We start from the raw sequence: 137,447 nt of genomic DNA, 5'->3' as shown, positions 1-137,447 counted from the left end.
AGGTGGCTTGTAGGACCCATGGGGGATGCTCTCCTGCTCCCAGGGAGCACTGTCCTCCATTGCCTGCCATCCAGTGTCTTGCAAACCCTGGTTTCATACATTTTGTTCTACTTTTTGGTTTAGGTAAGAGGAGAAACGCAGCTCTTTCTCCATTTTTGCTGACGTGATGAGACCTTGGGAAGCATCAGTGTCCTCCATGTACCATCTTGGCTGTGGGCAGGATCATGGACCACACCTGCTCTTTCCTGCTAGGATAGATCTTACTGCGCAGGTCAGGGAACCCACGTGAAAGCCTGGCGCTGCTGAGTGAGGCCTGCATGAACTGGGGGAATGATCTAGCCTGGGCCCAGGGACTCTGGCACACATGCCAGATGGAGCTGGGCCAGGATGTCATTTGTTACCTAATCCTCATATGCTGCTTCTTTGATGCGGGCCCAGGATGGCACCTTGGGACCCCCGGTATCCATGCCCATGCAGGCCTTGCACGTAACAACCCCACAGAGCTGTGGTGCCCCTGTCTCCAGCTGTGGCTCTCAGATTCAGGGAGTGTACAGCCTTGGATCCAGGACCAAGGGATGCAGCACTGTATGCATGGGGGGGGCCCTTCCTCACGAGGAGCAGGGTCCTCTTTTCATCCATGGGTCCACATCTGAGAACTGACTCAGGAGCCGTGACTTTTCATTGGAAAGTATGACCTCCACCTTGGGCTGTGTAGCCTTCATCTCTCATTTATATGTCCTAAGTGATCACCTGGCAGCTGGCCACCCATCTCTGCCCTGGGAGCACCATGTTTCACTGGCCTCGCAGATCCTGTACGCCAGGCCCTGGTACCGTTTCGACTTTGCTGCCTCTACAAGTCGGTAAGGGCCATTTTAACAAAGCCCTACAGATGAGGCTTAAACACAGATGCTCACTGTTCCCCATCCTGGAGGCCAAAGCCCAAGGTCCAGGCACAGGCAGGCAGGTCCTCCTGAGGCCTCTCTCTGCATGTGTGTGGATGGCCGTGCTCTCCCTGGGTCGTCCATGTGTCTGTGTCCTGATCCCTTCTCCTGTAAGGACCCTGGTCACACTGGATCAGGCCCTCCCCGGTGACCCCGTGTTATCTTGATCACCTCTGTAAGGACCCAGCTCCAGATACCGTCATTCAGAGGTGCTGGGGGTCAGGACTTCAACACACAAATTTGGGGGACACAATTTAGCCACAACAGTGTGCATTATGTAATTATATCTGCACCTCTGGGAGGTGCATTGCTCCTGTCCTGGACCATTCTGGGATCCTCTCTTCCCTCTGCTGCCCTCCCAGCACGACCAGCCCCAGCATCTGGAGGATTGCTGCTGCGGAGCCCCCCAGTGATACCAGTGCCTCTTGCCAGCCCCTTGTGTGGCCTCAGTAAACGGGGCACCCTGGGGGCCCCTTAACAGCATGGCTGGTGGGTGTTCTGGGCTTAGGCATAGACCCGTGCGGGACGCCCACTTCTCTGAGCTGGTCACACTGCCCTGGCCTCTGTCCTTCCTTTCCTGTGGCCATCCCTTATGTCATACAAGGCCCCTGCCAAGGGGTCAGACCTGCATCCCAGGAAATGGGCCTCGTGTAAACAAACTTGTCCAGTCTGACACTGCTGCTCTGACCCGGGCCCCCAACTATCCCCAGGCCTGGCGTTCTCGGCCAGCCACCCTGCAGTAACGCAGGCTGATAAGCAGCCCTTCCTTCTACAGCTGCTCTGCTGAGGTGGGGCCCTCGCTGTTGGTCTGGGGGCCAGGAAGGGCGGAGGGCATACAGGCCCGAGGCCCGACACTGTCTTGTGAGGCCCCTGCCTCATAGAGGTTCCTGCGTGGTCTCTGGGCAAGGTGTGGCCTCTCTTTCTCAGTGGGATTTTTCCGCAGGCCTTGGGGGACTGGGGTGAGTTCAAAGGTCTCAGGGGAAGGGTCTCATCACTCTTCTCTGCAACACAGGGTCCTGGTCCTGGCAGGGCCTCTGCCTCCCTGGTGCTGCCAGGGGGCCCTAGGGCTTGCCGTCCTGACTTGACTTTGTGGATCCATAGACTTGGGTGAGGATCCCTCCTTTGCCCTTTGGTTCAGGGCTCCCTGTGGCTCTCAGGTGCCGTGGACCCGGCTCCAGCTCGGCTCTGGCCCATCTCTGCACCGGGCGAGTGTGCAAAGGCCCTGCTCTGGGCCACGGGGGTGTCTGCCCTCTTCCTCGTGTGGGGCCCTGTGGGTGCTCACGGCAGAGCCCCTGTTTGCAGTGTCCCCCAGAAGGAAAGCCTGCAATTCTCCCTAGGGATCTGTGTGTGTGTGGGGTGTCTCCAGGAGAAGGGGAGGGACCTGGGAGACCCACAGGCAGGGGATGGGCCCCGCGGGGGCACTGTGCCATAGATTGTACCACAAAGTGGTCACCCAGAGTCGGAAGTCAGGCTTTTCTATCCCTGGGGGTCTCTTCCTGGCTGGGTCCTCCCTGGCAAGTTAGCAGCCAGGGCTGGGAGCCTAAGGTCGGGGTACAGATGCTGTGTGACCGCACACAAGGGGTTTCCAGGTCCCAGAGGTGCAGTCTGTAACATGAGCCTACAGAAGGGCTGGCTTGTGAGGGATGCTGCTCAGGACCCCCCAAGGCCCATCCCAGAGCCCGGCTGCAGCTCCCTGGGATGTGCGAGGTGGTAGTGGGGGAGGCGGCAGGGGTGCGTGCGTCCTGCCTCGACCTGCCAGGCACGGTGGACGTGGCTGAGGACGTGTGCCCTGGCGTCTGTGGCTGTCGCTGCTGGCGTCAGGGCTGGGTCCTCGCGGGTGTGGGTGTGGGTGCCGTGCCCCTGCCGTGGCTGGGCACGTGTCTCTGCGTGTGCCGGGCGCCCCCCCAGGAGGATGGGTGCGGGGAGCCTGGCTCAAGGAGCAGCCGTGCCCGGTCTCCACCTCCTGGAGGGTCACTGTGGCTGTGATGTGAGGATGGGTGTGACTACGCACACGTTTGTGCCTGTGTCTGTGCTTGTTAGGGGTGGGGGCCGTTGGCGAGGAGCAAGGAGAGGGAAGGGGAGGGGAGGAGGGACCGGTCACCCTTCCCCTGATGCCAGCAGGCCTTGCCGGGCACTGAGGTCTGAGCACCCCTTCTTCAGAGCTTTCCAGGGACTGTCCCCCACGGAGGCCCAGGTGGCAGGGTGGGGTGGGAGCAGGGCAGGTGCTGCGCCCCAGGACGGTCTCGCCTCCTCCTGCCCCCCAAGCCAGTCCCTCCCAGGGCCAATGTCCTCCTCTGCACGGGGAGCAGCCTGGGGACCACCCCAGAGCGTTTCACGTGGGGTGGCTCCTTCCCCGGCCCTCATCCAGGAGCATACACACAGCCACGAGTCCAACTGCAGCCAGCCAGCCAATGGACGTTTATGGGGCACCTGCTGTTTGCACTGCATACAGCAGTAGATGGCAGACCAGAGCTTGTGGCTCAAGGAAGGAGGTGGGCTTCCAGAAGCAACCTGGAAAACAAGTAGAGGGATGGTCCTCAGCACCCACCTCTGGGCTGAAAGGGCCCCTGGGCTTGGGCCATTCAGCTCCTGCACCTGTGCCCACCTCAGGTGAGCACATCCTGTCTCGTGGCTTCTCTATTTTTCCATGGAATACAGCTCCATGAGCAGGCCCCATATTTACTGACTCATCCAGTCTCTGCTTTCTCCCTACGGGGATGGAGGCCCCACTGTGGACAGGACTCAATACGTTTTGTCCCTTGCCGACCCCCAGGGCCAGGAGTGGTGCCTGGGATGTCCGGGGGCACAGGGCCTGGTGGGGTGGCTGGGGAAGGCTTCCCGAGGGAGCAGCACTCCAGCAGGGTTAACCCAGGCAGGGGCATCACACGTGCAAAGCCCCTGTGGCTGTTTTGTGCATGACGCTCCCAAGAACAGATAAGGCTAGGGTTGGCATGTGTGGCCCAGGGAGAAGACGCATTGGCCACTGGCACTGGAGCCAGGTAAGGACTGTATTCATAGACAATCCAAAGGAAGGGGAGTGTGTGTGGACACTCACATCTGCAAGGGTCACCCTGACCTTCCCCCGGAGGAGGAGGGCAGATGGGAGGGTGAAGGAGACCTCAGCAGTTGGGCAAAATGCATGGGAGCAGCTGAAGGACAGATGTGAGACTGGAAAGGGGTGGCTGCCAGCATGGAGACTTGGAATCTCAGAGGACAGCCAGGTCATGGAGCCTGGGCCCCAGAAGGACCATCATCATCTGAGAGCAGCAGTTCGAGGGCAGTTGACTCCTGGGACCAGAGCCCAGAAGGAGGGATGGCCTGGAGGACGGATGGACAGATGGGACCTAGGACAGGGAGGTGAGGGGATGAGGCACTGGAAACGAACCTGGGGTGGCTCTGGGGGGCCTTGGAGCAGACCTGGGGGACAGCCAGGAGGGGAACTGGGAGGCAGCGAGGCAGAGCAGGAGCAGTCTCTGGGCTGGAGGCCAGGGCACACTGCTGGGCCCTTGGCGAGGGCCATTCTGGGGGCGCAGGGATGCAGCTTCCTGACCTGTGGTCTGAGTGAGGTGACAGGAGGAAGTGGGGAGGAGGAGTCTCCAGGTGGAGAGGTTGGGGGGACTGTAGGGGATGGGAGGGGCTGGAGCATGTCCAAAGCCCACAAAATGAACAAGCTCTGAAGCCATGAGAGGTCACAGAGGAACCATAAATAATGTACATCAGTGGATGGGAGAAGCCAGTCTGAGAAGGCCACACATCATGATCCCAGCTCTAGAACACTCTGAAAAAGGCAGAACTAGGGACACAGGACAGAGATCAGGGGTCATCAGGGTTTGGGGGGAGGGATGAATAGAGGGAGCTCCGAGCACCCCCTATTCGGAGGGCTTTAGGGCAGGGATCCCACTCCGTGTGACACTGTGGTGTTGGACATGCGTTATCACGTGTGTGTCCGAACCCACAGGACGTTCACCACCAAGAGTGACCCCACGTCAACTGCAGACTTTGGTTATTCGGTATCGGTATGGGGTAAACAAAATGGGGTGCACATACCATGGCTTTTACACAGCTTTAAAAAGCAAGGACTCACTGACACCTGCCACAGTGTGGGTGGACCTGGGGGACATGATGCTGAGTGACACAGGCCAGACATCTGGGGATACATCCTGCAGGATTCCACCCACAAGAGGTTCCTAGAGTCTCCGGATTCATAGGGACAGAGATTGGACGATGGTCACAGGCCAGGGAGGGATGGGGTCAGTGTCTCTTGGGGACAGAGAGTGGACAGTGGTCACAGGGCTGGGGGAGGAGCGGAGTCAGTGTCTCCTGGGGACAGTGTGTCTGTTTGGGATGATGGACTGTCGTGGGATGGGCGGCGGGGCGGCCGCACAACAGTGTGAATGTGCGCAGTGCCCCTGAGCTGTGGTTTAGAGACGGTGAAGACGGTACATCTTATGTTATGTGTATTTTTCTATGATAAAAAAAATTATAGGGGTCCCTAGGTGGCTCAGTTGGTTAAGTGTCTGACTCTTCATCTCAGCTCAGGTCGTGATCTCAGGGTTGTGAGTTCAAGCCCCACATTGGGCTCCACGCTGGGTGTGCAGCCTGCTTAAAAAATAATAAAAATAAAAATGTAAGGTATGACTATTGGTTTGTCAGTTGTCACAGATAAGCCGCCCTGATACAAGAGGTTAGGAATCTAAACAAAATAAAGGCTGTTGGTTAAACAAAAGGAAAACTCACATGGACTTGGGTCTGTTGAGGGGGCTTTGAAGAGGGGTGTGGTCCTGTTTAGGGGGAGTCGGGGCACCGGAGGCTGCAGCTGGGAGGTCGAGGGCGTGGGGAGCCAGAAGAGGAGGCCGCTGGCACGGAGTGGGAGCCGCCAGGGAGCCCGGGCGCAGAGGTCAGATGGAGAGAACAGTGAGGAAGAGGCGGGAGGCTGAGGAGGAGATTTGGGGTGACAGGGAGGGCGTTGGTGCCAGGGAAGGTCCCAGGAGGCCCAAGAGGTATCCCAGAGGGAGTACTCTGAGTGCAGCCCCGGGGAAGGTACAGCCGTGAGGGGATAGGGAGGGGTCACCTGGGGGCAGGGCTGGGGGGAACGAGTCCTGGACCTGGAGCCAGGTGTCCCCCAGAGGATGCAGCCCCGAGTGATGGGGACATCTCAGGTGGCTTGTCAGCAGAGCAGGATTCGCAAGCGTGCTCTGGGGACGCTGTGTGGTGTCCCGGGCAGCTGGGCGTCCTCGCACAGAGAAGCATCTTTGTTTCCTGTGACGATGAGGTCAGCAGGAGGCAGGTTTTCGGGTGCTGAGACAATTCCAGTGGCTCCCCACCCTCCCCATTTTAGAGGAAAACTCTGAGGGTCAGAGCGGGTCACTGCGGCACTCAGCCAAGGGCTGCAGGTTGGCTGGTTAGCGGGTCAGGAGGGAGGGGTGAGGAGGCAGTGTCCCCATTGCCTGCTGTCACTGCCCAGCCTGGGCTGCGGGTGTCCTCTGGAGCTGTGTGCAGGTGCCTACCCGAGGCCCCGAGGCAGCTGGCGGGTCGCAGGTCCTCGCAACACCCAGAGGGCTCTCCATGGCCTCCTGCCGGCTGGCTTGCTCTCACAGCGGCCCCGGAAGCCCTGCTCCCAGGTCGGAAGACCCACTGGGGCCAGGTCACCCGTCCGGGTCACGGCCAACCTGCGAGCCAGGTGCCTCTCTGGGTCCCCATCTATCTCTGTGGGTTGTTTGCATTACTTCGAGGTGGAATTTGCATCACGTTAAATGAACTCTTTTAAAGTGAACGGTTCCAAGGCATTCTGCACATTCAGGGGTGTGCAGCCGCCCCTCTGCCTGTTCCAGGACATTCCCACCCCAGAGGGGAACTCTGTGCCCACACCCCTCGGAAAGCAGCAGCCCGCCCCCCGCCTCCCTCCCCGAGTCTGCGGACAGCTCATGTAGATGGAGTCACACGGGATGAGGTCTGTGGGTCAGGCTTCTTTCGCTCAGTGTAACTTTTTGGAGAACCACCCTCAACATGTCAGTGCTTTGTTATCTTTGTGGTGAAGCATTCCCCTGTGTGTCTGGACCATCTTCTGCTTGTCCGTCTGTCCACTGGTGGACATGGAGGCTGCTCCCACATCTCGGCGGCTGTGAGCAGCGCTGCTATGAGCGTGGGTAGGCGGAGGTTTCCGTGACATTCCCTTGCTTTTGTGGCTCGTGGGTCCGTACCTAGGAGCGGAATTGCTGGGTCATGGGGCAACTCTAGGAACTGCCAGACCGTTTTCCGCACCATTTTCCACACCCACCACAGTGGATGAAGCTTGCTGTCATGCCCCCTCTGTCCACTGGGTCTGGGAGTACACAACCTGCCCCCCTCTACTGGCTGTCTCGCTGGTGGCTCTATCAGGGCCCCCTGGATGGCTCCAGGGTTCTGGAGGGCGGGTTCCTGGATGGGGAAAGCTGGGCTTGCTCTCTCTGTGCCTTGGGGGCCCGGGTGCAGAACGGCAGCTACCCAGTGAGATGGGGCTGGTGTGCTTCAGCCAAGCCCAGCAGCTCCCCACCTGGCCTAAGGCAGGGGCCCTCCTTCTCCCCTGGGTTTACCCATTAACAGGCCAGCCGGTGGTGGGGCTGCAGACAATGGTGTGCTTGTTTGCCGTGGCCAGGGAGGCCTGCACGGGGCCCTGGCACAGCCATCAAAGCTCCATGATTAAGTCTATTAGGGAAGGGATTTGTGCAAACAAAGAGGCAGGTGCAGGGGCCTGGCCAGCTGCCGGGGCTGGGGGCTCTGGAAGGTGGCCATAAGCTCCCCCTGGGCCAGCTGGGCCTTTCCTGCCATCGGCCTGGCCCCAGTGCGGGTCTTGCCTACCCCACCCATTCACCCCCTAGGCTGCCTGGAGCCAGGCTGCTGGGTGGCGCACGGGCCCTCGGGGCGGGGCTGGCTTTCCAACCATGTTCTGGCAAGAGCTGAGAGCATTTCATCTCTTCCCACAGCCCCTCTGCCAGGGGCCTCCGTAAAATGGTGAAGCAGTTCATCATCCGGTCAGGTGTGTGCGTGCTGGGGGCTCAGTCCCCGAGCAGGCTTCCTCCCGCAGGGCTGCCGGGTACTCATCCTGGCGCCCCATCCCTCAGGACACGCGCATCCTCCCCTATGCCCTGGGTCACCTTGGAGTCCCAGCCCTGTGCTGTGGGCCCCTGCACACGGTGGCCTAGGGCATGTCTCTGCTGAAACCCAGCCATGACCAGAGTGCTAGGACCAGAGGAGGGGCCCTGTGGTCTGGGTTGCCCCGGGTCTGGGGGCACCCAGCTCCCTGACTGCTTCCAGAATGGCTACACCGATCCAATAAGCCTACAGCTCTGTTCTGACCCACGTGGGGCCACAGACCCATAGACGGAACGCTGGCTCCTTCCTCCAGGGGCCACCGCAGGGATGAGCAGCACGTCTCGGGCTGCGGCTGGGGGCCAGGCTGTGAAGGGCTTGGGGTCCCTGTCCCCAGCACAGGATGGTGGGTGTGTCAGGGGAATTCCCTGCCATCCCGACCCATGTGTCCTCGGCCTCTGAACCCCGGGCATTCCAACTATTCTCCAGCCCAGGACACCCTCAGCCACTAGAGGCTGTGTGCCCATGTCCCCACACCCCTGGCACCACGGGCTGCGCTCAGTCCCTTCTGTCCCCGGCCATGTGCTGTATCTCCACATTTGCATGAGGCCCCACTGTCTGGCCTGATGACTGACCCCCCTCAGCCCCCTCCCTGGAAGGTGGGCAGAGACTTCCCATCAAGGTGGGTCCTGGTTGGGCCAGTTGGGGAGCCCTCAGCATCTGAATCCCACCTGGAGCACCCCTTTATCTGCCCTCTCACCCAAGCCCTCCGAGTCGCTTCCAGGAAGCCTTCCCTGACCTCCCGGGGCCCAAAGGGGGCTCTGACCCAAACTCCTCTGTGTGGATGGTGACTGGCCTGGGTCAGCCTCTCAGGGCATGGATGCAAGTTTGCATGTTAGCGATGGGGTCAGAGACAGCCTTGCGGGAATTGAGCAGCCACCTCCTCTCTGAGTGGCCCCCTCAGGGCCAAACTGGCTGAATCAGGACTTCTGTGTTGCCAGGGTTTCTGGGGACACTGTGGCTGTGGAAGGTCCCAACTGGCTGGGACACCCAAGTATGAATGGTCCCTGTTCCCTGATGGCCTAGGCCTTCCTGACATGACCCCTTCCACACACACAGTAGGCTGTGGTTGTGCCCATCAGGGGCTGGCTTGAGTCCCTCTGCAAGAAAGCCCCAGCGCAGACAGCTGCAGCCCTGTATGACCTCACCTTGGAAGCAATGTCATCCCTGCTCCAGTCAACCCTCCCTCAATGTCAACCCTCCCTCCAGGTGCAGGAAGTTCCTGCGAACTCGGAACCTCCCCGCCCCAGGGCTTGGAGACCAGGTGGAACAGGGGAGGCCATCAGGCTGGACAGAGCAGCAGGGATGGAGAGAGGCGAACCAGTCCTCGGATCTCTGCAGGGCTGTCCCTGCCACTCTGGGGATGCTGGGCAGACGTCACAGGCTGGGCCTCCACCCTGAGGACGTTCCAGGTCAGGGTGGTCTCCAGAGGTGGTGAGCGCCTGGTCTCTGGGGGCATGCAAGCACAAAGACTGGAGCCCCGCCGTGGGGAGGGCAGGGCCTGCTCTCCATGGCCTCCTCCTGCTGGGATGAGCCATGGACAGGGAGGGCGGAGAGGCAGCTCCAGGCTTGCCGGAAGGGGGCCGGGGGAGCACAGAGAGGGCCTCATCCTCAGCCACGGAGCCACCTCGGGCTAGGCCCTGCCAGGTGCCGGGGGGACAGCAGGGGTGCCCTCCAGCCCTCCGGCGTCCCCTCCCCTCCTAATCTGCTGAGTGCGCCCGGCCTCGGGGTGCTCCCTGATGGGCAGTGGGCCCAGGGAGCCACTCTGACAGCCTGAGTCACGGCGTCCCTCCCCGGCCCAGGCCACCCTCTGCCCTCCCGTCCCATCCGCCTCTCCAGCTGCCTGGCTGCTCCATCGGACTGCCTGGGTCTGAGCCACTGCCCCCGGGGGGCTGGCACACCCCGTCCATCTGTCTGTCCCCTTCTGTCCACGGGGGCTTTGCCTGTTTCCCCCTTGCCCCTCATCTTCCCCACCCTCCCAGACCCACCTCTGTGTCTTGGTCCCCCTTCTGGTGCTTGCCAGCTCCACTGCCCTCCCTGCTCCCTGCCAGCCACTGGCACTCCCCTCCTGCATCCCTGTCCCGCCATGGGCTGCCCGTGGGGCACTGCCGACCTTCGTCCTGGGCAGAGGAAGGGCCAGGCTGTGCCAGGGCAGGAGTGGGAGCTGCCTGACCCTGCTCCGTACTGACGTGCTGAGACACGCATGGCCTGGCCTCTGTGGCGCCAAGCAGGGCAGCCCCAGGACGGGTTATTTCTGGAATGTGGGGCCAGCCAGGCTCGGCACATGGCGTGGGCAGCCGCCAGCTTCTGGAAGGACTGCTCGTGGCCGTAGGGGGGGGTGACCCCATTTTCTGCTCTGCAGTCAGCTTGCCCTCCCCGCAGAGGCTGCCTCCACCTGGACTGGTGGCACTGGGGCAGCCTGCTGTCCGCTGCAGGACAGAGCTGGGCTAAAGGGTCCCCTGTACACCCCCTCAACCCTCTGGCCCTGGAGGAATTGCCCTGCCCTCCGGCTGCCCAGGCCTAGAGCTCAGGAGCCCTGACAGCTCAGGGTGCTCCAGGGACGCCCTGGGAGCATCGGCCATGCCTGCGTAGGCCTGGCCATAGCCCCTCGGATCGGGAGTGGGGCAGGAAACTGCATTTTACCAGACTCTGTGGGTGGTTCTCAAAAGCCCTGACCAGCGGCTCCAGAGCCCAGTTGGGGTGTCGCATTCCTGTTGCACCCGTGGAGGCAGGGACATGGAGGTCCCATCGCCGTCCCTCTGTGTTCTGGCCATGTTCCCCGCTGACCTGCTCTTACACCCACTCCCCTACCAATCGCTGTTCCCTAAACGCTGTAGACACACTGCTGCCTCAGGACCTTTGCACAGCTACTCCTTTTGCTCTCTTCATGATGATCCTGAGGAGAGCATCTTCTCTACAGGGCAGTGCCTCCCTGCTGGCAGCTCTCCCTCCCACTGCCCAGCTTTGGGCAGCCCGGGCCATGGCGAGGTCTGCATGAGGGTGCATCTCTGTCCCCACACGTGGAGCAGGGCCTGGCACTCACGGATGCTCAGCACACACACGGAACCCTCGCTCTCTGGCTGCCGCCCTGGGGAGCAAGCCCCAGTGATGTGAGAGCCACCTAGAGGTGTGCGAGCCCCAGCAGGGCTGAAGTCCCAGCAAACCAGTGCCAAGTGCCAGACCAGAAAGCCACCTGCTTTGGGGGAGGGACCCACCTATCGGGACCCCATCCCTGCTCTCCCGCTCACCAGCTGGGGGACCCGGGGAAGCCCCAAGCAGCCCGGCCCAGAGAAGGGACTGGGGCAGGAGGTGGGGCGCGCAGGGAGGGCGGGTGGCGGTCGGCCCCACGTTCCACCGAACCCTGAACTCCGTGTCAGGTTGTGCCGTGACTTTGTCTTCACTGAGGGACGGAAGGACTAGAAGCGGCTTCAGTGCCACTTTCTTCCTGCTCAGAGTTCTGTCTCGCGCCTGTCGAAGGCTCTGCCCGACGGTGCAGTCACGATGTGCGTCACTCTGTGCACACATGTAGAGGGGAGACACCAGCAAAACAAGTTGGTCACGTCCCCACAGAAGGCCCCGGTTCCAAGTCCCTCTGGTCCACAGGTGCGGTTGGGGGGCTCCTCCATGCGGAGGCCTCCCCCAGGGCCTCCTCGCCCGCCCCCGGCCCCCGAGGGAAGGGCCTCCACTGGGGACCCACCCCGGTTCTGCTCTGCTCTGCTGGCTTCTGCAGCACGTCGCGATGGCCTCCTGGCCGTGGCTGTGTGAGGACACGGCCTGGTTTCACAGACACATATGCAGGGGGTCAGAATCGGTGAATGTGTCCGAGTACACCCCTTCTCCGAGCGCCGCCGCCCCTGGTTTGTCCACAGGCGCTGCCTGGCCTGGCCCTGAAGTTAGCATCCGATGGCCCTACCCTCCTGCTGCCCCATCGCCTCTGCTGTGAGTGGGGCTCGTGCCCACCGTCCCCGAGACCCTCCTGCCCGCTCCCTCTCGGATGTTGGCTCGGGGTCTGTCCTGCCAGGGCACCCTTCCCCATGGACACCAACGGCCCAGCCTGGCCTCCCTGGGGCAGGGAATGGGGTCACCGAGCGTGTCGGTGCGAAGAGACCACGAGTCAGCCGCAGGGAGTGGCAGGAGGCTGGCAGGGTGTGGGCTTTGCCATGAATCACTAGCCCCTGAGAGCGGCCCAGGTCAGGTGCAGCGCCCGCCAGGACGTCAGTTAGCAATTTGTCACCCCCTTCCCTGGAGAGCCAGGCCGCCTGTGCTGACCCTGCCTCTGGCCGTGGCGTCTTGTCGGGGTGCGGGGAGACCTTTGCAGACACACCCACCCAGGGATTCCCTGCTCTACGATTCTCTAGAACCCCGGGAGCTGCAGAGCTGCACCCCCACCTCGAATCCCATCAGATACCCTAGGAATGGAGGTGGAAAGCTTGCAGGGGGGCAGGGTACTGGGGCTGCCTGGTACCCCCATCCTGTGACCCTGAGAGGATGTCACCTTCAGACCCTCTGGCCCCGGTGGGTCCAGGGTCCGAGGAGAGCACCCCACACGCAGGGCCATGGGGAGGAGCAAACAGGATAAGAATGGCAGACCCCATCCCAGCCAGGGAGGAGGGACGGGAGGCCTTGGGGCCGCAGGGAGTGGGCTCTCAGGGGCTGCACCCCACACAGGCCCACTGGCTGAGCCCCAAACCCAGTCAAGGCCAGGCTGGGCTCAGCTGACCATTGAGGATTTCTCGACTTGCTGGTGTCACCTGCCTCCCAGGGTGCAGCCTCCCCTGTGCAGGGAGTGAAGGCAGCCGTCACCTCACCTCGGCTGCCCATCCTTGTCCAGGTCCACACACTAGACACCCCGGGCTCTGGGTGCTGGTCAGCGAGGCCCGGGAGAGGGGCCGGGCTGGACTGCCATGGGGATGCCAGAGGCCCCATGTCCCCCACCTGGTCCCCAGGGTCGTCATCCCAGACTTGAGCCCCACCCCGGCTCTCCCCCGCAACCCAGAGCATCTGGAAGCTCTTCCCTGTCGGTCAGAATTCGGTGGTCCAGAGGCGGTGTGGAGTGGTGCCCCGGGCCCCAGGAGCCCCCACCACACCCTCTGCCACTGCTTCAGATGTCACCAGTTGGGAGAAGCCCTGGCCCTGAGGGCAGTTCACCCACCTCAGTGGCGTTTCCAAGAGGCCCAAGAGGTGGCACCTCAGGTGGTGGCTTGGGGTTGCCATGAGGGGCCTCCTGCTGGACCCCGGGGTGGGGCTGGCCTGCCCTGGCCGCTCCCTCTGGAGACGGAACCATGGGCAGCTCCCTGCCTGTGCCGCCTGCCACCTTCGGGCAGGCTCTTTGATGTCCCCAGACCGGCAGGGGTGGGGCCGGAAGGCTTCCTCCTGCCTCTTTGAAGCAGGTACTGCCCTGTAGCCCACACACAGCAGACCCTGTGTAGCCCCCAGTGCCAAGCCGGGGGCCTGCTCACTTTGGGGGTCTTTGGAAGCTACAGGGAGGGTCAAAGGCCTGTCCTGGTGGAGGAGACCCAGAAGGTGGTGCCAGAGGAGCTAGTGTGCACCCGGGCCCACCCCCAGCAGGTGTGGGAGGGGGTCAGGACCAGACCTTATCGGAGCAGCTGATGGAGAGAGGGGAGCCCAGCTATAAACCCGTTTGTTCCCCCGAACAAGAGAGGAAATAAAAACATAAGCTCATAAAACTAAGCCAGAATCAAAGCCGACTTATCTCTTCATTTTGTTATAAAATCACAGATTCAGAAAGGCAGGTGGCCTCTTTATGGCCCAGGATTACACAGATTTCCGGGTGAGCGTGGCTCTTCGGGGATCCCGCTGCTCACGCAGCCGTCTGGTCAAAGACGAGAGGTCTTTCAGGGAGCGCCAGCAAAGCAGAGCCCGGAGAAGGCTTTTCCAAGGCTGCGCCCGGATGCTCAGATCCCTACTTGGGCCTCCTGTGGCCACTGGGAGGGAGAGAACATTCCCCACTGGCTTTCAGACACACCATGCGGCTGACCACAGGCCTTGGTGGTGCCCTAAGCTGACACCATGGAGTGGATCTGCCGTTCACTCCCACTCTGGGCTGGGGTCTGGTGGGGTTCCCTGGCCTGGGGGCTGTGCCTTCTGATCTCTGCAGAGGGGACCCCATCACTGCCTTGGATTTCTAGACTCTCTAAGAGGGAGACCTCCTAGGCGGTGGTGGGGCCTCTGCAAGGGGAGAGGCAGGGCTGGGGCCTCTGGGGATACCAGACACACCCTGCACTCAGGCAGACACCCCAGAGCCTAGTGGAGCCTCCCCACAAGCCCCTGGGCCTTCCCAGGTCTCCTGGGGAGCACCAATCAGTGGTGGACCAGCTGAGACCCTGGAGCCTCAGGTAGCTGGGTGTTTGTTCTGCAGGCCTGGAGTCTCCATCAGAGACACTTGTGTGCACCCTGGCACAGGGGAGGGAGGAGGCACATATGCGTACACGTACCCATCATCATGCACAGTGCACATTTGGGCACTAATGCACATTTATGTCTGCACGCACACAGCATACCTCCCACGTGGTCACGTGCTTGGTGGTGTGCAAGAGCTCCCGCACGCGCACAGGCCCTGTGCACATAAGCCCCTGGGCCTGCTGCCTCCACGCTTCCTGCACACTTACCTCTCCCCTAGCCAACGCCTGAGCCCTGGGCTCCCCAAGAATCTGGCGGCCCTTCCCTTCCAAACAGGACCAACAGGTTATGGTCAGGGATTGCAAACCTCCCGAGGGGGGGCAGGGGGGAAGGCTGGGGGAGAGGCTGTGAATTCTGGGGCAGGGGTTGGGACAGCCTCCCAGGTTTCAGCAGCTGGACAACCCCACCTGGCACCCCGTGGCCCCTCATCCCCTCACCCCTGCAAGGTGCTGGGCACCCTGGGTGGGTGTGGGCTTGTGAGCAGGGGCCCTGCTGGAGGAGCGTTTCCTAGGAGACGCTTGCAGGCATGGGGCAGGGCGGAGCAGGCTCAGTGCCCTGCCCTCTCCCTGCTCCCCAGGCTATGCTCTGCACCTCTCTGAGTGCCTCAAAGGGCTGGGTCTGGAGGGAGGGGTCTGGTGGGGACTGTGTTCAGGGTTGTCATGTGGATGCTGGTGCAGGGGAGGGAGGGGTTTGGCCTCTGCCTCCCACTTGCACAGGCGTGGCATTTTCAGGGCAGAGCAGGGTGGGTGCCCAGGATAGAACCAGGCACTAGAGAACGATGTGGTCCAGAGCTCAGGGAGCTCTCAATGACCCATGGCGGAAGGGGGACAGGGGAAGCCCCTTGAGTTCAGAGAAGGCTTCCTGGAGGGGACTACCTTCAGCTGGGCTTAGAAGACAAGAGGGACATGCACCTGCAGATACCTCTTTGCGTTCTCCTGGGGCATCTTGAGATTCCTTTTAGGGAGTTCATTGTGCAGGTGTGTGTGCCTCTCTGTGATCCATTTATCCGTACAACCTCGACTTGGTGTATGGAACCTCACCTGAGGACTTGCAACATCCTGGGGGCAGCAGCTGTGCAGTTCCTGCTGTCCCTGTGAAGACTCAGGTGGCCAGGGCTTTGGGGTTATGTTGACTACCCACTACGTTTGACATTGGGAAAGCCTTGGGTTTTAGGCCTTTCAGGCCTACTTGCAAGACAATTAATCCAACATCTCAGAGAACACAGAAAGCCGGAGTTAAGCTTTGAACCAGGAATGTAGATTTAAAGGGCCTTCTGAACACGGTGAAGGTCTATCGTCTCCGTTTCTCCATCCATCCATCCCTCCATCCATCCATCCATCCACCCGTCCTTCTATCCAACCATTCATCTATCCACCATCATCCACCTACTCATCTGCTCATCCACCCACCCGTCCATCCATACATTCATCCATACATCCATTCATCATCATCCACTCATCCATCCATCCATCTATCCTTCCATTCATCCAACCATCCATCTATCCATCCATCCACACTCATCTGCTCATCTGTCCATCAATCCTTCCAGCCATTCATCTATACCTCCACTATCATCCACTCATCAGTCTATCCCCATCCATCTTTCCATCCACCCATCCATCCACCATCATCCATCCACCCATCATCTACTTATCCATCCATCTACCCATCATTCATCCACCCACCATCATTCATCCACCCATCATCTGCTTATCCATCCATCCATTTACCCATCCATCCATCTACCTACCCATCATCCACTCATCCATCCTTCCCTCTATCCATCACTCTCCCTTTCCCTCTCTCTTTTCATTCATTGATCTATCTATTCATCCACCTATCTATTAAATCTCAACACTTTCACAGAGCAAATGGACATGAGTTAAAATACAATTTATTTCTTATTAGATTGTGAGCTTGTGGAAGCCATAGTCCCCGTGTCTCTATAATTATGCTCATACAAGGTGTGGTTCAGAGTGGGGTCCCAGAATCTTCACTGAATGAGTGAAAATAGTAAAAAACAGTTGGACTGTTGTATTAATCAATTTGTTTTAAAACTATCTATTTTCACTTTCCCAAATGATTAGATAATTTGGGGTTTTGGCCAACTCTGGTGCTACATTGGTTTTGCACATAGCTCATCCTTGTCTACTGTGTGGTTGCTCCTTGTGCCTGAGTGAGCATCTGAGGACTATTTGGTGCTGGGCCTATGCAGGGTAGGTGGTTGGATGAGTGCAGAGAGGATGGAAGGAGAAGGATGTATGAATGGGTCATCAGGAGGCAGTATGGGTGCAGGGCACAGATGTGGGCTTTGACCCCGGGTCAGGTGTTCCCCAGTCAGGCGCTAGGGTGGTGGGTGATAGGGGGTGGGGCAAGGGCCACCTCAGGGGTGAGAAATATGAGTCTCTCAGGGGAGCCTGCTCCCACTGGCTCTGAAGGATCAAGTGACTGGGGTAGAGTGGGGACTCTGAGCCTCCAGGTGAGAGGCCTGGGAGTGGTTGGAGGAGTAGATAGTTCACCCCAGCTGGATGCTACTGGGCACTGACCATGCACACCTGACCCATTGTGCGCCCTGCCGCACTGGGAACAGATCTTTCAGGAATGGCCTGGAGCTCCTGTCCAGCGGCCTACTTTGGCCGTGAGGCAGGAAACCTCAGTTGTGGGAGCTCCTTGGGGGTCTGCTGACATCCAAGTTCTGGGCAGGCCAGTCTCCTCACTGGAGGTCATGATGGGCATAGGGTCTACAGCTGGCCAGAGACTGTCTCTGGAGGGTTCCAGTCTCAGGAAGACCAGGCTGAGGAGGGGAGGGTGGGTCTAACATTGGAGATTCTGAGTATGCGGCAGGAAGCCCCCACAGACATCTACCCACACATTTACTGACCCCGTGGATGTGGGCAAGGGGCTATGTGGGGTGAGGAGTTCTCTGAGGCCCCAGGGGAGACAGGGGCTGGCCCGCCTGGAAGGACCAAGGTGTTTCAAGCAGGTGGGTATAAAGAGCCCTCTGGGGTCTGCCCAGGCTGCCTTCCTGCTCTGGGCTTTCCAACTATCTGGCCCTTCCCACCATCTGATCCAGGCTCCCTGCAGGTGTGCTCAGGGACCTGGAAGGTCTGTGCTCCTGTGAGCTCCGCCCCCTCATTTCCAGGCTGGGAGCCCCTGGGGTTGGGCTGTGTCTGATTCCTTCCTCCCTGAGCGGTATCTGCACAGGCGCCAGCTATGCTGGGCCAATGGGGACTGTGCCTGGGCCAGCTGCTGTGGTCACTCATGCCGACACCATCCTCTGGGCCAGCTGTCTGTGGCAGTCAGGCTGCCAAGGGCAGACAGGCCAGGCGGGGCTGGCCAGGTCCTGCCGGCAGTGTGGCCAGGGTCTCGGGCTGGATGTGTCTGTGAGGCCCATTCTGGGTGGACCTTGGCCACCTGGAGGGGGACACAGGCGTAGGCACTTTGGGACTGAGAGGGCTCAGCAGACAGCAGGGGCTGCCGGATGCCCAGCAGCTTGTGGTCCTCTGGCTCTAGCATTTCCAGCCCGTGGCCAGGCCCGGGGTGGGATGCAGAAGGGACGCTGGCCCTGGCAGGGGTGGGGTGGGGTGGGACAGGTGCACCAGGGTGACTCTGCCCTCTGTTTCCCACGGGGACAGGGCAACTTGTGGCAGGACTGAAGACAGCCACACCACAGGGCTTTCAACTCTGACCCCCAGTGGATATTGTAAAGAGCGGTGCACTTTCTGCTTGGAGAGCAGCCACTGAGGGGGGCTCTCCTAGTTCCCAGATGAGGCCTGGCTGCCCCTCTGCTGCAGGCTGTGCCCTGGGGTCTGTCTTTCTAGGCTGGGTCTTCCATCCTCCCCAGCATTTGAATGAAAGGCCAGCACACACTCTGTGTGTGTGTGTGTGTGTGTGTGTGTGTGTGTGTGTGTGTGTTGGGGCCCCGTGTCCTCAGGCCTGGCCCCCATCAGCCTGTGACACCCCTGGTCTAGACTGTGGCTACAGGGGAGAGTCAGAGCTGTAAGGTGGGACTGGGGAGGAGTTTTGGGGACCCCCCACCCCCATCCACTCGTGGGAATCCCAGTGGATCCCCTGCTCCAGGGGACTTGAGTGACCCTGTTCTGCCTGGAAGTGTCAGCCCGAGGCTGGTCCTGCAGGTCGAGGCGGGGCTCTGGGCACCAGCACCTTGACTGGGCCTGGTGGGCAGTGGCCACTGCCGGCCGCCCCTCCGTGCCTCCTCTGGCCCCCAGTCACAGGCCAGCACTCTGCCTTTCAGTAGTCCCGTCCCTTCCTCCTCGGTCCTGGGGCCAGCCTAGGCTCCCCAGTGGCAGCCTGATGGAGACATACGCACCCACCCCTCCCACTCCCCCTTCTCTGGCATCTGTTGACCTCTGACCCCTTCTTTCCTATGACCTGGGAAGCGAACACCCTCCTCCCCAGTGTTTGGCTTGGCACAGATTCCAAAAATGGAATGAGGGCCCCACCGTGTGGCTACCTGGTCACACTGCCAGGCAGCTCCAGGGTCCTGACTGTGACCTTTGTCTTGCTCCCTAATTGTATGTCTGTGTGTCTGTGTGTGTGAGAGAGACAGACACAGAGACAGAGAGACAGAGACAGAGACAGACACAGTGACAGGGAGGTTGACAAGGCCACACGACCCCACCCCTGCTGCCTGGGAGCCCGCCCCACTGCAGAGCCTCATGTGCAGGGTGTGGGTGGGGCCGATGCTGGAGGCTGGACCCCAAGGCCAGCTGGGCTGTAGAGCAGGGCACAGATGGCCCACGCTCCTCAGGCCCAGCTGCAGACCCCAGACCAGCGCCGGGCTCAGCCCGGCCCCCAACTCCCATGATGTCCTGACTCACAGCCCAGAATGGATGCCACTGCTCGCTCCATCGAGGCAGGACACCTCCTCCTGAGGGGCCCCCTCCCCGTGGCGGCAGAGGCACCCTGGCCCCACGGGGTTGGGGTCCAGAGGCCGGGCTCCCAACCCCACCCACTGCCTTCCCAGGCCTCCGTTCCTCATCTGTCAAGTGGGGGGTGACCAGAAAGAGCCCCTAGTGGGTTGTAATGCCCCCCAAATGCCTGGATGGCTGAGTGGGTGGGTGGGCCGGGCAAACCCCAGAGGGAGTGAGGGGCCCTGCAAGAGGGCGGGGGGCTCAGGCCTCAGACTCTGGGTGGTCCCTGGCTCCAGTGACCGACCTGTGCTGCTGACCTCAGCCCAGAAAGCACCACCACTGACCACCAGTGTTGGGGACTTCCAACCAATCCCACCTCCAGCCCTGGGATCTGGGAAATGGGGCCCCGTGCACTCCACCCGCGGTTTAGCCCAATTCTAGCGGCCTGGGGCCCCGCCAGAAGCCCAGACATCTCTGCACAGACTGCAGGCTTCCCTTGCCCCCCAGCAGCTGCTGGACCCCTCCCCAGGCCGCTGATCTCCTTCCTACCCAAACCACCCCCACAAAGGGGCGGACTGGGAAAGAGGCCATGCCCTGGGTGGCCGTGTGGGGTCGCCAGTCTGCAGGAAATGCCAGGAAAGAGCCTCTGGTCAGGGTGCTGCTGGTCCCCAAGGCCCAGGGACTCTTCATGGCCTGGCAGAGATCACCAGGCATGTCACTGTCCTAGGAGAGCCCCCCCCTCAAAAGCAAGAGAGGGCTGGATGGGCGGGGGGCACTGTTGGAGCTCAAGCCACAGTGTGGGCAGCCCACACCTTTTGGAGCCCACGGCTGTGAGAGTGGCTGGAGCCCCAGCGCACGGGGGGCAGTGGGGGCCTGCGTGTGAGTGAGGTGCGGGGGTCCACAGGACAAGCTCCGGGTGCATGGAAGAGGGTGCTGGGAGGGCCTGAGGACCCCACCCCATCCGTGTCCCGCCCTCGGTGTGGGCACCCTGAAAAAGCACCCACACCTGCTCATCCCACAGACTCAAATGTACTGACACTCATCCCCCCACGACACACCGCACTGCACACACCCGTCCACACCCCGCAGAAGCATCCCCATCCTCCCTCCACATAGACACCCCACCACCACACTGGAGGTAGAACCTAGTGCCCAGAGAGCGTCGTACACCTGCTCAAGGTCGTGGATGGGCCCCTCGTCCCCTCCCCCATCCACGGTGACTAGGGCTGTGGGTGGATCTCAGATCCAGCTGGGTCACGAGGACCAAGACCCTGATGCTCCCCCATGTGTTGTCCCTTCCCCTCCCAGGACAGGCTTCCACCCCCTTCAGCCATCATCACCTCTTTCGGCAGATGCATACCCACCCTCATGCATAACACACACATACATGTGTACACCAGCACGCACGCATATACACGTGTATACACGAGCATGCATATACACGTACGCGCATACACAAGCATGCGTGCACACACATGAGCACATGTATATGCACACTCATGGACACAAATACATGCTCACAATTCACACACATACATACATGCCCACACAAACACATGCACATACACTCACACCCATACATACATGCTCATGCACACAAGCAGGTGTGCAGACATGTGCACACACTTATACATATAAGCACGCATGAGTACATGTGCACACATTCACATACATGCTCACAAACACACACATGCACTCATACTCACAAGCACATACACACACATGCTCACGTGTGTGTACACGTGCAGACACACACATAGGCCACAGACAGCAGGGGTGCTGCAGGAGCACCAGCACTTGACAGGTCCCTGGGTGCAGGGTCCAGGCTCCTAGCATGCCCGGGTTGGGTCCGCTTTTTCCTGGGAGGAAGAGCACTGGGCCGTGTGAGACCTGAGGAGGGGTTTGTCTCTGGGTCCAGGCGCAGGTGGTGAGGGTGATGGCAGGGAAGGTCCTTGCTGGTGACCTTGGGTTGCATCTCTCCCCGGTCCATGGCACTCACGGTTCCTTCCGGGAAGCAGAGCCTCTCCATGACCTGGAGCTCCGCACCTGCGAGGAGGTGAGGTAGTGCCCTCCTTCCTGCTCTCCCGCTGCCCCCACCCTGGACTCTGTCCTCTGAGACCCCCCCAACTCCCCGCTGGCCTTCCTCCCATCTCCCCAGGTCCCCTCGCCCGCTTGACTCCTGGTGGAGGAGTGGGTGTCACCTGGCAGGGTCACACAAACCAGGGCCACCCTGGGGGACAAGCTGGAGGAGCAGAGTGGCTATGAGGTACCTGCCGGCAAGGTCAAGATGCGCACCCAGGAGTGAGTGGGGGCGTTGCCCCGGGAAGGGGATATGCCAGGCCCTGGGAGCTGCCAGCGATCACTGCCACCTCTCCCCACCTCCTCGCCAACCGCAGCCTGCGAGAGTGGGAGGCTGGGGTCAGAACCGCGGCCCGTCAGGGAATGGCCAAGCGAGGCCTCCTCTCCTGCGGGGCATCGGGGCCAACTCCGTCTGGGCCTGGGGTAGCCCGTAGGCCTGGAGCTGAGCCTCCTTCCCACAGTCCCAGACCCTAGACCCTGTGCCCGCAGCAGGAGAGCCCAGAGTGGCCTTTCTGAGCCCTGGGTGGGCAGGGGCTGTGGCTGGCCATCACCCCGGGAGCAGGAGGCCTGTCGTCCCTGCTGGCAGTGGGGAGAGCCTGTTGGCCACTGGCCCCCATGGATCCCATAGCTGAATTGTCTTGGCCCAGAGGCTGCTCCCCTGAGGAAGGCTGCCCAGGTCCCAGGGTTCTGGGCAGGATGCCCCCTGCCCTCCACTCCCCTCTGTCGAGCAGGGGTGAATTTGGGAGGGCCTGAGCCTCTTTGTTCCATCGGGAAGAGGCCCTGATGGACCGGCAGCTGGCAATGGGCCTATTGTTGACGGAGGTGACCCTGGACTCCAGACAGGAGGCTGCTCACCCCCCAAGGAGCCTCAGCCGGGAGCAGCCTGGGCGGCCAGGGCAGCTGTTCTGCTGACTGCCCATCCGGGAGTGCCCAGGACTTCAGCTGCCACCCCTTTCCTCCCTGAGATGGAAACTGCCTGTTCTGGGTGTGGAATATGGGGGGAGCCCTGGCCTGGGGCTGGGGGCCTCTCACTGTCCCAGCCTGGAGGGGGCGGCCTGGGGACTTGTGGGTCTTATTTGTCCTGAGAAATCGAGCCACATCCACCACAGGTACTCCTGGCAGCGGGGAGCTGGGGGTGGGGGTGGGGGGCATTCACCCTCTCAGGCCACAGAGACAGTCACAGCAACACCAGCATCTGCAGAGCGCAGTGCACGGCCGCAAAGGACACACCAGGGCCCCGCTTGCCTCCTGCCTTAAAGAGTAAAAGACTCAGGAAGAGCTGAGCCCCCAAATGTGTCCACTTGCCCCTCCCTGGACACAGCCGTCACCTTGAGCTAGGGTCCCTCGTGCCGGGAAGGGCTTCTTACCGCCGCCGCCCACAGGAGCTGCTCCCAGAGGGGCCATCAGGCTGTTTCCTGGGGACTTTACACCTGTTTTCTGGTTCAGGGACTTTATTACACCTGCTCATTCCTCCTCTTCTACTTTTCTACCTTTTCAGTGTTTCTAACGAGCATGGATTAATTACCTTTATAGTCAGCATATCAGTTAAAACTGATTCTTCAGTAACAAACATGAAGTCACAAACACCTCCTTGGCCAGACTCCCAGAGGATACCAAGTGCCCGGTGAGAATCTCAATGGGACCGAGGGACACCGGGGTGGGGGTGGGTCGAAGGTCAGCCTCTCTGTGCTGTGGCTCCCCATCCCCTGGGCACCTTTCCGGGGCCAGCCTGGCATCCAGGTGGTAGTGAGTCTGGAGGCCCCCGTGCAATGCGCCTGGGACGGGCACCTGCTTCTCTCCCTCGCCCCCCGAGCCAGGCCCCTGTGCGCGAGGCGCCCTCCCCGCAGGCCCTGCAGGTGAGCTCTGGGCTTCCTCAGCTCCCAGGGCAAGCCGGCCTCCAGGGGCCTCTAGGTTTCCATGTTCCCGCAATTATTCTCCTGTGTGCGTGCGTGCAAGGAGTCAGCACACTGTGCTCCCCACGGCCCCAGGCTCGATCGCGCACAGATAAGAGAAACAGTAACCGTCTCCTCTGGCTGTTAATATGGATCTGTTTCCGCAGATACTGGGTTGTGGGGCCTAATGAGACAAGCGAGCCACTCTCCAAACCACTTCCCCGGCAGCTCCGACGTCAGCAGTGCACCTCTGACCTCTGCTCTGCTGCGCCCTGGACCACGTTCTCCCCCATCCCACCCCGTGCCCTTTATGCGGGGCTGTGGTCAGCCTGTCCGGGTATAGGGCTGGAGGGAACCATCGCAGGGACGCTGAGGAGCAGCCACAGATGCTCAGAGACGCTCCAGTGCAGGGGCGCGCGGGAGGGCGGGCGGCCACTCGCTGCTTGTTTCCCCCCGTTCTGTTCACTCTGCTGCCTGACGGCAGATAACAGGGCCATGATTACAAAATCAATAAATGGTCTCGATGCTCTCAATGCAGAAGAAATGAATAGAGACGGAGCCTGGCCATCTGGAGGGACAGAGCTTTCTGCCTCGCCCCGTGGGGCCCCTGGGCTGTGCCCGCCCTGGCCCGGGTTTGAAGCCAGTAATCACATCAGATGGCACCGCCAGTTCTCAGAGGCCTGGCAGCCGACTCTGTGCTCTGTGCCAGGTGGGGAGCACCCCTGGGCCCAGAGGATCTGTCACTTTGCCCCTGGGCTGGCCTGGGCAGTGGGACTGCGGCCTTCTGCCCCGGGCACCCTCCACTGTCTGAGAGGGAGGGTCTAGGCTGGGAGACGAGGCTCCTCGGGGGCTGCCCCCCCACCGGCTCTGCACCCCCATGGTCCGCGGCCATCAGCCCACGGGGATGGAGGACGGGGCCCCGGGACACGTGTTCCCGTGAGCCCCCGGGGAGGCCAGTGTGTCCAGTGCCCACCCTGGCTCCCTCTGGCTCTACCAAGTGCAGCTGAGAGGGACGGCCTTGACCCCAGCTCAGCCCTCCGTCTGCCCTCAGGCGCCCTGACCAAACAGGATAGCTCCAAACTGGCAGAGGAAAGTAAAAGGGAAGCCAGCCCCTCCCTTGGCAGAAGGGCCGGCCCTGGAGCCTCTTTGTACTCCGGCTTTCCTCCGTGTTGTGGATGTGCACGCACACGCTCACCAAGCCCAGCACCAGGCTCCCAGCGGACAGGGCCCTCCCGCAGCCCGGCCGAAGGACGCTCAGGCGCGTGAGTGTGTGTGCATCATCGACACTAATCTTCTTAGGAGCTGATCACAAGCGCGGAGCCCACCGAGCCTGGCCTGGGGTCTCTGAACAGCACTGTCTTGCAGCCGGCTCCCCCATGGAACCCTCTGGCGTGACCCCCTGTGCTCGCAGCCCCCCACCCCACCCCTGGGCACTCAGGTGGGTGGCAACCTTCTGACTTTCCGGCTCCCTTTGCAGCGATTGCTCCTGGAGAACATGTTCAGGTGAGATTACTGGGTGGTGTGAGTCTGAGGAAGAGCTGCCGGAGGGCTCAGGCTCTTGGTGGCACCCGCAGACTTCCCCGTCCCCCCCACAGCGGTATCTGGTGCCCCTTATAAAACAAGCTCCCCTGCTGCATCAGAAGCAGGTCGGGGTCAATGTGCATTCTTACTGATGTCCAAAATACCTGGGGATTTTGTTCATGGGGTCCAGGGAGACCCCTCCTCTGGGATCTGAGGATGGAGGGATGCAGGCAGAGGGTAGCGGGAGTTCCATAAAGGCTCAGGCTCTTGGTGGCACCCGCAGACTTCCCCGTCCCCCCCACAGCGGTATCTGGTGCCCCTTATAAAACAAGCTCCCCTGCTGCATCAGAAGCAGGTCGGGGTCAATGTGCATTCTTACTGATGTCCAAAATACCTGGGGATTTTGTTCATGGGGTCCAGGGAGACCCCTCCTCTGGGATCTGAGGATGGAGGGATGCAGGCAGAGGGTAGCGGGAGTTCCATAAAGGAGGTTGAGCTATCGCTGACAGGCACCGGGTGCTTGAGTGAGAGTGTGACTGGGGTAGCGAACTTTGGTGAGATCACTGGGGCACCAGTGTCAGAGGACGTAGGCCAAGGACAGATGGTAGAGCAGCTGGCCCAGAGGCAAGAGGCCTCCAGACACATTTCGGGGGTCTGGGCTCCCCAAGTGTGTCGGCTGCACAGACCACAGCCCTGGTTTGTAACCACAAATCCGAGTGGAGATGTGGAAGGGAAAGAGCCCAAGGCTCATGTGGGGAACGGGGTGGGGGGAGGGAAGGGGGGAGGTAGAGCAGGTGGGGGGAGGCGCACAAGTCAAGGCCACAGGGACCCCCACCTGGGTGCAGGCTAGGCCAGGGAAAGGGGGCCAGGGAGCTGTCCTGGCAGGTCACTGTCTGGGCAGAGAGGAAGCACAGACCTAGGTTGTGGGGAGACACTGGCCCCCCAGGACCAGGTGACAGTGGGACAGGCGTGGGGAGGGTCCTCCTTCCAGAGGAGGTCATTTGGAGTTCCCGGGTACCCCCCCCCCACCCCGCAACCCTGAGATCCGATCCTACAGGGCCCCCAGCTCCGTCCCTAATCCCCCACTTCCGTAGGTGATTGTGAAGGTGGATTGGGTTTCTGCAGCTTGTCCTGGGGCTCTGATGTCCTCTGAAAGGTAATTGCTTGGCCTGGAGGCCGGCCCCCCCAGACGGGGCTCCGACATCTGAGCTCTGGGGGTTCCCAGCACAGCCTGAGGCGGTCTGGACAGAGTCAAGCCTCTCACGTTACCGAGGGGGCGGGAGTGGCTGCCCCCATCCCACAGAGAGAGGGGCACGAGCCCCCGGCTGTCTGCTCCGTCCCGAGGGGCACGCCTGGTGTATCTCAACACTTGTCACCCTGACGGAGTTTCTCTGCCTTTTGTAACCCCTGACACTTTTGATAAACATCAAAGCCCCAACATCCGCCCCAGGAGGTCATGCCCCCCGTGACACCCCCCGCCGCGGCCATGGGGACTCAGGACTGCTCACCCCAATCTGGAAGATCCTGCCAAGGCTCTTGCCTGTACTTTGTAACAGAAAAGCAGCGGGCTGGAGTCGCGCTTCTTATCCAGACGCAAAACCACACGGTAATGGTGGGTCCGGGAGCACCGGTTCCCTAGGGCGGCGGCGGGCAGGGAAGGGGCGTGTGGGGTGTCCCTCGGGTGGGGCTTGTCAACTCAGCCCAGACTGCCAAGACCATGACGGTCCCACTAAGAGACAGACGGGCCAGGCATTGGGAAGAGCACTTGTGAAAAAGGATCGGTGTGCAGAACACCCACAGAGGCCCCCGCGTCCCCATCTCCATAGGGCAGGCATGACCGCCCGCGAGGAGGAGGGAAACAGAGGGACCGCTCTTGCACGACGTGGACGCGTGACCAGGAAGCACAAGAAGGCCTGTCCAGGAGGCTCTACCCCATGTCCATCACTTGGGCAAAACACAAAAGTTCTGTGCGTGGGGTCCCGGGGAGGACTCGGAATGCAGGTGCTCCCAGCTATACGGTGGCGTGTTCGGGGTGTGCGCCAAGCGGCTGCGTGGAGGGCACATGGAGGGCACCAGGGCTCCTAATAAAGCCCAGGGCAGGCCCCTCGTGCCTGAGATTCACTCCGATCCTGTGGGCTCCCCAGCGTGCATGGGCACTAGGAGGGCCGGGCCCCGGGGGACCCTGGGTTTCCACAGATATGCATGTGTGTGTGTGTGTGCACACACGTGTGTGCATGTGCCCAAAGAGCAACCTGTAGCTTCTGTAATTAAAATGAAAAACAATGATACAGATACAGTAGAAATAAAACCCTCCTAAAAAAAAAAAAAAAAAAAAAAAAACCCTCCTGCTCCGTTGGTGGGAATGTGGCTGCAGTGGCTGCTCTGGACCTTGGCAGGGGGGAGGTCAGAAAATCAAACACAGAGCTACCCTGTGACCCAGTAATCCCACCAAGAGCAGGGCCTGGAGTGGAAGCTCCACACCCACGTTCACAGCAGCCGATACATGGGAGCCACTCAAGGGTCCATCAACAGACAAGGGGATAAACGTGGGCCATCCACACGCTGGACAGTCACTCAGCCTGAACAAGGAGGGACATGCTGACACCTGCCACAGCGTAGGTGGACCTGGGGGACGTGATGCTGAGTGACACGGGCCAGACACCAGGGGACACATCCTGCAGGATTCTACCCACACAAGGGCCCTAGAGTCTCCAGATTCACAGGGAGAGAGAGTGGACGGTGGTCACAGGGGGAGGGATGGGATCAGTGTCTCAGGGAGACAGAGCCTCTGTTGGGACGATGGACAGTCCTGGAGACAGACCGTGGGGACGGCTGCACAACAGTGTGAATGTGCTTAGTGCCCCTGAACCGTGGCTTAGAGGTGGTTAAATGGTAATTTTTATGTTACGTGTATTTTACCATGATTTAAACAAATAAATAATTATTTTTTCAAAAGCAATAATACAAAGAACGGTTGGACTGGAGAACAGCTGTGGGTAGACTGGGGTCACTGCACACATCCTGAGGGGCCTCTGGAGCACCCCTCCCTAGTGAATGGGGGTTTGGGGCGTTGAGGAGAGTGGTCAGAGCAGGTGTGAGGCCTGCAGGCAGCCACTGGGGTTTGCGCTGGAGGGGTCAGGATGGTGGGACCCAGGAGTCACCAGGCTGTTGTGGGGACCCCAGCACTCCACGTTGTCACTTGCTGCCCGTTGCCCCCCAATCTCTCTTTTCATCTATGTGACAGACACCTGGGCGTACTGTGCAGGGGCTGGGGGGACACAGAGACCAGCATGCAGACCCTCTCCAACTGAGACCCTGATGGCAGGGACCCTGTCGTTTTCAGAGAGCCCCCAGGAAGTGCTTGTTGGGTGACCAGTGACCACACAGGTGAATGCCTGTAGCCCCTCCCCCACCCTGTGCGCCCCTTCTGGGAGCCAGAGCCTCAGCTTTGGTGGCACCATAAGACCTCCCCTGGGGTGGAAGCCGAACCCCTGTGGCATCCACTGGAGAACCTGAGCATGCTCCCTGTCTGGCCCGCAGGGAGGAAGGGGGGAAGGGGAGGAAGGGCCACGGCCAGTGGCTGGAGGGAGCGGGCTTAGCCAGGATGCATTTATTAAAAACAAGCTGGAGATCACGGCGGGCCAGCTCATGTCAGCCCCACGCAACCCGGGCCCCAGAGTCATCAAAACTCAGAACGCGCGGATAAGCCCTGTCTAAATATCACAGCAAGCGGGGTCATCGTCGCGCAGCCGGCAAATGTCAGGTGGGGGCGGGGGCTGCTCCAGGCCCTGGGATTAGCCGGAGGCAGTGGGAGGAGAGTGCCTGCCCCCCCCCCCACTGCTGCTTGAGGCCCCAGGGGCACAGGATTACCGCTGCCAGCATCAGGGGCCTGGGGGGCTCTGCTGTGGGCCTTACTGGCCCCCGGGGAGGGGTGCCTGCTGCAGGGGCAGCCGAGTGAGAAGAAGCTGAGCTCGGCCCAGGGCTGGGGGACACGAATCCAGGTCCAGACCCGGAGCCCGAGTGGGCCTCCCCAAGGATGACCCCAGCAGGGGGAGGCGGCCAGGTTTAGGGGAGCGGCGGAGCTCCCCTCCCTGTGTGATGATGGCCTTTGGTTCCCGCTGAGCCTGTTCCCTCACGAGTGCCCGGAGGCCCACCCTGCATGGGGCTGTGTGCTTTGTCTCAGCAGGTGGAGCCCCCGAGTGGACGGCAAGGACAGGTCACCCCTCGCTGGGCCCTACTTGTAGTTGGCACTCTGGTCCACTGGCCTGGGCTTCCAGAGCCAGAGGAAGCAAAATGTGCCTCCTGAGCACCGATGAGGGAGAGTAGAGATGCGCACCTGCCAGCCACGCCTGGGGGCAGCATTGGGACCAGTGCTCTTCCCCGGGCTGGAAATGGCCAGCACAGCCTCATCCCGAAAATGCCAGTGTGGGGGCCAAGGTGTAGCCTCGGAGCAGCTCCCATGCCTGTCAGAGACAAGACAGAGTCAGGCGTGGGCGGCCCAGCCCTCCCTGCCACCCCAGGAAGGCAGGTGTGAGGCTGGGTGGGACAGCGGGCAGGTGCGGTCAGCCCAGAGCAGCCCCCGACCCCCGCCTGCTGCCAGTGGAGGGTGCAGGAAGCACAGCAGAGGTGCCTGTGGCCCAGGGGTGCAGGTGCGTGGGCCACGTGGGCGCCTCTGGCGGGTGGGCCCCAGGGGGCCAGAGGAGGCTCTGGACACCTGGAACCAGCCAGGCCAAGCAGAGCCCAGGGGTCCTCGAGGAACCCTCACTGGCCGCCCTGATGATGGGCTGAGACGTTCAGCAGGTGTGTCTGGGCACATCAACAGAGCCCTGTGTCCCCTCCTGAGCTTTGGGCCCTCTGCCTCTGCTAATGCAGCCCGGGGCCTCTCGGGCCCACAGGCGGGACAAGGCAGCCCCTCACCGCCAAGAGCCCCAGGAGCCCGGAGCAGCAGGACCAGGGCAGGTGACTGGGACCCCAGGGCTGGCGGGGGGAGGGCACCGGGCCTGCCACTGTACCCGAGCTGTCAAAACACAGCTGCCGGCGCCTGCCCCGGAGTGACTCATCAGACCTGCACTCGCTCCTCCTGTCTTCCAGCAGGCTAAGCTGTCAGCTGATTGAAAGCCAGTGGGAGGGGCAGCGGGCAAGAGCATCACCACAGGGGGGCCGGGCGGGGTGGGGGTGCCCAGGGACAGACCCCACAGAATCCAGGGCACCTGCCAGGAGGCTGGGGCCTTGGCGGTGATGTGGACGGAGGGTCTACAGGGACGTGGAGCCAGGAGCCGCCCCACGGGTCACCCACCCTGGCCACTCAGGCCTTCTGAGGCCCAGCTGGCTGGCACATGCACACACCTGCATGCGTGCAGCCCTATGACACACACACGTTCACGTGCATGATACTCACATGTGCAAATGCCCCCAGCTGCTCGCACAGCCAGGGGTGCTCGTGGCCAAGTCAACACGTCCAGGGCCCTGGGTCCTCATGTCTGGGTGCAGCCTCCAGGTGACAGGGGCTCCGTGACCTGATGTGATGTCAGCATCCTGCCCCTCGAAGGCACGTGAGCAGTAAAGGGGATGCCACAGGACTCGGGGTGCTCTGTGGGTTGGGAGATGTTGCCCTTCCTCCCAGGCAGACAGCCACTCATCAAGGGCTACAGGGACCTCCCGCTGGCCAGGGCCGCCTGGGTGACCTGCCTCTCCATCCCCTCCCTTCCTTCCCCAGCCCCTCCCTTCAGGCCACCTGGTTCCCCTCACCTGGAAGGAGCACCCTGGCCCAGTCCCCTCGGCCCCTGCAAATCCTGCAGTCCCTCCTTCCCTCCTTCATGAGGGTTCTGGGTCTGGACCACACTTGGGTCCTGTGCTTCCTTCCTTTTGGGCACAGTGGGGCCCAGCCCAGCTGCCCGGGCCCCAGGCCCCCCACTGAAAGGACCCTAGCATGGGAACCCTGAGGGAAGGAGTGGACATGAAAGCATGAATCCGTGGTGTCAGTGGGACCTGGTGCTTCTCCTCCCCACGTGGATGGGACAGGGGCAAAGTCAGGATCCCCTTTCTGTGCCCCCCAAAGGTGGATTGCCAACACTGACCCAGGAGCCCAGCCTTCTGTCAGGCATAGCCCCCCACCCACCGATCGCAATGAGGCATCAGCCTGGTGAGAAGGGAGCTCAGACAAGGGGCAGGACGGAGGTCTGCCTGGAGGAGGAGGGGGCAGCCACTGGGTATGAGGGTCTGGCAGGACTCTTCCCGGAAGGGACCCAGGTGGCCCCAGGTGGGGGTAGGCAGGGAGGACATGGCCTGCTCCTCCCCTGTTGCTTCCTGCAGGTCCGCCTTCCAAATGCCCAATTATCCTGAGAGCATCGGATCGACCGGTGATGCGCCGGCTCCCGGCCGACCTGCCACACACTCCCCCCGCCTGCCCGCCCAGCTGCTCGGTTCCATCCGATGGTCTCGTTAGAGCTAATTGCTCTGACATTTCAGCTCTGACAGGGCCAGTGTGACAGGGCGTCTTGGGGGAAGGTGGGCGACTCCTTCCCCGCCTGCTCCCAAAGCGGGAAGAGGCCCCGGAGCCCAGGGGGCTGGGGGAGGCTGGAGGTGGGTGGCTGGTCCATGACCCATTGGGCGTAGCCAGGGCCGGTACAGCTGCCCTGGGACAGGGCAGGAGGGGGAGGGGTGGGACGCAAGCCTCCCTGTCCTCAGCAGCCCCGAGGACCACGGGTGCCCAGGAGCAGCCCAGGGCAGCACGACATCCTGAGTGTCCCCCAAATCCTCAGAGGAAAGTTGTGTGCATGTCCATGCAGGCCTGTGCCCCTGTGAGCAGGGACACCAGTCCCAGGCTCCAGGCTCTGGATACCTCACGTCCCGGGCCCCAGGGCTATGTGTGCATATGTGTGTCACACAGATGTGTACCTTTCCCAGGACACAAATGGTGCCCACTGGCCACGTCCTGCTCACACTGTGGAAGCAACCTTCAATCCTGGTTTGCTGGGAGCATGGACCTCAGACTCTTGGCACGTGGTTTCTGATAGTGGGGGCCCCCAGAGCTACGGGATGAGGCCCCCCAGACAGGTGCATCCTCTGTTTCCATCTGCAGCCCAGGCTGGGCCCTCCTGTGGTTTGGGGAGAGGAGGGGCAGGAGTCCCATAGCAGGCAAGGCAGGTGCCCTGAGGAGCGGCCAGGAAGCCGGGGTCAGGTGCTGCCTGCCTTGCTCCAGGCCCCTGCGCCCCGTTGATGCCAGGGAGCCAGCCGCACGCTGTCATTATGGGCCATTACATCCTCTGGAGGCCCCGGGCGCAAAAAGGCCACAACAGGAAACTCAGCACCTCTTGAGTGGCTGTGATTGTTCCTGGGTGACAGGAGGGGTGGAGGCTGCACAAGGGGCTGGCCCCTCCTCCGGGTTCAGCCCCAGAGCGCACCCCCACCACGCTGGGCCCCGGCCCCTCTGCCCTCGCCCTGCCCCCCAGATCAGCTCACAGCCCCAGGGCTGTCTGGGCAGCAGGGACCCCATGTCCTCTGCCGGTGCCTGCCTCCTCTGAGTGGCTTGAAGCCCTACCCACTGTCCCTAGGGCGGGGGCCGCTGGTCTCTGCCGCTTAGATTCCTCCCCCTGGGCTCCCCCAGCACCTGGGGACCCACACCACTGGGTCTTTGAAAGGACAGTGTTGTGGGAGCTTGGAGTCCCGGCCTGGAGACACAGCAGGACCCACATGGGGCCTCAGTCTCCCCTCTGCACAATGGGTCCACAGACACCTCTGTTGTCTGCAGGCAGGCGCTACAGATCACCCCTGGGAGCAGGGGGACCCTCGGGCGCACGGGCCAGAGGACACGAGGGTGCAGAGCCAGGAAAGAAGATGCCAGCTGGGGTGAACCCAGGGGTGTGGAGGAGGGGCCCAGGTGAGGGGCAGGTGTGTTTGGGGAAGGCATCCCAGGATGGACCCACCTGTGCGTGGTCAGGGGAGGTCAGGGGGGCAGCGTGCACCCAGGGAGGGTGTCCTCTGGCGCCTTCCCTCCTGCACTGCCACCTGGCCCCCGGGGAAGGAAGCGTCGCCCCCGCAGAGCCTCCACGCAGGCCCACGACTGCTCAGGTAGGCAAGGGAATTAAAAAACAATATTCGTGTCAGCAGAAGACATTTGCCAAAAGGTTAAATCCACACGCAGTGAAGGGCTGCGCTCCTCCTGCACGGTGCCTGCCCCCCTGCCCCACTCCCCCCTGGGCAAACGGGCAGGCCTGGACCTGCATCCCAAAGGGTCCCTGGCAGCCCACCCTGGAGGGCAGGTGAGGGCCCTGGGGGCTTCCAGGGAGGCCTGCCCAGCATGTCAGGAGGCCTGCATGCTGCTTGGGGACCCCGGGGGCTCAGGCGTGCTGGTTGGCACTGGGGGGTGGCCTACGGCCTCCCTGTCCGCTCGGACCCCGGGGCTCTCGGAGCATATCCTTCCATTGCTGTGTGGGGCACACAGGCATCCCTACGAAAGACTTCCTCTGGGCCAGGCCGTGGAGGCCAAGGCTGCTGCATGAGCCCAAGTCCAGGTGATGAGACAGGCCAGGGCCTACACCAGGTACTGGGTGATGCACTGGGCCCAGTGGGTGGGGGTCCTGGCCTTGGGGCATCCACAGAGGAGGAGGAATGAGCCAGGAGGAGAGCAGATCAAATCAGGGGCAACAAACGTCTGTCACAGAATGAATGCTGGCTAAGCTGGGTTTTGTGGAATGCATAGGAGCTCACCTGCAGAAGAAGGGGGTGAATCTTGCACACTAGGTATCGTGGCCTCCCAAGCACCCCAGGAAGCGGGAAGTGAGAACAGCCGAGGGTGAGAAGACCGGCAGGGGGAGGCATGGGAGGCACCTCTCTTTGTACTGACTTCTTGGGCTGCTTCCAGAGGGCAATGGGGAGCCATCCAGGGTTGTGAAGGAAGAGTGACATGGTCAGACCAGTTAGGGGGAAGGTCGTGGAGGACAAGGGGTGGCCAGCCACTGTGATGAGGAGCAGGTGGGGCCGCACTCAGGTAGCACGGTGGCCAGGAGCGGACCTGCGGAGAGGGGGACGGGGATGGGATGCCGACAGCAGAAAGCTCGGCTCCAGCGGCCACCTTCCCTGGTGGGCTCAGGCTACACTGTCCCTGCTGGCCGCACCGTGCCCAGGGCACAAGGGAGGTAGGCACCCCTTCAGAGCATGTCCTTTCTCGAGGGGAAATCTTCCCCAAGGGCCCAGGAGCTGCCAGAGGTCTCGGCCAGTGCGTCCTCACACTGTGGCCCAAAGCCATCCCCAGCAGGCTGGTGCAGAGGTACTCATGCCGGCCTACAGCTGAGGACGTGTGTCCCCGAGTCCCCAGGAGACTGACACCAGTGAGGGGGGGATGTGGGGGCCAGGCCCTTGGGCGTGGGGGGATGGGTGTGTTTCTGGAATGAGCAATGGTCACAGGGCCTTGGGGGGCCACAGGGGCCGAGTGGGGGGCCACGGAGGGCGGGCCGCAGGCCAGGGGAGACGGGCCATCTCCCCCCTGTTACGGACTTCCCTCCCCCGGCTTCCCAGCCTCCTCATGCTGGCGGGATGGGCCTTTTTGGAACATTCCAAGTCTCACTGGCCGTGCCTGGGGTTCCAGGCCCTGGGGAAATGGGACAAGGGACGGAGAACAGTCCTGCCGGTGGCATCTAATGGAACGTGCTGTGGGGCCCCGTTGGGAAATTTGGTGAAATGAAGAATCTTCTGGAAAAGCAAATATTTTCCCGATATCCGAGGTTTGAGTCTGGGTTTCTCCTCTTGGGGGTTTCGGGAACACCTGCCACTGAGGTCTAGGGTTTTGCATCACGTGTGCTCTCAGGGTGCCCAGGACAGCACCTCCCTGTATACCTGCCGGTCACCCCCACGTGGGGTGTGTTGCTGAGGGGACCCCAGCCGTCCCCAGCCCGGCAGAGGCCGTCCTCTGGAGCCCGTGATTCAGAGCGAGGGCCGCTGCCCCTGCTGGGTGCCTGCGGCGGGGATGCAATTAGATTTAATGGGACAGAGCCCTTTCTCCTGCGCGTCTTCGCTCCCGCCCACCGCCTCCCTCCAGCGGCAGGAGAGGACGCGGGGAGGTGGGAGGTGGGGGACCCACAGGGGCCTTGACGTCAGCTCAGCCTATAAGAGGCCGCCTGGCAGAGGGCTGTGAGGCGAGCCCCGGACCCACGCCGGCGCCATGCCCACTCCCAACACCGCCTCGCCGCAGGCCAAGGGCTTCCGCAGGGCTGTCTCGGAGCTGGACGCCAAGCAGGCCGAAGCCATCATGGTAAGGGGGCTGCCGGTGGCCAGAGGGACCGGAAGTGCAGAGTGTCCCCCGAAGGCTGATGGGGGCCCCGGACTCAGCGTCCACATGACACCACGGACCTGGGCACAGTGTGGGGTCCTGGCTGTGGGCACCTGCTCTGCCCAGGCTGGCAGGCGACCCCCGTGCCTGGGTGTTTGCATCTTGTGGGTGGTTCCTCCCGGGCCCTGGTGGCGGCTCCTGGTGGGAGGCACTGGCCACCCAGGGGTGCAGGACCCGGTGCTGAGCCCAGGGGTGGCCGGGGCTCCGGGGTGATTTCCACCTGTCCACCGGCCACGCGTCCATGCCCATGAGTGACCTCCTGTCCTGAACCCCACCTTCCCCTCCCTAGCACCCCCGGGCCCCCCTGACAACCAGGACAGCCTCCAAAGCATCGCCCAGCACCCCGGGGACCCCGAGGTCAGCAGCTCTGTGCTGGCCAGCGCCCCCATGAAACTGGATAATTGGAGGCCTCTCCGGCTGTCAGAGGGTCTCCGTGCCCTCGGGGATTGCCCCGGGATCATCAGCTCCCAAACATTTCAAACGGGCTTTTGTTTTTAGACCTTGGATGAGAGCATGATTTGGGTTCTGGAAATGTGATTTGCAGGCACCTGCTCAGGGAACTGCCCCCCTGTCCCCTCAGTGGTTCTCCTCACCCCGGGAGGCCCAGGGCTCTCCGACCTAGGGCTGCAGACCTGCTCTGTCCACACCCGGAGGCCAAGTGGGGGCTCGAGGGGTTTCTCCTGCTCCCTCCCCACCATGTTATTGGAAGTTCAGCTCCGAGGGATGAGCCCCAGACGTGCAGCTCCTCCTCCATGCAGGCTCTGGGGCTCATGGCCTTGGGGACAGGCTGTGGATGGGCACCTGGGTCCAGATGAAGGGCCACATGTCCCTGTGCTGTGGGGAAGGGCCGGGGGAGGAGGGTCATAAGGAGAGGTCATTCAGAGGGGCTGGTGTGGGGGGCCCTCCTAGGAGCCAGACTACGCCCTCTGGCCGATGTCCACCTCAGGATTTTGCGTCACCTCCTGTCACCTCCTCCGGGTGGGGGCCCAGGGGCCGAAGAATGCAGGCTGAGGGTGCCAGGGGCACCTCCCCTCACCACACCCGCCCCTAGCCTGTGACTATACACCTTCCTGGCTGCCCCCGGGCTTAGTTCTGTCCCCGCAGGCTAAGGCCTGGCCGGCCAGTCCCTCTCCCACGGGCAGCAGGTGCTCACAGACACCGGTGGGTCAGAACCGGGATGGGAGCGGCCGAGGGCTGGGGGAGCTGGGCGTGCCCTGTCCCCGCAGTCCCCGCGCTTCATCGGGCGGCGCCAGAGCCTCATTGAGGACGCACGCAAGGAGCGAGAGAAAGCAGAGGCCGCGTCAGGCTGCCTCCTCGGAGCCCGGAGACCTCCTGGAGGCCGCGGTGTCCAAGGAGAAGGACGGGAAGGCCATGCTGAACTTGCTCTTCACCCTGCGGGGTGCCAAGACCTCTTCGCTGTCCCGAGCCGTGAAGGCATTTGAGGTGAGAGGGGTAGGTGTGCACCTGCGGCTGCTGTGGGCAGGGCTGTCCTCTCCATGGGACTCACACAGAAGTGTGGCTGTCCAGGTCACAGAGGGCGATGAGGGGAGAGGGTCCCAGGAGCCCTGGGCCTGGGGTTTTGCCCGTCTGAGAGCTCCGGGGGGCCCGACGGCCCTCAGAGTAGCCCTCATGTCCTTGGGAACTCCCTGAGCCCCAGCTCTGGGGCTGAGGCCACCAGCTCTGCCACCCCTACCACCTCACACATGGGGTGACACACGGGGTGAGTGGGTATAGCTCCCAGCAAGGCAGCCTGGAAAGTTGGGGTCCCCCACACCCACCTGCCCCTGACGGACTCTGGCTAATGTGACAGCTGACGGCATTAGCTGCTCTGGCCACACCGGGCCGGGCGGGACACTGGCTCCTGGCACACGCACCCTAATGACATTAGAGCTGGACTCTTCCAGCAACTGGACGGCTGTGTGGCCCGAGGGCCCGTTGAGACCCAGGCGCCCTCGTTGCTGGGCGACGGAAGGTGGTGCGGAGCGGAGCCTTCCTGCCAAGCCCCTGGGCGCTCCGCGGCGCTGAGCGGGGGCTTGAGGCTCCTGGGGGCTGCAGTGGGCTCCACTCCCAGCCCTGGATGGGGCCACCAGGGGTGGCAGACCTTCCAGCTGGCAGCTGGGGACTTGGACTGTCTGGGTGTGGCCGAGGGACACGTCTCGTTACCCCGAGCACTGGATGCGATGACTCCCATTACACAAGGTGGACAAAACCCCATCTCCCGGCCGCAAGCCCTGCCCAGGCCGCAGGCTCTGACCCGAGTGGGGAGAGCTTGGGTGTCCCCGGCCACAAACATCTGACCCCACAGTGGCTCCTCCTTCCCATCTCCCCTTCTCTCGTCCCCCTCTATCTCTCCCTTGTTCCCTAAGACGTTTGAAGCCCAAATCCACCATCTGGAGACCCGGCCCGCCCAGAGGCCACGGGCAGGGGGCCCCCACCTGGAGTACTTTGTGCGCTGTGAGGTGCCCAGTGCTGACCTGCCCGCCCTGCTCAGCTCCGTGCGCCGGGTGGCGGAGGATGTGCGTGGTGCCGGGGAGAACAAGGGTGAGGCTGCTTGAGGACAACCCCTGACCTTGAGATGGGAGTGCAGAGGCTCTCACAGGGGACCCCGGGGTGACCCACGTGCAGCTTGGGGGGCTCCCTCCCTGCTGGTTCAGGCCCTTGTCCGTCTGTGTGCTGTCTGCCTGGCAGTCAGAGCCCCCTGCCCTCCTGCCCTCTGTCCCCTGCCCTCCTGCCTCGAGGAAGCCCCAAGGGAGGCTGCTCCTGGGGTGGCCTGACACTCATGAAAGCTTGTTCCATCCAACACCATGAAGTCCTCTGGTTCCCAAGGAAAGTTTCTGAGCTGGACAAGTGCCACCATCTAGTCACCAAGTTTGACCCTGACCTGGACTTGGATCACCCGGTGAGCCGGTGCCCACGGGCCTCCTGGCTTCCTGCCCCCGTAGTCACGGCTAGGGTGGTGGGGTGGGCCCCAGGCTGACCCCAGATGGGGCATTTGTCTGTCTGCTGTCTGGCTCCCAGGAGAACCACTAAGGTCTGGCTAAATGCAACCACCAGGCACCCCGCAGGTGGGGTGGGCAGGGAGGCGATGGTGGGCAGGGAAAGGGTGGTGGACAGGGAGGGGGTGGTGGGCAGGGAAAGGGTGCTGGGCAGGGAAAAGGAAGTGGGCAGGGAGGGGGCGGCAGGCAAGGAGGGGGTGTCAGGAAGCCTCTCCAGCGCGACCACTGTGCCGCCAGGGCTTCTCGGACCAGGTGTACCGCCAGCGCAGGAAGCTGATTGCAGAGATCGCATTCCAATACAAGCAGTAAGGACCCTGGGGCTTCAGTCTCAGCCCGGACCCATCCTGGAGGGTAGAGCTGGTGGGGGAGGGGACGTCTCTGTCACCATCACTGTGGACACTCAGCTGAGGAAAGCAGGCCACTTGCCGAAGCTGCATGGCTGCCAAGTGCTCAGCCCCAAGGCCTTCCTGTCGGCCCTCCCCCACATCCTCCCCGACGGTGCCCCGCTGACTGCCACCTCCCTCCGCAGTGGTGACCCCATTCCCCGAGTGGAGTACACGGCCGAGGAGATTGCCACCTGGTAAGGTCCCTGCCGGGGTGGAAGGGACAAGGAGGGCCCTGTGCGAAGGCCATGGGTAGAGGAGGGACTTCCCAAGGCCCTGACTGTCCACCTGGAGCGAGAGGCTGCTGGTGGGTTGGCCTGGCCCTCTGACCCTCTGTCCCTCAGAACCCCACCCCTGAAGCCACAGGCAAAGGATTGGCCTCCCAGTGGCCAGGGTCTTCAGGGTCCGGCCAGAGGCCTGCCGTGAGGGGCCCCTCAGAGTGCCCACGAGGGGATGAGGGGATGAGGGGATGGGATGGGGGGGCCCGCAGCCAGGCCTGGGCTCCTCATCTGCAGGAAGGAGGTCTACACCACCCTGAAAAGCCTGTATGTGACCCATGCCTGCCGGGAGCACCTGGAGGCCTTCCAGCTGCTGGAGCGCTTCAGCGGGTACCGTGAGGACAGCATCCCCCAGCTGGAGGACGTGTCCCGCTTCCTGAAGGGTGCGTGTGCCGCAGGGGACAAGCCCAGGGACGGAGGTGTCCCCCCTGGGCACGGAGGCGCCCCTGCCCTGGCTCCGTGCCCTGACCACCCGTGGTCCTTGCAGAGCGGACAGGCTTCCAGCTGCGGCCCGTGGCCGGTCTGCTGTCCGCAAGGGACTTCCTGGCCAGCCTGGCCTTCCGAGTGTTCCAGTGCACGCAGTACATCCGGCACGCGTCCTCACCCATGCACTCCCCCGAGCCGTGAGTGTGCACCTGCTCCCCCCGGCCTTGCCCACACTGCCCAGCCTCACGCAACAGGGCCAGCAGGGCGCCCGTCTGCGGGTGGAGGGCCTGGGTGTGGAGCATGAGGGCGGGTGCAGGGGGGTGGGCTGCTGGTCCCCCAGCCCCCCCGCGCCACCCCTCTCCCCACCCTCACAGGGACTGCTGTCATGAGCTGCTGGGGCACGTGCCCATGCTGGCTGACCGGACCTTCGCTCAGTTTTCCCAGGTGTGTCTTCGAGGGCTGGAGAGGGGGGCGCTGTGGTCCTGGGCTGTGGTCCAGGGCTGGGGGCTGGGGGCTGTCCGGGGCTCCTGCCACCTGAGCCATTCCACCCGAACTGTGCCCAAATCCCTTAGTGGCTGGACGGTGGCCACTTGGGTCCAGGAGGCTTCAAGGACCTGCGTCATCCTGGGATAGAGGGGCAGGTGGGCCGTGTGGGGTGTGCCTGGACCCCTTCTGGGAAAATCACCTTATAAAACAGGAGTCAGCCCCCCTGGTGCAGAGCTGACCTGGGGAGGGCAGTCCCATGGCCTCTGCTGCCACCTGCTGGCGTCCTAAAGAACAGCAGGGAGCGGTCTTGGTCTTTTGATTCATCTTGAGGGCCCCTCATCCCTGGAGGGTCCTTCACCCCTGCAGGGTCCCCCCATCCCAAGAGTGTCCCTACATCCTTGGAGGGCTCCCCATCCCTGGAGGGTCCCCATACCAGGAGGGCCCCTACATCCCTAGAGGGTCCCCCCATCCCTGGAGGGTCCCTCACCCCTGCAGGGTCCCCCCATCCCAAGAGTGTCCCTACATCCCTGGAGGGCTCCCCATCCCTGGAGGGTCCCCCATCCCTGGAGGGTCCCTACATCCCCGGAGGGTCCCTCCATCCCTGGAGGGTCCCTCACCCCTGCAGGGTCCCCCCATCCCAGGAGTGTCCCTACATCCCTGGAGGGCTCCCCATCCCTGGTGGGCCCCCCATCCCTGGAGGGTCCCTCACCCCTGCAGGGTACCCCCCATCCCAGGAAGGTCCTTATATCCCTGGAGGGGCCCCCCATCTCAGGAGGATCCCTACATCTCTGGGAGGTCCGTCACCCTTGCAGGGTCCCCCCATCCCAGGAGGGTCTCTATATCCCTGGAGGGCCCCATCCCTGGAGGGTCCCTGCATCCCTGGAGGATTCCCCCATCCCTGAAGTGTCCTTGTATCCCTGGAGGGTCCCTATATCTCTGGAGGGTCCCTCACCCCTGCAAGGTCCCCCCATCCCAGGAGAGTCCCCATATCCCTGGAGGATCCCCCATCCCTGAAGGGTCCTTGTATCCCTGGAGGGTCCCTGAATCCCCAGAGGGTCCTTGCGTTCTGGGTAATGTCCAGGAGGCCCCTGGAGCAGGCGCCCATGCAGTGGTGAGCTGAGCCCTCCCTCCTCAGCTTCTCCTGCCTCCACAGGACATTGGGCTCGCGTCCTTGGGGGCTTCTGATGAGGAAATTGAGAAGCTGTCCACGGTGGGTGCCTTCCCCTGCGGGGCCTTGGGGGGTGGACTCAGGACACCTGGGCTCAGGCCAGGGACCCCTATCTGAGCTGAGGTGTCCACCTCTGTCTAGGGAGTGTCACCTTTACTCTGTGACCCCCAGAGCCTGGCCAGGCTCTGCTAGGGGAGTGGGGGGTGCCCGAGGGGTGGGGGGTTGGCAGTGCCCACGGCTGCCTCTGCAGCAACACTATGGCTGTCCTGCCAGCTGTACTGGTTCACAGTGGAGTTCGGGCTGTGCAAGCAGAATGGTGAGGTGAAGGCCTATGGCGCTGGGCTGCTGTCCTCCTACGGGGAGCTCCTGGTGAGGGCCCCCCTGCCACGGCTCCCAGCCCAGGGAGGGGGGTGGTCACACGGGGCCTCCCGGGGACCAACCCATCAGGGGGCCAAGAAACTCATCCCACCCACACTGGGCCCCAGGCCTGGGGAGGAGGCTGTGGAGTCAGGCCATGAACTCCCCCACCCACGGAGCCTGGGGTGTGGGGCTCCTGAGACCCCTGGTCTCCCCCAGCACTCCCTGTCTGAGGAGCCCGAGATCCGGGCCTTCGACCCAGACGCTGCGGCCGTGCAGCCTTACCAGGACCAGACCTACCAGTCGGTCTACTTTGTGTCTGAAAGCTTCAGCGATGCCAAGGACAAGCTCAGGTAGGCCAGGGCTCCAGGGCCTCGACACCCGCCCCCCTCCCCCGCCCCCAGATGGGCTAGCCCACAAGCAGGGCCTGTGAGCCCTCTGGACAGAGAAAACTGTGCACACCCTGCCCACAGCAGGACCCCCAAAAAGTCCTGGGGAGGGAGGGGCACACCTGCCAGACTGGTGGCCAGGGCAATGTCAGGTTCTAGGGGACAGAGTTTGACTTTTACCAGAAGGATGTGTGGGACCCTTCCCAGCCTCCTGCAGGCTGAACAGCTGGGGCCGTGGGATGGGAGCAAGGAGGGGCGGGGTGGCTGGGAGGGAGCAAGGAGGAGTTCGCAGGGGGGCCGGGGCGGGGGCTGAGGGCCGGTGACCAGCGGCCTCGGCAGAGGGGGCTAAGCCCCGTGCATCCCACCTGCTCGTCCTCAAGAAGGGCCTTGTTTCGCAGCCAGAGGCTGTGTGTTCAGAGGCGGGAGACGGGGAGGGCTGGATCCCACAGGCAGGGGGTAGTAGGGACAGGAACAGACCTGGAAAGGACTCCTGGAGGGGTGGGGTGGGACAGGGGTCCAGCAGAGGCCTGCATGGGAAAGGCCTGCCCCTCCCCTGCCGCCTCCCCTTGGAGCAGGCCTCGGCCCCCCCCCCCCCCCCCGCTGCCCCCATCCCCCCACCCCCATCTCATCCAGTCGGTTGGTCTGGTCACAGGGAGCTCTCGCCCTGCACTGATGAAAGAGGCTGCAGACTCTGCCCCAGGCTGGCCCACTCCTCCCTATCTCCCCAGTGCCCCCCGAGTCCCCACCAGGTGACCGAGGGCCCATATGCCCTGCCCTCCCTAGGAACTACGCTTCCCGCATCCAACGCCCCTTCTCCGTGAAGTTCGACCCATATACGCTGGCCATCGACGTGCTGGACAGTCCCCACGCCATCCGGCGCTCGCTGGAGGGGGTCCAGGACGAGCTGCACACCCTCGCCCATGCGCTCAGCGCCATCGGCTAGCTGCAGCCGGAGAGGCCCCTGCAGTCTCCTCACCCTTCCCCGGCCTCCCCCGGCCCCTGCCCAAGCAAGGGGCTGGGGCACTGGGCACCCCCAAGAGCCTGCCAGAGACCCTCCCCACGGGAAGGCACCCCACCAACCCCCACCCTGCTGCTTCCTGGCTCTGCCTGCAGTGTCCTCGTCCTGCCCGTGATGCTGTGCGCTGCCCACTCACAATCCCAATAAAAGAAAGAATCCCTCTGAGCCCTCCTGGTGTTGTCTGTGTGTGGGGCTCGTGGGCCATGAAGCCATCCTGGGCCCCTCTCGTCCCGCTCCTGGCCTGGCTCAAAGTTTTCTGTCTCCCTCCTCCTCTAAGACCCCACCAGGCAGCCCAGGCCCAGACAGGGGACCCCTCTGTGCCTGGATGCCCTGCTTGCCCCGGAGGACCAGCCTGTGCTGAGCTCCAGCAGCTCTGAGGGCATAGGTAGGGGGTCCTGGGTGAGCCCCCCATCCTCATGGTGTGGCAGTGCAGGGGTGGGGACTGGCCATCAGAGCCATCCCGGGGCTCACAGCTCTGCGTTGGGAGGTTTCCAAGGCAGGGCTGCAGGCTGGGTCCTCCCCACAAGCCAGCAGTCCCCACTGCAGGGGAGACAGGGCCCCAGGGGCCAGCCCGTAGCAGGTGCAGGAACAGGGCCCTGACGCATCCCACTCGCACAGAGCAGGGCCTAGAAATTGTCCCAAAAATGTGTTCTGAGCTGGTTCCCAGAGGGCCTCTCTGGGCCTGTGTCCCCAGCAAGGCAACTGGGGGCTGGATTCTGGGCTCTGTAAGCTGCGCCTCTGCTCACTCGACGGGGCTGCACATGGCCCTCCAGCCGGGGCCCCAGCCTCCTCCAGCGCTGGCCCGGTCTGTGGTGCCCCTTCTCCTTCCTACTCTGCCCTGGTCCTTGGAGAGAGCAGCCTGCGGGCTTCCCAGGAGGGGCCGGGCTCCGTGCTTGCCACGGGGTGGAAATGCCAGCCGGTGTCCTGGGCCCTGCTCACTCCCCGCAGCCACACACAGCCCGGGCCCTGGCTTTAAGCTTTTAGGATGTCAATCCCAGCAAACTCCTACTCGTCTGTCAGGTCCCTCCGGGGCAAAGGCTTCTTCCCCAGCCCTCCCTGGAGGTCTGTCCTCCTGTCCTCTGTGCCTCAGGTACCGTGTCTGTGCCCAGACCTCCCATACCTTCCTCTCTTGAGCCCATGAGACCCCAGTGGGGCATTTCTGATGGCTGTGAGCTCCACTGAGACCCCGAGGGAAGGGCTGACAGCTGGCCCTCACCCCTTGGGCCCTCCGCCCTCTCACCTGGGTCTGCCTCCACCCAGTTTCCCAGGCTGCAGACGCCACGGGCTCCGTGGTGGCCTTGGGGATTGCCGCACAGCCTGGGTGGACGCGACAGTGGGGATAGCACCCCATGACAGTCGGCATCCGCCCTTTACAGAGAGCGGCATGGGCACAGCCTGAGTTCAGAGTGTGTGGACCCTGTGCAGGGACACAGGCCAGGGCTACCTGGGCAGAGGGTCCAGACTGGACACTGGGGTCCATGCCTAGGCAGGGGTGCAGGAAGCCCCCAGCCCCTCCTGCCCCTGGGTGTGAAGTGAGAGAATGGGGCAGGGCTCAGCCTGTCCCAGACCTGGTGGCAGGGGGAGGGGGAGAGGGTCCTGACCTCTCTCCTGGCCCTGTCCATGGGATTGGGGAGCAGCACAGGGGCCCCAACCATGTGACAGTCCAGGGCATCGATAGTCTGGAAGGGGCCAGCATGGAGGGGGCGGGTGCGGAAAGAGCTCCAGAAACAGGGGCAGACACGGAGAGGGAGCGTGGGCAGGACATATGGGGCCCCACACAGGGGGTGTCTGCAGCCCCCACAGTAGAGTTGAGAAGTGCGGCCCCACCTGAATGTCTGCACAGCGGCCGGTCCCCGAGCTCGGTCCTCTGCACGGTACTCTGGGGTGCTAGGGGTCTCAGGGCTGCTGTGCTGGGGCTGGGGGGTGGGCTGTGAGCAGGGAGGAGATGCTCCCCCACAAGCGCCCCCCTCATGGTCTTGCACCATCCTAGGGACCTGGAGGGCAGACCAGGGACTGGCTGGGGTCCAGGGCCCGGGCAGAAGAAGCCCCCAGCTCTGGCCCCCAGCTCCCCTGCACTAATGTGGAAAATGTGGCTCAGGCAAGGCCCAGGTGGGGGGCTCTGCCCCCGTGGGGACATTTGGCCCCAGCTGTTAGTGGCCATCAGGCCCCTCGTTAAGACTCTAATGACCCCGAGGCCCGGGGTGCTGACGACCAAGGAGCTCTTCCCGCAGACCCAGCACTGGGGAAATGATCCAGAAATTGCAGCCTCAGCCTCCGGCCATCTGCCACCCCCTCATGGCCAGGCCGTGGGCTCGGGAGCTATAAAGCCAGGAGGGTCCAGCAGCCCCCAGCCCCCGGGACCATCTGCACCCCGACACGGCCGGCAAACAGGTCTGTCCCCACGGGCTCCCCGCCGCCGCCTCCCCGCCAGCCTGTGCTCTCAAGGCAGCAGGAGGAGAAGAGCTGCCTCGGGGCCTTTGCGGGGTGGGCTCAGGGTGGGGGGGGCCGTGCCCCTTGCCAGCCTCAACCCTGCCTGTCCCCAGGTCGCCATGGCCCTCTGGATGCGCCTCCTGCCCCTGCTGGCCCTGCTGGCCCTCTGGGCGCCCGCGCCCACCCGAGCCTTCGTTAACCAGCACCTGTGTGGCTCCCACCTGGTAGAGGCTCTGTACCTGGTGTGCGGGGAGCGCGGCTTCTTCTACACGCCTAAGGCCCGCCGGGAGGTGGAGGACCTGCAGGGTGAGCCCCCGCCGCCCCCGCCCCCGCCCTGGCTCCCTACCTGGCCCCAGGGGCAGGCCAGGTGGAAATATTAAAAAGAAAAATGACTTTCCCTTGGTCTACATCCTGCAAGGGACCAGCTCCTTGGTCAGGGTCGGGCACCAAAAGCCTGAGGGCAGCCTCCCACCTTGGCACCACCCTGGGGCCTGGGAGCCACTGGCATGGGGTGGAGTGGGCGGGGCGCGCTCTCTCCCTGACCCTGACCCGCTCTCCGCCTGGCTCCTCCGCAGTGAGGGACGTGGAGCTGGCCGGGGCGCCTGGCGAGGGCGGCCTGCAGCCCCTGGCCCTGGAGGGGGCCCTGCAGAAGCGAGGCATCGTGGAGCAGTGCTGCACCAGCATCTGCTCCCTCTACCAGCTGGAGAATTACTGCAACTAGGGGCGCGGGGGGCAGGACGTGGCAGCACCTGCTGCAGGTCACGGTGGCCGCAAGCCTTCGGCTCTCTGCACCCCAAGTGATTCAATAAACCCTCTGAATGAGCCCTAGTGGTGTTGTCTGTGCGGCGCAGGGGTTGAGGTGTGGGCCAGGGGCCCTTCCAGGGACCCCCTGTTTCCTGTTCTCTCTACACCAGCCCCCCCAAACTTGGCCCCTGCCCACTGGGTGCCCAAAGGCAAGCTCCTGCCCATTGTCGGCTGCCCCCTGCCCCAGGTGCTAGGAGGTCCCATGGCCCCTGGCTGCTTCAGCACAGGACAGAGAAGGACCTCGGGGGCTCTGGGGGGCCTGGGGGCTGGTTGGGAGCAGATTTCCTTAGCTCAAAAGCCTTGAGCTCTCGGGGGCCCCCAGAGAGCTTTCCAAGGAAAGGGAATAAGAATATTCCAGCAGTTTCTCCCCACCTAGGCCTGCAGTGCTCTACCTGTAGTGCTATTTCTGATGGAGGCCATGCAAAGGGAAGAGACTGAGTGGGGGCCGGGGACAAGAGAGTGCCCAGGGCTGGGCCTTTCTCCTGCCCCGCCAGCACCCCCGCTCTGGACAGGCCTAGCACTGCCCCAGCCGCAGCCCAGATCCTGCCAGAGGAACTCCTGAGTGCCCTGGAGGAATCAGAAGCCAGATGGCAACCCTTGAGCTGAGGGACGGGCTTGGATCCTGTGGTTACTGGGCTGGGGCCTCGGGCCTAGCACTTAGGGAGGTCCTGGCTGTGTTCCCCCAAGAACTGCAGCCCACAGGGCCAGGGCCAGGGCTGGGTCTCCCTGCTGCCCTGAGGCCCTCTCTTCCCACTCGGCAGCCCCAGACCCAGTGGTCAGGACTAAGGATGAGGCCACTTGAGGTTCAGGTGTTCAGGGCTCCTCCAGCGTGGGTCCACTGGGCACCCCGCCTGAGCCGTCATCCGGCGTGCCAGAGGACCTGGGGGCTGTCTGGGCTGGCTGTGGCCTGGGAGGTCAGCGGGTGACCCTGGCTGCACAAAAGTCTGGCCGGCCAGCAAGTCGCCCAAGCCAAACCAATCTGCACCTTTCCTGAAGGCTCCGCCCGGGCTGGGGCCTGGGATGGCTGGGCCTGGGGCTGGGTGCCCGGGTCCCCTGAGGCTGCAGACCACTCAGAGGTGGCCTCGGAGCCCGAAGTAGATCCTCCTGCTGGGGCCTGGCTGTCCTGGCAGCCTCTCTGAGCCCTGAGGTCCCTTCCCGGGCCACCCCCTCCCCGCGACCTCGACACCCCCAGAGGCAATGTGGCCATCCCCAGCTAGCTCCGCCCCTGGAGCGGCTGGTCGGACACTGGACCCGGAAGAGGAGGGGAGGAGGTGGCTGGCATCAGTGGCGAACTGTCCATGGGAACAGCCAGGTGGCCCCATCTGCAGGGGTAGAGGCCGGGGCGTCCTGCAGGAGTTGAGGTATGTCAGTGCCCGTGGGCCGGGCTGCGCGAAGCTGGGACGGGGAGCAGGCTGGTGGGGTCAGGGCGTCCCAGAGTCAGCAGTTAGCCCAGCCTGGGTCCTGGCTGCCTGGCTGCTGGCGGGCAAGACCCTGAAAGATGACACAGGGGCTCCTTTCTTTCAGGTGCCAGTGAATTCTGGGAGCCCCCTGGAGTCCAGGAGCATGTGGGGCCTTCCCAGCTGGGGGACTCAGCACAGTCGGTGTCGGGTGGTGCTGGGGGCTCGGGGGCGTCCCTGAGGTCTTCCCTCCTGGGGGGCACGGTTCAGGAGAGGGCTCATGCCCTTGCGGTGGGAAAGGCTGCCCACCCAGAGACCCGGTTACGATATGCGGTCCCCTGCCTGGGCTGGGGCCTGTCCCTCCTGAGACTGACCCCAGGCCTGAAGCCCAATCCAGCTGAGCCTTCTTGCCCGGCCCCCAGCCCCCAGCCCCCCGCGGCTGTATTCTTAAAAAGGCAGGAGGGAGACTCCCCGCACCCCCTGCACCAACGGATCCCGGCAGTGGGGAGAAGTGGGTGCCCATGGTCACCAGGGTCCAGGTGACAGAGGCGGGATCAGACCCAGTCTCCTGCTTGGCACCACCCTGAGTACCGAACCCGACGCCCCCCAGGTCACCCTATGGAAGCCAGGCCCACAGACCTTGGCTCTGCCACCCCATCAGGGCGCGCGCTCCGCCTCTTCTGGGAATCGGGAGGACAGTCGTCCGGTGCCCTCAGACCCTGCCTGCCCTTGGAACCTGGGCTCTCCTCGCCGGCGGGGCTGCCAGTGGCGCTCAGCGGCATCCAGTCCAAATGCCCTTCGGCAGGGGCAGCAGAATGTGGAGGAGCAGCCCCCTGACCCTGCTGGGCCCCCATCCCCCTCACTGGAGGGCCAGGGTCTCCCGGGGGACACTGCAGGCCCCCCTCACTCCCCACGCACTTGCTCTCCGGTCTGTTCTGTGTCCCACTGTCACTGTTGAACCCGTATTCTCAAGGGGGAGACTGAGGCTGGAGCCAGGATGTCTGTCCCTCGGTGCCCACACACAGAGGACGTGCTACCAGTGCAGCTGCCTCCAGGCTGGCTCCCCAGATTGCACCTGCCCCTGGCACCGATAAACTGGCACTTCCGCCTGGCCATTGGGGCAGTATTTGCCTTGTCGTGTCAGTAAATATTGACCGTCCTCGCTGCTCTCCAGGCCAGGAGCAGACCCTGAGGGGCAAAGGAGGCAGATGCAGGGATGCCAGGGTGGGTGCCCTGCCCTTGGGGGCCTGCTGCCTGGAGGGGGCCAGCCCCGGAGAGGGAGCGAGACCAGGAACCGGTGGCCTGAGCTCTTGGAAAGGCCCCCCCGGCGGAGCCCCGGCGGAGCCCTGGGCAGCGTCTGTGTCCCTCCGGGCCGCGAGGGGAGACACGCGCGTCCCCTCTTGGGGAGCCTGGCCTGGGACCCCGCCGGCTCGGGCCCCTGCGCGACGCCTTCAGGGAGGGGCACCTGCCTGTGCCAGGAAGGGGGACAGGGCGGCCGTTTGCAGACACGACCAGCAGAGGGCGCCAAAGCCCCACTTTTGAAGTGTCCCTCGGTCCTGCCGCCGCCTCCTCCCTGCAGCTCACAGGAGCTGCCCTGGCTCTGAGGCCTAGAGGGGGCGGGCGGGGGTCTCCGTCCCCCGACCCCCACCCTGCCCTGGCCAAGTACGGTCTGGGCTTCCCTGCGGGACCAGCTAGACAAAAGTCCATTCTGGGAGAGTCTCCAGGGAGAGCCTGAGCCCCGGCCCCCCGAACGGCGGGGCCCTGGGGCCTGGGGTGGACAGGCCTGGGGTGGCTTTCTCCAGCACCCCCACCCCAGCGGGGGCTGAGCTCCTGAGGCCAGTGGAGGGCCGGGCGCCCGTGCCCAGTCCGTGCTCTGCCGAGGGGTCTGAGGGTGCTGAGGGCTTCGCAGCGGGGGGCTGTGATCACTGTGGGGCCAGGAGGTCCCTCCAACCCCAAGGCTTTGGGGGGGCAGAGACCCTGGGGCCCAGGAGGCCTCAGGCAGGGGTCCAACTGGGTCAGGGTTATTTCTTTCCCACGTGTAGCCTCATCCCCACCCAAGTGCCGAGAGGAGAGAGGTCAGTTCCAGAAAGAACATTTTGGGGTAGGAGGCGGACAGGGATCTGGGAAGTGTGGAGGCCAACAGGGTGGCGGGGGGCTGGCTCTCCTCCCCCCCTCCCTCCGGCACTATTGTTTCTGGCCTCGGCACAGGGACAGCAAGGCGGATTCCTTCGAAAGTGGACACTGATGGAGGCGCCTCCCCATCATCCCCTACAGCGTGGTCAGGCCACGCCGGCGCCGAGCCCCACCGGCCCCCCACGCCCCTCGGGTCCACAGCTCCCAGGTCGCCCACCAACCCCTCCCTACCTCAGTGCCTCCTGCCCATCTGTGGATGTGGGGGGACCAGGGCCCACGGCCTCCAGGGCTCCACTGAGAGGTCCCTGATGCTGCCCCCGATGCAGAGCTCTGGGCTATACTGAGAGTTCACCCCAAGACTCCCACGCTCCCAGGCACTGGGCAGAGACACGGGGCTCTGGGGGCACTGCCGAGCCCACGGCCAGGGGGAGGCTGGAACCTGTAGGATGCGGGAAGTCACCTGGGGCTGCCTCCCCAGCTCCCTTCACGCAGGGAGTCTCAGAATGTCCCGACCCCAGAGACTGGGACTGCCGGACCATGTCGCAGGGTCACTGGGGGGCTGAGCCTGGGCCCCTACAGTCACACTTGGGGCTCCCCGTCTGTGAGCCCAGGAGGGCAGGTCTCCCCAGGGAGGACAGAAGGCCTTGAGGTCCCGGCCTGGGGGTCACAAGCCCCTGAGCCTCTGGGCAGGCCCCGCCCCCTCCAGCCCCGCGTGGACAGGGCTGCTGAGCCATCAGAACTTGGGGGGGCGGGGGCCCGCATTCGCCGGCCTCGCTCTGACCCTCTTCCCAGCCCATCTGTGTTTTTGGAAAACAGAGCCAGCGCCCCAGCAGCCCTGCCAGCTTGTGGCCATTCCCGCTGTGACTCCGAGCCCACTCCTTTGTTCTTCAAAGGCCGTCCTCCCTCCAGAACCTGGCCCAGGTCCAGGCCAGCCTCCCGCGGGGCCACCTTGCCTGCCCCCCGACGCCTAGGCCCAGTTGCTGAGGGACGTTGGAAATTCTCTTCCCTCTCTGGACCTCGGCTTCTGCACTGTGGCTCTGGTCCGCGCGGATGCTCACTGGGCCTCAAGACAGGGCTGGGAAGAGGTGAACTGGGGAGGCCTGGAGTAAAGCTGAGGCTCTGAACCTGCGGCTCTGGCTTTTCCTGACCCTCTTCGACCCTCCCTGGTACTCCCTGGCCCTACCCGACCCTCTCTGTCACCCCCTGGCCTTCCCTGACACTCCTTGACACCCCCTGACCCTCCCCGGCCCTCCCTGGCCCTCCCTGATCCTCTGTAATCCTCCCTGACCCTCCTGACACCCCTGACTTTCCCTGACCCTCCCTGAACCTCCATGTCCCTCCTGACACTCCCAAACCCTCCAAGGCCCTCCATGGCCTTTCCTGTCACCCCCTGGCCTTCCCTGACACTTCTTGACACCCCTTCACTCTCTCTGGCCCTCCCTGGACTTCCTGATCCTCTGTCACTCTCCCTGGCCCTCTCTGACACCTGCTGGCCCTCCTGACCCTCCCTGACACCCCCTGGCCTTTCCTGATACTCCCTGAAATTCCATGGCCTTCCCTAACACCCTGTGGCCCTTCCTGACACTCCCTGATCATCTGTAATTCTCCTTGACCCTCCCTAGCCCTTCTTGACCTTTCCTGACCCTTTCTGACATCCCCTGGCCCTCCCTGACCCTCCATGGCCCTCCATGGCCTTCTGCAATCCTCCCTGACCCTCCCTCACAACCCCTGGCTTTCCCTGACACTCCTCAAACCTCCATGGCCCTCCCTGATACCCCCTCCCCTTCCCTGGACCTCCACAGCCCTCCACACCCCTCTCCCATCCCCTGTAACCCTCCCTGACCCTCCCTGGCTCTCCCCGACCATCTCTGTCACCCTCTGATCTTCCCTAACACTCCTTGACACCCCTGACCCTCTCCGACTCTCCTTGACCCTCCCTGACCCTTTATGGCCCTCCCTGGCCCTTCTTGGTCCTCTTCGACCCTCCATGCCCCTCTCTCATCCCTTGTAACACTCCCTGACCCTCCCTGGTCCTCCCCAACCCTCTCTGTCACCCTCTGGCCTTCCCTAACACTCCTTGACACCCCATGACCCTCCCCGGCTCTCCCTGGCCCTCTCTGACCCTCCCAGACCCTCCCTGGCCCTCCCTGGCCCTTCTTGGTTCTCCTCAACCCTCCATGCCCCTCTCTCATACCCTGTAACCTTCCCTGGTCCTCCATGACCCTCTCTGTCACCTCCTGGCCTTCCTTAACACTCCTTGACACCCCATTGACCCTCCCCGGCCCTTACCTGATCCTCTATAATTCTCTCTGACCCTTCCTGGCACTTCCTGGCCCTCCCTGGCCCAACTTGGTCCTCCCCAACCCTCCACGGTACCCTGGTGAGGTCTGACATGCTCAACCTGTCAAAGAGATCTTTAAGGAGCAGGGGTAGAGGAAGGGTGGAAAGGCCCTCCCCAGGCCTAGAGGATGGGTTGGTCCCTGGGGGCCCACGGGGGTGCTTTCTGGACCCTGGCCCAGTTGTGGAGAAAGGAAGTGGCAGAGAGGCCCAGCTCTGGAGGAAGGAAGAGTTGGCTGAGAAACACTTTGGTGCTAGCCACACACAGAGCTCAGAACAGAGGTCAGGCTGAGAGGCTGCCTGGAGGAAGTGTCGTGGGCCCCTACACAGGCATCTCAACCTTGAGGACAGGTCCATGTCAGGCTATTGCTGTGGGTCAGGTACAGCCTAAGCCACCCTCCCTGGAGCCACAGTGGCAGCTGTATTCATCCAGATGCCCCCCAGGAACCTCCTCATGGCTGGGCATGAGCTGGTCCTGGCCAAAAAGAAGGGCAGGCTGAGTCTGGGGGACACGATGGGGCAAGTCCTGTGAGCACTTCCCGTGCCCTCAAGCCTCAGCGTGTTGGGGACAGCTGGAGTGTCCACCCAGGCCAGTGCCACGCTGAACGGGGATTGCTGGTAGGCCAGGTGGACCAGGGTGCAAGGCCTTGCTCTGCTGCTCATGGCTGGGTGGCCTTGGGAAAGTTTCTGAACACCTTTGGGGCTCAGTTTCCCTGTCTCTCAGAGGGAAACCAGAGGAGGCTGTCCCTGTGGTGGCTGCTGAGAGGGCCCAGCATGGGGCACTATGTGTGTAAGGATCCCCTCCCAGGGCCTGCCCAGCAGGACAAACTTCATCCATGTCACTGTCACCCCATGAAACACTGTACTGAGGGCCAGGCTGGTGAGTGAGGGGTTGAGGAAGGCCAAAGCTGGGCTTCAGGCTCAGTGATCTGTCCTGAGTCCACTACTTGCTTCCGGTGTCAGCAAGCTGCTCCCCTTTCTGGGATCTGGTGGCACAGGGACAGCGCCATGGGTCCAACTGTCCTCCCAGGATCAGGGGCGAGAGGAAGCTGATGCAGTCCCCACGGTGTGGCCTGTGGGTATGGGGGGCCCCTGCCAGGACGACCAGTTCCCCAAGGGGGTAGCCTCAGAGCCTGGAGTCCTGAGGCAGCCCCCACAGAGAGGAGACCAGGAATGGAGAAGGAGCTAGACAGGCCCCTGCAGGCAGGCATCCCAGGACCAGCCAGGGCCTGCAGCCGCCCTACCAGCCACCTGGGGTGCATCTCTGTATGGCACCAGGGAAGAATGTTCTAGTGCCAACGGTGAGGGGAGTGAGGGACAGGTACACATTCGCATTGGGGCAGTAAAATAGTGAGCATTTATTGGCCTTACTCTGCGCCAGATACTGATTCCAGGCTTGATGCCCCAGTACATGGGACTCACGAGGTCAGGAGGAGGTGGAAGCTGAGAGCATGGCCCAGCTTGCTCATCTCCATGGGCAAAGCCGGAATGTGAACCGAGCCAGCCTCCAGGCCTCCCCTTGTCCATCCGTCCCTTGCCCCCATCAGGCTGAGCTGCCCCAGAGCCCTGGTGATGAGGCCTGCGGAGCCCTCAAGTCCATGAGCTGGCCTCTGCAGTCTCCTCCCCAACCCAGGGCCAGTCAGACTGCCTGCTGTGCAGATGCAGGGAGTCTCCTGGCACAAAACCTAGCGCATTCAGGATGGGGTTCTCTCAATTCCCAGGTTTGGTAAAGTGACCCTGTCATCGTCCAGGTGACACTATTACCTATTTAAGGGAAACTAGACTTTCTGAGGCTGTAGCTGCACTTCTAACAGATAGCCACAAGGTGTCGGGCTCGGGCCAGATTTGGAAAACCCCGCTCCCCGTCGGGCTTGGAGGGCAAAACTCAGGCTGCCCCAGCTCCTCCCCAGGTCCCTGCCTGGGGTGGGGGTCCCAACACCCCTCCCAGAGCTTCTCAGTAATCCATCTGATATTATCCTGATACAAATATAATATAGACACCTCTAATTTTCAGAACACAGCAATGCTTCTGGAAGGTGTCCCAGCTTGCACCTGTGGTTTTGGGCATCTGTGCCGCATCCGCTGGTGTTGGAGAGTCCCCCAAGGGGGGCATTCCCTTAGGCCTCCCTCCACCACCTGTTCTGTCATGCCAGGATGGAGGCGGATAGGAGCCTCCGTTCTGAGTACATGAAGGTGCAGAGCCCACCTGTAAGTACTCTGACGCTTTCAGGGGCTGCCTGGGTGAGAAATGTCCTTTGGCCCACCCCCAGCCTTCTCCCCAGGTTGTTCTAAGACCAGTGGGCTCTTTCGCTGTAAATCTAAAAGTGGCCACCAGGTGTCAGCATGAGGCCGCTCAAGCCGCCAAGTGGAGGAAACTCCGCACTTCATGATTTCTGGGGGTGCCCCAGGAGTCTCCTGAATAAATGAGTTCCTGGCCAGAACTCCAGGGCGGGATGATCCTCTCCCAGGCCTAAAGGTAGGGCAATGAAGTTTTTGTTATGAGGTGTCCCTGCAAGCTTGGAGGACAAGTTTAAGTTCTCAGTGAGATTTAGTTCCATTGGGCACTCCAAACTTGTCCCTTTTGTGTTCCCACTATCTGTATCCCCTTTTGGCCATGTGCTCTCCCTCCACCATGGAAAAGAAATGGAATACAGGGCCATGGGTCCCAGCCCTCACCCATCTCTCTGACCCAATGCCTCTAGCACTGCCTCAGTGGTGACCTGGCTTAGCTAGTCCTCCTGGGCCCTCCCCACCCTAACCCATCCTCCGCCCCCCTCCCCTTGCTTAAGCACTCTGGGTTCCAAGATTCTGGTGGGTTAAAATCGCCCTGCATATTCCCTTTTGGGCCAGGCCTGAGATAAGAATCCAGATTAGGGCAGAACTCAGATTCAAGACACTGTTTTAGGGATGGGAGCTTCCATGTTTCCAGGAAGTGATCTGTGGGTTTGAAAAGCTACTTCCTTTTCAGCCCCTTGGCTGCCCACCTTCTCAGTTTGGTGGGCCTCCTGTAGAACCCTCATGTCTGCCTTGGAGTCAGCTCTTGCACTCCCCAGCCACGCCTGTGGCTTGGCAGGTCCCAGCTAGGTCTTCCCATAAGAACCAGGCAGTAGCTCCTTGCAACATCTGAGTTTCTTGCAGGGGACAGCACGGGATGCAAAGCCTTCAGGCCATAGAGCCCACTTGAGCTCAGGGTCACAGCCAACATGAGCAAGTGCCTACTCTACCCCAGGAACTGTGGGCTGACTCACACTGACTCCCCTCCATGTGCCCCAGACCTGCCTCAGGGCCCTTTAGCATCTCTGCGTCCCTCCTTATCCAAGAGCCCAGCAGGAAGTCCCACCAGCCCTCTTCCTGTAGGGTGGTGTGGCTCTGGAGCATCTATAGCCTTTGAGACACACTTGCAAGATTGGAGTCCCCCCTCAAGTCTCTATTCTCCACCAAAAATCCTGTCGTCCCCACCGGATGCACCATCCCTCCAGCTAAGGAAGGGAGTTTGATTGAGGGTTTGTGTGAGAGTGAAACCCTAGCATATGCCAGTTAACTGTACCCAGCTGGGGTGCAGGGAGCTGGGATGGGTGGGACTGGTGGCCTCCTGGGACATACCCATGTCTTTGCCCCTCAGTGAATCTTTGCTCTGCTTCCTGCTCTCCCTACAAGCCTTGGGAGATAGGTTTAAATTCCCTGTGAGATTTAGCTCCATTGGGCAGCATGTCTGCCTGGGCCCTTCCCCAGCTGTTGATGGCCATGAGGCTGTGCATCGATTGGAGTTTCAGCCACACTCAAAGGCTATGAGCCCAACATCCCACCCTCAGTACCTAAGAGCAGGACTGGTACTCAGGGTTGCCACCTGCCACCACACCTATGGTGCAGGGGTCCTATCAGAAGTGACCAGTGAGAGAAGGAAACTCCCAGACGAGGCCTCTACCCCCTAAGGACTGGAGAATGTGACAGCGCTGCAGTGCAGCTGCCTTGGGAGCACCTAAAAAGAGTTTTTTCTGACCATTCTCGAACCCTGCTTTTTTTCTGCTTATGGCCCGTTGCCATTTTACCCGTGCCACGCCCACGGGCATTCCAGGGTGTCAAGTGACTGCCAAGTGTCAATCTAAGGAGGCCCCACCCACTCCCCACCCCTCCCCATAGTCCCACCTCTTGGAGGAGTGCTTCCGGTCTATGCCCCCACCCACACACGCCTCTCTGTGGGGTCAGGGGGCGGGCCAAGTCTCCACCCCCCTGTGCACTGTGCCCTGGCATGAGAAGGTGCCACAGCCAGCTGCCCAGTGGCCCCAGCACCACTGAGTTGGCGCAACGCTACCCAATTTGGAGGGGCTCGAGGAAAGGCGTGGAGGGGACGAGGAGGTGAGGGGCAAGACTAATTTCAGTTGGCATTGGAGCAGGTGCTGTGCTCCGGTGGAGAGCCTCTCCCGCTTCTACGCTTCTAGGGGGCTATTATAATGCACACTCTAAAAGTGCCCTTCGTCGTCTCTCCAGCCTCAGCCTCGTCCCCCTCCTCCTCCTCCTCCTCCACGTCAACCCGGCTGGAGGGTCTGGGCACCCCAGCCAGAGCACCCCCTGCTTTGGCGACGACTGCTAATATTGGCCCGACCAGCGGATCATCGTCCGGGCAGTTTCGGCAGAGAGCCTTGGGCACCAGTGACTCCCCGGTCCTCTTTATCCACCGCCCGGGCACTTCTGGGACTACGCAGCGACTAGAGTACAGGTGACCGGGCTTCCCTCCCTCTTGCTGCAGCCTCTGTGTGAGAAGCACTGCATGCTGTGTTGAGGCATGGGTGGGCTGGGGGCTTGGGGCAGCTAACAAGATCCCCATTTCTGAAAGGGGGGACAGAACCTGTGCTGTGGGAAGGAGGGCCTAGGGCAAGCTGCCTAAGTGTAGCCTCAACTTTGGAGGGAATAGGAAAGACAAGTGGGGAGGGGCTCTTCTATAGGGCTATGCAGAGCCACAGAGGCTTTTGCAAGGAAAATAGGTTTTCCTTCACTAATCTGCCAGGCAGAGTGGGAGGGGCAGGGGTGGAGGGTAGGGCTGTTCTTCTCCACGGGAGTGAACAGCTGTTCTTGCAAATGTAAAAGGCAGGGTTTTTCTGTGTGAGAAGTTTGCTCTTGCTGCAAACCCCCCTCCCCCCCAACCACTACCACCAATCCCAACCAAAGAGAAACAGGAGACCATGCAGAGGGGCCAGGGGCCCGAGGTTTTGGAACAGTTTTTTTTTTTATACCATTTTAAAAGTAAAGCTTCCCCCTCTCCCCGCTCCCTACCCCTCCCAACCATAACCAAAGAATCCCACTAAATAACTGGAAAGGAGAGTGAGGAGGAGGACAAAGGATGGCCAAGTGCCTTGGTACCCCTCAGCAGGATGGGAAGACTAGAGCTCCTGTCCCCCTGCCAGCATGCCCCCTCCCCAGATTCTCCTGGTGCTTCTCATTCCCACAGAATGGACATTGGGGCAAGGGCAGTTTCCCCAGGGAGCATGCATAATTCTGCATGTGAAGCTTCTCTCCCCTTCATCCAGGGTCCCAGACTTCTCCATACAGCTGGTGGGGATGGGTTTCATCTCCCAGGGAAGCCCAGTGTCCCACCGCACCACCCCCCAATCATCCAGCTGACTTCTGCATACAGAACCATGTGTCCTTTGCTTTGTGCCTGGCCCCCTCCTTGCTTCCAGCAAAGGTGGGAATGTTGGAGAGTAGGGGGTGGTCACACAGTGTGCTGGGATCCCCAAGGCAGGCCTTGTGTGGGCAACCCCCACCCCATGCCCAGGCACACATCCACACCAGCCAGGAAGGGGCAGCCCACCCCCCCAGAAGGGGCTCCTGCCTCTTCATGGGCAGGCACCATTTCAGGCTTGGCTGCTGGGAAGCCCAGACCTAGGTGAACTGTGGGCCACTTCCCCTTTCCCTTGTACCTTGAAAAAGGGGGAGGTAGGCAGCCAGAGGAACAGGAAGAGGAGCTGCCACCCCAAACCCTGGCAAGGTGACCTGCAGGCCTTCCCACTGAACAGCCAGGGGACTGGAAGGGCTCTGGCTTGGGGGGATTTGTTTTAAAAGTGCTCATCTCAGGAACACCTTTGTGTTTTCCCCAGGGGAAGAGTCACTGCCGAACTCCCAGGGGGGGAGGTAGATCCCAAGCCCCAAGGCCTGGCATCTCATCCTGCAGAGGCCCCTGCCCAGGCTGCCCCCCAGCTGGAGCCGCAGCCCCAGCCGGAACTGCAGCCTGAGCCACAGTCGGCCAGAGCCGCTCGAGAACCCAGCCCTGAGGTGAGCTGCTGCGGCCTGTGGCCCAGGTGGTCCCCCCGCGCTCAGCACTGAGACCCGCAGCAAGCTCCAGCGCCAGAGCGGTGAGTGTCTTCAGATCCCCAGGGCCAGGCAGAGGTGTCAGCTGGCTGAGCTCTCCAAGTGTCAGGCTGGGTGCCAGGGCCTCCTTTCCTTCTGTCCAAGGGGCACCCCCTCCCCACCAGGCCTGGGGAAGCTGGGGTGTGTTCAGTGTCACACGGCGGGTCATCTGTGATTCAGGGGGTCTGCTCCAGGTGCCTGTCCCTGGTGTGAGCACAGCAGGCTCCTTGCACTCTGGGCTCCTCCAGGGGTCCTTGGCCAGGGAGCTCCTGGCAAAAGAAGGCAAGGGAAGGGAGGGAGCCGTGCATGGGAGGAGGCAGGGGACATGGACCAGGTGGGGAGAGAATTGGAGGAAGGAGAAGGAAAGCAACAGGGGCATTGGGGGAGAGGGGAAACTCATCAAAGGGACAGAAGCTGGAGAGCCCAGGCAAGCGGGCCTGGGGTATGTGAGACCCAGGTCCTCCCTGCTCTTGGCTGCCGGGCTGTGGGACCTTGCACCAGTGGCTTGACCTCTCTGTGTCCCCATTTGTCAAAGTAGGTGGCAGTCTCAGACCTCCTGGCTGTTCGATTATGAGAGGAAAGGGAGGTAGTGACCCAGGGCCCACACAGGCACTCTGAGCGCTGCACGGGGCCATACAAGCACCGGTGTCAGGATTCCATTGTGTTCAGCCGGAGGGGCTTCCTGTGTGTGTGAGTGGGGGTTGGGGGGGAGAATAGAAAGGCCCGGGGTCAGAGCGCCTGGGACACTTCTGAAGCAGGCTTGGAGGTGACTGCCACGCTAGTTCACTGACAAGGTACTGGGACAGGGGCTCAGGCAGAGCTGCCCTAGAGGGGTGCTTAGCTCCAGGGTCTCGGGAAGCTTTGGAAGTGGGGGCAGGGTGGGTATCTGTCCCTGCACTGGACCTTAAAGTGACTGAGGTCCCCCTTCAGAGTTGGCAGGGAGGGACCCAGCAGGTGACCCCCTTCCAGCCCGGTTGGCCCATCTGAGAGAGAGGCCATGACACTTTTAAAGTGTCTTTATTTTGGACACGACATAAAATAGCACAATAGTGGCCGTGCCTGGGTCCCTCCCCAATGCGCCTGCTCACCCCCTCCCTTGGGGGCCCCCACCCGACCCCTACCTACTTTCAGCTTTTGTTTCATGGATCATTGGCTTGTGGTGCCTGGTGCCTTGGGTGGCTGGTGCCGCCTGGTGCCTTGGGTGGCTGGTGCCGTCGGGTCCTGTTGGTTCTGTCCGAGTCCCTGTCCCTTGCTTCCAGCTGGGGCTGACACAGAGCTGGGAGCCCCTCCTGGAGCCCAGTCCATGATCCGCGTGCGCATCAGTGGCGGGTGCTCTGCGGTGGGTGAGGGAGGGGCGCTCAGGGGACCCTCGGAGAACGGAGCAGAGTTTGCAAAACGCTGGGCTTGGTCCCAGGGAGCAGGGAGCGGCCAGCTCGGAGCCAGAGCTGTGGGAGGAAACCCTTGAAGGAGAAAGGCCGCCTGCTGGGAGCAGGGGAGCAGGGGAGCAGGGGAGCCGGGAGGCGGGCGAGAGCGCAGCCGCAGGCCTGGGGCGTAGGGGCCACGCTCTTAGGGTGAGTCCGAATTTTGGTGGGGGGACGATTCTTCTCCTTCTCCGTGGAGCAGGGGTTTGCGGTCTGCAGGGGAGGCTCTTGCTGCTGCCGGGGCTGGAGCAGGGCAGGGGGGAGGGTGGCGCTGGGGCTGAAGTGCTGCCAGCCAAGCTCTGTGCAGGAGAGACCCCAGCCCCACCACCGCTCAGGCTGCTGCAGCTAGCTCCTGTCCTACAGTGGAGGGCCGGAAGTCGGGGACAGCCTAACACTGGTGCTGGCTGGGGGCAGTCAGTACCTCTTCTGAGCCCCAGGGTGACCCGGATCTGCCCCTGCCAAGCCTGCCCCCTTAGCCATACTTTTTGACTAAATAAGGCTACGGTTCAGCGGGCAGCTCTTGGAGGGGGGGAGGAGAAGGGGGAAGGGAGAACATATGCAACCCCCCCTCCTTGCCCCAGTGCCTCAGCCTGGCACCCCAAAGTGGCCTCAGTTGTCCTACCTCCAAGGTCCAGGCAGAGGCTGCAAGGGCATGTCTCCAAGCACCAGGCAGAGGCTTCTCCAGGGCGGGCGCCTGTGTGAGCAGAGAGCAGGATGGGGACCCCCCGCTGCTGCTGTGCCCCCCTCTCCGCATGCACCCCTAACTGGGGGAAAGCCCACCCTTTGCAAAGGGGATCTCACCTCAGCATCCCTCCCACTCCCAGTCTGGAAAGCAGGCCTGGCGGAAAGGTGGGGAGCCCAGCGCAGAACCTCAGGGAGCCCTGGGTTTGTCCATAAGCTGAGGCCCTTCCGGGGGACGACTGGAAATGTGCTCTGGGCTCCCAGGGACTCAACTCCCCGCCCCAAAATTCACTGGTCCCCATGAAGCAGAGAGCACCTTGAAGGCGCCCAGGGTTCATGGAAGCTGGAAGCTCCCCTCTCGCCCTCCCTCCGTCCCCAGGCACACCCGCACAGGCCTGAAAGCTGGGGACACAGGAGTCTACACGGCTGGTGGAGAGGGGAGGGGGCGGTGATGGGTGGGGGGGAGACAGGCCAGATGTTCTTGGAATGGGACACGGGGTGATTGATGCGGACTGGAATTTGAAGGGGGAACATTCCCCACGTGCCTGGCCTGGGTGGAAAATGGGCTGTTTTTCATGGTGGTGGTGTGGGGAGGGGGGGGGTCTCCCTGTCTTGCCAAAACCATGTGGAGGGCTGCCTCAGCCTAGACTGGGTCCCCACACCTGTCCAATGGCATTAACCCCTGCCTTCCCAGAATGTCAGGCTTCGAGCCGCCCTTTCTAGCTGGGGTCCCTCTCAGGGGTGACCATGGGGTTGAGCAGTGCCCACTGCAGTGGCCCCGGGATCCCGCTGGCCCACTGTGCCCCAGAAGTGCCTTCCTCCTGGCAGCTCTGCACCCTTCAGATGCTGCCCACCCCCAGGGTCGCTCAGGTCCAGGGGGTGACCCTGTTCGTGCCAGCAGCGCCTTGCGGCTGCGTCAGCTGCAACACTGGCTTTTAAGCAACTGGCCTTTCCCAGCCGAGATAGTGAGGCTTTGCAAGAAAATGCTTGGAGAAAACGAAAGGAGACCCCTGGTGCCCCAGCCACCATGCAGTGTTCCCCCCCCCCCAGGTCTCCCTTCTTCTTCCCCAGCACCCCCTTCTTCGGGTTTCCAGGCAAAACTGGTTTTGGCCCCGCGTGCGGGCTGGTTGAAGCCCGAAGCGCGCTCGCGGGGTGCCCGGGCGCGCGGGGGTGGCTGTGTGGGGTGCTCCCGGGCCCCCAAGCCGAGCCGGGGACGAGCCTGCCCGCGGCGGCCGCCGGGATGCGGCTTCGCCTAGGCTCGCAGCGCGGGAGCGCGTGGGGCGCGGCGGCGGCGGGGAGCGCGGGGCCGGCGTCGGAGGCGGCCCAGCGGGGAGCGGGGAGCCCCGGGAGCGCCGGGGCGCCGCGCCCAAGTCGCTCCCTCTCGGGTCCCGGGTGCCTCCCCTCCGCCCCGCGGCCGCTCAGCCTGGCAGCTGCCACAGGCGCGCTCCCGGCGACCAGAAGGCCCGGGAAAGAGCTGCGCTTCTCCTTCCGGGGCGCGCGCCCCAGGAGCCGGCGCTACCTGCCCGCGTCCCCCGGGAGGGCGCCCCTGCTCCGCGCGCGAGCCCCCAGACGCGGGGGAGCGGCGGCGGCGGCGGCGCGGCGCCTGCCCGGCCCCGGGAGCCCCACTGCTGCACCTCCAGGGTCGCAGCCCCCCGCGCGACCTCCCTGCTCCTACCAAGCGCGGGCATCGTTATTATTTTTTTCCCCCTGTGACACTCCAAACTGAAGGCTTGCTCCCAGGTCCTCTACATGCATTTCCCTAGGCCACGAGATTTTTCTCGCATGTCCATGTCCGGGCACCTGGAGACACGCAAGCCCCCGCAGGCTTCCCCAGTCACCTAGTGGCCTGGGTCCCCCAACGCATTGGACATTTTCTCCCAGGCTGTTAGCAGTTGTGTATGCCCTGCTCCAGTTGATGCACCGCCATCCCATCTCCCCTAAAATCTCAGCGTTAACCCCGGGTCATGTTGCTGACCAATTTGCCTGGCTCCCCAGACGGTGGACAGGGTGTTGCTGGCACTTAGGCACCGTCTCCAAAACAAGTGGAGCTTTCTCCCTGTGCCTCCATAATTTGGGGCACTAACTGCAAGGTCTCTGAAGCTAGCCTGCTTGTGTCTGTCCGGGCTCCCCCACACTGAAGCCCTGTTCTCCTGGTTCACCACACTTTAGGACGCTGTCCTCCGCATCCCACAAATGTATTGGCACCAGCCTGGGTTCCCTAAATCTTACATGAAGACTCCCAGGTCCCCCCAAAACACTGAGCACTTTGCCCAGAACCTCCAAAGTGTGAACGAGCCTCCCTAATTCCTTCACGAAAACTGAGGCATTGCACCCAGAGCCTACCGAGCCCTTTTCTGAATCATAAATAGTCTGCACTCTGGTTTTCTGACTTCCACAAAGTTGAGAGGATGATTTCTGATCCCCAGATCTCATTGAGCAATATTTTTGTATGTGTGGGCCATGAAAATTCAGACGCACTGCACTGGTTTTCAGGGTTCTCCAAGCTTCTTGGTTACTAATCAGGTCCCTTACAGATCAGACACTGTCACCCAGGCCCCAGAAAGCACACGGAGCAATGACTCGAGATGTGCTTTAATTGTGACCGTGGGTTATGCAGGTTCCCCTGGGCCACAGCACACAGGAAACAAACCCCTACACAAACCAAAAGTCTTGCTGTCCTGGGCTCTGTTGAGTGTCCCCAGTAACCAAATATTCGGAACATTTTCTCTCCACCATAATAACACTTTGAGCGTTAAAACACTCCCTGTGTCCCACTGGTTTATTGACAAAGATCAGGATTTTCTGAAATGCACACAGTGATCTCAAACCCCAGGATGACACTGTACCCTTTCCTTGATCCCTTATATTTGAACACGCTGAGCTCTCTCAAATATCACGTATTGCCCTCCAGGCCCGAAAACAGTCATTACTACACTCGGGTCACAGAAAGGCACTGATTTCTTGGACTCCAGAGCATCTTGCACACCCACAAAGTCACCTAAAATGTAAGTAACTTTTCCTGGGTCTTTCGCACATGGCAAGCTCTCTGTAGATCACCAGTTTTGGACACTGATTTTCCGGGCCTCGCAACCTACGAACTCTTAATACTTTTACCCTAAAACTTAGATATTTTTCTGAGGACTCTCAACAACTTCCCTGGATCCCTAGATTCAAAAATGGATTTCCTGGGGGTCTTCAGATTGAGGCATGTCTCCCAGTCCTCCAAATTAAATTGGGACTTTTTTTTTCCTCCACAAAACAACTGAGCTTTCCACCACCCCTAAACATTGAATTTTGGGTCTTCTGATTTAATGACCCTTGCTCCCCAAGTCCCCCTAAATTTAGGCAACTTTGCATGCCCCACTCCTAAATGAAAATGTCCAGGGATCAAAAAATACCCTAGAAACCTCAGGTCTTCTGGGCCTGTGTCCTACAAGCTTCCTGGCTACTACCCAGGGTCCCTGACATTTAGATATCTGCCTCCACTGGAGAAGCCCCATGGATCCCCAAAACTTGGGACATGTTTTACTTGGGTTCCCCAAATGCAGACAGTGACCAAGAAAACAGGATAATTTTTTTCCTGCTCGCCAAAAATAAACTAATTGAAGCCAGTTAAAAATTAAAATGTAAGCGGACATGGATTTTCTGCATTTCCCCGATGTACGGATCACAGTCACAGGTTTAGATAGTATTTCCTGAGTCTCTAAAGGATATTGAAGATTGTCTCCAGAGCCAGGACAATTATGGAGGTTACTTCCTTGGCAGCACCCGCTTCCAGGCCACTAAGTTCCATTTCTAAATTGTGGAAGTGAATATCTAAGTCCCTCCAGCACGCTGATATTTCTCCTGGATCCCCAAAGTGTGCTCAGTGTTTCACTTTCCCCAATTTCAGATAATGTGCCTCTGAGGTCCCCCCAGGTTTCACTCTGAAAATTTCCCCAGTCACCCCAAAACCTATCTCCCACAAATCGGCCTGGGGCCCCCTTAAGCTTGCTGACCAACATATTGGGTGTCCCCATATTTTAGACTAGGATCTCTCGTCTCTCCCCCCACCCCCCGCCCCCGCCCCCGTGGCACTGAGCAAGGTCCACTGATCCCCCAAACTCGGACCCTGTATTTGCAGTCTCAAATTGAGTCACTGATTACAGGACCCCACACGGACGGGGCCTGCCCAGGGTCTCCGAGGTCGGGCACTAGTACTTTATCCGCAGAGCAGAGCACACAGAGCTCTGCCTGGCGTTCCCGGGCCGTGCGCATTGTTCCCTGCCCCGCGCGCGGCGGGCACTGCTCTTCGGCCACCCTTCGTCTCCCGCGAAGGCCCCGGGGCTCCTAGGATTTGGGACATTTCTCTCCGCGCTCCCCCGACACGCTTGGCCCAGCAGCCTGTCCGCCAGGACGTGGGCAGTGCTTCTCCCGCGTCCAGGAGGACGACTGGGCATTGCCCCCAGTTTCCCCCAAATTTGGGCATTGTCCCCGGGTCTTCCAACGGACTGGGCGTTGCCCCCGGACACTGGGGACGGCCCCTGGGGTCTCGCTCACCTCCAGCAGCGTCCACCGCCGCCGCACAGCGCTCGCTCGCCGCCTCGGCTGCTCGTGCGCCCGCGGACGCCGTCTCCAGCCTGCAGCCTGCAGCCTCCGGCCTCGCGGTGAGCTCCCCGCCGCCGCCGCCGCCCGCTTCCCCGCCCGCCCGCCGCCGTCGTCGCGCGGGGGACCCCGGAACGGGGCGCGGGACCTGCGGACGGCTGGCGCTTGGCGGCCGCGCTCCTGGGGACGCGCGCCCCAAACCCGTGCCGCTTCCGTTTGCTGTCTGCAGAGACCGCAGCGGTGGGGAAGCTCGGAGGCCCCGAGGCGGGAGAGCCCCAGGAGGGAGGGCCCCAGGCGGGAGGGCCGGGCCCCGGGTCGCAGGGACGCGGACGAGAGGCGCACCCAGTGCGCGCGGCGGAGCCTTCCCGTCCGCCGGACAGGGGACTCGGGGAGGCGCGCGCCCAGCGCGGGAGAGGTGATTGATGGCGGAGCGAGGGGGCGAGCCGGCGCGGGCTTCCGCCGTGGCCCCTTCCCCTCGGAGAGGCACGGGTGGCCGGGGCGCCGGGGGGCGGCTGGGGCGCCCGGGCTCGTGCGTGGTTTTGACTTGGTGAAAATCACCACTTCTGACGTCGTCCACACTCTCCAGGAGATGGTTTCCCCAGACCCCCAAATTATCGTGGTGGCCCCCCGGGCTCAACCCGACTCTACGCAAGTCCAGCGCCCTGAGGACGCGGGAGTCATTATCCGGATATTTTGGGTGGGCCCCCAAGGCGAGCTGATTAGACGAAGGCCGGTGAGCTCGGTGTTGCAGGTAGGATCGGGGCGCGGGTTCCCGCCCTGCTGCTCTGTCCCGCCCGGTCCCCGCCCGGCCTCTGCCGCGGACCGCACCTGGCGGCCGCCGCGGCTCCACCCCAGCTCCCGCGGCACCGGGGGGCGCTCAGGCTCCGGCCGCCGCGCTGCTCGGGCAGGTGGCGGCTGCGCGCCCGCCCGTGCCCGGGGATTGCGCCCTGCCCTGCAGCCCACCCCTCCCCCCGCCCCCTGCGAGACTCGGGGACCCTGGCCCGGCACCGGACCACCTGCACCCTCGCTGTCCGTCGGGCGCTGCGGCTCGCGCGGGGAATGCCGCCTGCTTTTCCCGCTTCGCGCCCCCCGCGTGCGCGAGCCTAGAGAACCCCTGGTTCCCCGGAACCCGAAAGGGGGGGCTCCCCCTATACACTTTGGAAAGGGGACTCGGGATTTCTGTCGCCTTCTGCCGCTCCCCGCCCCCAACCCCACCGCGCCGCGAGCACCCCACGGCCCCCCCCACCGTCGCCCCCGGACCCGGGGCCCCCCAGCCCTCGCCCCCCCTCGCTCGAGCCGCGGGGGCGGTCCGAGGGCGGGGCCAGCGCCCGGAGGGCGCCCATTGGCGCGGGCGCGGGGCCAGCGGGGCCCGAGCGGGCGCCGGGCCGCGGGGTGGCGCGGCTATAAGAGCCGGGCGTTGGCGCCCGCAGATCGCCTGCTCTCCGGCGGAGCTGCGTGAGGCCAGGCCGGCCCCCGGCCCCCCCCTTCCGGCCGCCCCCGCCTCCTGGCCCACGCCCGCCCGCGCTCGGCCCGCCAGCGCCTCCACCCGGCCGGCGGCCCCGCGTCCTCGCCGCCCGCCGCCACGCTGCTGACTCCCGCCTCGGGCGCCGTCGGCGGGGCCGCGCTCCGCCGGGCCTGCGGACCCCCGCCGCCTCCTCCTCCATCTACCTCAACGCCCTCTCCCCGCTTCGCCCGAGGAGGCGGTCCCCCCCGCAGGCAGTCCGGCTCGCAGGCCGCCGGCGTTGTCATCCCCCGCGCTGCCCCCAGCCCTCCCCGGCGCGCGGCCCGCCGCTCCCTTCCTCGCCGCGTCCCGAGCGGCTCGGCGCCGCCTCCGCCACCGCCACCCCCTTCCCGGGCCCGGGCTCGCGACGGCAGAGGGCTCCGTCGGCCCGCTCCGAGCCGGGCGTCCGCGGCTCGGGCGCCCCTCCGCTCCGCCCCCCTCCACACCTTCCCCGGCCCTCGACGTGGCGCCCTGCCCTTGCTTCTCTGTGCGCCCCCGGCCCCTCTCTGGCCTCTGGCCCCGGCGCCCGCGCTCCGCTCGCCCGCAGCCTGCCCTGCGCTCCCTCCCGCCCCCCCCAGCGCCTCGCCTCCGACTCCCTCCCCCTCCACGCCCGCCCTCTCGCCCCGCCGTCCCGAAGTGGATTAATTATACGCTTTCTGTTTCTCTCCGCGCTGTTCTCCCCCGCTGCGAGCCTGCCCGCCTCTCGCTGTCCTCTCTCCCTCTCGCCCTCTCTTTGGCCCCCCCCGCTCACGTTCTCTCTGGGTCTCTCACTATCTCTGCCCCCCTCTGTCCTTGATACAACAGCTGACCTCATTTCCCGATACCCTTTCCCCCCCTAAAAGTACAACATCTGGCCCGCCCCGGCCCGCAGACAGCCCGCCCTCCCTGAACTATCAGAAGAGTCCCCCCCCCAAAAAAAAGCCATCCCCCGTTCTGCCCCGTCGCACATTCGGCCCCCGCGACTCGGCCAGAGCGGCGCTGGCAGAGGAGTGTCCGGCAGGAGGGCCAACGCCCGCTGTTCGGTTTGCGATACGCAGCAGGGAGGTGGGCGGCAGCTGCGCCGGCTTCCAGGTAAGCGGCGTGCGTGCGGGGAGGGGAGGGGGCCTGCGGGCCCGGGGGGGCGGGGGCCTGCCCGGAGGGGCCGCGCGCCGGTCTCCCCCTGCGCCGCCGGAGCGGGGCGGGGGGGTGGTGGTGGTGCGCGCGCTGGGCAGGGGCCCCGGGACGTGCCCGGGGAGGTGTGCGCTGTCCGCAAAGCCGACTTCCTGGTCGGTTGGTGGGTGCAGGGGGCTGTTGCAGAGAGTCCGCGACCCCCGCCGCGTGTGGGAGGGCCCTGTTGGTCCCCGGGGTGCGGGGTAACGAGGAGGGGCGCAAGGCTCAGAAACCCACCCTGGTATGTTGACTCGGTGCCAGCAAGACTGAAGGAGGAAGACGGGGTGGGCGGGGCCAGGATGGAAGAGGGGGCGATTTGGCAAGAGGCTCAGACCAGGCGCCACATTTGCAGAGGACCCCCCCACGGCTTCCCCCCCTTCCCTGTCCCCAACATTTCCACCCAGGAATCTGGGGAGAGGGGCTGCTGGGAGGCGCACGGGGGCAGGGGTGTTCAGCCCACAGAGGGTAACTGCCCCTGCCCAGTGGGCAGATGGAACCTTCCATACAAGGAGGTGTAGAGCAGCCCCCCGTCCTAACCGCCTCCCCCCACATCTCCCGGTGCCTGCTTGGGCTGGGGGTGCAGCAGGAGCCCCCCACCCCCACCCCGTGGTACCGCGCTAAGGGATGGACCAGGGCTAGCTGTTGGGGGTGCAGGAGAGAAGGGACTGGCTGCGAGGACCGAGGGGGCGGGAGCAAAGGGGGCGGGGGGAGTGGTCAGCGGGAGAGGGGTGGGGGGTAGGGTGGAGCCCGGACTGGGAGGAGCCCGCTCACACATAAAAGCTGAAGCACTGACCAGCCTGCAAACTGGACATTAGCTTCTCCTGTGAGGCAGCCTTCCAGTCTCCTCCTCCTCCTCCTCCTCTTCCTCCTCCTCCACCAACCCCAGCGAGCCTCCTGTCCAGCTGCAGGTAACCAGGGCTGTTGAGCGAGGACCCGCTGCCCTCTCGCTCCGGCCTGCCCTCCTGCTGATGGCCTGGGGCCTCGGCCCCTCGGCCCCTCCTCTCTGCCTCTGCCCTCCTCACCCCTACCCTCCCTCCTCCCGGGCTTGCTCACCTGGCCCACACCTCTCCCTGCCTCTCCGGCCTCTGCTCTCCGCTTGTGCTCTGGACCAGACCCCGCACTAGAGTGGCCGGGCTTGCAGGAGGACGCAGCTGCCGCTCGGCTGGCGCCCAGTCGCTTGCTGGCCAAATTGTTCTTAGAATTTGGAAGGGGGCAGCAGCGGGGGCAGCCTGGGAGCCTGGCTGGGGCGCGGCCTAGGGCAGGAGGAGGTGAGCAGGGTGGCACCTTAGATCCTGCTGTGGAGCTGCCCACTGCTCTTTTGCGGGTTTCAGGGAGATCGCGCTCCTTTCTTATTCCCCCTCCTCTCCTACAGGATTTATGGCATCAGAAATTTCCTGGGCCTAGCCTGCTGCAGCCTGGCTCCAGGCTGGGAAGGGGCTTGCTGGTTGGTGCCCCCCCCCCCCACATGCCCACTGGGTGTGGAGCCTGGGAGGGGCACCTCTGGGCGGGCTGCCCAGCCCCTGGCGTGGGTAGCATCAGGGTGCCAGTGGGCTCCAAGGCACTCGGCGGTGACTGTCACCCCTGAAAGGGTTTGTACTTGGGCCTGCGGAGGGCAGACTGGGGCTGCCTGCCTGGAAGTGTGGGGAGGGGCTTCCACTTTCTGGAGGGAGCAGGGGCAGCCCCTGCTCAAGCAGCCCCTCCCAAGCCCCCCCAACCCTTAAGAGATCTGGTTAACCCTTGCCTGGGGTCTGCAGCCACACAGCCTATGCAGGGGGTGTGTCCTTCTAGACTGGGCCCTGAGGACCTGGTGTCCAGCCTCCAGGTGGCCTGACCTGTGGGGTTTGGTACCCCAGTGGGGAGAAGATCTGGTGATCCCAGAGGGACTTTGAAGTGTGTCTAGCCCTGAGTGGTGTGATGCCAGGCCTGCAAAGAACGCTTTTGGCCTTTGTGTTTTAGGGTGCCCAGGGCAGACTGGAGTGGGGGACTGAGCGATTCAGGAGAGCAGGTCCTCTGGGAGTGTGGTTGGCACTGGCACTAGCCACTGGATCCTTGACCTGGGCTTTGCTCAGCCACAGACTGGGAGGGGGAGGGGTGGGACTGGCCCTGCAGGACCCCCTGCTGCTGGGGGGGGTAGCTGGTCCTCTGGGATGCACATGCTCTGTGGTGGGGTGGGGCTGTCTGCCATCTTGGCTGATGCTGGGAGGTCCGAGGAGTGGCCACTGCCCCGTGCGGCCCCGCCCCCATGACTTCATAGGCCAGAGGCCAGGTTCAGTGTCCGGCAGCTGGGGGTGGCTGAGCTCCTGCTGGGGTGATGATGGGGGATGATCATCCCCACATGAGACTGCTGACCAGCACCCGGTGCCAATCAGAGATGTGCTTCAGGCACCCCGCCTGGGCAGTGAAAGTGCGTGTTATTTCTGCAATTAAAAGATTCGTGTTTAGGAGGACGCCGCGCTCTCAAGCTGTAATGGAACTTGGAACGAGGGGACAGCTGGGCTGGTGTTTGGGGTTGGGGGTAGGTGGTGGGGCCAGGCCCCAGCGGGGCAGGCGGGTGAGCTCATGGCCTCTTCCCTCTACCCCGCAGATGCCGATGGGGGTCCCGATGGGGAAGTCGATGCTGGTGCTGCTGACCTTCTTGGCCTTGGCCTCGTGCTGCTTTGCTGCTTACCGCCCCAGTGAGACTCTGTGCGGCGGGGAGCTGGTGGACACCCTCCAGTTTGTCTGTGGGGACCGCGGCTTCTACTTCAGTGAGTAGCTCAGCGTGCGGTGAGGCCAGGGGCAGGGCGCACACAGCAGGCACTCAATAAATGCTGGAGGGCACCCCCCCCCCCGCCAAACCATCACCCAGATGCCTGTGGACGCCCTCTAGGATGCCTGGTGTGGGGGGCCAGGCAGAGGGAAACTCCTACAAGGTGACCGCCCAGGCTCTCTTGCTCTGAGCCTTTGTGAGCACAACTGAGTCCACGTTTAGGGGGCGCCTGCAGTGTGCCTGGGTGGGCTCACACTCCCTGACTTGTCCACAATACGACTTGAAGTAGAACACTCTCCTCCCAGGAAGGGGGGATATCTGAGTGGAGGCCAGCGCTTGGCAGGTGGGGGTGGGGGCGCTGGACTGGGAGAGGGGGAGGGAGGGGGTTGCTTTCCCTCACTACTTCTTCTGGACCTGCTTGCAGACAGAGCTGTGAGCACTGAAGTTCCCCCCACATTTGCACCGTGCCCGACCTTTCGACAGTGGGATTACCTGAATTAAAATTAAATAAAATAGGTCAGAGACCAGTAAAAACCAAAGCATCTGTCGCAGCTCCACCTGGGCACAGTGGGGGTGAGAGGCATCCCTGCTATCGGACAGCACTGGGGGCGGGCCACCATGTGGGGTGCCCACCTGCTGGCTCAAGAGCTCTCTGGCTGCTCCTCATGCTTCTCTATTTCCATCCCTGAGACCTCTGCTTCTCCTTGCCCCGTCCCCATGTGGAACCCCCAGGTGGAGGTGATCCCTTCCTCGGGGGTGTGGGCCCTTGACCTCACCTCCCAGAAAGCTGGGCCTCCGTTTCCTTACCTAAGGATGGGGCAGAGGAGCAGGCCCAGGTGGACCTTGCAGGTGGAGAGGGCAAGTATGCCTCCTGGGTTTAGCCCTGATGCCGGAGCTGGGTGGGGGTGGGGGACGCCCTCATGGTCAGGCCTGGCCCTTGCACTCCACATGTGGCAGGCCCCTCTGCAGCCTCTACTTACCCACAAACACCAGCCTCAGTATCTCACAGCTTCTCTCTGAAAAGCGCTCCTGCTTCTCCTTGCTTCTGAAGCCCTGGCCACCCTGGTCTCACCTGTGCCCTCTCTCGCGTGAGCACCTGCCTCATTTGGGGGCAGGAAGTGGCATGGTAGGGTCTGGTGCCCAGGGAGTGGGTCCCTTGCCAGGAGGGCCCGGCTGAGCCCCCTGCCCCCGTGGGACATCCTCCCCAGGGGTGCCTGCCCTTGGCCCCCCAAGGTGAGGGCCGAGACCTTTCCTCGCAGCTGACCTTGGAGCCTGAGCAGCGGAGGGACGGGGAGGACGGGAGGAAAGGAGGACGTGGTTTCATGCAGGTCCTCACTCCTCCCCTCCCGTCTTCCTCTTCCTCTCCCAAGCCTGCCTCAGCGTGGCGTCTCGAGGGCTGGGAGCCACCCGGGCTCCTGCTCTGCTCAGGGACGGCGGCACTTGCGTCCCAACCTGGCCTTCAAGATGGGACCCTGTGCCCCGCACTGTGGGGGCTGGATCCCTGGTGGGCGGCCTCCTGAGCCGGCCTCATGCCAGCACATTTTCCCCACTTCCCTGGGCAGCGGGACTGGGGTGGGGGCTGTGTCCACTCTCCATGCGAGCAGGGAGGCACCAGGAGGCCAGGGGCTGGTCCTGGCACATGCACCCCCACTTCCCCTCCTGTCCTTCCTGGGCACCCCACCTGCCCACTCTTACACCCTTCCTCCACGAGGCTGGCTATCCCCCTGTCCTGCCCTCCCCCCGCTTGCCTTGGGCGGCCACCGGCCAAAAGCCCGCTTGTGGGGGGACCGTGGGGGCCGGTGCTCAAGTGCGGCTCTTCTTCCCCCTGTGGGACTTCCAGGCAGGCCGGCGAGCCGCGTGACCCGCCGCAGCAGCCGTGGCATCGTGGAAGAGTGCTGTTTCCGTAGCTGCGACCTGGCCCTTCTGGAGACCTACTGTGCCACCCCCGCCAAGTCCGAGAGGGACGTGTCGACCCCTCCGACCGTGCTTCCGGTGAGAGGGGACCTGGTGTCGGGGTGGGAGGTGTCACCTCTGAGCTGGGGGACCAGGGTGTGGCCGGCGCCCAGGGCCTGCAGTGTGACTGGGGTCCCCACGCTGTGGTCATGGCTGGTCACCCATCGGATGGCCCCCCACGAGCCAGGCACCCCCTGACTGGCCCTTCCCCCTCAGGACAACTTCCCCAGATACCCCGTGGGCAAGTTCTTCCAATACGACACCTGGAAGCAGTCCGCCCAACGCCTGCGCAGAGGTCTGCCTGCCCTCCTGCGCGCCCGGCGGGGTCGCATGCTCGCCAAGGAGCTCGAGGCGTTCAGAGAGGCCAAGCGTCACCGTCCGCTGATCGCCCTGCCCACCCACGACCCCGCCACCCACGGGGGCGCCTCTCCAGAGGCATCCGGCAATCAGAAGTGAGCCAAAATGTCGCGTAATTCTGCAAGACGGCACCGTCCACCTCGTGCCCTCCTCTTGACCAGGGGCCATTCCATCGGGTCCCGCCTCTAACATCTCTCGAGGTCGCGTTCCCTCTGCGGGCTCCCCCACCCCCAGCCCCCATGCCCCAACCTCCCCATGTCAGGCTCTTCTCTCCTTGGCCCTCTCCATCAGGCTGAGGAGATCCTAGTAACACCTCTAAAAATGTACAAACTCAATTGGCTTTCATAACCCCCCAAAATTACCCCCCCCAAATTATCCCAAATTACACAACAGAAAAACCTACGAATTTCTGAAAATATCTCTCTCTCTCTCTCTCTCTCTCTCTCTCTCACACACACACACACACACACACACACACACACATCAGTCCCCTTAAAACAAATTGGCTTTTTAGGAACACCAGCAAAATTAATTAGTTAAAAAAAAACAACCCTAAAATTATCAATTGGCTAAAAAAAAAAAAAAAAATACCAAAACCAAATTGGCTTAAAAACAATTGGCATCATGAAAGAATTAGGCCCCCCCCTTCCTTCTCTTCCCCAGGGACCTCGAGTCAGATTGGCCGTGGGCTCGAGCGCCTGACCTCCAGGAGAAAGGAAGGGACCCCATCTGCAGGTAGGCACGTCACCATCTGCAGCCGGCTCGCCTCCTCAGGCAAAATTCTGGCCACATCTGGGGAGAATTGGCCTTCTTACAACAGCAAACCCCCAGACTCGTTCCTCACTCTGTTTCCCATCCTCGAAAGTCACCATGGAGCTAGATGGGGGCTCCCAGGGAGGCGAAAGGAGGGGAGAACAGAACATGAACACCGAAATTTGTGAGAATAAACTTTAATTGGCACAAACCCCCAAACAACCTAAAATCCATCCTCCCAAAACCCACGTCGCAAAATCTTACATCATAATTCCCACCCTAAAAATCACACACACCCACAGACATTCCTGCAGACACTCCCTACATGCATGCACTCACACACATGCTCACACACATGCATATACTCTCACACACATGCTCACACATATATGCACACACACTGCCTCACACATATGCTCACACACATGTACACACGCTCTTGCCCACATATGCTCACACATATGCACACACAAACACCCTCACCTGCACACCCTCATGCCCACACACGCACACATGCACACGGATGGGTGAACCCAGCACAGTGCACGTCAGACCGCTCTCTGAGCTGTTCATTGGTGTGGTTTTCATGTCCTGAGCTCCCTTCCTGGCCCCTGGGATGCGCTCCTCAGGTGGGAGAAGAGCAATCCATCTTTCTGAGGTGAGGGAGGTGGCTTTACCCACGGCCCCCGTGGTGTGAGCCCGACACCCCCAGGCCCCACCGGCACCCGTGCCCCCTGCCATCATGCAGACTGAGGAACTGATTTGGCCAGACTGGAGGTGGCTGTAGCCGAGCAAGACGTGCCCTACCCGGTAGCCTGACCCCCTAGGTGTGCTCTTGTGAGAAAGATCTGGGACCCCCAGCACACCTAGGGACCATCTTTGCCAGCCCCCTGGGGCCTCTCAGAAATGGGAGGTCCCCTGGAGGCAGGCAAGGATGGTGGGGAGTGTGGGAAGTCTGGCGGTTGGAGGGGCGGGTGGGGGGCAGTGGGGGCTGGGTGGGGGGATGCTCTAGAGTAGGAAGTGGTCCCGTGAGGTTTGGAGTTGACAAGTCAGGAGCAACAAGTGCAGAATTACAATCCAATCAGGAACCCAAATTTACGCCAATTGATCTATTTCCCCCCTTTAATTGGTTTCTCCTGGGGCTTTTTTCCTTTTTTTTTTTTTTTTGATCCCTCCTTAGCTTTTTATGCGCTCACGTTACTCCCGTCCCATGTAACAGGGGAGCAGTGACAAAGTAATGACGTACGAAGCCACCACCACCACCACCACCACCACCACCACCACCACCACCACCGCGGTAAAGCCGCACGTCCTGCTCTCCGCCATTTATCGTCCCATTTTGGTTTTTGTTTTAATCTGTCCCTTTTGCTTGGGTTGAGTGGAGAGTGGGGCCTCCGTGGGGCGCTGGCCACTGCACCCCACGGAGAAGCCTGAGGGATGGGAGTGGGCCACTGCCCGGCCTGGCCTGTGGGGACAGTGGCTGGTCCCCGGAGGTCCTGGGGAGCGGAGGAGGGGGCGGGGAGGCGTCTCCTCGGTGTCCGGAAGGTGCTCGGAGGCCACCAGGAAGGGGCCCCCAGCTGGCCCAGGCTGGCTGGGGGGGAAGGGGTTGCAGGTGTGTAAGTAGAGGGGCTCCATCGGGCTGGAGCAGGTGGTCGCCTTCCGTGCACTTGGGGAGCCCTCCCCCCACCCCTCGGTGACACCTTGCCCGTTTCCTCAGCACCCTGTCTTGTCCCCAGGAGGCTCAGAGCTCCACGGGGCATCCTGGGGCCCAGGCAGGGTGAGGTCGGGGAGTAGGGGAGGTCAGGAGGATGCAGGCCCTGCAGAGCAGGAGAGCTGCGAGAATGGTCCACCGACTGGGGTCGCTTGGGCCCCGAGGCCCACGGGTCTGGTGATACCGAACCAGCCACCATCTCGGAGCCTAGGGCTGTGGCGGGGATCCGGGCGGCTGGGAGGTTTACCTCACCCCCACTTCTGCCCTCAGTGCAGCCCCCCTGCATGGCAGCCTGACTAGCATTCTAGAGGCCCGAGGCTTCTGGGCCCCAGTGACGGGGCTGGCATGGCCCAGGGGGCGGTGCGTGTCAGCCCACCAGCGGCACAGAGGGTCCCTCGGCAGGCGTCCGGGGAGTGGGCCATTCGGACTATTGGACAGAGCCGAAAAGAGCCAAATTGTCATAATTGGGACCCAGACAGATTGGCCTGAGATCCAAAAAGACTTGGAGGCACCCCAAATTGCCTGCCCATCCTGCTGGATGCCCACCCCACCCAGTGTTACATTCTGCCTCTTGTGGGGTGGGTGCTCCAAGGCCGTCTGCTGACGCTCCTCTGTGTCCCCCAGCAAGCAGCTCTCCCAGGGTCCTCCGCCATCCTGACCCGGGCCCCCATCTGACCTCCTGAGCCCCGACTGTGGCTGTCCATCTTTTCTCCCTCCTCAACTGTCTTCAGCGGGACTCCCTCTTGGGTCCCCCCCACCATCACCTGAAGACCCCCCACGCGCCAAGCACCGAATGTCACCTTGCCCACTGTCGCGGCCCATCTGTCTGGCAGTGGCTGGTGTGGGCCTCCACTTGACCCCTTTAACATGCTGATATTTCTGGCAAAATTCATTGCTTGGGTTTTGTCTTTAACATTTATCGCTCGCAATCCCAATAAAGCATTCAAATGTATCTTGTTCTGAGTTCTCTGCTTTTTCACTTGCATTCAGGATTGAGGAGGGTGGGAGGGAGGTCCCTGGGGGTGCAGGCACCCCTCTGCTGCCTTCACAGTGCACAGGGCAAGTGAGAACAGCCCAAAAGCCTGCACGCTCTTAGCAGTGACCATGGCCATCTGCATGGGGCCAAGGGTCCTGCTCTAGGACATTCTCAGGCACCAAATCCTCAAAGTTGGGGTACCCTGAGGCAGGAGAGGCCCCGGGGTGGGGTGGTTTCCAAGAGCCCACAGTGAGAAGTGAAGTGTCTCCACTGCCAGTCCCAGGGATCTCTCCCAGCCTGGGGGTGGGTGCTGGGGGTCCACCAGGTCTGAAAGTTTCTGGAAACTGTAGTTGTTGCTGGACACAGGGATTCCTATCAACTGCCTGTCCAGTTGCACACACAGACACACTCAGCCTCCCTCCAAGATGGAGGCTACAGCAGCAGAGGACCCCCCCCCCAGCCCCACGCGCCCTTCCCTGACGGCTCTGGCTCTGGGCTTTAGGTTCCTCGGGCTGGTGGGAGAAGGTGGCGAGCCTGAGTGGGGAGAATCAGAGGAAAACAAACCATGAGAGACTCCTAACTCTGGGGAAAAAACAAAAGGTTGCTGCGGGGGAGGGGGCGCGGATGGGGGTCACTAAGTGATGGGCACGAAGGAGGGCACATGATGTGATGAGCACTGGGGGTTATACTGTATGTTGGCAAATTGAATTTAAATAAATAAAAAAGCAAAGAAGGTGGCCAGACAGAACCTGAGCCTGCTGCCTCCCTGCCCCGCCCCCAAGCCCTGGCTTGGCAGGTGCACGTGGTGGGTAGAGGGGCAGTGGGACCGGGTGGCATTCAGCGGGCAGGCCCAGGCTCTGGCTGGGTTAGGGGAGGCCTCCCCTCCTGAGCCCCTTCCTTTCTGTTTCTAGTATTTTCTAGTACTTCCCAGCATGGCACTTGTGGCAGGCTCAAAGCCAGTCCTCCAAGGTCTCCAGGGGTGTCCAGATGGGTGGCCACACTGCACTGAGAATTCCAAGCTGAGGGACCCCGGGGGGCAGCCTGGAGGAAGCAGGACCAGCCTCCAAGGATGAGGGAAAGAGCCAGTTGGATTGGGACACTGTGCCTATCTTGCTGCAGCCTGAGGATGATGGAAGTGGGGCTGGGGGCACCAGACGGGGCAGAGGGCCCAGGCCCTTGCAGTCCTAAGACAGCTCAAGATGAACCGCCCTGCCCATTTCTGCCCTCCCTGGAGACCAGGTCCAAGCCCCATGCACGACCAGCCCCCAAAGACCTACCGAGCCCTGCCTGGCTCCCTTCCTGGGGCTCTCAGGATGCTGGGCTCAGGGTCCCCCTTCCTCCCAGCTCTGGACAAGCCATGCCCTCCCCAGCTGCCCACCCACCTCATCCAGGGCCCTCCCTCACTGCAGCCCAGCCCACCTGCACCCCTGCCTGCCCTGGCTTTCCTGAGACCACCGTCACCCCTCCTGAGCTCCTGGCAGCCCTTCTGGGTTAGCGTGGACCCTGCTCCCCTCTGCCTGGCCAGCTGAGCCCCCCCAGGCCTGGACTACCCAGTTAGGCTTCTCAACCTCTCCTTGCTCTGTAAACTCTCAGCTCATCCCCGGGGCCTCATTCACTCATTCATTCATTCATTCATTCATTCATTTATTCATTCCCACATGTGGATGAGCGCTCTCATGTTCAGGGCACCACAGGGTCAGTGTCATGGAGGGCAATGTGGGGTTGCTCTTGGGAAGCAGACGGATCCCTTGGAGAAAGTCATTTTGGAGCGCAGGCCTGAAGGACCTGGGGTTCTGGAGGGGTGAGTGGAGAGGGACCTCTCTCTGGGGAGGCCAGGGTTAGGGATGGAGGAGGGGCTGCGGCTGGGGGAGGGGTTCGTGGGAGAAATGAGGTCAGGGCGGGGATGGGGGCTGTATAGGCCATTGTCACTCATTCAACAAACATTTGCGGATCCCTACGGTGGGCTCAGTGGTGCTCCCCCAAAAGACCACATGTCCACACCCCAGCTCCTGGAATCTGTGAATGTCACCTTGTTTGGAAAAAGGGTCTCTGCAGGGGTCAGTGAGGGATGAGCTCATCCCGGATCAGGGTGGGCCTCAGTCCAAACACAGGTGTCCCTGGGACAGGAGAGGAGGGGCGGGCCCATGGGGGAGGGGCCGATGCAGCCCTGGGAGCTGGGGGAGGTGGCGAGGGAGGGGGGTCTTGGTCCTGGAACACCTGCGTTCAGTCCCGAGAGCTGACTTTGGACTCTGGCCTCCAGAATCAGGAGAGAATAGATTCCGTCCTCCAAGCAGCCCAATTTGTGGTCACTTAGGAAAGTTACATGAGGAGACACCTGCTCCGCCCCCATCCCTGTTCCAGGCGTGGAGGCTGCCGCAGGGCACAGAGCAGGTGACACATCCACCCTGGAGGAGCCCTGGGGCCACACTGCAGTACCCGCTTCCTATGGTTGCTTGTCGCCACTCCCGACCCCGTGGAGTCCGGGTGGGCTTTTAAAATGTCAGAGAGGGCCGAGGTCTGCGCCTTATTTCCCTGCAGATAAGCGAAGTCCCCAGAAGGACCCCTGGGTCTGGGCAAACCCATGAGCATGTTCCTGCCTTGGGGCCTTGGCACAGGCTGCGCATGCCTGGACCACTCTCCTGCAGATACCTGCCCGTCTGCAGACCTGCACCCCCTTACGGAAGCCCGCCGTCGTGCCCCCTCACCAGGGTGCTCGGTGCTTGGGTAAGCAACTACAGGCTGGAGGCAGAGGGTGACACTGAAGCCTGGCTGTGAGTGGTTGGAAGGACACGGGCTGTTCCCTGAGCTGGAGACATGGACTTACTTTATGGGCTACTGACGCCCACTGGGGTCTCTGTCTGGCATTCTCACCGAACTGCAAAGTGGCCTCTGCCATGGTCCATCCAGCTCCCTCCATGTCCTGCAGACCCCTGACCCGGTACCCCTCACCCACTCCAGAGTCTCCTGCCCTTCTCCACCCCCCATTCGGTCAGTGGACAAAGCCCACAGCTCCACCGGCAGCTGGGCACTGCTGCTGTCCAGCTCATCTCCCCTGCAGCTACTCTTCCGTGCCCTCTTCCAGCCTGCAGGATGCCACTCTCCCCCTAGGACCCTCCATGGGCCACGGGGTAGAGTGCAAACCCCAGGCCAGGCTTTCCGGGGTCACTCGTGCCCTACATTCTTCAGCATCTGGAGAACCTCCCTGTCTTCTCCACAGGCTCCTCCTTCTTCACACACACTAGCTGCTCTCTCCCGGGCCCTTGGATATCTGCTCCTATCCCGGTAACCACCCCCCAGGCTCCGTGCAGCACCTCCACCTGCCGCTGGACCAGTGGGGAAGTGCAGGTGCACTGACGTGGCAGCCTCCCGGGGGTCCCCCCTCCCCACATCCCTAGCCCCCAGCGCAGAGCTGGCTAGGAGGGCCTGGGCGGTGCCAAGAATGGCTCCATCACCCTCGCCCTTGGGGGTTCCTCACCCAGCTGCCCTCCCTCGCCTTCCTAGCGGCCTCCTGGCCTTGGACCGCCCGCCTGGTTGCGGCGCCCAGGCCTCATCCCCAGCAACCTGTGTCAGTCCGCCGGCCCTGCTGGCTGGGGCTCCCAGGGTCCCCTGCTGCTCCCCGCCCAGGCCTGGCACAGAGCCGGCGCTCCCCGCCAGGGGTAGCCAGGTCAGGGGGCCCAGGACAGGCCCCACGGCCCAGCCTCTACCTGCCCAGCCCCTCCGAGCGCAGCCCCCGGCCTCTCTCCCTGCTCCCAGCCCAGGCCTCAGCCGGCCAGAAACCAAAGAGAAAATGCCTGTTTGTGCCAGTTACGCCGAAAGCAAAACAGTTTGTGGTTTCTGACCCAAATTTTTAGCCTTTTTTTTCAGAACATAACAAAGCTCAAGACAACTCCCTCCCCCCACCCCCCCAGGCAGACAGAAACGATCTGTTTACACTGGCCGCAAAACATTCCTGGCCCGCCAGCCCGGCCCTCTCCCCCAGGCCGTGCCCTCAGCGCTGCGCGGAGGGGCAGAAGGGGTGCCGGCCTGGAGAGGGGGACACGGGGGACACGGGCTGGGCCGGGAGCATCCCGGGGCCCAGAGTCTGGGGCACCCGTCTGTCTAGTTGGAGGGGCTTCCGGGAAGCAACGGGCAGGGAGGAGCCTGGATGCAGCCTCGCCCTGTTCCCTCCAACGTTCCCCCACCTGCATCTGCCCCCAGCCCCTGCTCCCATCCCTCCACACAGACACGGGGTCCCTGGGCCTTCTCCCTGCTGTCTGCCTTACCCCCACTCCTTCCTGTCCTAATGCCAGAGGCCCACGTCCCCCTGCCCAGCTCGGCTGTGGAGCCCACGACGACGGGGAGGGCACATTCCCTGGCCTGGGAGCTAGCGTCCACACACTAGTGTAGGTGGAGTGGCAGGTGCAGAGCTGTGATCCTAGCCTAGACCGTGGGGCAGCCAGGCAGGGATCCCCCTCCCAGGACTTAGTGGGGGGCAGGCAGGACCGCAAGGAGCCCTGGCCAGGAGGAAGGACTGGCCCTTGTCCCATGCATACCACCCTAGGCCTGCCATGGCCCTTGGGGAACCCCTCCATGCCCCACAGCCTCACCTGTACCCTCCTCTTGCTTCTCCCTGCTCATGTTCCCATCACCTCTCCTTGCTGTCTCGGCTCCTTTCTGCACCTGTGCACTGCCTGTGCCCCAGGCTGGGTGCTGTGGAGCCAGGGTCTGAGAAGACGGACTCCAGTGTTGAGAGGGGTGCATCACAGACTCACTAGTGGGGGTGAGGCAGACATGCCCCAGGAACCCCACAGCTGAGGAAGACCACCAGGCTGCATCTGAAGGGTGTGCAGGAGCTGGCAGGATGTGGAGGGCTGGAAGGGGATCGTGGAGGGGGAGGGAACAGCATGGGTGGGTTGGGATGGACTTGCCATTCTGCATGAGCGAGGCACAGGTGTGGGTGCACAGAGAGGGACACAAGGCGCACAGTGGCCACGGCTTCAAGTGCCCTGAGTGCTAAGCCCAACCTGACCTTGACCTTGAGGGAGCTCTGGGCAGCAGGGAAGGATTTTCAAGGGGAGAGGGAGCTGCTCCAATGTGTGCTCTGGAAAGATGGTCAAAGCCCGGGCGAGCTGAGGCCCAAGGGTTAGTGGGTCTGTTAGGTGCAAACGGGGCGAGCAGGGTGGGGAGGCACATCGGGTGGGAAGCCCCTGCACATGTGCCCTCATGCTGCGGGGCATCCCACCACCACAACCCCCCGCCCCCTACCCCGGAGGGCAGGGCCCAGCTCCCAGTGTGGGGGCAGGGGGTGGAGGTGGGGTGAGGGGGTGTGCTCCTGCTGCTGTAGGCCCTGGTCACAATCCAGTTCGGCTCCTGTGAAGCTGGCAGCCCCCACCCCCTTGCTTGGCCAGAGCATCATTTTGGAAGGTCTGGCCTGTACCTCTGCTTCCTTCTCCCTTCCTTGTCATCCCTGGCCTCCCCTCGATCAGGAACAGATGTGCCTCTGGAGCAGGAATTCTAGCTATTTGGTTAACCAGTCACTCAAGGGACTTTCTGATAAGGCGATTCAGTTCTCAGCAGAACCAGTGAGGGGGGCGGAGCGAGGACGGGGACTCCCACCCCCACCTTCCTTGCACCCAGGAGCCTGGGGTGCTCCCAGCCAGGGTCTCCCCACCAGCTGGTGGCTCTGGGGGACACAGGTTTCCAGGCCTCCAGTGGAGCCGAGGTGTTCTGGCAGGTGGGGGGGGTGGGCTGAAGATGCCAGGAGTCTCCCACCCCCTGGATCTGGGTGCAGCCAAGTCCCAGCCTCTAGCAGCACCAGCATGAAAGCTCACTGCCTGCCTCTCATCCATCCTTCCTTCCTTCATCATTTACCCAGCAAATGAGGCCCCAGAGCCTTGGCTATGCGGAGGCTTTGCTTGGGGCCCTGATCCTGTCTCCTCTCCCCAGGGTACCCCCACCAAACAATGGCTGACTCCCTGGTTGGGCAGGTCCTACAGTGGACCAGGCCTGCTTGGACTTTGGGGGTGGCACCCCCCAGAATTAGTCACTCAGGCTTGCCACTTTGGGTCCCTGGTTCCTTGGAACCCAGTACAGCATCTGATCTTGTTCTATTCCATTCACAGCTGCAGACTGTTGGGGCCACTTTGATCCTTTATTTGGTTTTCCCGCACTTATATCTCCCAGCCACGCACCCCAGTGCTTAGCCCAGTACCTGGTACAGAGTCCATGAATGGACAGATGGGTGAAAGGGCAGATGGTAGATGTGCATATGTGTAGATGGGTAGATGTGTGGACGGGTGTGTGTGTGTGGGGGTGGATAGAGGGGCACAGAGAGGTATAGATGGGTGTATGCATGCTTGGATATGTGGATGGGTACACAGAAACTGCAGAAGAAACAGATCTACCCGTGTGGTCACTCGAGATTGTCCTAGTGGGGGATGAGGGAGCAGAGCAGAGAAAATGAAATTTTATGAATGTCTATCCTCAAAGAAATTCTATGTGCTGTTTAGACTGTAGTATTTCCTGCTTTTTAGAGTCTGGAACATTTGTACAGGTTGAAAAATATTTGTTGATTAAATAGATTTTTTTTCAAAGATCTTGTTGAAGCGAACACCTATCTGGAAATTGTCTCAAGAAGATGTGAAAAATCAGAACATGTAGATAAACAAGGAGCTGCCTGAAAAATCATAAAATCCTACCCTAGAAAAAGGCACAGGGCCCAGAGAGTTTTACAGGCAAGTGTGGTTTTGCTGTTTTTTTTTTTTTTTAATGCTCAAGATCATTCTACAAAATGTTTCAAGCATAGAACACAGACACACTTCCAATTCATTTTCTGTGTCCATATGACCCCGATACCAAGGCCTGATCACGATAGCACAAAACGAGGAAAAACCGCAGACCAAGTTCACATGTGAAGATAGATGCACAAATTGTAAATAAAGGAATTAGCAAATTAAATCCAGCCGTGTGTTGAATCAAAGTAATAATATACCATGACCAAGCAGAGTTTACTTCCAAGAATGCGAGGATGACTCAACATTAAGAAATCCATTAATATCCTCATGTTAATAGGCCAAGAGAAGAAAAACCATATGATGATATTGATAGGTGCCAAAAACATATTTAATAAAATCTAACATGCGCTCCCAGTTATAAAACATGTTCCGCAGGCTTGGAATGGAAAGAAAGTTCCTTAACGTGAGAGAATACTTACTGCTTGCCCTGCCACACTCTGTCCCAGCCCACTGCCTGTCCCCTTCTGAGATGACCTCCTCATCAGCCGTGAGCATCCCTGACGTGGACTTCCATAGACACTTTTTTCATCATTGAATGTGGCCCGATGGGAGCATTGGCTACTGCTGAGCCCACTCTCACCCCTACCCTGAAATCCCTCTTTGTTCCAAGTATGGAGTGTGTTTCCTGCACGAGGTGTTCTGACAAACTGCCCCCCTGCAGATAGCAACCTCAAACCCTGGACAACAAACAAACAACTACCCCAGGGCTCTAGAGAGTTAGCAGAAGTAGGTCATTTTTGGATAGGTAGTCACAGTACGGTGCAGGCATCTAAATCCCAATGGAAACCCTGCCATCTTTCTGGCTGGAGGAGCAGGAGAAGGAGCCTGGGGCAGTTGAGGTCACTGGAGACCAAGATGGGAATCCCCAAGACAGGCAGAGAAGGGGACATCCCAAATTCCATGCATGAGCTCTGCCCGAGTTGCTGGCATAAGGCAGATGGAGATTTGAGCCGCCTCTTAGCACCCGCGAGGCAGAGTTTGCAGTTGGAGCCTAATCGAGCTAATAGCTAATATCAGTGCACCTGCACTCCCCAGAGAAATGCCACACATCCACGGTCTGCACAATAGAATATTTGCAGAGCCCTGGGCATAGTCCAAAATTACATGGTGCTCTCCTCCCAGGGGGAAAGACGGTTGAGCCAGGCCAATGCTGGAATGACCAGGCAGAGACTTTAAAGGAGGTACAATAACCTCAACCACCCTTGGAGATAAAGGAAAACACAGTCACAGTGAATGAAACGACAGGAGATTTCAGCAGACAAATCTCGAAACCGTTAGCAACACCTACACGGATGACGAGCGCTGAAGAACACGATCTCGGAGATAAACAAAAACTGCTGGATGAGATGAGTATCAGAATGGAGACAACAACAGGAAACGTCTGTGAACTCGGAGATCGGGGAGTAGAAGCTACGCAGCATGAAGAAGAGCGAGAAAGGCCGCGTGGACGCAGAGCAGACGCGGGATAGGAAGTCACAGTGCGGTGCAGGACAGGCTGGAGCAGAACGGGAAGCTTAATATTCCAGAAATAACGACTAGAAGCTTCCCAAACACAACAGATTCGAGACGTTCAGCGACACCCAAATAGGATCAGTTTGAAGCAAATCACGCTTGGCATGCCCACGTCAGGCCGATGAAAATGAAAATTAAAAATTTAGGGAAAAATCTGGAAAGGAGGAAACAGTAGCTTGTACAATAGGAACCGACGAACCGGGTACCAAGTGCTTCTCACCAGGAACCGCAGGGGCCAGCGGACTACGGGACAACATTCTCTCATAAACCCGTTTTCCTCCCAGCAACTCCTGTGGCCACTGGGTCCAGTCTCCTTGTCCGTCTGTTTGGTGTTTTGGTGTTTGTTCTGTTTTGATTTCTTGTCTCCCTCTCGTTCACTGTTGCCTGACCCTGGGGCATCTCCTCCTCTCCCTCCCTTGGGATCCTCTCTGCCACAGCTCCTGCTGTCACGCAAGTCCTGAACACCCCCGAACATGGGCCCCTGGTGCCATCACCTGTGGTCAGGAGCACGTCCGTGTGCATCCTCCAGGGTCCCCCATCTTAAGGAAAGGCCAAGCCAGAATCCCGGGGGTTGGGGGCCCCATCGCTCTTACCTCACATCCCTGGGGCCTGTTGTCTGGGCACTCCTGCTCCTCCGCAGCAGCCTTCATCCAGACGTCCTGCAGGCTGGGGGCCGCCCCGTGCTCCCAGGGTACATCCGTGCTAGCATTTACTCCTGAGAGGCAGAGCCCGTGTCCCCATTTTACAGATGGTCAGCCCAGCAAGGCAGACGCTCATCAATGGCCATCATGGCTTCGGAGGGGCCCGCGGCAGGCACGTACTGGGCATGGCCGTGGAGACTGGCAAGCTGCCTGCCCCTGGGAGCTCACCGTCTGGAGGGAGAGCCTGACAGCTAACGAGGCGTTTAATGAGCCGATTACATAATTATGGGCTGCAGAGAATAACAGGGCTCACGGGCCTGCAGAGTCTACCCTCCCCACGCCCTGAGGCCGAGGGGCGGGCTGGGCTCTCCTGCCACCCCAGCCACGGTGAGACAGGTTTGTGGGCCCATCTCTTTGGGGAGCCCCAGACTCCGCTCACAGACGCCTCCCTGTCCTGCATCAGGAGCAGGTGCAGCGGGACAGCTTCACTCTCTTCCTGCCCCCAGTGGGGTGCATCGGAAACTTGCAGCGAGTTTCCCTCATGCTGACCTGAGGCCAGGACACAGCTCTTCCCCAGGCCAATACCTTCAGGACCGGCCCTGCACCCCGTTGTGGGTCACCCCACGACCCCAGGGCAAGCCTGCGGGCCTTTGTGGTGGAGGGATGAGGTCAGCTCTCCAGCACCGACCAGGCCTGGCCTCACTTCCAATTCTGAGTGATGTCTCAGATGCAGAGGTGAACCCTGGCGCATGGAGGGAGAGTCAGCATCACATTTCAGGAGTTCAGGGCATAGAGGGGCCAGGGGCTGCCCCTCCGGCCCCCAGGAAACACTGCCAGCAGCTTGGAGGCATAGGTGTGGAGGGAGGGAGGGAGGCATGTGCCTCTGTGTCCAGGCTCCCTTCTCTGTGTCACGGGGAGGTGAGTCTCTGCCGGAGAGCAGGACAGTGATGCCTCCGTGCCCAGTGTGGGCCAGGGCACGGCTACGTCTGTTCTCTGGGCTGGACCAAAGCCCTCCCACCAGAGCCTTGCATCACACAGGTTGGGGCCAGCATGCCCGGGAGATGCCCTGCAGCTTGGTGATGAGGGGCAGGCGCTCTGTGTGTTCCTGTCCTATGGGCCATGGGGTGAGAGTGCGGACATTGGCTGGTACCACCTGGCGAGAGCCACTCCCAGGCCCAGACAGATGCCAGCTCCCCAAATGAGAAGGGGGTGGCTCTGGGTGGCTTCAGGGTGGAGCATTCGACCCCTTTCCCGGCCTGGAGGCTCCCTAGGAGAAAGCACCACCCCCAGGAGCCCCCCAGAAGAGGAAAGCCCTGGGGGCCCAGGGCCTGTAATCCTGGTCATGCCTGCCCATTGTGAGTTCCATGGAAACTCCTTACACCAGCCTGGGCTCTTGGGTCTAATTCCCAGTGACACTGTAGGAAGTTCGCAAGGGAGGCTGGGCATGGTAGGGGCTTGGGGCAGGGCCCATCCCAGCACAGAGCCGCGCCCCCACCATACTCCGCTTGTAAGTAGCAGAAAGGTGAAGATTTTGCTCTCAGAGGTTCACCAGGGGGTCAAGAGAGTTCCTGGAACCAGAGGAGTCCTGCTGCTGCAGGGTCTGAGGTAGAGGGGCTTACAGGAAAGCAGTGGGACCGTGAGACAGACCTCAGGAAGTACTTCCAGCCCTGATAATGAGGAAATAAATAGCTGGGGGGGGTGGCGTGGGTGACAGTCCAGGGGGTATTCACACCGTCATTGGGGGGAGCCAGGAATATTCAGGGTGCTGAAGGAGCTCCAGGAAGCAGGTTCCTCTAGGCCAGGCTGGTCAGGGAGGGCTTTCTGGAAGAGGAAAGACTCAGAGAAGGAGAATTGAATCAGGAGGAGGATGCAGTGGGGACAGGGAAGAGGGCAGGCCTGCAGGGGACCTGGGGCAGCTGTCCCACCAGGATCCTCTCACACAGGGGAGTTGGCCGGATTCAGAGCCGGGGGCTGGAGTGGGGTCCCCCAGCACATGGGGTGGCACCCCACGCAGGAGCCACATAGCAAGGAAAGAGGCTGGAAGCCAAGGACGTCCTTGATGAGGGGCACCCACTGGCTCAGTTGGTAAGGTTCCGACTCTTGAGTTCGGCTCAGGTCATGATCTCAGGATCGTGGGATCAAGCCCTGTGCTGGATGTGGAGCCTACTTGAGATATTCTCTGTCTTCCTCTTCCTCTCCCACCTGTGCACACATGCTCACACTCTCACTCTCAAAAAAAGAGAATGTCCTCGATAAAGCAGAGATTGTGTCTGTTCCCAGAACTCAGGACCCAGCAGGACATCTTCAGTGTCCCCCGTGTGAAGGGCAGTCCTGCCCGGGGAGGAGCAGGGTGTCGGCAGGAGAAGCTCACACTGGCCACAGTGGGGGTCACTTGCCCGTTGCGTTCTTGGAGCAGAGGGATGCATCCCATCACCTCCAGGAAAGCGGCGGAGGGACTTTGTTGTCCACGATCACCCAGAGCTTCCCAGCCAAAAGCAGCACTTTGGGAAACTGGTCCCTTGGAAAGAAAAGACAGACCCGTGGGTTGTTTGCCTGCAATAAACCTTCATTTCAAAGACTTTCAGATTTGCAGACAAATTGCAAAGGCAGCTCGGAGAGCTCCCGAATCCCCTCCTGTGCCCCCCGCCCCGTTAGCACCTCTGTCAGTGGGTGCATTTGCCGTCACTCAGGCTGGTGAGGGTCTGCGATTCAGCTGTGGCCCTGCTGTGGATTCCACAACGGACCGGTTCTTGTCAACTTTCGGTCCCAGTCCTCGGCCCCCGTGCTGCCCTCGTCTGTACTGTCTCCTGGTCTCCTGCACAAGCAGGCTTCTGTGGGTCAGCGACTGAACGGGTCATCCATGTGGTCTCAGGTCGCAGATCACACCTCGCTTTGAAGAAACCACACTCGTCGAGCTTTGGTGTAGTATCACAAAGAAAATCCACGTTCGTCTGGAGGGCTGTGGGGGACACGCCTCCTATCCTATAGAAGGACGTGCTGCAGATGCTCACATGAGAACCCTTGTCTCCGGCTCGACACACAGAGATTTTGGAGGTATTGAGCTGTGACACTCTTCTCACAGAATTGGTTTTGTTTTAAAAACTATAATTTTTGTTTTTGTTTTTTAAAGATTTTACTTTACTCATGAGAGACACAGAGAGAGAGGCAGGGACAGGCAGAGAGAGAAGCTGGTTCCCTGTCGGTCGCTTAATGCAGGACTCAATCCCAGGACCCCGGGATCACACCCTGAGCTAAAGGCAGAGGCTTAGCCACTGAACCACCCAGGAGTCCCTATAGTTATTTTTTATAGAATATAATTTATGTTAATATGCACTGAGTATCTGATTATTTTTGTGACTTTTAATTTATTTAAAACACTTCTAAATTTCTAAATTGTAAATATTTTTAAAAGTTAATGTCTTAGCTTTAACATCTGTGAGGCAAATCCTAGCAGCTGCAACTCTACATTAGCACACACTCCTTGAGGCCTCACTAATGTTTAGGAAGGGAACAGGGTCCCAGGGCAAGAGTAACAGAGAAGGGAGGTCACAGAGCCTGGGCGTGGGTGCAGCCAGTTCTGGGTTCAATCCCCTGCCGTTGCTCAGCTTCTCTCTGCTTCAGTCTCCTTGGGCATTAGGCAGACACCATAGGAGCGGGGCTCACATGGGGTGGGCTCGTGCTCCACAAGGGGATCTGGTGACAATGGCATCAAAGACTGGTCACAAACAGCCCTCCACCAAGGATAAAACCAGTTTAGGCTTACAGGAAAATTAGAGGGGAACGTACAGGGAATTCCTTTATACCTCCTCCCTCCCACGTGCGCACACATATGTGAACACACACACATGCATGCACACACATGCACACATGCACAGGGTCTCCTATTATTGACCTCCTAGCTGCCACATTTGTCAAAATTAACGAACCAATACTGATACCTAGTAACCAAAGTCCGCAGTTGACATGGGGTCACTCTTGGTGGTGAACATCCTGTGGGTTCAGATGCATGCGAGATGACACTGTCCAGCACCACGGTGTCACATGGAGTGGGGACCCTGCCCTAAAGCCCTCCAAGCTCCTCCTGTTCATCCCTCCCCCCCCAAACCCTGATGACTCCTGATCTCTGTCCTGTGTCCCTAGTACAGCCTTTTCAAGAATGTTCTAGAGCTGGGGTCACCATGTGCAGCCTTCTCAGACTGGCTTTTCTCAATTTATGGTTCCTGTGTGACCTCCCATGGCTTCAGAGCTCGTTCCTTACTAATGCTGAGCAATATTCCACCGCCCCGATGTCCCTCCGTGTGTCCGTGTACCTACCGAAAGGCATCTTGGTGGCTTCCAAGTTCTGGCAAATAGGAGCAGAGCTGCTAGAGACATCTGCGCATGGGTCTACAGTGTGGACGTAGGTTTTCTCTCTCAATTTCTATTTCAAATTACAGATGAGTTATCCCAGAATTATGTTTAAGGCAATTCCTCTGTATCCCTTTGTTGGAAGGGTTTTCGGGGTCATTTGCTGCTGTTTTAAATTCATAATGTTCTCTTCTCTGAAGTTTTAATGCTATTTGTACAAAGAGCTGCGTCTGTTACCAGATTCGCCCGCCCCCCACTGAGCTGTAGCGGCATCCCTGCGTCCGTGCCGTGGGGTTTCATTAGGGTGTCTCATTGGGCTGGTTAAACCCCTTTCTGTCCTTCCGTCTGAGAACACTCCTATTACTCAACCCTGCTTGTGAAGACACTTGTCTCTGGAACCCGGCTCGGAGAGATCCTTCACCCCCAGTATCACCAGCCCGGGAGAGATCTTGGCTGCCCCACCGTGCTCTGACCCTGAGATTCAAGGAGGGGGTCGGGTGTGGTGCGGGCACCTGCATCTGACGAGCAGCCAGGTGCAGGAGCCGGTGTGCCCCGGGGCCTGTCAGGAGGTCCAGAAGCCCACTCCCCCCAGCTCAGGCATCCGGAAGCCCTGGGTACCTGCTCTGTCCACAGAGGAGCCTGGCTGCCTCGCCGGGGCTCGGAGGGGACTCTGGCTCCCATGCATCAGCAGGACTTGGCTCCCGAGCCTGGGGGTCTCTGATCGGCCTCATTTGTTTGTAACTGTGTGGTTGAAGTCTAGCAGACTTGAGGAAGTGTACCTGCCTCACACTCCTGTGCCACCGGCCCCCGCCCCAGACTCAGGACCTCCCCCGGGGGTTCCGACCTTGCATCTGTTCGGTTGTCCCCGCTTCCGAGCTCCTGCTGCATGCCGAGCGCAGAGCAGGGGGTGCCTGATGGGCTCCAGCACCACCACCTGGTATGCTGTTCCTGCCAAAGGGGACCCCAGCCCTTGTCTCCATGTGGTTTTGAGAGGGGCTGTGGCCCGCCGCTCTGCCCACAGCCTCTGAATGTGAACCTTTCTTTGCATGCTCCCATTGACAGGGAACTCACTACTGCCCAAAGCTGACTGTTGCTTGCTAGCCCCTGACCTAGGCCATCCTCTTGGGATTCCACCTGCCCTCTCCTCAAACCAGGCAAAGGCCTTGCTAGAGGCTGGGATGGGCCCAGGTGCTCCCAGCTGAGCACACCTCCAAACTGAGGCCCCTCTGAGCTCCCCCTAGCCTGTCCGAGCTTCTCCCCCCTGCAGTGCTCTGGGGCAGTGAGCGGGGGGGCAGCAAAATAGCTCTGACTCCTCTGGGACCCCAGGACTCCACCTCTTCCCAGCCCAGAATCACATCTGACCATGGAGAAGCCGGCCGGTGGGTGGGCTGTCGGGGACAGTCAGCCTTCCAGGCCCCAGCTGGCTCTGTAGACCCCAGACTGGCTGGCCTGGAGGAAAGCCTGCCCTGAGCTTGCCGAGTGTCCCGTCCACCTGGGCTCCTGCCCCCACAAGAAGCCCCTGCTTAACTCACGTGCTCCCGGGTGGGGCGGCCGAACCCCCACAGTAGTGAGTGGGCTGCATGCCAGAATCCCATCTTGCTCAGACGTACCCTGGCCTCCCCCAGCTGGGACTGGGCCCCAAGGTCCCGCCGGGTGGGTTCCCTGAGGACCTGAACAGCCCACCCAGCTGAGCGCCTGGCTGTCTCTGTGGCCCGGGCCCTGGGGACCCCAGCCCAGCCCTCACGTTTGGGGAAAACCAGCTGCTTCCTGTTTGTGTCAGTGATTGGCTTGTTTTCCTGCGCAGCGGTTGAGGGTCGAAGCACCCAGTGAGCCGGGCGCTCCCCGTCTTTGTGGGGCCTGCTGTTCCGAGGAGAAACTTAATCACTTTGTTTTCTTGGTTTAGGTTTTGCTTTTTAATAAAAAAAAATGACCCGCTCGGCTCCGGCCCCGCGGCCCTAAAAGGCGTCACTTTCAGAGGCTCCACAGCAGCGCCAGGCGGGAGTTCCTGGGGGAGGGCAGTGGGGCCCTGGCGGGTCGCCCCTCGGGAAAGTGGGAAAGTCGGAGGGCTAGACTGGGAGGAGCCAGCCCCTCTGTCCTGCCATGTGGCCAGCAGGGCCCCAACCACAGGTCAGCATTGCCGAGCAGGGCCCTCAGACCCTAGGTGGGCCCAGGGAGGGGACGACCCCGTGGGTCCTCAGCTGGGGTGGATGGGGGCAGATCTGGGCACCCACTGGAAGCCTGGACTTCCAGGCTGGCCCCTCCCCCCTCCATCCTACTTCCTTCCCCCTCCCTCCCTCCTCCCTCTCTCTTCCAGGGCCTTGAACCCAGGAAAGGTGGGGGATGGACCCCTGGCACCCCCCCCCAACCCCTGCGTTCTCCAATGCTCGTCCCTCAGAGGCCTTGGCTTCTGGGCCCAGGATCCTATGATCCTCACTGAGGGGTTTCCTCTGGGCTGAGGTGGAGGGGAGTGGCTGCACAGATACCCCCGGCTGCTTTCCTCTGCCTTCCATCGATGTCACAGCCTCCCACCCAAGGACCCGGACTCACCCCTCCCTGTGAGCAGTGAATGTGCAAAGTGGCAGGGCTGCGGGAGGAGGAGGTGGCAGCAAGTGCAGACTCCAGTCCAAGATGGGTTGGAGTCAGGGTCCAGTGAGTGCCTAGCACCCTCGAAGCCTTCCTCACAGAGCTCCTGGCATGCTCTGCTCACAGCGCTTGGGGTGTGGGCTTGCCCCACAGTCAGGGAGAAGCGAGCCCATCTCTGGGACAGAGGCGGAGTGGGAGGGGATGTAGCGGAGGGGGGTCAGGAGGGAACCAAATGCTGGGAGCTGGTATGGGGTGGGCTGAGACAGGGGGCAAGGAAGGAAAGGGCCTGAGGAGTCCTGGAGCCCTGACCACACGCAGGACAAGCTGCCCAGGTCTCAGGAGCAGGGACGACTGAGCTGGCTGCATGGCATGCTGCTCATCTCATCGACACTGTTCCTTCCCACGTGGACCCCACGCAGACCCCATTATCGCTCAGCCTGGGCGCTCAGCTGGGGACAAGAGCAGCAGGACCCCACACAGCTTATAGTGGAATGTGGCGGAGGGGATGATATAGGAGTCTGGGCACCCTGCGACCAGGACCCGCCCTGTGGTGGCCAGCCTGCTGCTGGCCATGCACCTGAGCCGGTGAGCAGGTGCAGTGCTGCCCAAGGCTACTTGGGCTGGGACCTGTCACGGATGAGCAGGTGGGAACCATGCAATGGGGCTTGGGCCCCCTGAGCTTGAGGGTGGAGGCCCTGTGTCCAGGAAGCTCTGGGTGTTCATGTCGGAAGCAGACGAGTGCAGCGGGGGCAGACTCGGTCTATGCGTGTGGGTGAGAGCAGTGGGGTTAAAGACAATGTCCTAGTGGCCAACCCGTGTGCAGCTTCTGGAGCTTACAAGGCCAGGGGTGAGTCTATGGCTGATGAGAAGGGAACTGAGATGATCGAAGTGGGGGGCAGGGCCTGGAGCAGGATGCACCCATCCTTCTATCCTTCCATGACTATCCACCTGTGTCTCTCCCTCCATTCATCCCTCCATCTCCCCATTCGCCATCATCCCTCCCTCTATTCCCTTCATTCACCCACCCACCCCTTCCTCCATCTCTCTATCCCTCCATCCAACCATCTACCCATCATCCCTCCCTCCCACCCTCCATGTGCCTATCCTTTCATCCCCCCACCTCCCACTCACCCACCCATCCCTCCATCCATTCCTCCCTCCATCATGCCCCCACACCCCCATCTCTCTAACCAGATGCCCCATGGACCTTTGGGCAGAGAGTGTGCAGTGGCAGGAGTGGTCAGGTGCAGAGGCCCTGCCTGGCAGCAGTGTGGTGTCTCTGGCCAGTGGTGGGAAGGTGGCAGGAACAAGGAGGGGTGGCCTGGAGGCTGTCTGACATGGCCAGGCCCAGGAAGCTCTGAGAAGGATGTGGCTTCTCTGAGGCCGGGGCTAGTGGAGGGTCTGGCTTGGGTGTTGGGCATCTGGATGCTGAGCAAACAAAGTGTCCAGGGCTGAAGATGGGAGAAGACAGGGTGCCAAGGAGGGAGGTGGTGTTGGACCCGAAGTGAGGTGATGGCAGAGCCGAGAGCAACTGCCGAAGGACTACAGGAGCCCAGGGTGGCACTCAGCTGTGTTCCAGGCACCTGGGAGGATGGAGGGGGAGAGGCAGCAGAGGCAGCTGGCTCTGCAGGGCACAAGTGGGGCTCAGTGTGGACTTGGCACACCTGCGACCCCCTGGACATATGTGAAAGGGGGCTGTAGGTGGACATGCTGCCGAGGGCGCCCAGAGGTGGCGAAGGTTGGAGTCCTGGCCGCCGTGGCTGCAGCTCCTGGGCCGCCATGGGTACCCCTTCCTCAGGGTGGCCTCTCAGTGTTGGGGCCTCCCCCACCCCACTGGGCCGTGTCCTGGCCATCACCACAGCACTGCCCAGAGCGGAGGCAGGTGGGCAGAGGGGTGGGAGGACGGTGCAGGACCAGGGGCTTCGAAGATGCAGTCTGTGGCAGGGTCCAGGGGGCTGAAGTTCCAAGGTGTGCTCTGGGCCACAGAATAAACCCGCTCAGATGTTTTCTGCATTACGGAGTGTGTGGGGAGGGAGGAAAAAATGCTCCACTTTCCATTTCAGGCACAAAATAATTCGGTCATTCGTTTTCATTCCAATATCTGGAAAACAGCTGATTCTGGAAACCTAAACCGTCCCTGGGCATAGAGTGCTGAGGAAGAGAGCACCCCACGGAGCTGGGGGTGGGGGCTCCGGCCGGAGCAGGCCTCTTCCGTGCACCCTGGGCCCTTGGGGAGTGGGGCCGCGGCTGGGGCTTGCAGGACAGACCCCACCCAGGAGCCAGCCCTGCCAGCCAAGTGCAGCCAGGTTTCTATGGCACCCGAGAACCCGACATGCGGGGTTCTGGAAACTTGGTGGGCTAATCCGGGCCCTAATCCTAGCAACGGGCTGGGCCTACAGCTGCATGTTGGGCGGGGGGGATGCCAAGCAGGCACAGGGACCCTACTATGGAGGGCCTCTCTGTGACAGCGCCTGGGCTCTCGGGCTCCCAGCATTGGGCGTAGCCCCCCAGGAATGAGGGTCGTTGTGGGTGCCTTCCAGGCCCCCTCTGGGCTGCCCAGGGACCCCGAGGCTGTCCTTGCCTTGAGGTTGTCAGGATCAGAGGAGATTAGCAGGTACAGGAGGCTGAGGGCATGTGGGCAGTGGGGCTCCCTGCTGGGAGTGGGCTGAAACCCCGTGGCAGCTGGGGCAGGCTTGGGGACCCTGGTGTGCTCACTCGGGGCCTGGGCCCTGGGCCTGCCTGGTCTGCGAAGTTCTGATGAAGGACAGCTCTGGAGGCCTTGGCCAAGGGGGCCCACTGCACATGTGTGTGCATGAGAGTGTGCGCCCGTGAGTGCGTGTGTGCACGTGTGTCAGTGTGTGAGTGTGCACACACGTGAGTGAGTACGTGTGTGAGTACTTGCACGTGGGTGAGCAGGTGTGGTGGGAGTGTGTACACATGAGTGAGTGCATTGCAAGAGAGTGTGTGCACTCGGGTGAGTGTGTGTGTGTGCACGTGAGTGCGTGTCCGTGAGGGTGGGCACACATGTGAGTGAGTGCATGTGCGTGAGCAGGGGAGGGGAGATACAGAGAGGACACTGCTCGTGTGTCTGCTGTCTGCCGGAGCCGGATCCGTGGCTCTGCTGTGTCGCCCGGCCATGTGTATGTGGGGAGGATACTCCTGCCGTGACCCCCAGTCCCCAGCCCCGCTCTGGACCAGGTGGGAGGCAAAGGGCTGCAGCCCCTGAGCTCCTCACTGCCCGTCTCAGGACCAGCACACCCTCAGCCTTGTCAGGTTGGGATGGGGTCCCCTGTCCACAATTCCTTGGGGCACAACCCTCTCCCAGGGGCCTGGCACTCAGTGCCTGGGTAGCAGAGGAGGGCCTTGCCCTGGTGGCTGTGGCTTGGGCCCTGGAGATAGTCAGCAGGGTAATTCCACCGGAGGAGCTCTGCACGAGGCGCTGACTCGGTTTCCCCTCCACATTTCCCTGGCATCTGGGTATAGCTGGTCTGAACTCACTCTGCCCGACTGACCGGTCTCCTCTTCTGCCAACTGGTGGACTGTGGGAGGAAACCGGTCCAGACTGGCCGTGGTGGGGGCAGAGAAGGGGCAGCCACAGGAAGAGGATGAAGGAGGGAAAGCAGTCTCTCCTTCAAAACAGAGACTTGAAGAAGGTCTCAAGTCAGGAACAAGGTAGTGTCCAGACGATGGTGTGGGGAAGCACAGCCTGCCCCTCCTGTCCCCCTGCACAGAGGCACGTCTCTTCGGGGAGCTTGGAGGGCAGCCCCGGCCCAGGAGGACAGCCTCTCTCCACGGCCCTGGTCTCTCCTGCCCTCCTGCCTCCCCTGCACCAGCTCCCGGGCATCCAGCTCGAGGGCCCCGCACCCCGTCAGAGGTAGAGGCGGTTTGGGTGGAGCAGGGCAGAGGAGGGCAGGGACCAGGCTGGACCCATTGTTCAGAAAAGACGGAACTGACTTCAGCCCTGGGCAGGCCCCCCTCCACCCCCAGGTTTCCTGCTCCCTGGGCGGCCAGAGGGGACTTGGTCCACCTTATTTGGGGATTGAGAAGCCACCCTGTGTGTGTGGCCTTGGGAGTCCCAGCGCAGTGGGGGGGGGGGGGGAATCCCTGCAGGCGCTCTCTGAGACTCAGAGCCACAACCCGTCAGCAAAGAAAAGGCCATTGAGGACCCACCCATCCTCCTGGGTGCCCCCCAAGCCTGTATTCACCCACCTCCCCACTCAGGTGTCCACATCTGCCCTCATGTCTGTCCTCAGCCATCCACCCATCCCTACAGCCATACCCTCACCCACCTGTCTGTCCATCCAACCAACCATCCATCCATCCATCCACCCACCTGTCCATCCATCATCCATCCATCCATCCATCCTTCCATCCACCATCCACCCGTCCTTCTACCACACCCTTATCCACCAGTCTGTCCATCCATCCATTCATCCACTATCCCTCCACCATACCCTCATCCAGCCATCTGGCCATCCATCCATCCATTCATCCTTCCTTCCTTTCTTCTACCCACCATCCACCCAGCACAATTTTGTAACATCTTGGTTTGATAACTGGAAATCCATTGCCAAAAAAACCTTCTTGAATAAATTCCTTGGCCAAGTAAAAAAATGCTGCTCCATTTTGGTGGCTTGTAGATTTTAAATCATCACATCTGAGATGAGGGCCAGGACATGGGACTGTCCCAGTCAAGACATTCCATTTTCCATGATGCGGATGACAGAAACACACATGGGGCACCAGGGGGCTGAGCTCCCAGTAGGATAGGGCATCTCCTGGCTCTGAGTGACCTCGGAACAGCGCCTCATTCCTCTGGTCTCAGCCTGCTCCTCTGAACAATGGGTTGTGGAGACTGTCGTGACAGTCAGCAGGGAGCAAGAGTCTGCCGGGTTCAGCATTTGCAAAATGTCCCCAGTGCAAGCTGCGATGGCAATAGCATGGCTATCCAGGGACTTGGATGAGTGGGGGCCTCATTTCCCGGGAACCCATTCCTGGAAAGGAATCTTGCAGCCTCAGGCTCTGGTGGCCAGTGCTCTGGGCCAGGAACTACCAGGACAGCCTTGGAGGGAGAAGCAGCTTTGGGTGGTGGCTAGGTGGCCTCAAGTCCCAGCATGAGCTTAACTGAAGAATCTGGGTTTGGATGGTGTGGTGCTGAGAGCTCATCCCATTTAAGTAGGATATTGAAGGATGAATAGGAGTTTGCCATACGGAGGCAGGAAGGGCCTTCCACACGGAGAGAAGAGAAAGGCACTTTGGGTCTGTGGAGTTAATGTGGTGGAGCAGGCGTGCAGATCGCGTCCAGGCCTGGAACAGTCATAATGGTGGCTGGAAGGGAGTGGGGGTGGTGGGTGGAACCCAGGGATCTCCCACCCAAGCCAGGTTGAAGTATTGAACATGGCCAGCAGTTCCCGGGAGCTAAGAGGTGGGCCAGGACAGGGTTCCCGGAGGAGGGGTGTGAGCGGGCCAGAGCAGCAGGCTCCGCGGGGAGGGGCCGGAGGAGGCTTTTGTGCAGGACGGTGGTGAGTCCAGGACCCTGCCCCAAGCACCACGCATCTCCTGCCAGGATGGTGTGCCTGAGGAGACTCTTGTGGTGCAGGGTCTGGAAGCCTCTGGATCCTTCCCCTGAGGTGAGGTGGGGGACACCCTCTGTTGTGAGTCTGGTCTGCACCCCTCCGTCCTGCTGTGCCCTCCTTCCTACTGGGATGCAGAGCTCTGGAAGCCCCTTGTCACTAGCTTCCACTGCCTGTCCCCTCCCCGCTCCCCCGAGTCTATGCTTTGTGGCCACTGGCATCCAGGACAGTCCAAGGCCAACTGCCCCCCCAAACCAAGACTCCGGGGGCTCAGCAGAGCGCATGGGGCTGGCAGCTGTCCCCAGGGCCATGATGTGGCCCCCAGGACCAGGAGGTGCAACTGGGACCTGGCATGGCACGTGACTCCTGGGGGCTGGGGTGCTGAGCCTGGGGGCCCCTCCCTGCCAGCACTGGGCGGGCTTCCTGTCTGGCCCCAGGAAGTGACCTCCTGCTGCCTCCAGCAGACAGTGACGCCAGCATCTGAGGTGACAAGGCACGGGGCTGGCATCTGCCCCACACATTCATACAGTCACCCATCCTGGCCTCGAGGGATCAGAGGCGCACTGGCTCGGGTCAGGCTGCCCTCAGAGCCAGCTTCTGGCAGGGATGAGGAAAATATGTTTACAGATGCCAGGGCGGGGGCACCCTCAGCACCCCTCACTCTGTGCCAGGACAGAGCTGTTGTCAGCATACCAGACCCAGAGCCCAGCACGCAGTAGGTGCCCAATCCACGTGTGGATGAATAAATGAAGACTGACCAAATCTAGCAAATCCTGAATTATGGACAAGCAGGACGTTTCAGAGGCTGGGTGGAGAATAGCGGCATGTGGAGTCTAAGCCTCCCTGCGGAGGGCACCAGGGGCCTGGGACGGCAGGGCTCTGTCCCCACCCCCTGACAGGCCAGCATCAGGAAGGTCTTCCCCGTGTGGCCACTGGCACGACTGTCTTATGGCCCAGACCCTCCTGCCCTGGGAGCCCCCGTCACCCTGTGCATTGCCCTCCCCGTGCTCTGCACTGGCTGGGAAGGGCACCACAGGCAAGCGGGCACCTGCTGGGGCTGTAACCAAGCACACCGCCTGGCACCGGCCTCGGGCAAGATCGGTGTGTGGCTGCCAGGACTGTTGTTCTCCACAGGTGCCACGGTGAGGGGCGTGGCTGGCAGGTGAGTGGGCAGAGGAGCGTGTCAGGGGTGTGCCTGGCCCAGCAGCCTGGCACCAGAGGGCCCTTTGGCGCCCAGAGGCCACACCCCACGAGGCAGCCCTGTGCAGGCTGGCAGGGCAGTGTGGGGATGTTTAATTACATTTTGCAATGAAAGTAGCAGGTATAGGAGCCACTCCTGGGGGACTGAGGTTCAGGGAGAACCACAGGCCCCAGCTAGCGGGAGCCCAGAGTTTCAGAGGATCCCAATGCACGCCCCTCAGGTGGGAGGGTGCAGGGTGAGGGCCCCAGGTGACAGGCATGGTGGCCAGTTGGTCGAGGAGGGTGGACCGGGCCCTGCTGAGCTGCTTCCCAGAGTCTGGGGTGCTCATCAAGAGTGGAATTGGTCCAACATGTCCAGCACCGGCCCATGGGACAGGGGGCTGGAGGATGGGGGGTACAGCAAATGCAGTCCAGGGCAGTGCTGGGAAGGGGGTGGGGCACCCCAGGTCCAGGTAAAGCTTGTGGGCACAGGGGAGGGGAGGGGAGGGGTCCTGGCCACCAGTGGGGCCTGGGTGTCTAGCCGTGTCCACGTCCCCTGCGGTCCATCCCCACTCTGGTGCCCCACGGGCAGGAGGCTCTCACGCCCTGTCACTGACACCACCTGCCCTCACCTGAGGTTTACTCAGCCCTTGCCCAAAAGATGCTCGGTCCAGAAAGGAGAGGCAGCGGTGGGAGGGGCCCCGGCAAACACATCCAACTGAGGAGGGGGCAGCTGGGGACACAGAGGAGGTGCCCTTGTCTGGTGGGATGAGGGGCTTCTTGGGGGGACACCGCTGGTCCTAGGCAAATGTTCACATGTTACAACTGGGGATGTCAGGGGGACAAGAGGCCCAAAGGAGATGGCCGTGCAGATGGGTGGGACCCAGCTTGGCTGCTTGGTAGGGCACCCACTGGGGAGGGGGGTCCCAGGCACTCTGCCTTCTGCCCCAGTCTTTGGCTCCATGCCCCAAACTCCAGGCTGCCCTGCCTAGGGGCCCTGCCTCCACCCCCTGGAGCCCCACCCCCGCCCTGGCTGTGTCCTCCCACAAGGGAGAGGGTCTCCTGACCCTGCAAGACACAGGGTTCCCACTTTGGGCTTTGCTAGAGCCATGAGGACTGTTGGGGGCGGGGCTTCCTCCTGCCCAGGGCCTGGGGGTCCCGCCCACCCACTGCCAGGCAAGGAAGCCACTACTGCCTGCCCTCCCAGAGCCAAGCTGGCCCTGAGGCCAAGGGGAGACTCTCTGGGCCTTCTGGTGGCACATCTGGGTTCTGGTTTGGGTCCTTGGTTTTGGGAAGTGTGCCCAGCGGATGTTGAGGGCATCCTACGGCCAGCCTTTACCAGCTTTTTCCTGACAGTGTCCCTCTCTCAACCACTTGGATCTGCCTGCTCTGGACACGGGCTGCTCCCCAGCCTGGGGCACCTGCTCCCTTGGCGCTCTTTTGCCCTCAATGTCCGCAGGGTGGTGTTCAGATCTCACCCTGATGTGCCCACCCTCCCTCCAGCCCTGACATCCCACAGACACTGCAGTGAAGTACCCCCACGCATGTCCACTGGGGCCAAGTGCTCTTCTCAGCACTCTTGTCTGATCGTTTATTAATTCCTAACGCAGTCCTTCCGGCAGTGCCGGGGGGATCCCCACTTCCCAGATGGGCAAACAGCTTGCACAGTGCTGTGCAGCAGCGGGGCTGGGCCTGCTCCTGACGCTGTGGAGGAAGAAGGTGGCCTCGAAGCTGAGACACGGTGGGGGCAGGCGGTGCTGCCCCGGGAGGAAAGGGGCTTCCCAGGTCAGGGGCTGCGTGTGTGCAGAACCCAAGGGCAGAGGCAGCCAAGCCCCAGGACAAGGTCTGACTCGACTCTGGCTGAGTATGGTGTTCTCTGCAGGGGAGGGTGGAGTTCAAACTGGGGTGGCGAGGTCTTGGAGGCTGCCAGGTGCAGGACTGATGGGAAGGGTGGGTGAGTCCACGTTAGCCTCAGAGCTGTCCAGGGAGGGGAGGAGCCACCTGAGGTCTGGGGACCTGGGCAAGTGTGGCAGGATGCTCATGAGCCCCGCCACAGAGCTTGGCACGGTGGGGGCAGGGGGTTTGGGCAAGGCCCAGGCAGGTGGCAGGGAGCTCAGCGGGAAGAACTAAGAGAGGCCATATGCTCTCACTGAGGGCAAGCCCCTTTGGCCAACCCACGACGACCTGAGGGAATCCGCCTGTGGCCCTGCTGGGGTGCGTGACATGGGCCGGGCTAGCAGGGCAGGTGTTCCCCATGGGGCAGGTGTTCCCCATGCCTGCGCCTCCTTTCTTCACTTGCAAATGATTCTCCAAGGATGCAGATGTTTCATGGGGTTTCCCCGGGCTGGCCTGCGCTGCACCTGTGTCCCTGTGGCACTTGGAGACGGTGGACGGGGCCACGGCCAGGGTCCGGGGCTTCGGAATCATTTCTGGATGTGGTGGCTGCTTTCTGAGCTGCCTGGGCAGAGCCGGAAGCCTCAGGCTATCCGGAGGCTGGGCCGAGCTGGCTGTGAGGCCAAGAAGAGCAGGAAGCCACAGGGCACGGGGAGGAGAGGGGCCTCAGGTGGGGACATGTGGCAAAGATCCACCCGGCGCCCCTGGGCTGTGGCCAGGAGTCAGCCTCGGGGTGGGGGAGCGCCTCAGACAACAGCTCAGACCCCTGGCCACTTGCATTGGTGCCCACAACTCAGTTCCACCTGATAAGGTTCCTGCTGGAGGGAGCCCCACGCAGGTGAGGGCAGAGCCGTCTGCCCCGTGGCTGCTGCCCGGTTAGCCAGGCCAGCCCAGGGCCTTCTGACAGCTGAGTCAACCCCAAGACCTGATTTCCCCTCGGCCTCATATGCAAACTAGCCCCACTTTTCCGAAGCCAGTCCAGAGCAGCATAGGGCATACTGGGAGGTGCGGGAGTCCAGTGGGGCTGGGCAGGCTGGTCACAGATGCAGGCAGGAGGCAGGAGGGCAAAGCCAAGGCTACCGAGGGCCTACACTAGGTTTCTGCTGGGCTGCCCAGGTGCTGAGGTGAGCTGGAGCCTGAGAGGGGGCAAGGGAGGCTGCTCCCAGCCGGGTGTCAAGCAGGATCCCATACCTGGCCTGCAAGATGGAAGACTTGGGGAGGTGAGCGTATGTGTCTTGGGAAAGCTGATGCCTCTGTGCCATCTGGGGAGGTGTGAGTTCCCTGCAGGTGTGTCCCTGAGCCTTCGGGGCCTGGAGCAGACACCTGCCTTTCTCCGCCCACCTTGAGCCTGTGGCATTCGGGTCTTTCCTCCCCACCTGGCTGGGCGTGACTGCAGTGGGCAGGACCAAGTCCAGCAGGATGGCCTTCCTCATGCACCTGCGGCCAGCAGCATCCTCTCCATCCCTGTCCTGCCGTGAGTATGGCAGGGATGCCTCCCATCAGCTCTGTGCCGGGTCCTTCCTGCCAGCCCGCACACCCCTGGGGGCCATGATGGGCAAGGCCGGGCCATGCATGAACACGGGACAAGAGTTGTGGCATTCCCAGACCTCAGTACCTGCACCTACATGCAAAGCCCAAGGACTCCGATGCCCACAGAGTGCAGAGGACACCTCTCAGGTGAGTCTGTACCCAGGGGCTCACAGCTCCTGGGGTGGGGGGGCATGATGGGGAGAGTAGCCTTGGCTAGGAGCTGTGACTCAGCCAGTACAGGGATCCGAGAATGGCAGCACCTGGTGGGGAGGGAGATGGAAGTAGGGGTCCATGGTGAGGGCCAGCTGCTAGTTCGGGTTGCCCCGGAAACCCCGGGGGCCTGGTGGCCGAGGATGAGGCACGGAGGGATTGTGATTGGCTCAGTGCTTCAGAAAGCTGGTGCTGCTGGATACGGGGGGTGGTCTCAGTGAGCATGGGAGGTGGGCTCCCGAGCCAGGGGGTGGGTGGGGGGCAGAGGCCAGAACTGGCAGGAGTCCAAGTGTCTCCAGATGCAGACCTTCCAGAGGCAGATGGTCCCTCTGTGCCTTGGTGTCCCTGTCCACATGGCGGGTATCTCCCTGTGCATCCTTCTTGGGGCTGCTGTGAGGAGGTGGAGCGTGGACCCCGTAGGCACTGGGAACGCTGCCCCAGGACTCGGCAGCCCGGGCTGGGCTGGGAACTGGCACTGGGGCAGGGTTTGTGTGAAAGCTAGAACAGCCCTGCAGGCACCGGGGGCCACGGAGGGGGGCAGGCCGGGGCCATGGAGGGGGATGGGCAGGGGCCATGGAGAGGGACAAACGGGGGCCATGGGGGGCAGCCGAGGGCCATGGAGAGACCCCGTGCCAGGATGGCGGGGAGAAGGCAAGGGCCGGGTCTTGCTCTGAGTCCTCTTGGCAGCCCTGGCAGGTGGTGTGAGATTATCCCATTTTACAGATGAGCAGCTGACGCTGGGGCCTTGCCAGAGGCCGAGGCTGGCGCCCTGAGTCCCCGCAGGTAGCAGCCTCTGGGGGCAGGAGGGAGGCAGTGCTGCCCTTGGCGAGTCTCCTTCCCGGCGTGGCCCTCCGGCCCGGCCCCCCGCAGGGCGTGCCCTCAAAGCTCTGCCCGGACAGTATCCACACTCCAGCAGTGGGTTCGGAGCCTTCTAGGGCCAGCCTGGGCAGCAGTGGGGGCCCCTGTAGATGCCCCGCGCCGCTCACCCGCCCCGGCTGGCCCCTCGGTGCAGCAGAGGCCCCCTCCCCCGGTTTCTTCGGGCACATTCCTGAGCCTGCGGGTCAGCGGCCCCCCTCAGCGGCGGGGCATTAATGAAGAAACAGTCTGGGGTTGTGTAACGGTGACGGCTCTGAGCAGGCAGGCGGCTCTGGCGGGCCCAGCCCGGGAGGGTGGGGTGGGACCAGGCCCTGCCCTTGGCCCCCCTGCCTGAACCCTGCTCGTGGGCTGTGACCATGGCATCCCCCCTGCGCCGGCCGGCAGGGGCTGAGCAGGGCCTGCACTCAATTTGTCCCGAGTGAGTGTGTGTTTACTGTTGGTCACTGAAGCCCGTGCGTAGTGAATTAACTTCCTGATGTAGTAAACATTTCAGAAGGCCAAGCTCCCCTCCTTCCTGCCTCTGTGCCAGCAGAATTCCCCAGGCCCGGCCCGGCTAGCTCTGAGCTGTGCCGCTTATCCCGTGGAGGTGCCATCTCGGGTTCTGAGACCTCTGCCAGCCCCTAAAGCTTCCCCTGAACCCCAATCCTCCCCTTCAACCTTGGGGCCGGAGGGCTCCCGGGTGCCCCTTGGAGCAGGGTGCTGTGGGAGCTGGTTCTCAGGCTTTGGGGGCAGGAAGGCCTGAATTAGAGTACCAGTTTAGAGCTGTGTATCCTCAGCCAAGGAACTGGACCTCTCTCGGGGATACCCTTGGGCAATGGTGGGGGGGCATGATGGGGAAGGCCCCCGGAAGGGATCTGGGGCCTTCCCGGTGGTACAGCTTTGGGGGCTGCAGCCTGAAAGGACAGCCTGAGGGGATGCAGGCCATGGAGGGTGCATCCTAGGGGGACAGACGAAGGAGGTACAGCCTGGGGAAACAGACTCAGCCTGGGAGGGCAGACTCAGAGGGTACATTCTGGGGACACAGACCCAGGGGAGTACAACCTGGCAGTGCAGACTCAGAGGGCTCATCCTAGCAGGGGCAGACCTAGGGTGTACAGCCTGAAGGCACAGACTCAGAGGGTGCATACTGGGGATACAGGCTGTAGGAGGTGCATGGTGCATCCCAGGGGTACAGACTCAGGGGTACAGCCTAGCTGGCTTTACTGGAGGCTCTGTGGCCAGTTCTTGGAGCCCCTCCATCCTTACTCAACATGTGAGGTCCTCCCTCAGGGTGAGGTTCCCACCTTCCCCAGGGCCTCGGCTCTGAAGACTTCTGTGGGACACATATCATGTGGCTCTATGTGTTAAAGTACAGAGCCAGTCACCTCTTTCCCACTGGACTCTGCAAAGGATCTTGGAAGGTGTAGGGGGAGGTGAAGGGGAACCTGAGGCTCAGGGGGCGAAGCACTGTTGGCAGGGATGGTGGGGGACCGATCCGGCAGGCTGACCTCACCCGGAGCTACTTCTGCTTGGCAGCCAGGACTGGGGGAAGGGTACTCCACAGCAGTGTGTGTGTGTGCATGTGTAAGTGTGTATGTCCTCATGCCTATATGTGTGCATGTTCATGTTCTTGTGTGTGCAGGTGCTCACACATGTATATGTGTATTTTCATGTACATGCCTGTGTGCATGTGTGTCTATGTGCACATGTGCTTGTTTATGTGTGCCCACGTGGATGTACATGAGGGTACGTGCATGTTTACATGTGTGTACTGGTGTGCATGTCTGTGTGCACATGTCCATGCGTGTATGCACGCTTGCTTGTGTGTGTGCATATGTGTCATGTGTGTGCACACGTGCTTATTTGTAAATGTGTGTCCATGTGTGGTACATGAGTGCAAGTGCATGTTTGTGTCTGTGTGTATTGGTGTGCATGTCTGTGTGCACATGTGCATGTGTGTACAAGTGCTTGCTTGTGTGTGTGCACATGTGCTTATTTATGCGTGTCCATGTGTAGTACCTGAGTGTAAATGAACATTTACATGTGTGTATTGGTGTACATGTCTGTGTGCACATGTGCATGCATGTACATGTGTTTGCTTGTGTGTGTGCACACGTGCTTGTTTATGTGTGTCCACGTATGGGTACATGAGTGCAAGTTCACGTTTACATGTGTGAATTGGTGTGCACGTGTGTCTGTGTGCACGTGCTTGCATGCACATGTGCTTGTTTCTGTGTGTTCATGTTTGCATGTGTATTGGTGTACATGTCTATATGCACATGTGTGTGTGTGCACGTGTGTGTGTGCCTGTGCTTGCTTATAGGCACGTGTGTGGGTACATGGGCACTTCCCAGCTCTGTTAGCAGTACCGTCTGTTTTCTTATACATGTTTGGCATTTTTTGCCGCTGAGTTGGGGGGCAGCGGTTTGGGGGGAGGCTGGGTGGTGGGGGAGGGGTTGTTTATGCCAAGCGTGCACCCAGGCTACACATTCTTGTGGTTGTGTCTTTAGCTTGGTAAAAATTTGGGAAATTTCTAAATAAAACAAAGGAAAAACATTTTCAAAAGGCTTTCAGAATTGGTGCTTCCACTTCCCCTGGTAACTGGACCCATGGGGCTTGGGAGATGCCCTTGAGTGGGCAGCAGCAGGAGGAGGACCTTGCTAACAATCAATAGGAGTCATGCTGTAAAGGATGAGCTCCCCATCAGGAGAAAAATGCAAGCTACTCTGAGACCCCAGCCTTCTCTGGCAGGAGTCCAAAATTCAGAATTTGGAGGAGGGGCTTCAAGTGTGTCCCAGTGTGGATGCCAGGCAGGCAGTCCTGGACCCCAGTCCCTCTGAGGCTGGCAGGGGCAGCTGGCCTGGGGTACCACAGGGAGGTTGGTGGAGGGTCGGAGCAGCTGAGAGGGGAGGCCAGGAGACAGGAGAGGAGGGGCTGTGGGTGGAGTGACGTCCCCAGGGGCAGGTGTGTGCTTAGCAAGGACAGCGGTCAGAGAAGGGTCTCTGTTGACCAGGGAGGTCAGGGAAGTGTTGGGCATGGCCCTGTGGACATGGGGCCTGCCAACCACTGCTGCCACTTCCTCTGATGGGTCCAAAGTCAGGAGGAGAGGGCAGCAGCTGGGGGCGGAGGCTGTCTGGAGCAGGCGGTCAGGACAGCCACCCAGAACCAGGAGGAGTAGTGGCTTCAGGGTTCTGTCCAGCAGCCAAGGGTGGGGTGGGCTCAGCACACCGTGGGGCACTCACACCTCGGAGCAGGCCAGATGCTGCTAGTGGATGCTGGGGGCCTGGGGAGCAGAAGGCAGAGTTTGGGGGCTGCAGAGGGGCCTGGGAGCAGTGAGAAGGCAAGAACCCAAAGGAAGCTGGGTGAGGCCAGTTGAGGTCTGTCATGGGGCATAAACACCCACATAACCAGTGTGGCTTAGGGGAAGAGCTCCTATGGGACCAGAAATCTTAGGCCGCTGAGGGCAAAGGGGTGGTCAGATGCAGCCACACTGGAGAGCACGGGCGTCTCCTGACCCCTGCTCAGGGGTGTGCTCCTGTGGTCCTAGGATGGGCTGGCCAGGCAGGGTTAGGGGGTCTGTCCCCACCAGGGACTGCAGGGAGCAGGTGGCCTCCTGTCTGTGTGGCCCACCCGCTGGCAGAGACAGCGTCCACGGTCGGGCTGGCATGTGCATGTGAAGACCTGACCCCCTCCTCCTGCACCTGGGCCTTGCCCTTGGCCAACCCCACAGACCTGGGTCCATCTTGTGTCCCCTTCCTGGACCTTCAGGGACATCTGCTGAGGTGATTGGGGGTCCTCCAAAGTTTCGGCTTTCCATTTCACAATCAGACCCCCTATTTTATTTGCCAGTGGAGAATTTAGCTTGTGGCAGCTCCCAGCGTCCCTCCAGGATCAACCAGAGAGTACTTGGTGAGGAGGTAGTGACCCCGAGACCGGCAGCTCCATGCTCCTTCGGCCTCCTCTGGGAGACCCTGCAGACACTCAGAATTTGCCTTGTCCACCAGGGCCGAGCTGCTGCCCTGGCTGCTTTGAGTCGACCTGCTGGCTCTGGGGTGGCCAGGGCCCGATGGAGGGGTGTGGGGTGCCGGCTACCCTGGGTGCCTGGCTGGGCCCACTCCAGAGCTGGCAACAGGCAGCCCTGTTCTGGCAGGACTGTACCGTGCCGAGCTACTCTGTGATTTAGGGCTGGGGCCAGCTGGGTCCTGGTGGGGTTCTGGCTGAGGCACCCCTATGAGCCCAGCCTCAGAAGCCTGTGGATTCTCAGCAACCTGCCTCTCTGCCCTAGAAAGGGGTTGGGGGGCACCTCGGTGAGCACTGAGTGTGGCTGCTTCTTATTTATAACTTTACACTCATAACGAATTGGTTTTGGCTTGGCTGGTGGCCACAGAGCCTTCACGCTGACTTTATGAGCTAGACAGGGCTCCCTTTCCAGGTGACCCCAAGCAGTGGCATCTGGGAAGCTGGGACAGTGGCGTGGGAGGAACAGCAGGCTGGCTTCTGGGACCCAGCACCCCAATCCTGACAGCACAGAGGCCCGAGACCCAGCACACATGCACTGGCTCTCTCATCCTGGGGGGCAGCACCCTTGGGACCCTATGGTCAGAACACCTGCTTAGATTTGAGTCCCGGATGTGGAGGACCTGCGCTGTTCAGCTGGGGACATGGGGATGGTCATAGTGCCTGTCTCCAAAGGTGCCAGAGACTCTAGCAGAGGCAGGCAGGACGCAGCCCAGTCAGCGGAGCAAGAGCCCAGGAGAGTCCCTCAACCGCTCTCGTCACCTTGTGATGGTCACGGCAGTCCTGGCCTCACCCCCAGCCTGGGTACCTGGGCCCTGCCATCAACTCAGACCCTGGTTAGTCCATTCCCTGGCTGTTCCCTGGGCTCACTGTCCCCTAGCCGCCCACGCCTTGGGTTCCCGGCCTGGGATGTGCTCTGGGAAGTGGCCGGCAGATGTCCTGGTCGCTGTCTGGGCTGACAGCTCTGGGGGTGTTGGATGTAAAGGTGGGGAGGTGGCTGTGCCACATGGCAGGGGGGCAGTGTGTGGTCCTGCAGTCCCCCGGCCCCGTTGTGAACCCTCCCCAAACTTGAGGCTGGGAAGCCTGAAGCTTACAGCAGCGATGCTCACCAGGCTGGCAAGGCTATTCCAGGGGCTGCGCCCGACCCTGCCACCCGCCAATCTCCTTCCAGGCTCTTGCCTGGACAGATGACCCACTTGGGCAGGGCATGCTGGTCCCAACTGTGGAGGGCTCTAGGGAGAGGGCTTCTGGGAAGGTGGCCAAGTGCAGCCTTGAAAGATACCGAGCTTGGGGAGGACCCAGCGACTGGACAGTCCCTGGGACAGGGACCACTCCCTTTGTGCTGCCGTGCACCCCAGCAAGGCAGGTCTGTTGCTCTGGTCACCGTGCCGTGGCCCTGTGCCGCCCTCCTTGGTGCTGGGGCTGAGGGACCGCAGGGCTCCTTCCATCCCCGGCAGGACCTTCCCAGGGAGCGTGGGGGGTCACCTCTGCCTGCCCCTGTTTTGTTCCAACCTACAGGATGGTCCTTGGATGCAGAGCATGTGCAGATAAATACTGCAGGTGGGATGACAGTGCCTGTTGTCTCACTCACTAGCTTTGGTCACTCTGAAAATGGCTCTTAGGAAAGTGATTTGGCAGCAATTTGTCTGGAGCCTGCGTTGGCCACCCAGTGTCCAGAAAGGACAGCACAGGACCAGCGGGTGGGGGTCTGAGAGCCGGGAGCTGGTTGGCCAGGGGCACCAGGATGGGGTAACAGGACGTGGAAGAGTGTGACCTCAGGAGCTCACATTCTGTTAACAGGAGGAAATACAGACCATGCAAATGCTGGTATGAGGCATCGAAGAGCCAATAGGAGGCTCTCACGTTGGACATGAGTGGGGGTACCCAAGACTTTTTTCTGTATTATCCAGACTGTAATTCAAATTAAAGCTTCCAGTATTCTTTAAAAAAAGAAAAAAATCCATTTGATTTACTTCAAAATCATGCAGGGCTGGGGTGGGGAGGCATGGGATCAGAGTGTCCAGCGTCAGGGGAATCCATTGTTCTTGTATCTGTTTGCTTAGTATCTAAATTTTCCACCAAAAACATTTTTTTTCAAAGATTTTATTTATTTATTTGACAGAGAGAGAGAGACAGAGACAGAGACAGAGAGCACGAGCAGGGGGCCAAGCAGAGGGAAAAGAAGGCTCCCTGCAGAGAGCCTGATGCGGGACTCAATCCCAAGACCCTGAGATCATGACCTGAGCCAAAGGCAGACACTCAACCACTGAGCCACCCAGGGGCTCCTCCGCCAAAAATTTTAGAGAAAAAAAAATCTCATATGTAAGTATTTCTCTAGGGTCTGAAGAATGTATGTTCGGGTATGGACAGGCCTGGGGTGTGAGGGGTGTGCCGGACACTTGCCTGGTGCCGGGGACGGGGGGCGTCTGCCCAGAGCACGAGGGTGGCTGCTAATGCTGCTCTGTGACCGGCTCGACCCACAGGGAGCCGTGTGCTGCATGGGTGCTGGGTGCCACCCAGGACCCGAGGTCCTGCCGCGGAGGACGACGCTCAGGCAGGCCCTGACCACTGCGGGCACGCAAACCGCCTTGGTCCAGATGGCCCCAGCCAGACGGCGTTACCCCAGCGGGCCGGGAAACTGATTAGATCTTGCCTGGCCTAAAATTAGTCCTAATTCAATTTCTCCCCCAAATAACGGAGCCGTCTGTCCCCGCAGAGCAGGATCCGGACCAGCACGGCCGCTCAGCCCTCGGGGCACGCCGGCCACGGCAACACACCCAGGCGTGCTTTTCTGAACTAAGCGTCTTCTGTGTTGTCAGCAGAGGACCTTGTGTGGCCGTGAGGAGGGGAGCGGTCCAGCCCGCGGGCCACGCTCAATGGCCACCCCTGCCAGCCAGGTCCCGAGCGGGCGGGGACAGAGCCAGGAGCAGGTGGACATCGTCTCCCTGACTCCCAGGTCCCTGCAGGGCGTAGCCTCTGAACACCAAGGCAGCCCTGCTGTTGGGGTCAGGGTTGGGGCACCCGGGGACTGCCCCATGCTCACGGTGGGCCGATGGCCCAGACCTTATTCCCAAGCACGGCAGGAGCCTGGGAGCTGCACCCCAACCCTGAGGAGGCCCCTGTGCAGGAAAGAGGGACACCAGAGCTGCCAAGGGAGGGAGGGTCTCCAGTCCCGGGCCTTCGGAGGGGGCTACTTTTGCGGATGATGGGAGAGCCTGGGCCCTGCAGTGCTGGGGTTGAGAGATGAGCTGTGCTAACAGGGGTCCCTGCTCCTCATTATCCCCATGGCCCCCACCCTGCTGCTACCGCCCTGGCTGGTCTGTGTCAAGGGCTCCCAGGGCGGCCGACCCTACAGACCACCAGCAGAAAGCTTTGTGGTGCCAGCCCACTCTGAGCCACGTTCCTGCTCCCTGGGTCAGGCAGAGATTCCGTCCGGGATCTGGAAGATCCCAAGAGACTTCCCTTGCAGCTCCTGGAGCCTTCTGGGAGAGGGAAGGACGCAGCCCTGGGCACCCCCAAGTGGACCCCACAGAGCCAGCCACACGCTGGGGCGTCTCAGCCTTACCGACGTCCAGGTGTGAGCATCGGCTGTCCCTGGTGGGCACTGCCCCTGACCCTAGGGGGGACCTGACGGGCAGCCAGAAATATTTAGAAAGTCCAAACCTTCCAAGGCGTCTGTGCTTTGGGAGAGACGTCCGACCGCATTGGGGGAGGAGCCTGGAGCCTTCTTCACTTCCAGTGACCTGGAGTCAGGTGGCCGCGAGGCTCGGGGCTCATGCATCCCGTGCCCCACGGCTGCATATGGCCATGGAACCCAGGATAGCCGGGAGTCGATCAACAGACACCACCCGAGCACTGTGGGCCCTGGAGCCAGCCCTTCGGGAGTGGGAGTGTGGCCGGATTTCAACGTCAGCGGCCATCAGGATCAGCCACTAAGGGCATCCACGCAGGTTCCGGGCTCCCAGGACCTAGGACAATCCTTCCCCAGCACCCCCGAGGGGATCTGCAAGCACTCTTGGGTGGTCTCTGCTTGATCACTCCCAGCCATGGGGAGCTTACTACTTTTGCTCTCGGCACATCCCTGCACTGAGGAGCCAGTCCTCTGTCCATGGAGCTGAAATCTGCTGCTCATTGTGCCAGCCCAGCCTCCTCCAATTGTGGGTCCTTATCCAGACATTCCCACTGCCTCACTTTTTTCTGGGCCACCCCAATGGCTGGGTGTGCTTGGCCTCTCAGGCCCTGTCCCTGCCCGAGACTGCAGCCATAGAGAAGGCTAGTGGAGGCTGGAGTGCTGGGCCTCCCTGACTCCAGGGAGTGGCCAGAGTCCCGGTGGGATGGTCCTGGCTGTTGAGCCCTCTGGGGCCTCTTTGTCTCCCTCCCCAGCCCTGCCCTCGGGGGCTGCTCTCGTCCCTGGCCTGGACATGGTGGTTGGGGACTGGTGTGGCCCTGCCAGTGGGACCCAGGAGGCCTAAGAGAAGGACCCGGCTCCTTTGCCTTCCCATGTCACCCCTTCCCAGAGCCTCGCCTGGGGAGCAAGGACAGGTGGCTGTTCTGTGTCTTGGCCAAGGACATGGAGGACACTGAGCCACAGAGCGAGGCCCCTTGGTGGACCAGTGGCCTGGGGCTCAGACCCTGGCATGGCCTGCAGACGGTGCCGGGCTGACAGCAGGGGCTGGGCCAGGCGCTAAGATGGGGCTCCCGGTCAGGCAGCCTCTGCCTGCCTTGGGGGCTGTGGACGAGCATCGGCCCAGCCGCTGCTGATGGACCACTGTGGACAGAAACCCGGGCCAGATGTGAAGTGCGGGCGTGAGGGTCCGAGAGGCCTCCAGCCACCTTGCGTCCCTCCGTGGGGGCTGGCCGCCCGCCACAATCAACGTGGCGCCTCCCAAAGAAAATACACAAACACACAAACACGCGGGCAGCACACAAATGCACACCCATGCGTCTCAGATCTAGATTAGGACAATATTTGCTCTGAACCCAAACCCCTGAGATGCCGCTGGCTGCATCCGCCTGCTGCCACGTATGGGGCGGGATGGGGTTTTCTCCCCTGTGTGCATAAAGGCCTGCACAAGAGCCCGCCCCAGACCCTCCATGTGCACAGGGCTTGGACTGGACCCTGGACCCAGGAGCCCTTGAGCACGGGACCCCAGACCCATGGCCATCTGGTGCATAAAGAGATGGCAATGGCTCCATTCTGGAAGGTCCCAGCCCCTGCTTCAGTGCCGGGTTTGGCCTCAAGCAGCCCCCTATTTCACGGGGATCTGGGGATCTGGGCAGAGAAAGTTCCTTCTGCTCTGAGCCACACCAGCCCAGTCCCTGCTGGGTCTGACCTCAGAGGGCCTCCCCAGGCCTGAAGCAAATGAAGGTTCTGGATCCTCTTGGGGGTCAGAGAGCCTGGGGAGAGCTGGCTGACTCCAGAGGCTCAGCCATCAGACCCTGCAGCTGCCCCAGGGCCACCTTCTGCACCCTACTCTGAGAGCCCCTGTTCCCGGGCAGGGCCAGGAGGGACGAGAATGTCGAGTAACATCTTTAGGAGGATAGGCCAGTGGATCAGCACGTGTCTCAATGCAGAGTGGTGTGGGCATGTCCCTGTGGGGCAGAGAGAGCCCAGGGGCCTGGAGGACAAAGCCGTGCTCCCGGTGCCCTGTCCATTCTCTACGGGGGAATGTCCTTACAGAGGGGCATGTTCTCGGGGGGCGGAGGGGGGACATGACAGCCCAGTTTCTGCCTGACAAGGAAGCAGCCCACGGCTGTTCCAGGCACCTTGCAGCAGGGCTGCTGAGCCCGGGGGGGTCCACCATGTGTTCAGACTCCGCTCCACCACCCTGGACCACTGGGAGAGGAGGAGGCCCCTGGGAGCATGGCTGTGAGGCCAGTGGGCTGGGAGGGCTTGGCCTGAGCCGGGGTGCCTGCCGCACAAAACACTCGGATGGGGAAATTGGCCACAAGAGGGTAGATGGGCCCACAGGGCACATGGAGTCCTGGTGCCCCAGGAAAGAGCCAGTGCTCAGATGGGATGTGGGCCTTGTGGGAGGCCGTGCCCCACACCTTCCAGTCCAGTCACTGGCAAAAACAGCCAAGGGGCAGCACACACACTTGCTCATCTGTCGCTCCACCCGTCCACTCATTCATCCACTCCCTCACCATCTCCCTGGCCTCAGCAGGTGCCAAACACTGTGCCAGATGCTGAGATACAGCTGTGATCAAAGCCAGTACCACCCGCAAGGAGCTGGTTTTCCAGGAGCGGGACCTTGGGATTCCCGCCCACACTCAAGGTGCTTGGACTGTGCTTTGGGGATGGGCTTCCCCCTCATCCAGTGACACAGCAGCCCTGCCACAGCCTTGCCCACAGAGCAGAGAAAGCTGGTCCTCACAGGGGAGCCTCCAGAGTGGTAGACAGGCGCTGGCATGGGGCTCTGCAGGGCCTCGCTGGCCTGCCTGGGCCCCTGGCTTCTGGAGGCATCGTTGAGGATGAAGTGCTGAGCTGTCCCCAGCAGTCCTCTGCCTAGGTCCCCTCGGCCCCCGACCATGTGGCCCAACCCCACCTGGCAAAGAGGATGGGCATGAGGTGCGGGGGTGGGGGATGGGGGCAAAGCCAGGCGTCCAGCCCCTGTGTGGCAGCTTGGCTCTGTCTGGGGCCAGGGGAGGGACAGGGTGACCTCTAAGGGCCCCCCGCTGTGGGCTCCCTCCCTCCCCCTCCCCGGGCAGGCGTGCACAGGAAGAAGGAGACAGGCTCAGGATGAATGGAGTGGATCAAAGGGACAGATAAGGCCACGCCGGGCAGGGTCTGGAAGCGTTTAGTACCTGGAGGAGGAGCAGCTTTGGCTCTGGGGAGCTCTGTCATCAGGGTCGGCCCTCTGTTGACCGCCTCAGCCTCCGGCCAGCACTGGTGCACCCCGGCCTCCCCCACTGTCCAGCCATCAGGACGTGACTCTTGACCACATCCTCTCACTGGCTCCAGCCCCCTCTGTCTCACCTGTACCTGGCAGCCCCAGCACCATCCCTGCCACTGTCCATCACCCGTCCTCTCCGGGCTGGGCCACCAGGGAGCCCCTAACCCATCATACAGACCCCTGCAGGGTCCACAGGGCCCTGTGGGCCCCCACACCCCGGCTAGCCCCCAAGGCTTCACGCCCAGCACAGACTGTCCTTCGCGCCCAGAGCACCCATGCTCCCTGTCCCCTTTGCCTCTGCCGACCTCCTCCTGCTTTTTTGGTGCTTGAAACAGTGGCTCCGTGGGGGCAGCCTCCCCTCTGTCCCCCTTCCCGCCCCCAGGAGGCTTCTCATTCCCTGGCCCCTGCCTCTAGACCTTGGGGTCACGCAGAGCTTTGTCCCTCCCCCAGACTCTCCCCTGAAATGGTCACATTCAGGACCCTCAAATTCTTCATGGTCTAAGCAGTGGGGACCCCCATGGAGACGTGCAGATCCCACCAACACTCTGAGCCTGGAGGTTTCTGTCCAGCGCCTTCCAACAACTCACTGTGGAAATCTCAAAGATGCGTTAGATTCAACCCATTAAGAAGCAAACTTTTACTCACGTACCCATCCCCTGTGCCCCATCTCTGGGAGCTCACAGCATCCTAGCCCTGCACATGGGGTGCTCAGCATCCCCCTCCAGGACCCCTGCACAGGGTGGCCTCACCCTCCCCTCCTGTCCCATCAGGGGCACCATCATCTTTTTCTACAATGAACCAGCTGCCTCCCAGCCGGCGTCCTCCTAGTCCCTACCCTCAACGCAGTCCCTACGTTCTTGCCCAGAGATGGCTCTGCCGATACCTCTGGGGGGAACACCTTCATACCCAGGGCAATGGGAGCCCAGGAAAGGGTTCTGCCTGTTGACGTGCCATCAGATTTCCTCGGAGGCAGGGAATGGGTGTGTGGCGGGGGTCCCAGGGGTTGGCCGCTGGGGCGTGCTGGGAGCTCCTGGCCACCCAGGTCTCCCCCACTCCTTCGTGGCTCTGTGCAGTAAGCTGTCACCTCCTCTCCATGCCTCCCTATACCCATCACTCTGTCCAGCTGCCTCCTCCTTTCCCTCCTTTTTCTGGAACATTCTCTTAAACACCCTCTCATGGGTCTCTCTGGCCCTGACAGCCAAAGTCCATGGTATGTCTCCTACGATCTGTTTTCCCCAACCCCCAAACATTGTGTCTTCTGCACTTGGACCTTGGTCTTCCTCCCGTCCTCTCTGGGTGGATGTCACCCACCCTCAGATCACTGGGCCTCTCTGATGGTCTGGCCCATTTAATCTCTGGCCTTGAACACAGGACAGCACATCACCAAAGGGCGTCCCTTGGAACAGCCCACCAGCACCTCAAATTCCACCCATCAGAACAAGACAGGAAGATGGCAGCTTGGAGGAGGCAGAGGAGTGAGTGGGGCGAGGCCTGGGTCCCTGAGTCACCACGGGAAGGGCCCCTGTGGACACCCACCCTGAGTTGTTTGGTGGGCCAGGCATGAAGTATGGTACAGCATCACTAGCAGCTGGCTACTACAGCTGGCCCCTGCCTCCCGGGGGTGGCACCTGACGGCCCAGTGGGGCTCTAGTGTGGATGCTGAGGGCCCCCCCCCGGGCCAGGGTGTGCTGAACCACAGACACTCCATCTGGTGTGGGAACTATGGCAGCCGTCGGGGCTGGGGAGCTGTCATGTCATCACCTGTACACATTAGTCATATTTGTTCATTCTCATGCAAATTTTCCTGTGTTTTATAAACAGGCAGAAATTTTTTTCAGATTATACAAAGAACACACCTTTGGGGAATGACCCTGGGAAGGTGGAGAAGGGAGTTACAGAATGAGCGAAGGTCCCCCTGCATCATATAACCTTAAGAACCACTATATTTCCTTCCAGTCTCTTCTCCATGAGTGAGGATACCTGGCCCAGAGCCATGGTCCCAACATTTGAAATGTCAGGATGCAGAAGTTGGCATGATGACATAGGTAACAGAATTCCTTGGTTGTAACTAAGTTACTCCATGAAGAAATATGGAAGGATCCTGAAGACATGAGTGCCATTGATAAATGACTGAAAACTGAATTGGCAAGAACCAGTCTCTTGAAGCTTATAAAGAAGCTTCTATCCCAGGCAGTGGGAGAGCAGACTCAGCAAAAGAGCTGCACTACAACAGTCAGGGTGTCTGAATCTTTGGCTCTGAGGCCAGGGTCATGGCCCTGGTTTGACGGGGGGACGGCTGGATGTCGACTTCCAGACTCCTCTGAGCTTTCAGAGCGTGCAAACATGGCCTCTCCTCCATGAGAAGTCATGTCTTTTCCTGGCTTCCAGGCCAAAAAATAAGCAGAAGTCACAGCATAACCCAGCCAGGCACATGCCAAGCCTTAAAAAGGAGGAAAGAGACAGAGAGACAGAGACACAAGTTCCAAATATCAGAAACGGGAGAAGTGACATCACTACAAATCCTACAGGTAATGCAAAGATAATGAGAGAATATCATAAAAACTGCAAGCCAATAGCTCCAACAATTTAGGTGAAATGGATAAATAGCAGGGACATACAAGCAGAGGCTGAAATAGAAAATAACATTTACAACAGCATCAAAAATATGAAAAGCTTAGGGACAAATCCAACAAAAAAACATAAGAGACCTACTCCCTGAAAACTGCAAAATATTTCCAAGAGGAATGAAAAATTTAAATAAGCAGAGAGATAGAACTTTCTCATGGGTTGGAAGACCTAGTAACGTTGAGATGCCTGTTATCCTCAAGGTGGCCTCGACCCCGCTGCCCCCATCTCCAGCACAAAAATGGCCCAGCTGATTCTAAGGTTCACGTGGAAATGTGAAGGTTTTAGAAAAGCCAAGCAACTCTGAAAAAGAAGAAACAAGCTGATGGACTCACACTCCCTGGTAGTGAGGATTTTTACGGTGTGCTATTGGCATGAGGATGGACAAACAGATCAATGAAACGGAATAGTGGATCCAGAAATAAATCCAGACATATATGCGCCATTTGTTTACTCTTTATCTTTTTCTTTAAAAAAAGATTTTATTTATTTATTTATTCATGAGAGACACAGAGAGAGGGAGGCAGAGACACAGGCAAAGGGAGAAACAGGCTCTGTCTGGGGAGCCCCAGTGTGGGACTCAATCCCAGTACCCCAGGATCATGACCTGAGCCAAAGGCAGACACTCAACCACTGAGCCACCCAGGTGCACTATCTTTTTATTTTTAGAAGGTGTGGACCTCTTTACTCTTAAATTGAGGTATAACTGACACATAAAATTATGTTATATACCATTTAGTTTTGATCCCAGAACAAAGGCAAAACAGTGAGAAGAGAGTAGACTTTTCAACTGATGGTGCAGAACAGCGTATCATATACAAAAAATAAATGTCAAGCCCTACCTCACCCCATATACAAACACTAACTCAAAAGAACAAAACAAAACCAAACCTAGCTCTAAATGGATCACAAATCTAAATGTAAAACCTCGGGCATCCCAGGTGGCTCAGCGGTTTAGTGCCACCTTCAGCCCAAGGCGTGATCCTGGAGACAGGCTCTCTGCATGGAGCCTTCTTCTCCCTCTGTCTGTGTCTCTGCCCCCCCCCCACTCTGTCTGTCTCTGTCTCTGTCTCTCATGAATAAATAAAATAAAATAAAATAAAATAAAATAAATGTAAAACCTAAAACTAAAATTTGCAGAAGAAAACATAAGAGAAAGTCTCGTGAACTTGAGTGAGGCAAAGATTTCTTAGCTGTAATAGCAAAGTTATAATCCATAAAGGCATTCATGGCTAAATTGGTTTTTATCAAAATTAAAAACTGCTCTACAGAAAGTACCATTAAGAGATTGAATGGGGAGCACCAGTGAAAGAATGAAACTGGGCCCCCATCTTATACCACACACACAAATCAAGTCAGAATGGATTGAAGACACAAATGTATGACCTGAAACCATAACTCCTAGAACAAAACACAGGGGGATAAGCTTCCTGACATTGGTCCTGGTGATGATTTTTTTATTTGACCCCAAATGCAAAGGCAACAGTAGCAAAATTGAAGTGGGATTATATCAAACTAAAAAGCTTCCTCACAGCCAAGGCAACCATCCACAACTAAAAAGACAACCTACAGAGTGGGAGAAAATATTTGCAAATCCTATATCTGATAAAGGGTTGATATCCAACATATAGAAAGAACTACAACTCCGTAGCAAGAAATGAACAACGTTATTGACAAATGGGCAGCAGATATGAACAGGTATTTCTCCAAGGAAGACATCCAGGTGGCCAACAGACACGTGAAAAGATGCTCCACATCACTCATCCTCAGGGAAATGCAAATCAAAACCACAGTGAGATCCCACCTCACACCTGTCACAAGGGTTAGAATAAAAACCACGAGAAACAAAAGGTGTTGGCGAGGATGTGGGGAAAGGGTCTACTGCTGGTGGGAATGCAGAAAGGACCAGCCACTCGGTATGGAGGTTCCTCAGAAAGTAAAAAAATGGACCCGGTAATTCCACTACTGGTTAGTCACCCAAAAGAAACAGAATCATTGATTCAAAAAGATACCTGGCACCCCAAGTTCACTGCAGCATTATGTACAAGAACCGAGACGAGACGTGGAAACAACTGAACTGTCCATCAGTAGGTGTATGAATAAAGAAGATGCTGTGCACACACACACACACACACACACAGAGGACTATTACTCAGTAATAAGAAAAAGAGGGGAATCCTGTCATTTGCAACAACATGGATAAAATTTACGGGTATCTTGTGAGTGAAATAAGTCAGACAGAGAAAGAGAAATACTGTACAGTTCATTTGTATGGGGAATCTTTAAAAAAAAACACACACACAAAAACTGAACTCATGGATACAGAGAACAAAGTGGTGGTTGCTGCAGGTACATGTGTGGGTGGGAGGGGGATGGACAAATTAGGTAAAGGGAGTCAAAAGCTATACACTTCCAGTTATAACATAAATAACTCATGGGGATCTACTGTACTGCATGGTGACTACTATATGGTATATTTGAAAGTTGCTAAGAGAGTAGGTCTCAAGAGTTTGCGGAAGAAAATAAAATGTGACTATGTGAGTTGGAGGATGTTTAGTAGATGTTACCTTCATCGCTACATACAAACAACCAGTCATTCTGTTGTATGCGTGAAGCTGACATAAAGTTTCACGTCTGCTAGAGCTCAGCTTTTAAGAAGGGAGAAATTGAGAAGTCAGGACACAGACTGGTAGGAAATGTTTGCAAACCCTGTCTGATAAAGCATTTATATCCAGAAAGGACAAAAAGCAAAAAAACAAAAAAACAAAAAAAAACTCCCCAAAAGTCAACAGCAAGGAAACGAAGGATTCAATGTAACAAGTGAGGAAACCATTAGAACGCTTTACCACAGAAGACATACAGATGGGAGAGGAGGACCTGCAAAGATGCTTAGCGTGAGCAGTCACCAGGCAGAGGGGACAGCTGTCCACAGCCAGGGCAGGGCCACTTTGGGGAACAGTGGCACACGTTGTTAAAAAGGCAAGCAAACACCTACCATGTGACCCAGCATCCCACACCCAGGCATGCACCCAAGAGGAAGCAACCGTCCACATAAAGACTTGCAGGTGTATGTTTCCGGCATCTTTATTTGTAATAACCCCATCCTGGAAACAACCTCCATGTCCGTCAACAAACGGGCGGATAAAAATCAACAGGAGGGCAGAGCCATCGAACAGAATCCCACTCTGTGATAGACAGGGGTGAATTCTGATGTGTGCAACAGCACGGACGAATCTCAACATGATGATGCTGATTGGAAGAAGCCAGAGCAGTAAGGCTACTCACTGGATGACACCATTAGTAGAAAACTCTAGAAAAGGCAGCAGTGAAGAAGCCAGTGGTGGGGGGTGGGCCGAGAGGCATCCGGAAGGGATCGCGAGGGGCACGAGGACACTGCCAGACACGATGGGTGTGTTCTCTACCCTGACCCTGGTTTACACGACACACACATACGCACATGCTTGAGAGACGTCTACCCTTCTCACGCTGTATACTTCAAATATGTGCCATTTATTGTAGGTCCATCCGTCTCCATAGAGCTGTTTCAGAGACTAAGAAGGGCTGACAAGAGGCAGAGAGTGATGGCACCAATAAAAAGCCATGGATTTGGGTTTGTTTTCTCACTTGGAACCTGCTGCTTGGAGAGGGAAGTGTCCAAATAGAGCAAGTACTACCATCCGGTTCTCCCAGTTGTCCCCCCCAAAGTAACCATGGCCACCTGAGTGGCTGTGCACCAGGGAAAGGGGACCCCCATACTTTGTGGGGCTGTTAGATACAGGGTAGGGGCTGGCCCTGATACCCCAAACCCAAAGAGTTACCATGGGTCTGCTTTTAAGGAGAAGGCCAAAGGGGCCAAGCAATAAATGGGGTCCTGGCCAACATCCAGCTTACACTGGGCCTGCTGTGTTCACGGACACATCCAGTGGTCACCTTTGCGATCCCCGAATGTATCATTGAGACATTTGGCAGTCCTATCATAGGTTGGGTAGGAAGATCAGAGTGGGACCCCCCCAAACCGCAGTGGTCAAGACATCAAATCAGAAGCATGTAGCATCCTGGCGGGGGGCGCAGAGCTCAGTGCCATTGCTCAAGGCCTCTGGTGATACCATCACGCCTCCATCCTGTCACTGGTTTGGTCCCTGTGGAAACGGGGTGGGTCCTGGATAATGGAGGTTCAATCCCACCGTGTCTCCAGGCACAGCTAACCCGCCAGGTGTAGCATCTTTGCCGGAGGCTCAGGTATGTGGTAGATGAGTGTTGATGTGGTGGGGCCTCCGTGTCAGAACTGATCGGAGCAGGTCCAGACATAGTTACCGTACCCTGTGAGTGGACAGTAGACACTCACACGTTTCCCCCAGCACTTCTGGGGCACCTTCTAGCACCTGCTGGAAAACAGTCAGAGGGAAGAAGCACCCAGTGCATCAGGAGAGTGCTTGCAAACCACCTATCTGCTAAGGGGTGACTATCCAGAACATGTGAGGAACTCCTACAATTCAGCAACAACCCTCCCTGACCTGGGCCTCTCCCCCACCTGGCCTCTCCCCCACCTGAGCCTCTACTCTTCCTGGGCCTCTCCCTGACTTGGGCCTCTCCCCAACTTGGGGCTCTCCCCCCACCCCTCACCTGGGCCTCTACTCCATCTGAGCCTCTCTCCATCCTGGTTTCTCTCCTACCTGGGCCTCTCGGCTATCTTGGCCACTCCTCCCATCCCACCCTCTCTCCCCCACCTCGGGCCTCCCCATATCTGACTTCCGGAGGCTCTGGGCCGTTTCCACAAGCCAAATCCTGTCTAGAAGGATGAAGATTTGCTGATTTAAGAAGACTCGGGAGCTCCCGTGTTAGCAAACAAACGGAGGACCCTCACCAGCCCCTCCTAAAACCGCCCCAAACACACTCAGACTTGTGCCTCCACCTGGCTCTGCCCTCGGGGTGCGCCTCCCCACCCAGCCGGCCCACCGCCAAGCCTACAAAGAAATCCCTCAGAAGGCCCTGCTGCCAGCCCCTGGGGAGGCGAGTGATTGACAGGGCAAGTGGCCCGTGGCCTCCCTCCCCACCCTGGCCCCCCAGGCGCTCCTAGCGCCCCTCGAGCTGCCAGTGGCCGGCCAGGTGCCAGGGGGCTCCGGGAGCTGTCGCTCCCCAGCAGAGGTGAAGGCCGCGAGGAGGGGGCGCGTTGCATAAGCGAGGAAGCAAAGGTTAGAGAAAAAACAAATGTGATAAGGCAGCTTTTGATCCCTTTTCCACGAAAAGGCCCTCCTGGTCCCCACCGCGTGGCCAGCAGGGACGCCTGCCAAGCCTGCTCACCCGCCCCCGTGGGTCCGTCCCCCTTGCTGCAGCCCCGTCCTGTAGGAAATGGCTGGACCCCAAAAACGATGTCCTGGAGCCTTCCCTGCACTTCCTGACTTTCAGGGAAGCATGGTGGTGGGAGACTGGTGCCCCAGGGCCCCCATGTCAGGGGCAGGCTCTTCCATGGCCCCCTCCTTGCCCCCACCCAGGGCCACCCTCTTAGAGACTTCCCACTGCCACCGAGGGGCAAGTTGCCCCAGGGCAACGCCCCTTGGCCACAGGGAGCAGAAAGCAAGTGGGGGCAGTGGCCTGGGTGCAGAAGGGGGGCACTCTTTGGTCCCAGTGTCTGGAGGTCGGGGTGGGGGGGCGCTTCCAGGCCTCAGCTCTCCTCTGGGTGGTGGAAAGCTGTTGGGAGGGGGGAGATTGTGAGCACCAAGACTGATTCCCATCTGCCCGACTGTAGAGTTTGGCTGGGACCACTGGGCACATCTACTCCAGCGCTGACCTGGGCTGTAGTGGGTGGGTGGGGGGTCTGAGGCCTGGGTCATGTCGGCAAGCCCCCCAGTGGACCCTGCAGCTCCTCGAGCCAGCCTGCTGGCCTCTGGGCTGGTGGCTGCCCATGCTCCACAGCCTTCTATGGCTGCCCAGTACCTAGAGGAGAATGGTCTGCATGTGTCCCTGCTCCTGCACCTGTTAGCACAGACCCGGAGAATGCGTCGCTCCCACATTCCCGGCTGCTCTGGCCTCCCCTTGGCGTCGTTGTGTTCAGCTGCTCCTGGACAGCCCCCCTCTGCCTCCTCTGAAGGGCCCTGCACTGGGCCCCCCACGGCCCCCAGGGTCCCCCAGGACTCCTTCCCTCCCCTCCCCATTCTGCCTCCTGAACACCCCTGCAGTCCCCTCCCTCACCTGGCCCCAGGGCGGCCACCTTCCCTGTCTCTGCCCCATGTGGCCCTGGATTCTGCATCACCCGTCTTCCACCCACTTCCCACCCTGGGCCTCCACCCAGCTCTGGGGCCCAGCTCACCCAGCCTCACCCCTGCAGCCTCTCCCAGGCTTCTGGCAGCAGCCACTCCCCCCTCCCTCCCAGGCCTTTCCCAGAGCTGCCCCAGGCCGTTCCTGCCCCCCAAAACCCCACCCCCGGGTGCCCCTGCAGCCCCCTCCCTGAAAGATCTCAGTCCCCAACTCAGCCCAGGGTGGGGCTCCCAGCTTCCTTCTCTCTGGAGGCGGGCCCTGGGGGGCGGGGAGGGAACAGGAGGGAGTGGGGGGAGAGCTCTGGAAGGAGTGGTCAGAGGCCAGTGGCTGTGGGGGCAAGAGGGGAGATGCTTACCAGGAAGCCATGGCTTTGGGGAGCAGCTGGGGGGTGGGCCGGGAGGGGCGGGCAGGGCTCCCATCTTGGGGACAGAGGTGGGGGCCCACCATAAGCCAGCTCGGCCCAGGAGGTTCCAGCCACAGATGGCCTTCCCGGGGAGCCGCCGAAATTTTGTTGTCTCTTGCGCCCCCGTGAGGTCAGTGGACATCATGACATCCACGTTGGCCACTGAGGTGGGGCTTTTGGGGGGGTGTGGGCGGCAAGCAACCCCAGCCCCCTCCCCCCACCAAGCTGGGCCCCTCCTCTGGTCCCTCTGCCCGGGGTGTCTAGGGGCCAGGAGAGACCCTGCATCCTCTCCCTTCCCTGAGACCAGGACCCTCATCCCAGCAGACGCAGGCCCCTCGGCTCCCAGCCTGGAGGACCTGCTGGTCAGGCCCAAGGGGACCCCCAAATCTGGTCTCAGCAGAACCCCGACTCCAGCCACAGGCTGAGCCCCAGTAGCCCCCAGCCCTGCTGTCGGCTCTCACATTTGCTAAAGGTTCCAGGGACGCAGCGCCTGGCCTGGCCGCGCTGGACGCAGAGCACTCAGGGCAGGAGCCCCTAAGCTGGGGCCTTTGGGAGGCACCCCCTTAGAAGGCTGGTCCCTCTGAGGACCACCCCCCCCAGGAGCAGTAGGCCCCACCAGGCCTAGAGTCAACCCTGATTAGAGGAAGCGTAGCCAAGATTCTGTTCATCCCCACTCCCTGCCCCCCAGCACTCTGGACTCGAGTCACAGACACCCCAGGGAGGGGCCGCACAGCCTGCTGAAGGGCCAGCTGCCTCCTCTCCCCTATCTCCTCACTCCTGGGGCTCCGAGGTAGGAGACGCACTCAGCGGTCTTCAGTCCAGGTCCTGGTTCTCAGGGTCTGCGTGGGGAGCCGTGGAGGACATGTGCTGTGCCCAAGCTCTCATGAGCTGCTGGGAGTGCCCTGTGAGCTTGGGGGACCAGCAGTCTGCAGACCGAAGGGCAAGGGGGCTTCTGAGAAACCAGGGGCTGGAGGTGGCCCCTAAGGACAGCAGGCTGTCACTGCAGGGTAGGAGGAGGGGCTGGCTGGGGTGCTGGGCACAGGGGTCCCCTCTGCCTGGCAGGACGTGGACAGACAGACACGTAGTCTCCCCACGGCTGCGGAGGGGTGGGAGGCCCTGGGGAGCCCAGTGCATTTGTACAAACCTCTTCCCCCTCTGGGGCTCTGACCTTGCTGGCCAGGAGCAGGGGGTGGACAGCCCTCCCAGAGCGCTCCCCAGCTCACACTGTGCTGTTGGAAGTGAAGGCAGTTGGATTCTGGGAAGGAGTGTGAGCCCCCCCACCCCCGTTGAGGACAGGTGGTGGGGTGCCCCCATCCACCCGCTGACCTTCCAGGCCCTGCTGCAGGACAAGCCACTCAGATCTGCATCCATGGCAGGGACAGTGGAGGGGGGAGGCTGGGGACACCTCAGTGTGTTGCTCTGCAGCCGGTGCTGGGCCCAAGGAATCCAGGATCAGGCTGGGGTTCATGAGAGCAGGATGGGGGTGGGATGGGGCACTGAGGAGAAGAGAGGATGCTGGGAGTGACTATGAGCTCATGGGGTCCCCAAGGAGGCAGATGACTATGGGCTGTGCAGGGGTTCCAGGATGTGGGTGCCTGGCTTCTAGATGCTTCCAGCAGGAAGGGAGGCCTCAGAGACCCAGAATCTTGCTCTGCCCTCAGTGCCCGGTGGGGACAAGAGGCCAGCTCGGCTCCAGGGCTGCCGCACAGAGCAGGGCCCCACACGAGGGCCCTCAGAGGTGAAGACCCCACCATCCTCCCAGTGGGCAGAGGGGGCACCAGGCCTGGGGACGCTCTGGTTCCATGGGGGCTCGTGGTGAAGCAGCCCCAGGGTGGCCCCAAGACGTTCAGGGGAGACCACCATTGCCAGGTGCGGCCTCGGAGAGACCTGAATCTCCTTGGCTCTGTGACATCCCTGGGGCCCTGTGGAGCAAAACCCCAACCCCAGGCCAGGCACCAAACGTCCTCATCTGAGAGGGTCAACTGGGGTTCCGCCAACGCTTTGGGCTTCGGCCACCCCGAGGGCCAGTGAGTGGGGTCCGTGCCCTGCTGATCTCAGGGGTTTGGACAAATGGCAGCTCTGCCACCCTTGGGCGAGCAGAACCTCCCCGCACGGGGGAAGCCAGGCCCCATCTGTGCCCTGTGTGGGGACGAGGGACTGCCTTCAGCTGGGGGTCCAGGTGGCTCACCCAGCCCCGGGGGGCAAAGTCTGAGGTGAGTCACTTCGAGGGGTCTTGCTTCCTGACCCTCCTGCCTCCCCTCCCCTCCCCTGAAGTCTGAGGGAGGCGGGAGGAGGGGCTGGGGCCCTGCTGGGGCCTGGGGGGTGGCCCAGCTCAGGACAGGTATGGTGGGGGGAGCGTGGGGAACGCTGGCTCTGCAGGTCACCGAGCTGGTGGCCCCGGGGCCAGGCCCGTGCAGTGTGGATGCTCTGCATCTTCCTCCTGGCCTCTCCCCACAGCCCAGGAGACTGTCCTCCCAGGATGGTGGGTGAGTCCGCTCTGTGTGGCCAGCCTTCCCATCCTCCCGAGGCTCCGTCCACACCTTGGCCTCACCTTCCCGGGTTCTGCCCACCTGTCCCTGGTGGCACGGCAGCGGTGCCCTGGAGGGTCAGCTGTAACCCTGTCATGGGCAGAGCGCCGTCTGGTCACCCTCGGGGTGGCCTGCCTCACACCTGTCTGTGGCTCTTGGAGCTATCTGAGCACCCCTGCCCACAGCACCCGGGGCTAGGGGTGTTCCCCTGGGTCTCCTCTGCACACATGGGGTCTGGGCCCAGCTCTGAACATCAGGACCAGGAAGGCACAGGGTGCCCCGCCACCCCCACACCTCTCCAGGGTCCCATCTGGGGACTCTCTCAGGCAGAGCTGGACTGGCCTCCTGCGGCCATGGCCACAGCCTCAGGCCTTATCTGGCCCTCCAGGCCTCCCTCCGGAACCCTAGCGCCCAGGGGCTGCTTCCCTGCCAGACCTGCTTTTCCACAAGCCAAGGCCGAAGCTAATTTGGGCCTGAACTGGACAATAAGCTGTTATCTGCCCGAGGGCCCCTGCCGCCCGGGGAGCCTGGCCCCTTGGCTCTGCCCGGGGAGGGGAATCCCCGGGGGCTGCGCGCTGGCATTGACCCTCTGGCCCTGAGCCTGAACCCTGGGGAGGGGGGGCCCACCTGGGCAGGAGGTTGAGAAACTCCAGGTGTCTGCCCAGTCCTGCAGGGTCCTCAGGCCCCGTGACCTCCCCGCTTGGCAGCCCTTGAAGCCCTGGAGCGGGGACCCCAGGGCTCTCAGGGTACACAATGGGCCCTCTGGGTGGCATTTAGCCCTGAAGGGGGCCCTGGATTGGACCCCTGACCAGAGACCTCAGGAGCCCCCCAGCCCTGCTCCCTGTGGCTCCTGAGGATTTGAGCCCCAGGGCCGTGGGGACTGAGCAGGCCCCTGGGGTCCCCGGTTTCTGGTGTGCAGGTGTGGTGGCCCGCACAGGACCCCAAGTGACACTGCCACCACCCAAGCCGGAGCCCCAGCACCCAGCTGACTGTCCACCGCTCAGCATACTGTGCTGTACCCCCTGCCTCCCCTTGCAGAGCCCCCCATTCTTCCCCGGCCACCCCGGCCTGGATTGCCTCTTTCGGGGAGCAGGGCAGGGGTCCTGCCTGCTGTCCTGCCCTGTCCACTTCTTCCCGTGCCACGGGCAAGACTCAGTAGCCCCTCCCCGAAATCTCGGTGGCCCGAGGAAGTGGGCCCGCGCCGGCAGGCCGCTGCACTGCTGCCCCGACCCTGCGGGACCCTCCCTCCGGCGGCCTGAGGCCGCTTCCTTCTCAGTCCAGCGGGATAAACACAGGAAACAGGATTAGTGAGGAAGGGGAAGCCGGGCCCCTGAGAAGGCCTCTCCTGCTGGCTCGGCTCGGAAATACCTGTCCCTGAGAAAGCGTGTGGCCAGACTCGTGACACCCCGGCCCCCGGGCTGCCCTGATGGGAGAGTGGGGCGCCCACCAGGAGCGAGGCCCCTGGATTGGAGTGAAGGCTGGGGTGGACATGCCCGAGTCTGGAGCAAAGACACACTGAAGTCATAGGAGGGGGACCCCCTGCCACCCTGCAGCTGGACACACAGCCACCTCTAGGCTGTAGGGAACACAGGGAGCCCTGCCGGGCTGGGCCTGGGAAAGAGGGAGCTCGCTTTCCCCAGAGGTGACTGAGGCCTCTTGGGGACCCCTCGGGGTCAGCACACAGGGCTGCCGGCCTCTGCCCTGATGGGTCTGGCTCCCGTACTGCAGCCGAGCACCCCAGACCACCCTCCGTCTGGGGTGGGGGCCCTCTGCCACCTGCATCAGCCACTCATTTCCACCAGAGGCCCTGGGCCTGGAAGCCCCTCCCGCCTCCTGACCCTGATCCTCCTGCCTGGCAGCCCTCTGGGGTCTGGCCCTGGGCTCCCTTGCCCCAGCCTGCCAGGAGCCCGTCTCACTCTGAGAACGCAGTGGGGCCCCCCTGCCGGCTGGTCTCATAGCACAGACCTTGGTGGCCCTTCACAGGAGGCAACAGGGACGTTATCTGGCAGGGGACAGCAGTTGGATTGGGGAAGGTGGAGGCCAAGTATATGGAGGGCCCCCGCGGGGAGAGGTGGCTGGAATGCAGAGGTTGAAGAGGGAAGACAGGCCGGGCAGGGCAGGGGAGGTCAGGGTAAGGAGGGCTGAGCCAGAGTGGGGTGGCGGTGGCTCTGCTCAGACCCACTCTGGGTCTCCACTGGCCACGGGATGGCCCAAGGCTGGAAGGTCAAGTACATGTGTGTGGGGAGCCTTCCCTGGCCGTGGCTCGAGCCCTGGGGCGGCCCAGCAGGGGACAGGGCAGTGGGGTGGGGGCGGGGAGGACGGAGCCAGGGCAGGGGTAGAGTGAGGTGCCGTGGGGAGGTGCAGGACGGGGAGCCCCGGTGCCCAGCGCCGGCATGTGGCATCCGGGGAAGTCATTTCTGGGTCCGGCTCGGGCTGAAGGCATCCTCACCGCCCTCAGAGCCACCTGCTCCTACCACAGGCCCACTCCTCCCCGGCCTTTTCTCTCTGAAAAAGATTTTGAGGGATTTCTTAGAAAGAGCAATTAGAGAGAGCCGCAGGCCCATGAGGTCCAGGAGACTCCGAGGCCAGCCCAGCCCGCTTCCTCCCCGCCAGGAACACAGGGTCCCGGGGAGCCAAGGACGCAGGCGGCCAGCCTACCCAAACTCCAGCCGTCGCCCAGGAGCAAGGAGCCGCTCCTCTCCGGCTTCCAGGGCCTGGCGCAGGGTCCCGGAGCATCTCCCGTGGTCCCGCCCGAAGCCCTGGTAGCACCAGCTAAGCCAGAATAAAGGGAGCCACACAGCAGCCCACACCCCATGGCCACAGGTTCCCAGGTACCCATGTGGCTTTGGGCCTGGACGACAGGCATTGCCCAGGAGGTGGGTCCTCCTGGGGACGGGCCACTGTGGGCTGTTGACTTCAGCAATGGCAACCAAGGCATCTATCTGGGGGCTCTGGCTTCTGGCGGGTGGCAGAAAGACCCGAAGGCTTCCCGGGGGAGGAACGTGTTCTGAGGAGCAAAGGCTGTCCCTGGAGAGCTTGGGGTGGGTGGGAAAGTCTCAGCGCATGGCAGGGTGGGCCTTGCACAGCAGGCTGGGAGTGAGGACCCGTGAGCTTGTGGGGCCCGGGGGCCACCCCCCTGACATTTCCCCAGGTATAGGTTTGCCCAGGGGGTACTGGGGGTGGGCAGGAAGCACCAGGGCACAGGGTGTAGGGCAGCCACCACGTTCTCTGGGGCTCTCCACACTCCTGTCTTCTGGGATCCAAGCACCAAGTAGGGAAACATTGTGCCCGACATGTGACATGGCAGGTCCACAGCCTGGCAGGGCCGGGCCCCTCCCTGCTGGCACCCACATCCACAGGCACCCAAGAGCCCTCGCCGGGCGCGGCATTCATAGGGCAGTGAATCCTGAGCTCAGACCCGCCCTGACCCCCTGAGGCTCGGGTCCCCAGTGTCCCCCAGCCGAGTGGGATCCTGAACCCCCAGCCTGGGCTGGCAGTGCTTCCAGGACACCCCTCGCCCCCCAGTGCCAGCCCCGCACGTACGATCCCCGAAGCACCACCGCATAAATCACGGCCTGTCCACACAGCTGCCCTGTGTGAGGCCCGGGGGGACCACGGGGCCACCACGACTGTATGTGGACAGCTGAGGAGAGGCTGGCAGGACTGCCTGGCTCCTGGGGAGGCCATTTATCACCGCGAGGCTGTAGCTGCGGTCAGCGGCCCCGTGGCCAAGGCTCCTGTCACTGTCCCCACTTCTGAGCCCCAGAGGATCCCTGGCCCTATGTCCAAACCCAAAACTCCTGAAACTGGCCCCGTGCTCCCCTCCCGGCCGCACACTGAGCCCCAGGGCGGATCCTCAGGGCGAGGTGGGACCCTGCCTGCACCCATAGCACCCGGGGCGCTTGGATGAGTTATTTTGCAGACGGGACCCCGGGCCTCCGCACGACCCCCCTGCCTCTGGGGCATTTCCAATGCGGGCACCAGGCAGTGTGCCCTGTGTTTGGGCACAGTTGCTGACACAGTGGGCCGTTTCAGCCGTGGCCAGGGGAGTGCTCCGGCCCAGGCACCTTTGGCATGGACGGCCACTTCCTGGCGGGGACGTGTCTGGGCACCACACATTCCTGGACTTCTGGGGCCGCAGGGTGCTCGGGCAGCCAGGTGGTCCTGCTGGGAGCTTGGCCTCCAGGCAGGGTGCTGGTGTCGGACCCCCGTCCTAACACCCCCGCTGTCTCCTCCTGGCCTTCGTGCCCATCCTGGAGTGGGCCTGGGCTGAGCATCTGTCCCCACAGACGAGGAGTGGACACTCACACAGATGGAGGCCAGAGCCATCCCAGCTCGCCGTGCTCCTGGGACCTTCTCAGGGGCAGGAACCCTGGAGGAGGAAATGGAGGGAGGGGTCTGTCTTGGCTTACCTCTGCCCTGAAGTCTTCCTCTGGGGCCCACTCACCGCCTGCCCCCTCCCCAGCCCAGGTCTCACTTGCTTGGCGAAAGCAGCTTGTGGGGGCTGGATCCTGGGGGACCGTGCTGTGTGCCCCTCCACTGCTGAAGTCCCAGGGGACCCTTCATCAACTCCTTGCACCTGACCGGCCCCTCGCTGCACTGGGCCTGGCATCCGGGGAAGGGCAGAGGGTGTATCCTGGGCTGAAGGGCCCCCGGGAGGTAAGACCCAAACCTCCATTTTGTCCTGGAGAGGAAGGTGGAGGCCGGGGGCACCCCTGCGGCCCTCAGGCTCCACCAGCAGCACACCTCATTCCCGGGGGCACACTGGGGTTGAGAGCACACGGCTGGCTCGCAGGCCCTGCCTGTCCCCGCACTAGGCCAGGACCAGAGCTCCAGGCCCAGGGGTCACCAGCCCGAGCCCCCCAGCCTGCTGTCCCGGCTTTGTCCGAGAGCAACGTGGGCCAGTCACCCATGGGCCCAGCACTCCCAGAAGGCCGCACTTCCTGTTTGCGGGCACCGTGCTGCTTGGCTGGATGTCCGCGTACAGGTGGCCTGGCGTCCACCCAGAGAGACCGCAAGCTCCCTGCGGGCAGAGCTCCTGCTGGTCATACATCGGAGGCTCCTCAAAGCGGGCTGGTGCTCCCGCCCCCCTTCAGCTGTGAGCTCCAAGGGCTTTGAAGCCTGTGGAATCCAACCTCCCGAGCCCACCGCCCCGGAGAAAGGTCCCCAAGACCTTCTGGCTGGTGGGGAAGCTTCTTGTCCCCAGCTCCAAGGCATGTAGTCGGATAGAAAGTGCCAGACCCTGTGGGCTGAGCCGAAATTTAGCTGGGCTGTGCTGGCCGCCCCCACAGCCCCACCCTTACCGCAGTGGGCTGACCCACTGGCTCTGGGAGGGCCGCTGGTCCCTGGTCCCCATCACCTATGCGGCGGGGGCGGGGGATGGCAGGTGGGCAGGGCTGGGGTGGCGGTGGGGGCCGGCGGGGGGCCTGGGTGCTGGGGAAGCTCTGGGGCTCGGCACGAGCTCTGCCCCCAGCTCCATTTTCGGGGGGCTCAGGCTAGGGCCTGGGGAACCTGCCTCTGGAGCATCCGTGCTCCCAACTGCCTGGCAAGTGTCTGCGCCAGCACCCTGTGCCCCGGGGCAGGAGTGGTTTGGCTGCCTCTGCAAACCTGGTGCCCATTTTGCCCTGGAAGGAAGGCAGGCACGTTCTCGGGCATTTTCAGCCCCAGGAAGCGCTGTCTAGGGAGTGTCCCCGGAGGACAGGAGATGGTCAGGGGGGCTGGCCATGTTGCCATTCTCATGTTGCTTGCCCCTGGTCTCCCACACACGGGTGCCCCCACAACCACTACCCACTGGCCTCTGGAGTGATGTGCTCACTGCTGTCCTCCTCAGCCAGGGGCATCTGCTCCTGACGGGAGCCTGGGGGGCATGCTGGCCGCCCCGCCACACGCTGATGGCCAAGCTCCCTGTGGGGAGGGGGCCTCTGGCCAGCTGCTGGCCCTTGTGGCAGGCCTGCTTGGGCTGGCTCTGGCTCTCCCGGTGAAGAGGATAGTAAAGAGGGAAGACACTCTTACGTGGGGCACAGAGGACCACATTCATTGTCACTCAGCCCTTTGGGAGGGCTGTCCTGCTCTCAGGATGGAGGTGGCCTGGTAAGCCCAGCCCCTCCCTCGGGCACTGCCCAGAACAGCCGTGTCCTGGGACAGGTCCCGGCCTTGCCAGTATGCGGGTGTGGGGCATCTCGTCATCCTGAGATGTGGTGAACCCAGCCCTACAGCTAGCCCACAACAGGGCAGCAAGAGCCAGGGAGGCTGCAGGTCTGGGAACCACGGGGGCAGTGTCGGGGGGCTGAAGTCCAAAAGGCAGTCCCAGTCCTGAGGCAAGAAGGTATCTCTGCAAAGGGGTCAACCCCTACACCTACCCTGAACATGGGTTTAGGGAGGCGGTGACGCTGGGGACCTTGAAACTGCCAGGGCTGAGGCTGTGAGCTCATGGGCAGAAAGGATGGCCGGGCGGCCCGAGCTGACCTCCCCCCCTGGCCCTCACTGCCCTTTCTGGGGTCTCAGAGTACACAGTTGGTGCCAGCCAGGCAGGGTGTCCACATTCTCTTCCTCTTCGGGAAGAGGAGAGAAACGCCAACACCAGGCCTGAAATAGCCGCTGTTAGGTGGCCCCCTGCCCGCGAGGACGGCCTTGCTGATAGGCCTCTGCTCGGTGGGCACCAGTGTCCTCAGCGCACACAGGCCCAAAAAAGGCCTGCAGCCCCCTGAGCGAGCGCCCCGCATGAGCGGGAGAAAGTGACTGGCACTGGGCCGGGGCCAGGTGGGCCTCAGCAGCTGGGACTGCCACTCGTAGCCAGTGGGGACAGGAGGAGACAGCTGGCCAGAAGGGTCTGTGAGGACATCCCCTGGGGAGGCGCAGAGTTGGGGTGGGGAAGGGGCTGCCAGAGCCGGGTCTCAGCCAGCAGATGGGAGCTGGGTGTGGTCTGGGGTCCTAGATGGGTGGAGGGGGCCCCGGTGCCCACCAGACCCACATACGTCTTCCCAGCACACACACCCTTCCCCTGCGCACTGGCCCTGGGGGGCCCCCTGAGAAACCCGAGCAGGCCACTGCCTCTTAGTTTCCTCTGGTCACCTCAGCAGCTCATGCCCTTTCTAGGGCCTCAGGGCGCCTGCTGGTCTCAACTGTTGCTGGTGCCCACATTCCCTGCCTCTTTGGGAAGAGGAAAAGTGAGCCTGAGGCCGGAAATAACCCTGCCCTGAAGTGGCCCTTGGGGACACCTGTCCTCACCACAAGGCTCAGCAACCCATGTCACCCTCTGGCCTTCCGGCCTTGCCCCCTCCCTGGGCTGGGTGCAGGGGGTCCCCGATTCCTCTCGGGGTGCAGGCCGTGGGGAGGGCCATGGGGAACAACTCATGGAGTGGTGGGAACCGTGGGGCGGCCCAGGCGGGGTGGCAGCCCCGTGCCATGTGTGGCGTGTGATGGCTCCACCCTGGAGGCCTTGGCCCCACTCGTCTCCTGCTAAAGTTCCTCACTTTCAACTACTTTCTGCTTCCCGTGTTTGCTTTCCTTGATCCCCGGCGGGCGGCTGGGGAGCCTGCCCCGTGCCACTTGGCTCCTTTGGAGAAGCGCTTCCTGGAACACTTGGCACCATGCTGCCTGGCCTCTCCTGCCCCCTCGCTGGCACCTACGGGGCGGCAGCTCCGGAGGCCCTGGGGGGCGGACCAGAGCACCTGCCTGTTTTGCCCAGAGACCCCCATCAGGAGGAACAAAAGCGTGTCTGTTCTTCCTCTCGTGGGGAAGGCAGAGTGACAGGTGGCTTCACTGGGGAATTCTGCTGTGTTCTCCTTACCAGCTCTGTGGCCTCATGCCAACCCGGCCCCTCTCTGGGCCTCGGTTTCCCTGTCTGTCATGCTGGCCTGTAGGGCACAGATGCCGGAACTGGCCATCCTTCTTCTCTCTAGCCCCTGCTCGTGGCCCCTGCTCATGGCCCCCTGAGCATAGGGACCCAGCTCCACACCATCCTCTCATCCTCCCTGTCACCTGTGGCCCTTCCAGCCTGTGTGCCCACACCCCAGCACCCACCTTTGCCCCATTCTTTCTCACTGGTGCCCTCAGGCCACCCCCTAGGGTGGGCACACAGTGGGTGTTTGCAGGGAACAGGACCATGACCTCCCCCTGCTCACAGCAGCCAGGGGTCAAGGCATTGGAGTGGGAGGGAAGGGGGGTATTGGAGGTTTCCCGGGGGGTCTCTCATGGAGCCCCCATGACTCATTTGTGCCCATTGGATGGCAGGAGCTGGAGGGGAGAGCAGAAGGCAGGTTGGGTCGTGTCCACTCTGGGACATTTAGGTCCACCCCAGTACACCTCGCAGTGGGGGACCCGGCTGTCTCATACCCGAATCTGGGCAGCTAGTGGGTGCAGGAGTCCACTCCAAATGCCTGGAGGCTAGTAGGGGTGGAATTCGGGTAGAGCACAGGATGCCGGCACAGATGCACATGCTTGGGAGCAGGCAGGCCAGCATACACAGGACCGTAGGGACCAGTGGCCCACCGGGAGGCCGAGGCTTTCTGCCCATGTGGCCTCTGCCGCTGTCCTCTCCAGGGTCTATCCTGGGCGGCTGCTGGGCCCCCGGAACGACCCGTGTTCCTGCCTCTCCCTCAGGGTCTGCAGACCTACACCCCCAGTGAACATGAGCAGAGTAGGCAGGGGCTCCAAGCTCCAGGACCCTGATTCCTGCTGGGCTTCCCCCCAGAAATATGCCTTTTGGCTGAAGAAGGCAGCCTGGGGAGATGGAGCCCCTTGGGTCTCAGGGAGTCCCTGGCAGCCTGCACACATGCAGACCCCGTACACACCAATGCCCAGAAGGAGCCAGTGCCAGGGTGTGGGGGGGCCCTGCACACAAGCATCCTGTGTGTTCAATCACACTGGCCTTGTCACCTGGGGGACATCTTCTGGTTCTGCCCCAGTGTAGGGGCAGCATCTGGGGCCTTTCCCACTCTTTATGCCGCCTGGTTGGGAGACTCCAGCTACCAAGGCAGCCGAAGGTGAGAGCAGCCTGGGAGTGGGGAGCCAGGATGGCAGGGGGTGCTCAGGGGGTGCCCAGGGGCTCCTCATCCCCACGTCCCCATTGCAGGCTCCTGCTTGCGGCCTCTTGGATGCCCCGACTATCAGGAGTGGGTTTTAGGGAGCGGCTTCTGTGCACAGCCTTGTTGGGAACGGGGGGTGCAGCTCGGGGAGGGTGGGGGAGGCCCCATGTGCGTGGCAGTGCCGGCAGCCCAGCCGTGGGAGGGGTCCCTGTCTGGAAGGCACATAAGGAAAAATGGAGCCTGGAACTTTTTTCTTAAAAAAAAAAAAAATTAAAAAGCAAACTTGTTTTAAAAGGGGAAAGATTAATGTCCTCCTTGCTTTCCTACACTTGGTCTGGGGCCAACGAGGTGGTTTCAGGAGAAAATTCTCTCCCTCTATTCAGTGTAACCAAACACGAGCCACGTTTGCAAATCACACGGGGACCTTCATGGCAGCGCTCGGGAGCCCCCGCCCCCGCCAGGCCAGAACAGACAGGCCTCTCATCCTCGGCCGGGGCCGGGGGCGGGCTGGGGGCCGGGCGGCGGCGGGTCCTCCGGGGCCCGAGTGTCAGGAGGTGTCCAAGACGAGGGCGGAGGCTGCGGCCGGGAGCCGGGGGCCAGGGCCCCGCAGGACCCCAAGGGCAGGACGGCAACCAGGCGGCCGGATCGAGTCAGCTGCCTTGACGTGGGGGGCCCCGACTGCCCCTGCCCTGGGATCCCTCGGCTCCCGGAAGCTTCCAGCTGCCCAGCAGCTTGGGACAGCTGAGAAGCCTGGGTGGGAGGCAGGGTTCTGGGGGCCTCAGTCAGGCCAGATAGCCCCAACTGTGCCTGGGCCTCTGCCTGGCTGTGGGCTCGCCCCCCAGCCCCCGCCAGTGCCTCCCAGCACCCTTCCCCACCCGGGCCCTGTTGCACCCCTGCCTCTCAGGGGACGAGGGGAGAAGCTGCCACAGCTCAGCCAGGGAACCAAGGCCAGTCCCTGGACCCACAGCCTTGTGGTCTTACCATGGCTCAGAATGATGTGGCACTTGGGGACAGGAATCCTGCTTGCGGGAGGGGTGGCTCTCGTCCCGCCCCCTCCACTGAGACCCTGGGTTCTGCCCACTGGACTCTTTGGCCCCAGTCCTTGCTTCCTTGAGGATGCATGCAAGTTCACATGTGCACAGATGTGCGCGTACACACACATGCACAGGCACGCACACTTGTGTGCACACACGCACATCCACATGCAAATGCACAGATGCACAGATGCTGGCTCTTCTTTCCAGACGTGTAGCCCTTGCAAGCACGGTCAGGAAGGAATAAATCTTCAAGGCTTGCAACCTCCCTGAACCCCTTCTCACCACTGCTCTGCATACCCTTGAGGGCTTCTCAGACTGGGGCGGGGGGTGGGGAGATGGGGAGCCTCAGCCAGAGTGCAGAAAGGAGGCAGCAATCCTCCCAAGACACAGGCAGACCCAGCTGGGGAGATAGGACAGAACCGGAATCTGGTCCCCAACCCCAAGAAAAGGGTTGCCGGAACTCCCCCCGGGGGGCTGGGGCCAGCAGCCAGCTCCCAGCGCCTTGGGAGGCCTTGGAGAGGTGGTCCCTCTGCCTGCCGGCCCACCCTGGGAAGGACATTCTTGGAGTCCAGGGGCCAGGACCCCTGGGCAGGCCTGCCCTGCGGTTGCATGGAGCGGAGGCTGGGACACCTCCTCCTGCCTGGAGCTGGCTGTCTGGACACAGACCAAAGATGCTGGTATCTGACAGGGAGGGTGGAAAATGAGACAGAGATGGGGCACATGGGGAGGGCAGGACTCCACAAACACCCCCCACCGCGGCAGGGGAACAGTATTGGCAGAGGCAGCCTAAGCAGGTAGCAGGACTGGGGGTGGGGGGCTGACCTGGGGCCCATCTCAGGGCCCAGTGTGGGGGGCCCAGAGCCAGAGTGGCCAGAGGCAGAAGGGCAGCAGCGGCCTGGGTGTGAAGTGATGACAGCCAGCATGGGTGTCAGCCGCTCCCTCCAAGCACCCCATGCTCCCTGCAGCCCAAGGCTCCTCCGGCCAGAAGGCAGGGTGCCAGTGTCATTCGTAAGGCAGAGCTGGGTGCTGAGTGGGAAAACCAGAGCCCCAGACCCAGCCAGCAGGGGCCACGTAAGGCCAGGGTGGGTCTGAGCCACCTTGGAGGTCCGACCCCTAACACCCACCCTGTGGTGCTGCCCCTCGAAGTTCAGTGCAGCAGAGCATGCTGGGAGTGTCAGCCCCTGGGGTGATTTCCTTGTCTGCTCAGACTCATTCACTCCAGCTGCTTCTTCTCCATCGCTGAGGGGTGCGGAGCCACGGGAGGGGGACCCTTGGAGCAGGCCCAGCCAGCCCTCTGGGAGACAGAGGCAGAGGACACTCCAAAGGGGCTCTGGGCGTGGGGAGGGTCGCAGAGGTGGGCGAGGGCCAGAGGCCCCACCACGAACCCTCTCCACTTTCGAGTTCAGCAGGGCAGGGGTGCAGGTGGCCAGTGGCTCTCGGTGGTGGCTTGAAAACCAGTCGTGGGGCACCATTTACACTAGGGCGATCGGCAGTCTAGGAACCCTGGCCCCACACCCCGCGGGGAGCTGGGTGCTCACACTGCCCCCCAGCCCCATGAGAGCCACACCCACACCAGAAACTTCCTGCTTCTGCCCAATGG

General features: G+C 61.4%; 4 protein-coding genes and 1 long non-coding RNA gene across 10 annotated transcripts; 3 read left to right on the top strand and 2 right to left on the bottom strand.

Moving 5' to 3' along the window:
* Window positions 1-34,907: 34,907 nt before the first annotated feature.
* TH (tyrosine hydroxylase) lies at window positions 34,908-42,848 on the top strand. The gene is given in 14 exon segments (XM_025451851.3): window positions 34,908-35,104; window positions 36,409-36,485; window positions 36,487-36,625; window positions 37,549-37,723; window positions 37,993-38,081; window positions 38,416-38,483; window positions 38,708-38,758; window positions 39,077-39,222; window positions 39,327-39,462; window positions 39,640-39,709; window positions 40,905-40,961; window positions 41,193-41,288; window positions 41,496-41,629; window positions 42,449-42,848. Coding segments are annotated over 14 exon segments (1,488 nt in total). The 5' UTR covers window positions 34,908-35,014; the 3' UTR covers window positions 42,609-42,848.
* A 2,127-nt stretch (window positions 42,849-44,975) lies between these two features.
* INS (insulin) lies at window positions 44,976-45,937 on the top strand. The gene is made up of 3 exons (XM_025451854.3): window positions 44,976-45,074; window positions 45,227-45,419; window positions 45,689-45,937. Exons 2-3 carry the CDS (start codon window positions 45,233-45,235, stop codon window positions 45,832-45,834), a joined length of 333 nt encoding a protein of 110 aa, XP_025307639.1. The 5' UTR covers window positions 44,976-45,074; window positions 45,227-45,232; the 3' UTR covers window positions 45,835-45,937.
* Window positions 45,938-47,132: 1,195 nt separating this feature from the next.
* Window positions 47,133-75,940, top strand: IGF2 (insulin like growth factor 2). Of its 6 annotated transcripts, XM_049096577.1 has the most exons (7): window positions 47,133-47,278; window positions 56,273-56,501; window positions 57,880-58,134; window positions 63,143-63,236; window positions 70,050-70,213; window positions 72,047-72,206; window positions 72,384-75,940. In XM_049096577.1, the coding sequence occupies exons 5-7, from the start codon at window positions 70,050-70,052 to the stop codon at window positions 72,621-72,623; spliced, it is 564 nt and encodes a 187-aa protein (XP_048952534.1). In that variant the 5' UTR covers window positions 47,133-47,278; window positions 56,273-56,501; window positions 57,880-58,134; window positions 63,143-63,236; the 3' UTR covers window positions 72,624-75,940. The 6 variants fall into 6 exon arrangements, with proteins under 6 accessions (XP_048952534.1, XP_048952532.1, XP_048952535.1 ...); XM_049096575.1 differs by lacking the exon at window positions 63,143-63,236; XM_049096578.1 differs by lacking the exons at window positions 47,133-47,278; window positions 56,273-56,501; window positions 57,880-58,134; window positions 63,143-63,236 and adding an exon at window positions 66,990-67,387 and having other exon boundaries at window positions 70,050-70,212; window positions 72,055-72,206.
* Window positions 57,072-69,650, bottom strand: LOC112663093 (collagen alpha-1(I) chain-like). The gene is made up of 11 exons (XM_035701332.2): window positions 69,578-69,650; window positions 68,519-68,718; window positions 67,264-67,578; window positions 66,329-66,801; window positions 66,062-66,216; window positions 65,644-65,918; window positions 65,158-65,530; window positions 64,771-65,038; window positions 60,173-60,244; window positions 59,255-59,574; window positions 57,072-58,398 (listed from the first exon to the last, which is right to left on the bottom strand). Exons 1-11 carry the CDS (start codon window positions 69,648-69,650, stop codon window positions 58,295-58,297), a joined length of 2,628 nt encoding a protein of 875 aa, XP_035557225.1. The 3' UTR covers window positions 57,072-58,294.
* Window positions 75,941-86,434: 10,494 nt separating the features above from the next.
* On the bottom strand, window positions 86,435-91,072 carry LOC125752968 (uncharacterized). The gene is made up of 3 exons (XR_007403666.1): window positions 90,770-91,072; window positions 88,829-90,185; window positions 86,435-88,583 (listed from the first exon to the last, which is right to left on the bottom strand). It is a non-coding gene; the product is annotated as an uncharacterized LOC125752968 (long non-coding RNA).
* Window positions 91,073-137,447: the final 46,375 nt, after the last annotated feature.

This window comes from Canis lupus, chromosome 18 (assembly GCF_003254725.2).
Source record: "Canis lupus dingo isolate Sandy chromosome 18, ASM325472v2, whole genome shotgun sequence".
Taxonomy (NCBI): domain Eukaryota; kingdom Metazoa; phylum Chordata; class Mammalia; order Carnivora; family Canidae; genus Canis; species Canis lupus.
This window is presented reverse-complemented; position numbering and strand designations above follow the sequence as displayed.

Excerpts from the sequence above, each read along its gene's own strand:
- INS (XM_025451854.3), top strand. The coding sequence starts at position 45,233 with ATGGCCCTCTGGATGCGCCTCCTGCCCCTGCTGGCCCTGCTGGCCCTC. Across the intron at positions 45,420-45,688 it reads GGAGGTGGAGGACCTGCAGG|TGAGGGACGTGGAGCTGGCC; the intron begins GTGAGCCCCCGC and ends GCTCCTCCGCAG.
- LOC112663093 (XM_035701332.2), bottom strand. The coding sequence starts at position 69,650 with ATGGCAGACAGCCCCACCCCACCACAGAGCATGTGCATCCCAGAGGAC. Across the intron at positions 59,575-60,172 it reads CCTCTGCCTGGACCTTGGAG|CTCTGGCTCCGAGCTGGCCG; the intron begins GTAGGACAACTG and ends TTCCTCCCACAG. Across the intron at positions 58,399-59,254 it reads CCATGAAACAAAAGCTGAAA|GAGCTCCCTGGCCAAGGACC; the intron begins GTAGGTAGGGGT and ends TTCTTTTGCCAG.
- IGF2 (XM_049096575.1), top strand. The coding sequence starts at position 70,050 with ATGCCGATGGGGGTCCCGATGGGGAAGTCGATGCTGGTGCTGCTGACC. Across the intron at positions 70,214-72,046 it reads GACCGCGGCTTCTACTTCAG|ACTTCCAGGCAGGCCGGCGA; the intron begins TGAGTAGCTCAG and ends TCCCCCTGTGGG. Across the intron at positions 72,207-72,383 it reads CCCCTCCGACCGTGCTTCCG|GACAACTTCCCCAGATACCC; the intron begins GTGAGAGGGGAC and ends CTTCCCCCTCAG.